The following is a 144,179-nucleotide window of genomic DNA, read 5'->3' as shown; positions in this document are numbered from 1 at the left end:
GCAACATTTGCTAAAACGTTCTTAGAAACATTAACTGAGATATATCAAACCCCTTTTTTGTAAATATGAAACATTGTATCGAGAAACATTATAGTCTCTACATTAAAGTATTGTCATTTTCTTGTTTGCTTGGTTTTATTCTTAATATTTTGTGCAAATGGGTGAAACTTTAATAAACGATCTTATCTAATCTAACAATTTCTTGTTCGTTACGCTAAAGAAAAAGTAATTCACCTTCAAGTATAGTACCATGCAGTGTAAAGACGTTAATGTCCTACGTTGGGTGCATATTGTAGCAGAGTAAGAAAAATATGCAGCAAGAATAAAACTCAAACCAGGGATACTGTTCCGATGCTTCATGGGGCAAGCTACTGCTTCCCTCACACGTTTTCTACCCAATTGTATAATCAAGTTCTATACTATAACATATTTCCAAACCATTTTAATGACTGTAGTACTGCAAATATATAGGTGTGTAGAGCATAGTACTGGTTTATGTCTACCAGCATTAAAGTTTCTTATCCCAAATGTTTGTAAAGATTTGTAGTTCTAGTAACCGCACACGGTTGTAAGAAATCAAAGACGGCGTCCGAGATGGCCACTAAAACGCAAATACTGGCTGGAAACAGTTGCCGGATAATTTTTTAAATTTTCATATTTCGGCTCCATTATTTTCACAAAAATATTTGACATAAATGTAGCCCACACTGCACAAACTTCAGCTCCTTCTGCATCAGCACAACGTTGTGACTTAACAAATGGGTTCCGTGGGGCCTGAAATGGGGCCTCAAAAAGAAGTTATTTTTTTCCCGTGAGGTAAACCAGTAGTCGGACAAATTTTTATGACGATGGTTTGCTGTTATTTTGATATCGAAATAAGTAATTAGATTACTTTTAAACATTTTTTTTATAATTAATCTCTCCAACAATGCACATGAAAGCTAACCTGACTTTCAATAGCAGTTACGAAAACAAAGAGAGGCGAACTCTCAAATATTCGAATTTCGTCTAACACGAACTCTTGATAATTCGAACAGATGCAGAATAAAATAAGTGCAAAAATTGACGTTTTATGTAACTTTTACCGTGAACTTAAAAGTAACACATGTTATCAGAAGACTATCAATAAGCAGTTTAATTACTTCTTCCCCTCTTGATACATCGACAAGTTGAACTTTTTGGGTTCTAGTCAGCAGGTTCATTTCTGTATGTCAACTAAACAAAGAAACTTGTGCTATTTTATGTTGAATTAAAAGAATATAGTATTGTCATTCATGTATATGCCATTTTGAGTTGTCATAATACTGCAAGATATATACAGTGGGAAATTAAAACATTCAGCGCTAATTTCAGCTGTATCAATATCTAATATTTCTTAGTGAGTATTACAGTTAATATTAAAATTTGCATATTTTGTGAAAGATTTAGCAAAACATAATACATTTTAGAATTAACATTTGAGTGAGTATCATGTTGCTTCCTCAACTGTAGGCACATGCTACATTTACATTCATTTGTTGAGCATTAGCGACTAACGATATACTAGATCAAAAACAAGAAAGAATGCAAAATACATCTGACAAGGGTCGTTGCATCGGGAATTCAATGCAAATGGCTGTATACCTCGATATATGTGTATGGTATAGATAGAGAGACACTGATATAACATGTCCGTTATGTAAATGATTACCAAATTCTCTGCAAAAAAGGACGAATGCGGCCCCTGCGGTTTCTAGAATGATTATCAGCAGATTGACATATTATTATAAAATGTCATTTCCTTAAGTTAGGAGCAATTACATGGTCAAATATGCTGATTATGGTGCTAACAGGGACGACAATGACAGTGACTTCGAAAACAACAACAACATTTAAATCAGTTATTCATGATGATCTAAGTAAAATAAACAAGAGACTGACATGTTAAGAATTAATCTTTACAACAGAATAATTATCTGAAATATGCATCTTTTCAAAAGACCAAGAACAAGAGAGTTCATGAAATTGGGAAAGCATGTTTAAAGAGAAGACATATGTAAATAGATCTAATAATCGTTCTTTATGATAAAAAGAACATTCAATATATAGAAACAAAGACAAAAAAGTCAGGAAAAGTATCGCCAGAAAACATAACATTATAAAGCTTCACCAGAGGTTTGTTGTGTCATAACTGCTATTTGATGAAGCAGTGTGACAATCACGGGAAATGGAATTAGTTTGCAGTTAATTTTTCAACATCTATACACAAGTCGTTTTAAAAAAAGGAAATATGTCTTTCCAGAAACAGGAAAGTTATGAATTGTGCATTTTGCATGTTCTTTTTTTTTTTAAAATATTTCTTTTCAGCTATATGCCTTTGGTATATACAACCAGTGGCAATGATACTTTGTGACAATACATAGTCATATTTTGCTGGCGGTAGGAAAGAGTATGGCCTTTTCCTAGGTTTTCTAGGACTGCGGCACATGTTTTCACATATGGAGTGGTTTGTTTACACGGCAGACAATGTAACAGCGTTGCTAAGACGTTGCATAAACTCACAGAGTAGGACGATTCCGGTACCAGTTATGATGTTAACGTGTCAGAGTTTGGATTTTAATGTTACATATTGCATTATTTTGATACCTTACCTCATCTGCTTCATGTTGAAATCTTTCAGTTGGTGTGTTAGGGGGCTACATAGCGTTACGATAACAACATTCTAGCCGACACGGACCATTCCACCTGTGTAGCACTGGCCAGTTATTGAAAGTATGACTTGAACTGGTTTTAAGGTAAGTTTCTGTGGCTTCCCGATGCACTGGTGTTCAAGGCTATCCATTGTATAATTTGCGACACCAACATTGCCAAACATCTTTGCAATAAAGAAATAGTTGCATACTGTAACATAATATTAAGCTAGTTATAGACGGTCTATCTAAAATTTTGAATTTAGATCCGAGTATTGATAGTATGGTGCCCCTAAAGTGACATGTTACGCACTTTTTTTCCACTTAGGTAATGTGAGACTTTTTTTATTTATAACTAATTCGTTTAAACGAAATAACTAATTCGTTTAAACGAAATGATTTCGTTTAAACGAAATAGTTATTTAAACGAAATGATTTCGTTTAAACGAAATGATTTAAACGAAATGATTTCGTTTAAACGAAATAACATTTCGTTTTAACGAAATAACTAATTCGTAAAAACGAAATTATTTCGTTTGAACGAAATAACATTTCGTAAAAACGAAATGATTTCGTTTAAACGAAATATAACATTTCGTAAAAACGAAATGATTTCGTTTAAACGAATTAGTTATTTCGTTTAAACGAATTAATTATTTCGTTTAAACGAATTAGTTATTTCGTTTAAACGAAATAACTAATTCGTTAAAACGAAATGAAAAAAGTCTCACATTATCTAAGTGGAAAAAAAGTGCGTAACAGGTCACTTTAAGGGCACCGTATGATAGTTTTAGAAAACATCGTCGTTATTCAGCCGCGAGGCTTTTTTTTGTTAGACGTCTTCTAGTAGCACACACATCATACATTTCTTTACAATACATTCGAATTGTTAAACACCAGTAAGTTAATTTTGATTAAAACTCTAAGATCAACAAGAAAATAAGTTTGACTACAATTTATGATATATTTTCTTGTTGATTTTTTACCAACAATAAATAACTAAATCAATAAATGAATAGAATTAACTTGCAAATTACTGATAGAAATAACGAAGATTTGTACAAAGATATGCTATGCAAGTACAACAAAATGTATTCGTTCAATTTTTATATAATGTCTGAGGATGTATTACTTTAACTATTGATCGACAGTAAGTCAACTAGATTTAACGGTGTATTTCCTCCCGGGTGTTTTTCAAAAAACGAATCCCGACGGTTATTTTGACAATATGCGTAAGCGTTTGAAGTTACATTAATCCTGGGCTATATCGCAAGCTAGTTAACATGCTTACATTTTTATTATTGGTAATCTTCGTGGTAAATGCATGTATGATAAATTTTTAAATGACCACAGCATTTATTTTCCAGTAGACAGGCCGCCTATTAGTATTTAATGGAGAAAAAGGAAATAAATCTAGACGTTCTTTATTAGCGAAAAAGTATCTTCTAGTCTCTTAGATAATATCATGATACATGTAAAGCTTTTAAATAGTGATAATTGTTAGCAACAGAAAGAAGAAATACCTTTTAAAAAGATGGTCGTCGAATTGTAATAAGACAAGAAGTTTATGGTGTTTTCATCGAGCATTTTGTGTTATTCTGTCACCTATCTAACATTTTGCAAAGAGCAAAACTTAACACGACACTTTAACAATTTAAATGATTCTCTTTCAATTTTTCACAAAGGTTTCGTAGGGGTGCAATTTTATTTCATTTTTTTTTCTACGACGAATAATTACAGTAGTGGTCTGGAAGACACTTCTCTACCCAGAAGACTTTAATCGATCGGCTACTCACACCCTTATTCGATACGCAGACCGTATTCAGCTCTCTCTGTAAACTGACATCCGTTGGTATTTGAACAGCTTTTTATTATACTTATTAAACCCTTTTATCATTTTAAGATATAACAATATTCTTGCTGAATATACTGAAACGTAGCTATTGTCATTAAAGATAAACGCTTTATCTGATATTTCACTCAGCGTTGCACAATCATCAGAGTGAAAAAGTAGACACTCTCGTCCAATTAGGCAGAGTGTTGCACAAATATTTTTATTTTGATAAATTATCTATATTGCGTTATCAAGTAATCTGATTTGCAAACTTAAATCACATGGCATAGGTTAGTCCGTGCCATGAATTCGTTCTTCGACGGCGTTTGCCGTAAAAGTTCACGTGTGCTACATTCCTAAAATGTTATCGTTTTCAGAAAGTAGATGTGTCACAATCCCATGAATTTTTATTTGAATAAATTGTACGTCTTTCATCTTGGATACGAAAAGAATTATGAGAAATTTGCACAATTCATTTTGCTGATAACAGCAAGGTTATCAAGGTCATGTAAAGATAACGTCACATTGAAATCAATATTTTCAACTTAACAGCATTTCCGGATTGAAAATGGGCTTGGATATTGTTGATGTTGATTTGCGGAAGTAAACTGTTTCAGAAATGTTCATAAAATAAAATACTAATTGGATACTAATTACCAACAGAAATGGTATATACGTATATAATTTTTCTCTTTCTCTCCGTTTAAAAGTGTGTTCGTATTTAGGTACCTAGCGTATCTGTTATGTCCCATAAGTGTGAATTATCGTCATTGATATTGTTTAATGCTCATGACAAATGATACGAGATAGGACACACTGTGTGTTTGTATAGCGATAAACCTTTTTCGATTTAAAACAAATGTTTAGTTTGATTGAATTCTCAGTGATTATGAAAATTACATAATTTTTACTTTTCTTTTGTTTATCTTATCTAGGTGTTGACATTGTAGCAACCAGAAGGGATGAATAAAGGTAAGTTAAATTGAGAGTGTAGCAAGACTTAATGTTTACTGACCAAATGTGGTGATACGTTTGAAGATGGATACAGTAGTTACAGAGCTTTGTTAAGATGGATACAGTAGTTACAAAGCTTTTCTGTGGTTGATTCTTGCTTTTCCGGCTACGTTAAGGTAGCCCTGCACATTTGTTTGACCGGAAGTAATGGCATGACGTCATTGTTTTTGAAAAACCTTGATAAATGCATGGTAGCCGTTATACGGTAGTATAATTGTTGCCGGTAATACGTTACATATTGCATGAATCAAGTGTTAAACATTCAGTACTATTGTCTTTCTTTAGGTAAAATGTGACAAAAGACAGGGTTTGATGTAGCTTTAAAAACCAAAATAATAACATAAAATGAGCATCAATATAAGCACTCTAATTGATATTTGGCGAATTGTGAAGAATTAAGCAAACGTAAATACCCATTTTATTTGACCACATGATTGGATATATTTAAATCTAGACATTTGTTCAGTTTCATTTAAACCTACACCGTGAACATTTTCTGTATGCCAAAACATAATCGGAAGTGCGATTTTTCCATAGAAACCCATTTTAACACATGGCCGGTAGACGAATATATTCAAATCGGACTTTGTTGGCTGAATTTCTTTCACTTATAATAATGCTTTAAAATGATGCATAGCACTGACCAGTTCATGGTTAGGTTGCTTGCATCCCCACTACCGTCCACAAACAGGCTCAGTCAAACCGAGCATGCAGCATTTTTGTTTATGTCATGTTGGGCGACTTGTGGCTTTCCACTTTTATTAGCTTAGTACACTGTCTTATTAAATAACACATTAGATCTGTTTATATAGTCACATGATTTACAAATGAGCCGCGCCATGGGAAAACCAATATAGTGCATTCGCGACCAGCATGGATCCAGACCAGACTGCGCATCTGAGCAGTCTGGTAAGGATCCATACTGTTCGCTTTCAAAGCCTATTGCAATTAGAGAAAACGTTAGCGAACAGCATGGATCCTGACCAGATTGCGCGGATGCGCAGGCTGGTCTGGATTCATGCTGGTCGCAAATGCACTATGTTGGTTTTCTCATGGTGCGGCTCAAATTACATATATCCCGTAAGGGAGAGCGAGAAATCTAAGGATCGTAGGGTCCTGAGTTCTTTCTCCTGATAAAGCGTGTATTCAGTTACAACTGATGAAGACGTTATATCTGAACAGATTCGCCCCCTTCCCCCTACCCCTGATTCAGTTTCAAAGTTAGTTTGGCAGTTACTTGCTGGGAACAGGTTAGTTAGAAACACTGGTCAGATCGTCTACATTCCGTTGAATAACTGAACTACTGTTTAAAAAATAACAAACATACTATATCATAATAAATGACTACAGTAACATGGTCCGAGGTCACAGTCTCTTAAACTGCAGCATCTCATTTGCTGGATCATGCCAAAATTTGAAAACTTGGAAAGTATTGGTGTTATATGCCAAGTCGTGGTTTATTCTTTACTCTTTTTTTTTCAGATGATACTTTATGGATTGTTGTTGCGGTCTGCTGTGCTGTATTGTTCATCATGACAGTACTTATTGCCTTTATAGCATTTAAAAGATTGTAAGTATCGTTTATACTTGTTGACTTCAACTAGCTAAATATGATAGTTATAGTTTAGAATTCTGTACGGTATAGTAACATGTTTTTCATAATAAATATAAAATTCAGACCTGGGGTCAATTACATTAAAATGTACTTAATTAAATTACAATTACATCGTGAAATGTTCAGTTAAATTACAACGCTATAGCAAAGTTCTTTACTATGAACTACATATACATGATAATACTTCAGTTATTTCAAACTTGATTTTATGCACAAAGCAACATCCATGTCTTAAATGGTGTGCCTTCGGGAGAATATCACCCAGTCCTTAATATTTTCAAATAAACTGGAGCAAAAGAAGCTAATACTCATCCCTTAATATTAAATACAAATAGTACTCCGTTACTACAGATGCATTTAAAGCCAGGTATTTCTGAGAGTTCTGAATTTTTCATGAAAAATCCAGGAGTTAAAGATCTTCAATTCCCAGTGATAAATTTGATTCTATTCATTAATAAACGTCTATTCAATTTATACCTGAATACCGAATGTGTCTATTTCTATGGCATGAAAAAGGAAAAGAAAGAAAAAAAAACTGGACATATCTGCAGATATAGTTTTTTTTCCAGTTATTGTGATTGTGATATAAATATAGTTTCAGCCCGTACTTTATATGATCATGGTTCTGTGATATGTTAAAAATTAGATAGTATAGTTCAGTATTTAATCATTTACTTTTTTAACATTTATTTATTTATATTTTGTCCTTGACACTACATTGCATGAAAAGCACGCCATTGGAAAAAAAAGTTGTAAAGTATTCACGAGTCATCCTAGTATATCTATGACACTAAAATTGTAGAATATTCATAATCATGTTTACAGTAATAATTATATGTTATCTTGTTTTAACTTAAACATTTTTGTATCATTTAACATCACATATGTTATCACAATTGAATCAGATCAGATAAGAGAATGATTAAACAGAGCTAGGCTTTTCAAGTTTTGCGTCAATAAATATTAAAATGATAATGATGCAATCATGCTTTGATAATTTTCTTCCAAATTATAGTGACAAACATTATCAAAGCTAATAAAACACTTACATCAGAGCAAAAGAGCTTTGTCTTGTTTATTTTGTTTGGTTTTCCGTCGCACCGACACAATTATAGGTCATATGGCGACTTTCCAGTTTTGATGGTGGAAGAAGAACCCAGGTGCCCCTCCGTGCATTATTTCATCACTAGCGGGCACCTGGGTAGAATCACCGACCTTGGGATTGACACTTACCATAATATTCTATATTTTTCACAGCTGTAAAATGCAAAATAGCATGTATAATGGAAGTATGACTCGTATTGAATTTATCTGCTACTGGTTACAAATTTATCTACTATGTGTTCAGCTAACTGAATTAAAGTGTGTGCCATGTAATTGGAAAATAACTGAAATGCAATTGTCAATTTTACCAAAAAACTGCAATGAAATTAATTAAATTACAAATATGTGCAAAGAAATTACCAAATTACCAATTACTATTAATTACTAAGGAAATATAATTTAATTGCAATTTTATTACAATTACATTTTTAATTATCCCACTGTATACTTCATTTGTTTCGTTCCAGTTTTGTCAACTAAGTTATATACTCTGAACAAATTTCCTAAGCAAGCACCTGTTTGAGCTCATTTGAGCGCAAAGTGACTGTGACAAGATGCGTCGTCCGTCCACAGTTTTACTAGTATATATGGCAACACCATCTCATCTATTTTGTATGAGTATGACTGCTCTAGTAACACCAGGGTTATGGCGCTTGAACTTGTTATGAGTGTCATATTTCACATTGTTAATACATAAGAGGCCAGGTTTCTCGAGGAGTCTACATAAAACTTATACGGAACATATTTGGTAACATACTGGGAGAAGATATTGCTAGAGTTACATCAGAGATATGACCCTTCAATAAGTCACATTTGCCATATTTCACATAGTTAAAAACATTAGCAGCCACATTTCTTGGACAGACGTTATGAAACAATAATAGCCAGAAGATCTCCATCGAGTTTGGTAATTGGAAACTTTGGAAAATGAATTGAGTTTTGATCTCGAATTTGTCTAAATTTCAAGTTGTTCACTCTCAAGAGGCCACACTTTCTATCTGATCTGCATAAAAACTATGAAAATGTTGGCATAAATGAAATATTGGTATAGTTTGAAACTTAATAAATCAATCAAATAAACACAATATATCCTCCATTTTTATTCACTTGTTTGTAAACGTGTGTTTTCACAATTGCACTGTAACAAGTCCTGACCCACAGTCGCGATCTGAAGGGCGGGCAATGCAACAGTTTGAGGATCTGCTGCTGAGTCATATTGAAACACATGTTTAGTTAAAGTTACACGTCATGAAAATCAGAAGGCAATGATAGCCAGTCGTATTGCTAGGAAATTCCGTGCATTTCTGGGCTATATATAGAGCTATCAAATAATACAATGCATGGACAGTAATGAATTCAGTATCCGATTTTTTAATACTCACGTAATAAAAATATGGAAAGATAATTCATATTTAAGTAAATGAAGTGTTTGTAAGGGCTGTGTTATTGTCTTACAAAATGTGTTATCTAAATACTCCTTGACGTGGGTTGTTAGCGGTTCTTATTTAACGCCTATGATCATATTCCGGTGGGTCGTAATTTAAAAAGATAATAAGAAAAATGAGGTATTTTAGTACAATCACACAAAAGCTGTAGATTATATTTCCTGCATTAGTCTAATATAAGCAGTTAGTAAAGTAAATAGTGCAATATTGATAGGAGAGAGGATCTTAATCACATAAACAAACAAAACACAAAGATTTGTAATCGGTTTCCAAATATGACACTTTATAAATTCTGATACCTACGACGGATAGGCAGACAAGTGTATACATGTCAAAGTATCATGTTTAAATAAAGGTCAATGTATCATCATGTTTAAATATATGTCACGGTATCATGTTTAAATATATGTCAAGGTATCATGTTTAAATACGTGTCAAAATGTCATGATTAAATATATTCTTTTTTTTATTTGTAGTTGTGGCAGACGTTCTGGACCACCAAGAGTAATACGTCAAAATGCCGAGAATCAAAGTCCCGCAGTTATAATGTCTGATATAGAACAAAATGACAATATTTCTGACCAAAGACAGGTAGAACAATATCAAAATGATGATAATATGATGCAAGAACAAGTTTTCCAAATATACAATGAATCTCCACGTCCAGAACCGTCAGCACCCCCTCTTCCACCGGAATATTATATGGAATATACATGACACTAGAATGGAGATAAAGCTGAACATAGAATATTTAACTGATTTTTTCGATAAATTTCTTAGAATGAAAACCATTCATATTTGTGTCAGTTTACCGTTGATAATCATGGCATTGCTCGCTTTTTGAACATCCATTTTTTTTTATTTTAATGTAAACATACGTTGTACATTTATTTGAAAAATGTTGAATATCCAGTCTAATTGTATGTTCTTCTATTCCGATATGCCAATTTATTAAGGCCTCGTCACATTTGAAATGTCTGTGAGTGACAAAATAAAAGTTTAAAATAAATGATTCTTTTCTTAGCAGAATTATGTTATCAGTTACTAGTATGTTTTAACTTAATATCACAAAACAACTACATGTACTATTATGTTTACTTACGTGACTTGGATGAGCCGAGGCAAATATTTGCAAACGTAACTATTTATATAAAATTTATTCTTGCATGCCAGACTGGGATTTCTGGTGATTTCACCGGTGCTAGAAAACTCAATGACTCTCGTGCTGTAAATGACGTATAACGAACTATATATGTACAGAAGATTTGTGTAGTAATAAAAATGGTTTACGTAAAACGGGATAAAAATAAAATACCTTTATAGTTGTTCTTTGTTCCTTATAACATGTTTCTCGATTCAAAAAACGTCATTTTACGGAAATGACATAACGTTTCAATGCAGATGATAAAACAAAACCGGAACTTTTACGTTGTTTTCGACTTTGTAACGTCATGACGTACTTCCTGTTTACGGACGTAAAGTTTCCGCGCTTTGTTAGTACGCTACTATAAGAAAAAAGTGCTATCATTTGCTTTAAGTTATTTTTATTATTACTTTTTTTAACATGGCAAGCAAGAAAAAGATTCAATCACTGGCTGTAGGTGCAGATGGGAATATCTGGCTCTCGGGTAACTGTTAACGCGGTAACTCGGCAGGAGCCTCGTTACCGCTTCAACAGTTACCTTCGAGCCACATATTCCCATCTGCACCTACAACTAGTGAAAGAATCTTATAATCCAATGTTCTGCACAAAATGTCCTACCTAAATACTCATATGAAGTTACGAGAAACAAAATTTATTTGTGACAGGCCGTGAAAGCTGATGTCAAAATTGATTTGATCTGACCACATTAGAAAGTTTGCTTTTTATCTGCTTGTATTTTCGTAAAACGGTCTTCCAACAATGTGACTTTCAACTCGTAATCATAGTTTAAGTAAATTATTATGAAGAAGCAGTCAATCTTTAAAGATGCATGCATACCAGTTTAAACATTTATGACTATTTACATTGCGAATATTTATACTTATATGAGCCGCACCATGAGAAAACCAACATAGTGCGTTTGCGACCAGCATGAATCCAGACCAGCCTGAGCATCCGCGCAGTCTGGTCAGGATCCATGCTGTTCGCTTTCAAACCCTATTGCAATTAGAGAAACCATTAGCGAACAGCATGGATCCTGACCAGACTGCGCGGATGCGCAGGCTGGTCTGGATCCATGCTGGTCGCAAACGCACTATGTTGGTTTTCTCATGGTGCGGCTCATATTATTCCACACGTTAGTACTATAACAAGAAAATGTGCCTTTAATAGCTTTTCGTAAGATCTTGTACATTATGTAATGCACTGCAATTGAAAAATAAAAATGAAATACATGTATTAACAGCTCTTAAATGTCTTTGTTCATACATCTTTTTCCTCATTAATACATGCGTGGATAGAAAAAGTGGAAAAAGTAGATTTTAAGCAAGATTACTGAGGTTTTTTTTTACGTTTGAATAAAAAGTGATATTGTCGAATCAATCTCATAATTTAAATAGTCGTTGGCATGGTCGGTTGAGGGTTCTTATTCAATGACCTATGAGCAGTAAGATACATGAGTAAAACATACTGGTATTAATAGAAAATGACCTATTTTAGTTCCATCGTAAGGCACTGATGTAAGGAATTAGGGAACTCATTTTGTCATGTTTTTTAATAGGTTAAAACTGAAGTATACGTATTTCATCCTCCGCATGGTGGCAAAATATTTCTATGTCGCAAACAATTATTCTATGATATCCATAATTTCTTTTAATTTGAAGTTCTTTTATTTGAAACCTTTGTACATTATTGTCATCAAATTCCAATTACTTGTAACTGAAATCCTGTTGCATAAATTCTATAATCTTATCAGTTAAAGTATATCTAACGCAATTCAAAATATGTAAAGGTATAAATTCAGCTCTACCTCAGATCGTGTAAGGGCTTCAAGTATATTAAGTCGATTAAGAGTAATCATGATCTCTCATTTAATATAGTGCATACACCTAGCAACAGTCCGATATTGTATCGCGATAGGGCTAGTTGTTGACTATACTTCAAGGTAAAGTATCAAGTGGGTTTAGGCAATGTATTTGTATAATTTCCCTTTGCTATTTTCCGAAAATAAATGCGTTTTTCCAAAAGATATGGTAAGCGTTTTAGGTTATTATATAACAAATTAAAGACAGATTAGCGACATTCTAATGAACTATTATAAATAACAGTAAAAATGTAAAAGCCTCTATTTTCAAGCGGACAACCAGACTATTAATTTAATGGTGAAACATTTTTTTTGTGAATTAAAAGATAGTAGATAATCGTTTACTTATGTAAGTATACTGTAATTATTAGCAACATAAATATATTCTTTCATTACACGCAAAATTCGTTTAAACAGTGTACATATTCAGAAAATATATTTCATCTAACAAATGCACCCAAAAAAAATATTGCTTAAATAAATTACATGCCTTTGATTTAAGATACAAAGTTTGCTTACTGAAATTTGATGATAATGGACAAATTAAGGCCAACCTTAAAATATCTTTGTTTCCATTCCATTAAAGGCTGGGTAGGCAGGTAGAAAACCATTTTTTATACTTTTGATTTTTTTTGCTTTGGTTTAATGCATTAAATTTTCCAATTAACTAATTTTTATTTGAAAGTAACAACACGGAAGTACATATTATTCTTAATCAGAACCACACCTTTTATAGTCAATTAAACGTGTGACTTGTATTTTTGGTGTCAACAGTTCAATTACACATAGGCTTTACAGAAAACAAGCACAACAATCCAATACTAACGGCCTAAATAAAAATGCGCGGTCACCCATACAAAACTTCGCATGGAAATAGGAGTACGTGTAAATGACTACTGAGTACATGTAAACATACACACTTAAGGACTGGATTTCTTGCGTGTTTATACGGGTATAAACCAAATAAGGACTTCTGGCAGATCCATACACCGCGCTAGCGTTTCTTGGCTGATTTGCCAGAAGTTCAAATGTATAAACTAGCACGCGATAACATTCAGTCCTTATATTTACATTTTTACTGTAGCTTACACCAAAAATATAAAGATTTTTTTTCTATAAAAATAAGAAAATCATGTAATAAACCTTCGAATATCTATCTTTACATAATATAGAAAGGACAGCTAGAAAGAACCGACCTTGCTATATTGTTACTGTAATTCGAGTTCTGATAAAACTAGAACTGTCACAGGAGTGACGAATACCACCACAATACAGTCTTGTTACAGAAGAATGGCAACCACAAGAAAGACATGATCACAAGAAGGTGTAATTTAATTCGAAGTTGACCTGTATTTAATGATGTTACCACCAGCAAAATATGTGTTGTCACAAAGTAACAATGTTATCTGTTATTCATGATGATCTAAGTAAAATAAACAAGAGACTGACATGTAAAGAATTACTCTTTACAACAGAAAATCTGAAATATGCATCTTTTCGAAAGACCAAGAAAAATAGAGTTCAACATATTTAAAGAGGAGACATATGTAAATAATGGTCGTTGTTTATGATAAAAGCACAAAGAGTAGGTAGCTTGTGTTACAAAATCAGGAAAAGTATCACCAGAAAACATTATCAAGCTTCGCCAGAGGTTTGATAACTGTTATATGATGAAAGAGTGTGATAATTGGGGAAATGGAAATTAGTTTGCAGTTAATATTTCAACATCTATACACAAGTTGTTTTAAAAAGGAAAAATGTCTTTCCGGAAACAAGAAAGTTATGAATTGTGCATTTTGCAATGATATTTCTTTTTAGCTATATGCCTTTGGTATATACAACCAGAGGCAATGTTACTTTGTGACAATACATAGCCATATTTTGCTGGTGGTAGGAGGTAGGATCAGAGGAAGAGAATGACCGTTTCCTAGGTTTCCTAGGACTGTGGTACTTTTTCACATATGGAGTGGTTTGTTTACACAGCCACAATGGAACAGCTTTGCAAAGACGTTTCATAAACTCACAGAGTACATTATGACCAATAGGACTATTCCGGTACCAGTTATGATGTTAACGTGTCAGAGTTAGGATAACAAGTTCCCAAACGTGGTTTATCGTAGAATAACCCGAGGTTTGAGTTCTTATGGGTAAGAATATATCACGAAGGCCGTAGGTCTGTTACACCGGTAATCAAGTGTTATACATTCAGTACTATTGTCTTTCTTTAAGTAAAATTTGACGATATACAGGTTTTGATTGTAGCTTAACTCAAAATAATAACATAAAATAAGCATCAACAGAGGACTCTAATAGATATTTGACGAAATGTGAAAAATTAAGCACACGTACATACCCATTTTATTTGACCACATGATTGAATATATTTAAGCAGTTACATTTAAATCTACTCAGTACGCCAAAATGTAATCGGAAGTGCGATTTTTCCATAGAAGCCAATTGTGAAACATGACCGGTAGACATATTCAACAAATCGGTCTTTGTTGGCTGAATTTCTTTCGGATACAATGATACTTAAAAAAGATAGTTTAAGAACATTCCTAATTGTAGAACACATTTGTTTCAAACGTTCAGAACTACTTGCACGTAGCTAAACATCTTAAGTGCGCAGGTGCCAGCATATAGACTTTAATACGTTTAAATTAAATATGTCAGAGTCATCGTTTTCATTTTATCCATTGATGACAAATGCATGTTTTAAGGCTTAAAGCAAAGTACAAATCATTGTGTACTTTCTGCGGGTATTTGAAACTAAATTTCGATGAATGAATAGAACTTACACATCTTTTAACAGGAGTTTTGGAACCGAAAGCGATTCTCATATTTTGCTGATAACATGCTATCAGAGCAGTCCCGTCTTCAGGCACAGAGATACTAGAATACATTAAAAACAGCAGTTAACTTTAACTACGTTTGTGCCGACTCTTAAATCCATGCTTCAGACTGATACATAACACTGACCAATTCATGTTTAGGTAGCTTGCATCCCAACTACCGTCCATGAACCGTCCATGAACCGTCCATGAACAGGTTCATTCAAACCGAGCCTGCAGAATTTTCGTTCATGTCGTGTTGGGCAATCTGTGGTTTTCCACTTTTTTATTAGCTTAGTACTCTGTCTTATTAAATTACATATTCGATTTATTTATATAATTATATGACTTACAAATTAAATATATATCCCGTAAGGAGAGCGAAATATCAAAGGATCGTAGGGTCCTGAGTTCTTTCTCCGGGTAAAGCGTATATTCAGCTACGATTGATAGAAGACGTTATGTCTGAACAGATTCGTCCTCCATCTCTGATTCACTTACAAAGTTTGGCAGTTACATACGGGGAACAGGTTAGCCAGGAACACTGGTCAGATCGTCTACATTTCATTGAATAACTGAAATACTGTTTAAAAAAATCAAATATGCTGTATTATAATAAATTACTACATTAACATGGTCCGAGGTCACTGTTTCCAAAACTGTAACACGTCTCATTTGCTGTTTCATGCTAAAATTTGAAAACTAGTTTTATAACCTTGGAACGAGTATTGGTGTTATATGCCAAGTCTTGGTCTATAGTTTACTCTTTTTTTTCAGATGACACTTTATGGATTCTTGTAGCGGTTTGCTGTGTTTTATTGTTCATCATTACAGTAGTTATTGGCTTTATAGCATTCAAAAGGCTGTAAGTATCGTTTATACTTCTGGATTAATAAGATTTCAACTAGCTAAATATGAGGGTTACGGTACAGAGTTCTGTACGGTATAGTAACATGTTTTTTTCATACGCAGTATTATATCTGTAGACAGCATTTATTTCGTTAAACTGAACAGATGTCCTAACCAAGTGTCTGTTTAAGTTCTTTTGAGCGCAAAGTGACTGTGATCACGCGTAGTTCTTTGTCGTCCGTCCACAATTTTACTGTTAGATCATTTGAATAAAGCCTCATTTATTGAGCAGTCTACATGTAGTCTACATGGCAACAAAATCTCAGATATTTCGTATGGATATGACTGCTCCAATAACACCAGAATTATGGCGCTTGAAATTGTCATGAGTGTCATATTTCACATTGTCAGTACATTAGAGGCCAGATTTCCTGAGAAATCTACATAAAACTTATACGGAACATATTTGGCCACAGGATCTTGGACAAGTTTGATGTAGTACAATATTGCTAAAGTTACACCAGAGATATGACCCTTGACCCTATACGTAGGGGATCACAACAACATATGTTACAAGTTATTGCTTAACTGAATATTTGGTATCAAAGAATATATAGTGTATATGGAAAATATTGCACTCGCGACGCTGAAATGCTACTGTACGACGCACAATTTTGAATATGCACGATACAATGCGTGACATATAATGCACCGCGGGAAAAAATGTTTGCACGTGGTATCATATATTCTTAACTATTTCAAACCTTACAAATTCAGTTTTATAATTTATACGGTACTGAATTCATTCAGTTTTCCCGGTCACCCTATCACGATATACATGATGGCTACATTATGAATTTTTAAACCATTTTCTGATTTTTATGAGTTTAAATCTTTGTTCAAGTTCCCTGAAGCCAAGTATCTACACATACCATATATGCCTGTGTTCGAAAAGAGGCTTTTCAATAATGATAAAAGGCTAGTCTCGACTACAAAGCTGGTTGTATCAAATGACCAAACAGAATTGCTCAAGTTGACTAAGTCAAAAATATAATTTCGTTGACACTTTTATGCACGTACTGGCCATAAAATAGTTTTGGAATATATCGGGATTTTGATCCTGGACGCTTCCCAGACCCTTTGATCACGAAAAACAATTTTCGTCCTCAGCTGGGTTTCAGATTTAAATTTCGACTGCTAGTTTTGATGGTACTTTAAGATTAAATTCCAGTTAGACTGACAATCCTTACTGAATAGTCACTTGAAAATAGTCATGAAGTTAAAACTTAAATTTTATCATGCAATTTTGATATCAATGACACAGTTTCATTATCAAACCCAGCTGAGGCTCAAAATGTTTTAAAAACAGAAGTCCAGGAATTCAAATTGAATTTTGGTGCGACCTCAGCCATCAAGATCGTACCTGTCTTGATTATTTTTCAAAATCTGATATCAGATTATGTTAATACGAAGTGGTTATTCTATTTTTTTTATTATTTTCAAACATGATGACAAATAAGTTATTCAAGATGTTGTCGCTGAATTATGGTAATGTCTCGGATCTCGTTTCGACGGGGATGGAAGATATACACTGACGAGATATCAAAACGCAACAAACATATGCTTAATACAAAAAGCATCACATTGAAATATTCAACACATACACATCTCGATACTCTATACCTATTGTGTTTGAATTTAATCAGCAGAACAGGCTGTAAAATTAACACAATGGGTAGAGAGTATCAAGATGTGTATGTTTTGAACATTTTAAGGTGTTTTGTTTGTAGTAAAAACTATATTCAGGTATACGTTTGTTGCGTTTTCATATCTCGTAAGTGTATGTATGAGAAGCTCCTGTATGTTTAGACAGTGTTTGAACTAAATCATTCAAGATATTTTATTAAACTACAATTATCAAAATTAATGAAAAATAATGACTTTTTCCGTACAGAAGTCTACAAGAACACAGTAATTATACTATGCAACAAAAATTAAACGGACGTTCACTTTATTCAGAATGTTTTTGTTTTTTTCACACTTATATTTTGTACTGCTTTTTTCTCATCTTTTGACTAGGTAAAACAAGCCTAGGAATCGTATGGACGGACACAAAATTAAAACCAAATTGTTTAAAGGAATCGCCGTTATCTTCCAATCCATGTTTAAAGTTGTACTTTTAAAGCATGAAATATTGTGATGAGTGCGGTTGAAATATTATGCGTTTGAGTACAACACTGCAGAAAGTCTCGAATTACTTCTTCGATTCTTGTCGTTCGAGTCACGAAGACAGGTAACGCCAGAAATGTCTCAATATAAAAATAAAATGTTAAAGCATGCGAATATTTGAAGAACATGCTAAAGGCAAGTAAAATAAGAGTATTAGCTGAATCTAGAGGCATCTTACATGTCGATTTTTATGGAGCCGAATCGTTATAATATGTTGAGAACTAAACAAATAGTAGAATATGACATCTGAAAATTGCGAATACGTGTGTTAAATATAGCGTGTTCACTGTCCATATATTTTCAAACGTATGTATTGTATTAGAAGATAATTATATCACAATACACTAATCTCTACAATGAAGGCAAACGTTACTAAACATATAGGTAAAAGAAACATATATACCATAGGTATGTTTTCTTACGGTGGTATGTTTAGGACATGCATTTATTATTAAATTATCTCGTGCGCACTACATCTTATCTCGTGCGCACGACATCTTATCTTGAGCGATCAACATCTTATCTCGTGCGCACGACATCTTATCTCGAGCGATCGACATCTTATTTCGAGCGATCAACAACTTATTTCGTGCGCACGACATCTTATCTTGAGCGATCAACATCTTATCTCGTGTGCACGAAATCTTATCTCGAGCGATCAACATCTTATCTCGTGCGCACGACATCTTATCTCGAGCGATCAACATCTTATCTCGTGCGCACGACATCTTATCTCGAGCGATCGACATCTTATTTCGAGCGATCAACAACTTATTTCATGCGCACGAAATCTTATCTCGAGCGATCAACATCTTATATCGTGAGCACGACATCTTATCTCGAGCGATCAACATCTTATCTCGAGCGATCAACACCTTATCTCGTGCGCACGACATCTTATCTTGAGCGATCAACATCTTATCTCGTGCGCACGACATCTTATTTCGAGCGATTAACATCTTATCTCATGCGCACGACATTTTATCTCGAGCGATCGACACCTTATCTCGAGCGCACGACATCTTATCGATATATATTAAGGCCCTTTGTGTGAATTCAGATCATCAGTAAAAACATAAGATTGCCACCGTTTTTGCTTTTGTTTCGATTATACTTACAATGTATAACCGTTTCACGTGTTTGCAGGGTTATAATTTAAATACGCAAACTGATAAAAAAAGGCAGCAAAAATTCAGTGGTGACGTAAAGAAATAAATTTAAATCTATGACAAAAAAAGATTTAGTATGTAGGCTTCGCCAATATACTAAAGAATTTCCGTGTTTTCCCTTAATTAATGCATGCAATTTTATAACTTTTCTGCGCGAATTTATCAGTCGAACTGCGACTTGTTGCTATTCTAACATGCAGAAAGCATCATTGATTATGTTCATTTAATTTTGAAGAATAGGATGACCAATTATGTGCACTGCTCTCCCAAATGATGTGATAAACTTGTACATGTACTCGTGGGTAGTTTAAATAACGTCGGAATAGGCGAGACCCTAATTATCAACTTGTCCGTATGTTTTACTGATGACCTAAATACACAAAAAGAGCCTTAATATATATATAGATAAGATGTCGTGCGCTCGAGATAAGATGTCGTGCGCACGAGATAATTTAATCTAAAAAAATAATTGCATGTCCTAAACATACCACCGTATTTTTTTTCTTGCGAACCTTTAAACATTTTGAGAAAACCCCTACTCTAAGTACGCAGTCCGCTGTCCGCAGTCACATCGAAGTAAGTTGAAAATCTCTAATATGACGGATAAGCAAACATGTGTACATGTGTATAGACAAGTGTATACATGTCAAAGTATCATGTTTAAATAAATGTCAAGGTATCATCATGTTTAAATATATGTCACGGTATCATGTTTAAATATATGTCAAGGTAGCATGTTTAAATACGTGTCAAGATATCATGTTTAAATATATTCATTTTTTTTTATTTGTAGTTGTTGCAGACGTTCTGGACAACCAAGAATAATACGTCAAAGTACCGAGAATCAAAGTCCCGCAGTTCCAATGTCTGATATAGAACAAAATGACAATATTTCTGATCAAAGACAGGTAGCACAATATCAAAATGATGATAATATGATGCAGGAACAAGTTTTCCAAATATACAATGAATTTCCACGTCCAGAACCGTCTGCACCCCCTCTACCACCGGAATATATTATGGAATAAACTTGACATTAGATTGGAAATACAAATTATATTTTGTGTGCGCTTAAAAGTCGTATACAGAACATTTAACTTATTTCTTAGGTAAATTTCTTAGAATGAAAAACATTGATATTTGTATCAGTTTACCATTGATAATCATTCCATAGCTTTGCTCGCTTTCATCCAGTTTATTTTAATGTAATCATACATTGTACAGTTATTTGAAAAAAATTGAAAAATGTTGAATATCCAGTCTAAATGCATGTTCTTCTATTCCGATATGCCAATTTATTAAGGCACTTGAAATGTCTTTGAGTTACAAAGTTTGAAAATAACTGATTTTTTTCTAAGCAGAATTATGCTATCATTTAATTTCGTGGGCATAAATGTTCGTGATTTTGACCAAAACTGTTATTTCTTGGGGATATAAATTCGTCGATTTCAACTTTTGAACATAAAATATATGTGAATTTTATTTTTACGTTGGGACTTAATTCCGTGGATTGACGCAACGCGGAATCCTCGAAAATTAGTCCCCCACGAAAATTAATGATTTCACAGTATGTTTTAAATTAATATCACAAAACAACTACTATAATGTTTACTTGCCTGCCTTTGATGAGCCGAGGCAAATATTTCTAAACATTACTATTTATTTAAAATTTAATTCAATGTTCTGCACAAAATACTCATATGAAGTTACGAGATAAAAAATTTATTTGTGACAGGCCGTGCAAACTGACGTCAAAATTGATTTGATCTTACCACATTAAAAAGTTTGTTTTTTCTGCTTGCCTTTTCGTAAAACGGTTTTCCAACAATGTGGCTTTCAACTCGTAATCATAGTTTAAGTAAATTATTATGAAGAAGCAGTCGATCTTTAAAGATGCATGCATTTGCTGTTAACCTGTTTAAACATTTATGACTATTTACATTGCGAATATTTATACTCATATTATTCAAAACGTTAGTAATATGACAAAAATATGTGTTTTTAATAGTTTTTCGTAAGATATTGTACATTATGTAAGGCACTGCAATTGAAAAATAAAAGTAAAATTCATGTATTAACAGCACTTAAATGTCTTTGTTCATACATCTTTCTCCTCATTAATACATGCGTGGATGGAATGAAAAAAAGTAGATTTTAAGCAAGATTACTGAGGTTTCATTTTACTTTTGATTAAAAGTGATATTGTCGAATCAGTCGCATAATTTAGACAGTCGTTGGCATGGTCGGTTAAAGGTTCTTGTTCAGTTGCCATCATTCCCTGACCTTGGAGCAGTAAGACACATCCGTAAAACATACTGGTATCAATAGAAAATCATATATGTTAGTTCCATCATACCAAATTGAATGTAAGGTACTCATTCACGGTTTTAATGGTTTTAAACTAAAGTTTAAGTATTTCATCGTCTGCATGATGGCAAAATGTATTTATGTCGCAAACAGTTAATTATTCTAGTATGATTTCTATAATTTCTTTTAATTTGATACTTTCTTATAATGTTATTAATCAAGCAATTTTATATTGGCCTTGTTATTTGTCGTATTGGCCCGAGGCCGTACTCTCTTTTGAACTAATCAAAATGCTTGAATTCCGTATTGGCCCTGTTTTTCTCGTATTGGCCCTGTTTTTCTCATATCGGCTCAGTTATGTTTTGTATTAGCTCTGTCTGTTTCATATGATGTTTGCAATTGGTCTAATACAGTGTGTAATATTGTAAAGTTGAATAATGATACATTATTGTAGCTGAAATCTATCGCATAAATTTTATTTTCTTGCCAGTTAAAACATATCTAACGCAATTCAAAACATGCGAAGGTATTAATTCAGCTCTACCTTAGATCTTGTAAGGGCTTCAAATATATTAAGTCGATTAAGAGTAATCATGATCTCTCATTTAATATAGTGCATACACCTAGCAACAGTCCGATATTGCATTCAAGGTCGCGTATCAGGTTGGTTAAGGCAAATTTGAATAATTTCCCTCTGCCATTTTCCGGAAATAAAAACGTTTTTCCAAAAGTGTATGCATGATATGGTAAGCGTTTTAGGTTATCATAAATGTTATTTTATATTCAACAAATTAAAGACAGATTAGCGACATTCTAATGAACTATTATAAATAATAATAAAAATGTAAAAGCCTTAATTTTCTAGCAATCCACAAGAGTACTGATTTAATGGTGAAAGTAAAAGATAATAGTTCTAATCGTTTACTTATGTAAGTATACTGTAATTATTACGAACGTAAATAATATTCTTTCATTGCATGCAATATTCGTTTAAAGAGTTCACATATTCTGAAAACATATATCACCTAACTAATGCACCCATATAAATATTGCTTAAATAAATTACATGCCTTTGATCTTTGGTACAAAGTTTGCTTACTGCAATTTGCTGATAACGGACGGACAAGTTATGGCCAACCTTAAAGTATCTTTGTTTCCATACCATTAAAGGCTGGGTAGGCAGGTAGAAAACTATTTTTTTTTACTTTTGTTTGTTTTTTTTGCTTTGGTTTAATGTTTAATGCATTTCCAATTAATTAATTTTTATTTGAAAATAACAACACTGAAGTACATATTATTCTTAAACAACCAGAACCACACCTTTTATAGTCAACTAAACGTGTGACTTATATATTTGGTGTCAACAGTTAAAATACGTATAACAGAAAACAAGGACACCAATCCAATACTAACGGCCTAAATAAAAATGCGCGGTCACCCATACAAAACTCTGCATGGAAATAGGAGTACATGAAAATGAATACTAAGCACATGTAAACATAAATACTTAAGGACTGTATTTCTTGTGCGTTTATACTGGTATAAACCAAACATCTTTACAGTAGCTTACAACAAAAATATGAAGATTCTTTCCTTAAAAATGAAATCATGTAATAAATCTTCGAATATCTATTTTTACATAAAGAAAAGGACGCCGAAAGCCCCGCTTGCTGTATTTTTATGTAATTCAATTTCTGAAAAAAAATACAGTCCTGATTTAAAAAATTTTGGTTTATATCCCTTTTTCGGTACTAATATATCTTTTTTGTAAAAAAGTAGGTGAAGTGAAGAAAATTTTTTAAACCCCAAGGAAAATGGTACGTCGGCCTTAAATTTTAATCTTTCCCGGGGGAAAATTTTAATTTCATTAAATTTTTCCTTTTAAAATTTTAATCCGATTTTCTAATTCTTTCAAAACCGCTGGAAAAAACGTAAGATCCACGTTCAATCTTACGGAAAGGGGGCGCCTTAAACCGACAAGCTTATTAAAATAAAAGGAAAATCCTTTTCCTTAAAGTTCTTTCATTCAGGAGCATTAAATGGTCAAAATGCAAATATATTATGGTGTAACAGGACGAAAATGACGAAAATTTCGAAAACCAAACAACAGTTAATCATTTATGCATGATGTATAAGTAAAATAAAAAAGAGATGACATGTTAAGATTATTTTTTACAACAAAATATTGAAATTGCTCTTTTCGAAAGACAAGAAAAAATAGGTTCAACTTGTTTCAAGAAGAACAAAAATTAAATAATTCGTTTTTAAAGATAAAAGACACAGAGTAGTCCTGTTTCCCAAAAATCAGGAAAAGTATCCCAAAAAACATTATCAAATTCCCCAGGGTTTTTTTTTTCAAACTGTTATGAGAAAGAGTGTGTAACGGGGAAAGGGAAAATTATTTTTGCATTTTAATTTTTAACTCTATCCCAAGTATTTTATAAAAGGAGAAAATGTCTTTCCCCCCCCCCCCAGGAAAAAGTATAAATTTTGCATTTGCAGGGTTTTTTTGTTTACATATTTTTTTTCCGCTTTGTTTTGGTATATACAACCGTGGCATGGTACTTTTGCAATACTAGCCATTTTTGCGGTGGAGGGTAGGATCACGGAACAACTTACCGTTTCCTGGGGCTGTGGCACTTTTTCACTTGGGAGGGTTTGTTTTACACAGCAGACAAGGAATGCTTTGTTAAGACTTGCATAAAACTCATAGAGTACACTATGACCAATAGGACGATTCCGGTACCAATTTGATTTAACGGTCGAGTTGGTTTGGATTTAATGTTACGTTTTACATTATTTTACCCCTTTCCCTGCTTATGTTAAAATTTTTCATTTGGTTTTTGGGGGGGTTATAGCGTTCGATAACAACATTTAGTTCCATCGTCTAGCATGGTCGTTATTGAAGGTTTACTCGTTGTAAAATTGCCTTAGGCACAACAAAATTGATAATAAATGATTAATGCTACGTACTTATCTCTCTATTATTTTCCCAATATTTAGACACTTTCGTGGCGTCAAGCCAAAAAGTTTGTTTGAAAAAATAAAGAAAAACGGGCCGAAATAAAGGAAAGGGGAAAACGGTTAAATTAAAAGAAAAAAAACGGGGTTAAAGAGAAGGGTTATGGTGAAGTGTGTTTAATGTTGCAAATAGGGGCTTCGTGCTCGGTTGAAGGAAGGGAGTGCGGGTGGAAGATTTTTTCCATGGACTTAGACTGGTGAAAAATGAATATTTCGGATCGTGGTTGCAGAGATTAACCTGTAAAAAGTGGAGGATAATGACGAGATTTCTGTTTTTTAGGGGGCGTACTGAAAACTTTTTTTTAATTTTGTGGGATTCTTTCTTTCATTGGGGCTTAACTGGTTTTTAAAGGAAACCCTTTTGGGCTTCCGGGGCTTTGGGCGTTCAAGGCTACCAAAAGCAAATTTGCGACACTCATTCCAAACATTTTGCATTAAAAAAATAGTTGCTACTTAACACAATATTTATTATAGGCTGTCCTCAGTTCCTGTTTTGAAGTTTTAGAAAACAGGTCGTTATGGAGTCACGAGGCGCGGTTTTTTGTGACCCTTGTAAGTGTTTAAAAGTTTTAGTGCACAAATATTATACATACTTTACAATACATTCGATTCTTTAAACACAGTAAGTAATTTTGTTTAACATCTAAGACATCATGAAAATAATTTCGCAACGTGTAATTTGACTATATTTATGAACGTTTCTTGTTTTTTCCCAAAACTAAAATAAAAAATAAACAAAAATGTAATTAAATAAAACTTTTCACTAATACGTTTCAAACAATGTATTTATTTCAAAAATGAAAGACAAATTTGTGAGGTTTTCTACTTTAAAAGGTTTAAGTCTTTAAGACCTAATTTATTAAATTGACAAAACTAATGTCATTACAGAAAAAAAATAAAATTTTTAAAAAAGATTTTCAAAAAAAGAAATGCATGCATGTGCGACAAAATTTTTCACAATTTACACGTATTCGTTTTTTATTAAATACTGTCTGAGGATAGATTGTGTAACTATTGACGTAGGTAAATGAAATTTTAAAATGACAATAGCACAGATGGGACATTTGCGAAATTCATTTTGCTGATAACGCATGGTTATCAAGATCATGCAAAGAAAAACGTTACATTGAAATCAATGGGGAAGATCGTGTTTGTTTACAAATCCGTTGCTTTTTCTATTTTTACACTGTAAGACAAGTTTTGGTGGGAGGCGAGCGTCCATGTTTCTTAAACGTTTGTTTTTCAAAAGGCTTAAATTTCCCTTTTAATTATTATTTCAAAGTAAAAGGGTTTAATATGACGCTTAAATTTACAGTGTTTTTTAAATAGTTGGAACATCGCACGCCGCTTTTAAAAATCATTTCATTTAAAATTTTAAAATCTTTTTTAAAAAGAAAAATGCTTAGAAAATTTGAAAATCGAAGCATTTCTAACTTTCTGAATTTTTAAAATCTTTAAAAAAAAAAAAAAAAGTTTTTTAAAAATTAAAAATTCCGCCCATACTAAAAAATTTAAAAAACAATTTTTTTCCCAAACCCACCAGATAAACGGGTTTAAATCGGACGTCACGGCGTTTTCCCTTACTTTCAACTAAAAGATTTCCGGATTGAAAAAGAGTGTTAATTTGGGGAAAAGTAAACTTTTTCAGAAATTTTCAAAAAATAAAATATTTAATTGGATACTTTAACCAAAAAAAAGGGTATTACAAAATATATTTTTCTTTTTCTCACCGTTTAAAAAGTATTTAGGACCTAACTATTGTTATATCCATAAAAGAAAAATTATCCCATTGATATTTTTAAATGTATGACGATGCCGAGTTTAAAGGCATATATGTTTCGTATAGCGTAACATTTTTCGATTAAAAAAAGTTTAGTTTAATTCAATTCTCAATGATTATAAATACAGAAATTTTACTTTCCTTTTGTTTATCTTATCTAGGTGTGTTCAGTGAGTGTAGCAACCAGAAGGGATGATTAAAGGTACGTTAAATGGAGAGTGTAGCAAGACTTAATGTTTACTGAAACTGACCAAATGTGGTAATTCGCTTGAAGATGGATAAAGTAGTTACACATCAAAATACAAAAATGTGGACAATTTTTGGAAATCTGTTTTAAGTTTTTTTTGCTTAAATCGTAATTTTTGCGTTTAAAAAAATTTGTCAGTGAATCCTTTTTTCTACCCATTTCGCATTAAAAAAAATTTCAAATACTGGAAACAATATTTACATACCAAATTCGTGAGTGAACTTTGTTATTAGTTTGTGGATACATTCATTTTTACCCTTTTACAACTAGATTAACATTAAACATACGATCTTTTTTTTAACATTTTACTGAAACAATAAAAAAAAGTTTAAAAAAACATATTTACCTTGGGGATATATTTTTGTCGATTTTTGCATTTTAAAAATGTCTGTTTAAAAAAAATTGTTTACACCTTTTCTATATACCCTAAATCCGAAAAAAAGCCGCTTAGGATTTGGGGGGCGTATTTTCGAGCCCCGGTTTTTTGACTCGGGAAATTTTGGTAATTTATCCCGTAACTGTTGAAAACCGCCCTATCTTTTTTTGAAGTTTTAAATGAGGCGGCAAAAATGTTTCAATACTGGACAATGCTTTAAATTTCAGGTATTATGACTTTACTTTTACATATTCCAAGATTGGAATTTAGAAAAGTAAAATTTCAAAACACGTTGGGCAAAAAACATATGGGTTTGGGACGTAGTTACCATTCATAGTTTGCAGACTTAAATGTTCACTTCTACGTATTTCGTTGCCGTTAATTATGTTACCCATTTTTTTTTATAAAAACCCGAACCAAATAAATTTTTTTTAATTTTTCAGATTTCAAAAAAGTGGATTATGAAAAAATGAATTCACTTCATTGGACAAGTGTGAGAAAGAAAGCTATTTTTATTAAAAAAAGACAATTGCCACAAAATTGACAAAGGGATTCAATAAAAACACAGGGGAAAGTAAGGGAGCTAGCAATGCTACTGTAATAAATCATTTTAAACTAGTAAAAAGTGTAACCAAAATTTAGTATAAGGTTTTAGTGTTTTGATCAACTATGTGCTAGATTTTTCATTAATTTAAAAATAAAAATAGTCACAGTTAACGCAAAAAAATGTACTAGAGCAACTCAATTAAAAAGAACAAGGAACAAAAGGGCAATAGCTTATCCGCAGTACTTTTATTTTTTTAAAGTATTCTCAAAAAAGCTTATTTGTAAAATTATATCCTTTGAAGAAATACAAGTTAAACATAAAGTTTTAGTGTAGAAACAAAAATGCCGCCATTTTTTGAAATGTAAAAACAATTTTGATCACAAAAAAAATTTATTGAACTACTTACCATTTTGTAAAAATAGTTTCCAATCCCCCTGCTCTTCATGTAATTTTCCTTTTTTTCAAATTGTGCGAACACACCCCAGATCATCATTTACCCGGAAAATGTAGAAAAATTAAAAATATACAGTTGTTAACTTGCTTGATTTTTTACTAAGCGTTTATGGAAAAAAACTGATTGTTTTATGTTAAATTTTTTTTGATGAAATCACACATGGAACACACCCTCTTTTTTTACACGAACACCCTGAAGAGTAGTCAGTGCCTATTGATTGCTTCCAAGAATTTAAACCCAGGAATAAATATTAGACATTTTTTCGTTTTGATAGTAACGAGTTCACATAAAAAAAAGGTTTTAAATCGTCTGACTTAAAAAACATGATGACAATAAAAAGTTTTTTGCTTTAAAATAATACTGTTCACTAAAATTTTTGTAGTGAGAAATAGGGACCTTTGTTTTTATTGCATTAGCAAATGTTGGTAAAGTAGTTTACAAAATAAAGTAAAAATAACGGGTATCGTTTTTAAGGGGGATTTTTTAAAATTTTTTCAATGACAAAAAAAACGAATTTCTACTGTACCTTTTCTATGTTTTCATGTCTTTGAGCTGATCATAACATAAAAAACAATTTATTTTTTAATGTTCAGCTCAAAAAGGTAAAGAGTTCACAAGGTTTCTGTGACAAGACAATTGTTTAAAATTTTTTTTAGTTTTTTAAAGCCAAAAAGTTTTGCTTTGTTTCTTTTGTACATGCACCGATACAATGAATGCTAAAAATCATACAAAAAGCACCTTTTTTGGCAGGTTTTTGACCAAAGAAAGCTACCCAGAGTTGGACAGGGTATTTTTGCCAATTTGGACCATATACTACCCTAATATTACAAAAAACCTTGTCAGTGGCCCCAACCCTTTTTTTTAAAAGTGATATGCCCCCCAAAACAAAGCAAAAAGTTTATATCTTTACTTTTAAAAGTGGGGGAATATGCTTTTAAAAGGGTTTTTTACAAATTGTCCCCTTTCCGGTTTTTTTAATGTACAGAGCTTTGTTAAAATGGGTTAAATTTTTACAAGTTTTGTTTGTGGTTTATTCTTGCCTTTCGGGTACTTTAAGGTAGCCTTGCACGTTTGATTGACCGGAAGTAATGGCATGACGTCCTTTTTTTTTGAAAAAACAAAACAAAACAAAACAAAACAAAAAAAACCTTGAAAAATGCATGGTAGCCGCTATACGGTAGTATAATTGTTGCCGGTTTTTCAGACATTGCATGTATCAAGTGTTAAACATTTAGACTATTTTCTTTCTTTAGGGAAAAAATTTGACAATAACAGGTTTTTATGTAGCTTTAATTTAAATAAAAACATAAAAAAAATCGTATAAGGACTTTCTAAATCTCTCCATGAACATTTCTGTGCCAAAATGTAAATTGAAAGTGCGATTTTTCCCTAGAACCCCTTGTGAAACAGACCGGGAACGAATATATTCAAATCGGGATTTGTTGTTTTTGGGGAAATTTTTTTTCGGTACAAGTGCTTAAAAAATGTTTAAAAAAAATTCCTATTGTAAAACATTGTTTCAAAAGTTCAAACTACTTAAAAAGTAGCCCAAAAACCTTCGGAAGTTTCAAAGAAAGGCCGGGGGACAGTTATAGACTTTAAATTTTTTACTTTAAAATTTAAAAATTTTCCAGCATCGCCTTATTAAAATTTCGTTTCATTTTTTATAAATGAATGATTTACAAATTACATATACCGTAAGAGAGGAGAGATCTAAAGGATCGTGGGTCCGAGTTTTTTCTCCGGGGGGAAAAGCGTATATTCAGCTACGTTGATAGAAGACGTTAGTCTGAAATGATTGTCCTCCCCCTTTATTTATTACAAAGTTCGGGGGTTTTTTTGGGGGAAAAAGGTTAGCCAGGGAAAATGTCAGCGACATCGTTGAAAAACTGACACTGTTTAAAAATATAAAATGCGTATGAAAAAATGATAAATCAACATGGTCCGCTGAGGGGCACGTCCTTTCATGACATTAACCTTTGCCAATTTCGGCAAGTGATTTATTTGCGAAAGTGCGACCAAGATCAGCCTGCACATCCTGCTGTTTGGTCTGGTCGCACTTTTGCTATTCAATTTGAAATTTTCGTGAAACCCCTTTGAATAATTAATTGTTTCCCCAAATTTAATGATGGACCAGTCCATTTTAGAAATTTAGTAGGGGAAAGGTTAAAACTAGTTTTTAAACCTTGAACGGTATTCACCCTGAATTCCCAAATCCCAAACTACCACTTTAATTTCCCCCAGTAGGCACATGACAAGTCTATATCTGCAGTAGTTCTCGTGTGGGTTCATGTGTAAAAATATCGCATTCGCTTAACCCTTTAAGTAGGCTATGTATTTATTTTTAACCAGGTATTAGAATGTACTTTAAGTGTTAAAGCCAACCGACCTATCCTACTTTTTTTCCCCCTGAACTTTTTGGGGAAATCCTTCGTAATATTGGTATAATAACCCGGGGCAATTTGGTTCCCCCTTTAATTAATGTGTTTTCACAGCTTCATCTGCAAACTTCAGTCATTCTCTTCTCAGTATAGTTTTATAAGCACAGAATAATAATTATCTTACACTATCAAAACAAAGTATACATAACTCTTAAAACATACTAAGTATTTAAAATTGAACCTCAAACAAGAGCTGTCACTATTAGTGACAAAAGCCCCCGAAGTGTGCTCAAGAATGCTACACTTATCTGCGCAAAATATGCCAGAATAGTTTAGGTATGAATCATTTTGTGACCAGATAAAAAAAAGTTCTACAAAGGTAACCTTGACCTTGAAGCTAGGTGTCTGGGTCTTGAGCATGACACACCAACTCATTATATGGAACAATTGTGACAATAAATTTTAACATCTCTTGATGAATGGCAGATTTATTGACCGGACAAGAAACATACAATGTTAACCTTTGACTTCTACATGTAAGTGTGACATTGACCTTGAAACTAGGGGTCTTGGTCTTGCGTCTGACACGTCATCTTAATATAGGGAACGTCTATGTCAAGTAATTTTAAAATTTCTTCATCGATGGAAGAGTTATGGAACGGACAAGAAACAGACCATGTTAACCTTTAACCTCTAAATGTAACCTTGACCTTAGGGGTCTGGATCTTGTGCATGACACGTTTTCTCGTTATCGGGAATATTTATGTCAAGTAATTTCGAAATCCCTTGATGAATGACAGAGTTACAAACCGGACAGAAAACATACCCTATTAACCTTTGACTTGACTTCTAAGTGTGACCTTGATCTTGGAGCTAGGGGTCTGGTTCTTGTGCGTGACACATTGTCTCATTATGGTAAACATTTATGCAAAGTTGTTGACAGAGTTATATACCGGACACGAAACAGACCCTATTAACGTTTGACTTCTAAGTGCGACCTTGATCTTGGAGCTAGGGGTCTGGGTCTTACGCATGAAACGACGTCTCATTAAGGTTAATATTTATGCTAAGGTATTTCAAAATCCCTTCATGGATAGCAGGGTTACAGCCCGGACAAGAAATTACAAAGTCACGGTCGTACGGACGGTGAAATTTTAATATGTCCACTTTCGGGGGCATAAAAATCAAAGAACTTACTGTAGTGTAAATAAAAAGTTATTTGCTGAAACATCGTTTAATGATGTAGGGGAGCTATTAAAAGATAAAGAAAAAACCCTAAAATTATCAACTGTTAAAGTTAAAATTCGCGAAAAAGATATAACAATATATTAAGCCGCATTACCTCTAGTGGATTTAATTTGTGCACTTGTCAGTAGTGTACATGTATTTACAACTATGCTTTGCACGGAATGTCACGGGTCAGAGGGTTAGGTAGACTGGCTGTACTCATCACAATAACCCGGCGCTGAGTTAACAATTTGTAGGGAATCTAAAGTGGTAGTATATTCATGGCATGGGTGTTATATGCCCAGTCGTGGTCTATAGTTTACTCTTTTTTCAGATGATACTTTATGGATTGTTGTAGCGGTCTGTTGTGTTGTATTGTTCATCATTACAGTAGTTATTGCCTTTATAGCATTTAAAATGTTGTAAGTATCGTTTGTACTTCTTTATTTTTAAGATTTCAACTAGCTAAATATGATTGTTATAATTTAGAGTTCGCTGCGGTATTAGTATTATATAGTAAAACGTTTGTTGATAATAAGCATTATAACTGTAGACTTCAATTGTATCATTTCAGTTTTTCGTCTACTTCGTTAAATACTCTGAACAAATTTCCTCAGATAGCTCCTGTTTGAGTTCATTTTAGCGCAAAGTGACTGTGATCACGCATCGTCCGTTGCCGTCCGTCCACAATTTTACTGTTAGATCATTTGAATAAAGCCTCATTTCTTGATCAATCTACATCTAGTATATATGGCAACACAATCTCAGCTATTTCGTATGGGTATGACTGCTGCAATAATACCACAATTATGGCCCATGAGTGTCATATTTCACAGGATTTCTTGAGAAATCTACATAAAACTTATACGGAACATATTTGGCCACAGGATCTTGGACAAGTTTGATGTAAGACAATAGAGAGTGACTTTAGTCCAACTTGGCTGAAACTTATTCATCAGTAGTTAAACGTACTTAAACGTAGTTATCCGTGCAGATACGTACCTCGCCGTAGCCGAACGTAGTTATCCGAGGCTGTTCGTACTTAAGCGTAGTTCAACGTAGTTTACCGCAGGTCCGTCCGTGCGCTGGGCAAGTTGCAAGGCGCAGTAAAACGTAATTCAACGTAGTACCTCGTACCTATCCGTACTTATTCGCGTCCTGTATTGTTTTGTTTGTTTCCTGTTTCTCGTCATTTCCCCCGTACTAAGACGTACTGCTCCGTAGTTATACACCCACGGACTAATCTTATCCGCACCGTACCTCAACGCACGGACATATCCGTATGTGTGACTGTAGCTTAACGTATGAAGTTGAAGTTCGATTAAAAATTCCTTGAGATTTCAAACTTTAGAATAAACCTTACTTCTTTTAATCCGTCCATTCAATTTATCCGTAATTATGATCGTTTTTTTCGTGCATTTTGATATCAATTGTCCAAAAGGGCAGGGCTTTTACAAGAGGTTTTAAAAATGAAAATTAAATAAAAACATTTCAATTAATATTATTAGTGCGATTACGATAAAAAAAGAAAAAAAAAGAAAAAAAAAAAAAAAACAATGTAAAAACTTGTTGGTGTTGCTCCAAACATTTAGGTTTTAAATAAAAATGATGTCAGTATACAATGCCCGATTGTAAATCATACATGAGAGGAAATAAAAATGATAATCATATCAACGTATTTTAATTTTGATGGTGCTCTTGAAAGATAATACAGTTAATATTTTTTTAAACAAAAGCATGAGACACCAACTATTACAAATGCATTTGTCAATATACTTTGAAATTAAGTTAAATATATGTGATAAAGTAAACACAAAAAGCATGATTATAAAATATAAAGGATATATTCATCCGTCATGCTGTTTACTAGTATTTCATAGTTTTTCTTAAAGGTTTTTATACGCCCGAAGGGACTTATTATGTTATACCCCCAGTGTCCGTTTGTCCGTCCGTCCGTTAGCAATTTCGTGTCCGCTCTGTAACTCTTGAACCCCTTGAAGGATTTCAAAGAAACTTGACACAAATGTTCACCACACCGAGACGACGTGCAGAGCACATGTTCCGGATGACTCGCTTCAAGGTCAAGGTCACACTTAGGGGTCAAAGTTCATATCAGTTTTTTTTGTGTCCGCTCTGTAACTTTTGAACTGCTGGAAGGATTTCAAAGAAACTTGGCAGAAATGTTCACCATACCGAGACGATATGCAAAGCGCATGTTCCGGATGACTCGCTTCAAGGTCAAGGTCACACATGACTTTGCTTTGTGTATATTGCTCTACATTGCAGTGCTCTTGTTTTTATTTGGCAAATCCCTTTTTTGTTCACTTACAATAAAAGAATTTGAATTACTTCCCTTTTATGTTACTATCAATAGCTTATTTTGAAACTTTTTTATTATTGGCCGTAAGGAAAAACCGAGACCACGTTTCTGTGGTACAACATGGATGATACTTCCAATTTTAGGTGTATTTTTACATAACTGTACCTGGTAAGGATTTTTTGTGGACTTTAAATATTTTTGTGTACTTAGATTCTTTTTAAGTTCTTCCCTTTGTTGTTCCAGTCCTTTGGGCTTCAACAGTAAAGTTCTTTAAATTTTGCTACCATCCTCTGATGTAACCCTTCGGGCGTATCTTGCCCCGCTTGGCGGAGCTCTTGTTTTACTTTGAATTGGTACTCTGTACATCGAATTCCTTAAAAGAAGCGTTTTACTTGTCACCAAGTGTCTAGCAAAACTGTCAAGAAATGATAGGTGGAGACGAAAATTGTCGCACAAAATAACATGTGGGCATATACACGTATTTGTTTGAATATATTATTTCATAAGTAAAGCATGTGCAGATCAAGGAATTTTTGTGAGAGGGACACCAACTTTAAAGTGTGTGTGGGGTGGGGGATTCACACCGAGTTTCAAGACAGATTTTCGTTGTAAAGTGCAAGAATCAAAGGGGGTATTGACCCACAATGCCCTCTGCCAGGCTCTTGGTCCGTGTGCATGTAAATAATGGAGTTACCCCATACGGCTAACAGGAAACTTCTCGCATCATGTTATCATAGATCTGAAATTGTCTGATACTTCTGAAGAATTTTCCGTCTTACTAGTACCATTTCATGTTTATAATTAAAACGCAATTGTCGTATTAAGTGTCCGACAGAAGTGGATTGTTATTTTTTTTTTGGAAGTGAAAATAAAATGTTCCATCAAATGATAAATCGTGCGTAATTATTTATTTTTCAAGTAAAATGACTGTCATGCCATGTGCCTCCATCCAGATTTCAGTCCTTGATGCCGAGTATGTGGACGAAGTAGATGTAAAAAGACTGAAGTTTTGACTTTCGTGATATCACATCTCCAGACGGTCAAAACTTCACTGCATACGACAAAAAGGCCCATCTAGTATAATCGATACCGCCTGGGGACACAAACATGCCGTAGAAGTTTAATTTGAACAAAATCTCAAAGTTTCTCAAAATCAGTTGATAACTTCATACTTCCAGGTTCGATTCAATGCATTTAGTTAAAATCATTAGCCATTCAAAACTTCACTATTCTTATACTTATTGATAGTGTTTCGCATCAAATTTAGGCTAATTATACATATGGATAATCAAATAACTTAATAAGCAGAAATCCTGAAACTAAACTTTTTATTTCACATTGTAATAAAGAGAAGTCTTAGGCTTACTTGATATTACATGGAAAACTTTAGTAGCAACGTCTGATGTAAATAAAATATACGCATATCGGTGACGTTTTACCCCAAATATATATGAGAGACGTTGAAGGCGAAGGTTGAAATCTCAAACTCTCTAATATTGCTAAAGTTACACCAGAGATATGACCCTTGAATTAGTCACATTTGCCATATTTCACATTGCTAAAGCAGTAGCAGCCACATTTCTTGGGCAGTCTTTATGAAACTATAATAGCCAGAAAATCTCCGTCGAGTTTGGTAAGTAGAAATCTTGGAAAATAAATTGAGTTATGATCTTGAATTGGTCTAAATTTCAAGTTGTTAACTCTCAAGAGGCCACACTTTCTACATGATCTACATGAAATCGATGAAAATGATTGCATAAATGACCTATTGGTAGAGTTTGAAACTGAATAAATAAATCAAATAAACACAACATATCCTAGCTCAGTTTTACTTACTTGTTTGTAACTGTTTGTTTTCACAACTGCACTGTAATAAGTCCGAGGTCTGTCATACTGACCCAAAGTCGCGGCCCGAGCTTGAGGATGTGCTACTGAGCCACATTGAAACACATGTCAAGTAAAAGTTACGCGTTATGGAAATCAGAAAGCAATGTTAGCTAGTGGTATTGCTGGGAAATCCCGTGTATTTCTGGGCTATATATAAAGTTATCAAATAATACAATACATGAGCGGTAATGATCGTAATAGCCAATTTTTTCTTACTCAAGTAATAAAAACATATGGAAAGACAATTCATATTTAAGTAAACGAACTGTTTGTTAGGGCTGTGTCATTGCCTTACAAAATGTATTATCTAAATACTCCTTGACGTGGATGGTTAGCGGTTCTTGTTTAAAACGTCTATGATTCATAGTCCGGTGGGTCGTAAGTTAAAACGATAATAAGAAAAATGTGATATTTTAGAACAATCACACAAGATCTGTTGATTATATTTTCTGTAGAGGTCAAATATAAGCGGTTATTGAAGTATGTAATGCAATATTGACAAACAAACAAAACACAAGGATGTGTTATCTGTTTCCAAATATAACACAAATTCTGATGCCTACGACGCACAGACAGACAAGTGTATACATGTCAAGGTATCATCATGTTTTAATATATGTCACGGTATCATTTTTAAATATATGTCAAGGTATCATGATTAAATACATGTCAAGATATCATGTTTAGATATATTCATCTTTCATATTTGTAGTTGTTGCAGACGTACTGGACCACCAAGAATAATACGTCAAAGTGCCGAGAATCAAAGTGCAGCAGTTCCAATGTCTGATATGAAACAAAATCACAATATTTCTGATGAAAGACAGGTAGAACAACATCGAAATATGATGGAGGAACAAGTCCTCAAAATATTCAAAGAATCTCCACATCCAGAACCGTCTGCACCCCCTCTTCCACCGGAATATTATATGGAATATACTTGACACTCGATTGGAAATAAAATTATATTTTGTGTGCGCTTAAAGTCGGATACTTAACATTTAACTGACTTCTTAGTTGAAGTTCATAGAATGAAAAACATTTATATTTGTGTCAGTTTACCATTAATAATCTTTCCAAGCATTGCTTGCTTTTACCTACGTGACTTGGATGAGCCGCGGCAAATATTTGTAAACACAATTATTTACATAAAATTTGATTCAATGTTTTGCACAAAATGTCCTACCTTAATACTCATATAAAGTTACGAGAAACAAATTTTATTTGTGACAGGCCGTGGAAGCTGATGTCAAAATCGATTTGATCTGAACACATTAGAATGTTTGCTTTTTTCTGCTTGCTTTTTCATAAAACGGTCTTCCAATAATATGGCTTTCAACTCGAAATCATAGTTTAAGTAGATTATTTTGAAGAAGCAGTCGATCTTTAAAGATGCAGCCATTTGCTGTTTATTATTATTCCACACTTTAGTATTTTGTAAAATAAAAATAAGATACATGTATTACAATAACAGAACTTAAATGTCTTTGTTCATACATCTTTTCCTCATTAACACATGCGTGGACGGAATGGAATAAAGTAGATTTTAAGCAAGATTACTGAGGGATTTTTTACGTTTGAATAAACAGTGATATTGTCGAATCAATCTCATGATTTAAATAGTCGTTGGCACGGTCGGTTAAGGGTTCTTATTCAATGACCTTTGAGCAGTAAGATACATCAGTAAAATATACTGGTATTATTAGAAAATGACCTATTTTAGTTCCACCGTAAGGTACTGATGTAAGAAATTAGGAAACTCATTTTGTCATGTTTTTTAATTGGTTAAAACTAAAGTATACGTATTTCATCCTCCGCATGGTGGCAAAATATTTTTATGTCGCAAACAATTAATTATTCTATGATATCTATAATTTCTTTTAATTTGAAGTTCCTTTATTTGATACTTTTGTACATTAGTGTCGTCAAATTTTAAGTACTTTTAACTGAAATCCTAAATAAATTCTATTTTCTTACCAGTTAAAATGTATCTAACACAATTCAAAACATGTGAAGGTATAGATTCAGCTCTACCTGAGATCGTGTAAGGGCTTCATGTATATGAACTCGATTAAGAGTTATCACGATTTCATATTTCATAAAGTGCATACACCTAAAGTACTATCCGCATTGCGTCGCGATATAGGCAGGTATTCCTGGCTAGTCAACAATTATTGTATTCAAGGTCACGTTGATTAATTTCCCTCTGCCATTTTCCGAAAATGAATAAATTTTTACAAAACTGTATGCGTGATATGGCAAGTGTTTTAAGTTGTTATAAACGTTATTTCGTATATAACAAATTAAAAACAGGTTTGTGACATTCTAATGAACTATTATCAATCAAAGTAAAAATTTAAAAGCCTCTATTTTCAAGCAGACAACCAGACTTTGTCTATTAATTTAATGGTGAAACTTTTTTTGTGAATTAAAAGATAATGGATATAATCGTTCACTTATGTAAATATACTGTAATTATTAGCAACATAAATATATTCTTTCATTACATGCAATATTTGTTTAAGGTATTAGACGCGTAATAGAGTACCTCCTTTTTAAAGAGTATTCAATTCCTACTATAAACCTACTTTTACTGCAATTCCCAGGGGGGCGTAGGTTCAAGCCCTACTGGGTCCATTTCCCACTGCCTCTTATTTTCCTTTTCTTCTAGTAAGTTTTTACTTCTTTCAAGACTTATAATTGATTTATTGTACAAAAATGGGGAAAAAAATTTGATAAGCGATTTCTTGCTGTTCAAAGTGAATTTACTACTTAAACAGAAGAGGTAGAGTTACACACCTTTAAAAATATTGAGTTACATGCGGTAAAAGTTCTCTATTTTGCTTTCACTCTTTAGATTATATATCGTGGAAGAAATTTAGGTAGGTTTTACGTCTGCCCCAAGGTCATTTTTGAATGAAGTAAGGAAAATTCAAAACAGAAACACAGGATTCGACCTTATTTTTCAATGTTGAAGTAAGAATTCTGTCTCATTAAATCCGTTTACTTGAGGCACCCCAGAAAAAAAATGATATTGACATTTATATTTTGTGTTTTATAATTGTTTACCAATAGTTTGATGTTTCTTTTATTAAAATTAATGGTAAAATGAGTTCTCTGCAAATGTTTTGGAGAGTGGCCATCACTTTGAAATTTGTCTCTACTTGAGCTTGAGGAGATACCATAAGTTATACAAAATTTATAAAAAAAACGGCACGGTAAAAGTTGTTTAAAATTGTAAAACAGTGTGAAACACGGTCACCTTTAAGAATATATCAAGCAAATGCCATTTTGTAAACATTACTATTAGGGATCTAATACCTTAAAGAGTTCACATACTCTGAAAATATATTTCACCTAACTAATGCACCCAAATAAAATATTGCTTAAATAAATTACATGCCTTTGATCTTAGATGCAAAGTTTTCTTACTGCAATTTGCTGATAACGGACAAGTTAAGGCCAACCTTAAAATATCTTTATTTTGCATATCGAAGTATTTAGTTACAGACAATGACATATATTAGGCCAAGACAGTGTGTTTAATGTCTAAGCATATTATTAAATCAATGTAGTAGTATGCACACTACTTGAAGAATTAAGGTGAGTTTAGACCCCAGTTTGTTTCTTCAGTGTAAGTGAAAAGAGAATGATTGAATAACTTTGCTGATGAAGTTGTGAAAACACATTAATTCAAGAAGGGCCTAAATTGTCCGCCTGTCATCTTGTAGAATAACTGTATTATACCAGTATTATCGGAATGATTTGCAGGAAGTTCATGTGGGAGTAAAATGTAGGTAACTAGGTCTCGGGGGGTCTTTAAGATACGTATAACAGAAAAAAAGCACAACCATTCGATACTAACAGCCTCAATAAAAATGCGCGGTCACCCATACAAAACTCCGCATGGAAATAGGAGCAAGTGTAAATGAATATTGAGCACATGTAAATATTAATACTTTAGGACTGGCTTTCATGTGCGTTTATACGGGTAAAAACCAAATATGGACTTCTGGCAGATCCATACACCACGCTAGCGTTTCTTGGATGATATTCCAGAAGTTCAAATGTAAAAACGCACACGTAATAACGTTCGGTCCTTATATTTACATGTTTACAGTAGCTTACAACAAAAATATGAAGATTCTTTCCATAAAAATAAGAAAATCATGTAATAAATCTTCGAATATCTATCTTTACATGAGATAGAAAGGACAGCCAGAAAGACCCGACCTTGCTATATTGTTACTGTAATTCGACTTCTGATAAAAATACAGATCCTGATTTAAGAAATTTGGTTCTGATATACAGTACTTCTGTACTAATATATATTTTTATGTAAACAAGTTGGTGACAGTGAAACACAATTATAACATAAGGAAAAATGGTATAGTCGTGCCGATACAATTTTAGTCTCTTCCGCGAAAAGGAATTTTAAACTTTGAATATTCTTTTTGTAAATTTGAATGCCTTTCATTTATCTTCAGTCAATAGTTAAGGTAAATAGAAAACGTTAAAAAAAATTTAAGTGCTGTGGACGTAGCTTTCCCCACGCTGTTTTTTCCCCTAAAGTTTCTAAAGTTATAATTATACTTTAATGTATTTTCAGCGATTACCGTGAGGCAACCGTTACTGACGCGCTGACACCAGCCAATTCGTGTGGCTATGTCGTATATAAGAGACATCGGACAACTTCTCCACATGACTCTGGGTTTGGAGGAATGGCTTGAGATATATTGCCCTCTCTCAAATCAGCCTGGAGAAAACTCGCCTAATTTGGATATCTTAATCGTGGAATCTATCCTCAGACATTAAATAATAACTGAACCTACCCGTGTTTTTATGTAAATTTTAATGTTGCTGTTCATATCACAAAACATTTTGTCGCAAATGCATAGCATTCATAATTTCTATCTGTAATGAGCATTAGTTTGTCAATTTAATAATTAGGTCATAAAGGCTTAGATAATTACCATTTTGATGTAGAATATTGTTGTGAAAACTGAATTAGTGATAAAGCTTTTTAAATTATTAAATTCTATTTATTTGTTGAGTTAGATATTTATGGTTGATAAAAACAAGAAAATGTGAAACATATTATACACCAGTTCAAGCCAAACTGAAACGAAAGAATGCAAACACAAAATCTTTTGAATACGCCTAATCATTACAAACAGTGATAGGAAGCAGAAATGTACGTAGCATGCTAATCATTTAAGTATCGCCTAAAGCATATGACAACAAGTATACCTTCGATAACTGACCAGTGCTACACAGGTGGAATGAGCCATGTCGGCTAGAATGTTGTTATCGTAACCCTATGTAGCCCCCTAACACACCAACTGAAAGATTTCAACATGAAGTAGATAAGGGAAGGTATCAAAATAATGTACTATGTAACATTAAAATCCAAACTCTGACACGTTAACATCATAACTGGTACCGGAATCGTCCTACTCTCTATGAGTTTAATATGCAACGTCTTAGCAAAGCTGTTCCTTTGTCTGCTGTGTAAATAAACCACTCCATATGTGAAAAGGTGCCACATTCCTAGGTCATTCTGTTCCTCTGATCCTACCTTCTATCACCAGCAAAATATGGCAATGTATTGTCACAAAGTACCATTGCCACTGGTTGTATATACCAAAGGCATATAGCTGAAAAGAAATATTAAAAAAAAAACACATGCAAAATGCAAAATTCATAACTTTCCTGTTTCTAGAAAAAAAGACAGTTTTCCATTTTTAAACAACTTGTGTATAGATGTTGAAATATTAACTGCAAACTAATTTCCATTTCCCTAATTATCACACTCTTTCATCATATAGCAGTTATGACACAACAAACCTCTGGTGAAGCTTGATAATGGTTTCTGGCGATACTTTTCCTGATTTGGTAACACAAGCTACCTACTCTTTGTGCTTTTATCATAAACAACGACCATTATTCACATTAAGTCTTCCCTTTAAACATGTTGAATTCTATTTTTCTTGGTCTTTCGAAAAGATGCATATTTCAGATTCTTTGTTGTCAAGATTCATTCTTAACATGTCAGTCTCTTGGCAACATCTAAAATTTTACAGAGATTTTAGTATAAAAAATTTAAAGATATTTGTTACAAAAGAGGAATAAACTGTAGAAAACTAACTCTGTTGTTTGAATTTAACAGTTTCTAGTGTAGCGAAAACGAAAGATAATCACGGGTCGCTAGTAGAGTCAACTACATTTAACCGTCCTGGTATTTTTCGAAAACCGAATCCCGTTGGTTATTTTGATATTATGCACGGGGACAGCAGGCAAGCATTTAAAGTTCCATTAAACCTGACTTGATAGAATATCAAAATTATTATTATATTGGTAATCTTCATATAATAATTCTTACAATTAAAACAACATTTACATTGAGGTAGACTGGCCGCCAATTAATATGTAATAGGGAAAAGGAAATAAATTTAGATATTCTTTATTGGGGAAAATGTATTGTTTAGTTTGTTAGATGATATATACATGTAAAGCCTTCAATAGTGTTATTAATTAGCAACAGAAAAAAAAATCCTGTGTACTACATTCATTAAAATGTTATCGTTTTCCGAAAGTTTTCCGACGACTTTGTATGCCTTTCATACAAGAGAAATTTGCACAATTCACAGCAAGGTTATCAAGGTCATACAAAGATAACGTCACATTGAAGTTAATATTTTTCAACTCAAAAGCATTTCCGGATTGCAAATGGGTTTGACAATTGTTAATGTTAACTGTTTCAGAAATGTTCGAAGAATAAAAAACTAATTGGATATTATTACAAACAGAAATGGTATATGAGTATATTATTTTCTTTTTTTCCATTTTAAAGCGCGTGTATAGGCGTTTAAGGTTCGTATTTAGGTATCTGCGTGCCTGTTATGTCCCATAAGTGTAAATTATCCTCATTGATATTGTTTAATGCTCATGACAGATGGTATCAGATATAAGGCACATTATGTGTTTTGTATAGCGATAACCCTTTTCAATTAAAAATAAAAATGTTTAGTTTAATGTAATTTTCTCAATGATTATAAATACATAATTTTTACGTTTTTGTTTATTTTATCTAGGCGTGTACAGTGTAGCAACCAGAAGGGATGAATGAAGGTAAGTTAAATGGAGAATGTAGCAAGAACACTGAAACAATCAGAACCATACTGACCAAATGTGGTGATTCGCTTGAAGCTAGATAGAGTAGTTACAGAGCTTTGTTATGATGGATAGAGTAGTCAAACGCTTTGTATCGTGGTTGATTATTGTCCTTCCGACATACTTTAAGGTAGCCCTGCGCGTATGATTGACCGGAAGTAATCGCATGAACTCTTTTAAACAAATCTTGAAAAATGCATGGTAGCAGCTATACGGTAGTATAATTGTTGCCGGTAATCAGTTACATATTGCATGTATCAAGTGTTAAACATTCAGTACTGTAGTCTTTCTTTAGGTAAAATTTGACAATAGACAGGTTTTGATGTGGTTTAATTCAAAATAATAACATAAAATAAGTATCCAATAGATATTTGGCGAATTGTGAAAAATTAAGCACACGTACATACCCATTTTATTTGACCACATGATTGAATATATTTAAACAGTTTCATTTAAAGCTACTCCGTACGCCAAAATGTAATAGGAAGTGCGATTTTTCCATAGAAGCCAACTGTATGGATTACTCTAAAGTATCTCGTTTATACTGACCGGTAGACATATTCAACAAATCGGTCTTTGTTGGCTGAATTTCTTTCAGATATAATGATGCTTAAAAAATAGTTTAATAAAATTTCACATTGTAGAATACATTTGTTTCAAACGTTAAGAACTACTTGAACGTAAATAACCTATGGGAAGTTTCAAAGAATGAGCAGGTGCCAGCCTATAGACTTTAATTTAATTTTAATTAAATCTGTCACAGTCATCGTTTCTATTTTATTCATTTTATGATGAAAATGCTTGATTTAAGGCTTAAGTAAAAGTACAAATCATTGTGTGCTTTCTGTGGGTATTTCAAACTCAATTTTGATGAATGAATAGAACATACACAGCTTTATCTACATAGTTTTGGAACCGACAGAGATTCTCATATTTCGCCGAAAACATGCTATCACAGCAGTCCCGTCTTCGGGCACAGAGATACTAGAATACATTAAAAATAACAGTTAACTTTAATTACGTTTGTGCCGGTTTACGTTTGTGCCGACTCTTAAATGTATGCTTCAGCCTGATGCATAGCACTGACCAAATCATGGTTTAGCCTAGTACTAAATTATATATTCGATTTGTTATTATAATTATATGATTTACAAATTACATATTTCCCGTAAGGAGAGCGCGAGATCAAAGGACATATATCCGGGTAAAGCGATTGATAGAAGACGTTATGTCTGAAATGATTCGCCCTCCACCTCTTATTACTTACAAATTTTGGCAGTAGGTTAGCCAGGAACACTTGTCAGATCGTCAAAATTCCGTTGAATAACTGAAATAATGTTTTAAAAATATCAAATACGCTGTATCATAATAAATGAATACATTAACATGGTCCGAGTTTTAAAACCTTGGAACGAGTATTAGTATTATATCTATAGTTACTCTTTATATTTTTTCAGATGGTATTTTATGGATTGTTGTAGCGGTCTGCTGTGCTGTCTTGTTCACCATTACAGTAGTTATTGCCAGTATAGCAATTAAATGGTAGTAAGTATCATTAATAATTATTGATTAGTAAGATTTCAACTAGCTAAATATGATAGTTATAGTTTAGAGTTCTGTGTGATATAGTAAAACGTTCTTTGATAATAAACATTATAACTGTAGAATCCATTTGTTTCGTTCCAGTGTTTTTGTCCACTTAGTTAAATACTTTGAACAAATTTCCTTAGCAAGCACCAGTTTTAGTTCATTTGAGCGCAAAGTGACTGTGTTCACGCCACAATTTTACTGTTAGATCATTTGAATAAAGCCTCATTTCTTGAACAATCTACATGTAGTATATATGGCAACACAATCTCAGCTATTTCGTATGGGCATGACTGCTCCAATAACACCAGAATTATGGCCCTTGAACTTGTCATGTGTGTCATATTTCACAGAGGCCAGATTTCTTCTAAAATCTACATAAACCTTTTACGGAACATATTTGGCCACAGGATCGTGGACAAGTTTGATGTAGGACTATATTGCTAAAGTTACACCAGAGATATGGCCCTTGAATTAGTAACATTTGCCATATTTCACATTGTTAAAACGATAGCAACCACATTTCTTGAGCAGTCGTTATGAAACTAGTAGCCAGAAGATCTCCGTCGAGTTTGGTAATTGAAAATTTTGGAGAATAAATTGAGTAATGATCTTAAATTAGTCCAAAAAACAAGGATAAATATCAAATAGGGATTGCCACATAATTTCAAGTTGTTTACTCCCAAGAGGCCACATTTTCTATCTAATCTACATTAAATCTGTGAAAATGTTTGCATAATTAAAATATTGGCAGAGTTTAAAAGTAAATAAATAAATCAAATAAACACAGTATATCCTCAATTTTTATTAACTTGTTTGTAAACATGTGTTTCCACAATTGCACTTTAGTAAGTCCGAGGTCTGTCAGACTGACCCAAATCGCGATCCGAAGGGCAATACAACAGCCTAAGGATCTGCTACTGAGCCATATTGAAACTCATGTTTAGAAAAAGTTACACGTTATGAAAATCAGATGGCAATGTTAGACTGTGATCTTGCTTGGACATCCCGTGTAGTTCTGGGGCGGTATTCATAAAGCATTATTTACTTAAGTATTACTTAAGTAAGAAATTTATTTTACTTAAGTATATTTGTTATTCATAAAACAACTTGATAAGTAATTCTTGGCTTTTATTGTGGACGAAAACATTAAAAAACAACAGATACAACATGCACAATTATGTTTAAAGTGCTTTTATCTGAAAAACAACGCTTTAATCGTACTCACGACGCTATTTTGTTTTCTGACATAAGTCATTTCTTACGTATCTTAAGTTTAAGCTGTTTTATGAATAGGACTTATGTTTTTTACTTAGACTTAAGCAGAAATCACCACAAACTTAAGTAAAATCTTCAACTTAATTCAAAACTTATACTTAAGATGCTTTATGAATACGGCCCCTGGGCTATTTAGACCTGTCAAATAATACAATGCATGGGCGATAATGAACGTAATAGCTGATGTTTCGTAATGGTGTAATAAAACAGATGGAAATAGGTTACATTACAGACAATTTATATTTAAGTTAATGAACTGTTTGTCAGAGTTATGTTATTGTCTTACAAATTTTATTATCTAAATACTCCTTGACCATGGCCATTCGTGTTTAACGCCTGCCTATGATCCATAGTCTGGTGGGTAGTGAGTTAAAATGACACATTTCAGTACAATCACACAAGACCTGTAGATTATATTTCTTTTGTTTTTTCTATATAAGATAAGCAGTTAACGAAATGTATAGTGCAATATTAATAGGACACATAAACAAAACTTAGGAATGTGTATTCGGTTTTCAAATGTATCAGTCTTTAAATTCTGGTGCCTAAGACGTATAGGCAGACAAGTGTATATATGTCATGGTTTCATGTGAGGTATCATGTTTGAATATATTTCAAGGTGTCATGTTGAAATATGTGTCTAGGTATCATGTTTAGATATATTTTAAGGTGTCATGTTGCCATATGTGTCTAGGTATCATGTTAAAATATGTTCAAATGACTTTTCTTTTATTTGTAGTTGTAGACGTTCTGGACCACCAAGAATAATACGTCAAAGTGCCGAGAATCAAAGTCCCGCAGTTCCAATGTCTGATATAGAACTAAATGACACTATTTCTGATCAAAGACAGGTAGAACAATATCAAAATGATGATAATATGATGCAGGAACAAGTTTACCAGATATACAATGAATCTCCACATCCAGACCCATCAGCACCCCCTCTTCCACCGGAATATTATATGGAATATACTTGACACTAGAATGGAGATACAAATTATATGTTGTGTGCGCTTAAACATTTAACTGATTTCTTAGTTAAATGTCATAGAATGCAAAATATTCATATTTGTGTCAGTTTACCATTCATAATCATTTAATGGTATATTGTAAAATTACTTTCTCACTTTCATCTAGTTTATTTTAATGTAAACATACATTTGTACAGTTATTTGAAAAATGTAGAATATTCAGTCTAAGTGTGAGTTCTTCTATTTCAGTTTGTTAAAGCCTCGTCACATTTGAAATTTCGATGGGAGATATTTTTTAAATGTGTTAAACATAATACCAGAAGAAATACTTACGTGTCTTGGATGAGTCGAGGCAAATATCTGTAAACACAACTATTTACATCAAATTGATTTCAATGTTCTACACAAAATTGTTCTTCCTAAATACTCATATGAAGTGATGAGATACAAAATTTACTTGTGACAAGCCATGGAAACTTACGTCAAAATAATTTTAAAGTGACTATATTAACCTTTAGACTGTATTAGCAACATAAATATATTATTTCATTGCATGTAATATTTGATTAAAGAGTTTATTTTTATTCTGAGAATATATTTCACCTAACTAATGCATCCATAAAAACATTGCTTAAATAAATTACATGTCTTTGATCTTAGATACAAAGTTTGCTTACTGCAATTTGCTGATAACGGACAGGTTAAGGCCAACCTTAAAATATCTTTGTTTGCATATCCAAGTATCTAGTTACAGACAGTGATATATATACACCAGGCCAAGACAATGTGTTAAATGTCTAAATATATTATTATATCAATATAGTAGTATGCATACTACTTGGAGTATTAAGGTGAGTTTGGACCACGCTTTGTTTCTTCAGTGTAAGATAGTTATTATTTTATGTTCATAACATTATACTGAAAAGTTGAAGTTGTGAAAACACATTAATTCAGGGAGGGCCTAAATTGTCCACCTGTAATCTTGTAGAATAGCTGTATTATACCAGTATTATCGTGATGATTTGCACAAAGTTCATGTGGGAGTAAAAAGTAGGTCACTAGGTCTCGGTGGGTCTTTAAGATACGTATAACAGAAAACCTGAACAACAATTCGATACTAACGGCCTCAATAAAAATGCGCGGTCACCCATACAAAACTCCGCATGGAAATAGGAGCACGAGTAAATGAATACTGAGCACATGTAAACATTAAAACTTTAGAATTGACTTTCTTGCGCGTTTATACGGGTATAAACCAAATAAGGAAGTTCAAATGTAAAAACGCACAAGTGATAACATTCCGTCCTTAAATATATTTACATTTTTACGGTAGCTTATAAAAAGAATATGAAGATTCCTTCCATAAAAATAAGAAAATTATGTAATAAATCTTCGAATATAGATCTTTATATAAGATAGAAAGGACAGCCAGAAAGACCCGACCTTGCTATATTGTTACTACAATTCGACTTCTGATCAAATACAGATCCTAATTTAAGAAATTTTCTTCTGATATACGTTATTTCGGTACTAATATATCTTTTTTTATGTAAAAATGTAGTAACAGTGAAGCACTATTTTAACCCCCCAAAAAATGGTATAGTCGTGCAGATTCAGTTCTAATCTCTTCCGTACGGAATTCTCGCCTCATCAACTAACACGCGACAATGCGATAATTGTCGCATTGTCGCATTGTCCCAAAACATATATACATGCGAGATCAATCCTCGCGAGCTTTTTAGTGCAATAACTATAGTCTTAATTTTCGCATGTCTTTCTTAATTCTCGCATCGGGAAATTAAAATTCCGCTTAAATAATGATACATAGGTTTTATTAATTCTCGCAACTATGTATCATTATTTAAGCAAAAATTCAATTTCCCGATACGAGAATTAAGAAAGACATGCGAAATTGCCAAAAAAAAAAAAAAAAAAAAATAAGTATGAAAGGGGCATAATTCTATCTTAAATACAATTAGAGTCATGGGGATTGTAACCACACATGCAGGTGATGATTATAAAGAAATATTTTAAATTTCAAGTAATTATCTATTAAAGTACCAAAGATATGTCTATAAACGAAGCTTTAGAAAAAAAAAATAACATGAAAATAATTCCACGTATAACAACTTTGTGACCTAGGTATAGTGGGTCCAGCGCCTGCACATACTTTGTTTGTATGCTGGACAATGTTTATGTGAACTTACAGTAAGATATAAGCAATAGTAACAAAGATATTACAGAAAAACAAAGGTTGCCGAAAAACTTTAACCTTTAAAATAACCAAAGTATAACACCTTGGTGACCTTGACCTTAGGTATAATGGGCCCAGCCCCTGCACATACTTTGTTTGTATGCTGGACAATGTTTATCTGAACTTACAGTAAGATATAAGCAATTGTAATAAAGATATGACAGAAAAACAAAGGTTGCCGAAAAACTTTAACCTTAAAAATAACCTAAGTATAACACATTGGTGACCTTGACCTTGGGTATAATGGGCCCAACCCCTGCATATACTTTGTTTGTATGCTGGGCAATGTTTATGTGATACAACAGTAAGATATAAACAATAGTTACAAAGATATGACAGAAAAAACAAAGGTTGCCGAAATATTTTAACCAAGAAAGGTCACGTCGACGCCGACGCCGACACCGGGGCGAGTATAATAGCCCACCCCATTGAGCTAATAATTTACAGCAAAACCGTGTTTTAACACTATTTATACCCTCGCCTGACATATTACCGCCAATCGCGCATCAATAGTGTTAAAGCACTCTTTCGATAAAAATCATTTCTTAACTGAATATTACTTTTGAAATTTTGAATGCCGATTTTCCAAGTTCTTTTCTAAACTACGCTCGTAAATAATGTAAGATCATACGTTTAATCTAACGGAAATGGATGCTTTTGATATCATTGCACCAATGTTGTTTATGTGAAAGTAAAGGTTTGTTTACCTCTTTGAACAAAATACACAGTGAATGTAAACATAAATGTATACAACAATAAAACACAGAAGAAATAAACAAACAAAAATCTACACAGAGAAGGAATAAAGCAAGCAGGATGCAGCCTTGGCACATGGTAAATGACAAAAGAAAAAATAATGGTGAGATTAAATCTGTTTTGGCGCCAAAATATCATTCTTTAAGTAATTAACCATGTTCTCATAACCAATCTCACTGAGATAATAATGTTCCCATAACCCTATTACACGGTCTAAAATTTGGTTATCATGAAATATATGCATAGTATGTGTGGGTAAACAGGACAACCAACATTTTTCATTAGAGACCATGTAATTCTCTCATATCCTTAGGACACCTGGCACATTTTCATGCAATGTCATCAGGCATAGGTATGTTTTTGACAACACAGAAAATGTCGTCACTCGACCTTCAGCTATTTCCGGAAATAAAGAAAATGAAAGTAGACAGGCTAAACTTGAAAATGAAAGCAGCGTTGGCATTGGTCGATAGTCAGAGGTCTTTTTTCTTCTTCTTCTTTGCCTTCACCACCTACATCGTCATCACTGATTCAGCAATCAAGATGCCGTCTTCTTCAGGTCCTCCATCTTGCCGTGCACTTTGAATTTCATTGGGTTGTTGTTTGGGCATACAATTTGCCTTTGGTTCTCCAGACGTGGACATCTGTGCAGAATGTGCTCAGCAGTTAGCTGTTCCAGGCCACAGGGGCAAACTGGAGAAGGAGACATTTTAAGCTTTATGCACATGTGGGAATTTTACCTGTTATGTCCTGTGCGAAGCCTAAATATGATAACTTGTTCCCATCTGTCTAGTAGGTGGTAGTCATCCTTAGTAGGCCTTGGGTTTGTCAGTGTTTTGATCATTGTCACCTTCTCCTCGTGAGTAATGGCATATTGTGGCTGGTTATCTGTAGCTCTAAGCTTGACGGATCTGTCTGCATTCTCATTTCTAGGTACACCACTGTGCAGGTATCCATTGTTAGGACAAAACTCTTGTATTGCATAGGCTGAAAAGTGCCCTGGAGATGGATGTTTGTTTGGAATTTTCAAGAGCTTGGAGAACTGACAGAGCATCCGTGAAGATAACAACGTTAGGGCAGCTCTCTGGAGACTCCTAAATGAGTTTAGTAGCCTATTTGATGGCCTCAACCTCTGCTGTATAGTTGGTAGAATGACTTCCTGTTGGAATAATATTTGTCTCTGATATTCCCGAGGTATGCAGTATGAAGATGTCAGCTCCTCCGTCTTTTATTTCAGCCGAGGCTGAGCCGTCTGTGTACACCTGTGTCCATCTCTCTGACGGGTATGTGTCTTGGATCATGGCATGTGTAAAGGATAGCTTGACCGTTTCATCTGAAGTACCAGGGGGAAGACTAGGAATATTGGTATGTATAGTCAGATTGGATTGGTCATGTTTCCACGGTTCTGGTAGATCTGGAACAGTGAAAGGAGTAGTGGATTGTCCAAGATGCTCTGCAAAGGTTTGCCGAGTTTCCTGGCTCGTGTACAAAGTTGCCCCTTTTTAAACAATTTTTGTAAGCCCTACAAGTTTGGCTTTCATGGGATGATCTGGCAGGTATTGGTATATGCTTGTTTGTACCAATGTTTTGGACTATCTTCCTTTGGCAACTGGAGGGATGGCAGTAACGTCTTCCATGGCTTTAATTGGTATTGATTTCAGTGCTCCGGTGATGATTCTGAGAGCCTGATTTTGCACTTTGTCTAACCCCTGCTGATTTGTCTTGGCAGCTGTTATCCAAGCTGAGGAGCCATACTCTAGGATAGGTCTGATGGTCCCAAGGTATACTGTCTTGATTATGTTTTCGTGTGCTCCCCAGTTTGTATCAGCAAGTTTCCGTAGAATGGGAAGCTTTTTTCGTGCCTTGCTTTCTGCATTGGTTAGATGTGCCTTCCATGTTAGGCTTCAAACGTTACTCTTAGATGTGTTGCCTCCTCCACTTCTGCAAGTTGGGTGTCACAAATCCGATTATAGCCAGCATCTGTCTGCTTTAGTGACAGTGAAAGGGTTGTGCAGGACTTCTCAGTGTTGACCTGAACACACCATTCTTCTGCCCAGGCTGTAAGCCTGTGTGTGGCTTCTTGCATCCTGTACTTGTTGCATATTCCTCTGAGCACCAAGGCACCAAATCATCCGCGTAGAGAGCAGCGTTGACTCCTCTTGGAAGTTCAGCCACCAGATCGTTGATGAAGAGAAGAAAGAGAGTAGGAGACAGTACTCCTCCTTGGGGAACTGTATGTCTCTGCAGAAACTTCTGACTAGAGGTTCCGTCAAGGTTCACTCTAGTCCTTCGGTTGAAGCGATAGGACTTTATCCATCTATACATGCCTCCAACACCATTCTTCTGTAGTTTCACCAGAAGACCATCCACCCATACATTGTCAAATGCTGTCTGAAAGTCTACCCGTGTTTCCGATTTCTTGTGCAAGGTTTGTTGTTTGATCCTCTGTTGACCGGAATACCTGAAGCCAGATCACTACCGCCTAGCTGCTGGCCTACTTCTCTTGCAATATTCTTGTGGATGTCCTCAGTGCAGAAACCAAGATGAGGAGTGGAAGTGGTGTGCCAACGTCTGGAAAAGAAAGTGGCCTGGTCGTAGGGGTTATTGATCAGCAACAAGTTGTGATCTTCTTGCCAGGACTCTACCTCTCCTCCACGCCTGTCTAAGTGGTCATATCCCCAGCCATGTGAGTGGCTGTTGAAGTCGCCAGTGACTAGGAAGTTTGAGTCCTGCACTGGGATCGTGTCAAGGGATAGAGGTTTTTCATTTGGGGAGTAGAGGTTGACAACATTTAACTCCATATCTCTAAATTTTAGGCGTAACACCCGATACTCGGAGTCATCCATGTGTTCGGTGATCTGCGTTGCTGCTATGTTGTTTCTCACAAGTGTTAGGATTCCTCCCTTGCTCTTGCCCAACCTGTCACAATGGAAGCGCTGGTAGCCTCTAACCTTGAAGGATTTGTCCTCGCTAAGGTGAGTCTCTTGGATGCAGCAGACCTGAATGTCCTTATCAAACAAGATGTTCTCTAAGTCCATTTTCTTATTGATGAGTCCTTCTACATTCCAGTGCATAACCTTGAAAGGATCTCAAAGAACCAGCGCCATCACAACTAAATCTAGATGATTGTGTATGGTGTAAATGCATTGTACCATGGTTTGTTAGAGAGCGCCAATTGGCCTGGTACATCAGTCTTCAGCTCTCTAGGTTTTATGTCGGGGTTACCTCTCCTTTAGATTCAAGCCTACCCTAGAATCACAGGGGATCTGTACATGGGCAGCAGGACATATCCACGCACCGGTGGGTCTTGCATGCCGCATGTCTGGGGGCAGACTTCAGGGGTCACGCGCAGGGGTTACCCCATCAAAATGTATGCGCGTGGACTTCTTTTTTTCTTTATTTTTTGCTAATGGGGAGTCAATTTTCAGCATTTTCTAACGATTTGAAAATACCTGGGCTTTAGCACGACATATCAGCTTTCAATCTACGAAGAAATATTTTGAACTCAGAATAAACACAAATCCCACAGGGGTCTGTAACGGAGCAAGGGTAATATATAGAAATTTTTAGAATTTCGTCAAATCGTTAAAAAGGTCTTTTTGTATGCTGTCTGAAAGTGTCAGTATACATGTATGCCTCGGATGTAAGATATTTCCGTATTTGAGAGCTGCAGACCTAGACATTTCAGGAATAATTTCAAAATGAATTTCGTGTAATAAATGTTGATTCTGCGGAAGCGTGAAAGGGCCATTAGACGCTAATACGTTTTATTACGTTACAGGTGCGGAAAGGATATACAGGTTTCCTAAAATGCATGTTTTATAGCTATTTTGTCTCAAACGTCTGTTTTCGTATATGTTAAAAAGTGTCGAAAGAAACACTCATTTGGTTTTGAAAAAAAGAAGATTTTCCTAATATCATTAGGACACCGTGCACATTTTCATGTAATCTCGCCAGGCATAGGTATGTTTTTGACAACACGACCTTCAGCTATTTCCGGAAAATAGACAGGCTAAACTTGAAAACGAAAGTCGCATTTGCATTGGTCGATATGCGCGTGGACTTCTTTTTTTGATAATGTGGAGTCAACTTTCAGCACTTTCTAACGGTTTGAAAGTACCTGGGCTTTAGCACGACATGTCAGCTTTTCATCTACGAAGACATATTTGAACTCAGAATAAACACGAAACTCTTTTATTACGTTACAGGCGCGGCAAGGATATGAAAAACCTGTATTAACCGAAATAAATGCTTTTCGCAGCTGCCTTGTGCTTATACGGTATAATAAGACTAGTTTGAATTAATTTTTAATAATCATTTGGCGTAACTGTGTTTATTTATCTAGCTGCCATCAAGAAATTGGGAAATCGTATGTTTAATGGACAGACAATGCTAGTAGTTGCTGGTGCATACTATGAATTAAGAATATCTTAAATATTTTCCTCTCATGAACTGATTGTACATCCCAAGGGAAGTTTCACATTCAAAGAAGCCAGGTGGAAATGATTAGAGCACTCAGCAACGGAGGTCGCACCTTCCGTTATTAAGACACGTTTCGTGAACACTATAAGTGATGGTGTTATTAATTCAGTTATAAGTGCGTATCACGAACTAGTATTATACTTTTCCGCATCAAATTTATTTCGCCAGTTTTATGAAATTACGCTTCTTACTTGATGATACATATTATGTACCATTGGAAACCGTCCTGTTTAGTATTAACGAGTGTTCAATTTTGTACCGCTCCGCAGCCGAAAATTAGCGAAACCAAACTCCCCGTAAAAATTACCAGATGTACATTATATTTAAGGTGGGTAAACTTTTATTCGTTTTATAAAATTATAGATGCAATCTTATCATTTGTTAAAGTGTATATGTATATTACGTGCAATCATGTTTTACTAAATAATTTTAACAGTAGTAGTTATTGTATCAATTTGTTAGTCAATTTCTAGCTTAAATAAGTTTTTTCGAGCCTCGGTTCAGAACCAAAATACGGTTCAAGATTAAGAACCTGGCTTTCCAAGCACAAATTCTAAATCGTTCCGGAGCGAGAACTTGGGTTATGAACTAGAGGCATGCTTTGTTTTTATCATAACTGTATTTACTCTCTCTTTTCAGACGATGTTTTATTGGTTGTGGTTACTGTTCTGTCCATTATTACTGTAGTTCATTATATTCAGACATAAAATGTAAGCATATTTCATTGTTTTATTAATTGCTTCTAATAAAACTTTAAATGACTTTTATGTTTTGAATTAGCTTTAATGTTTGTATAAAACGTGTTTTTTTTCGTGACTGTTCTGTTCATGGTTTTATGCTCACGTGGCGGGATACGGAATTAACGGCACTTACATTGTGCTAAATGTAGGATTTGATTTTTAATCATGCTCAGCATTGTTACTCAACAATTTTTGATTTTCATCTCAAATAACGTTATCTTTATAATATGTTCAAGTAAACAAACATGTTAAACACACCAAACAAATTATCGAACAAAGAATTACATGATATTAAGGCCACGCACAACTTTCCCCTAAACCTACACAAATTCATTGATGCCCAAGCGGTAACGGACTCCTTTAGGACATAAAAAACATTTTCGTCTCGAGTTCGATTCCCAGGTTTTCTAATTTGTATTATTTTCAACTGCTATTAAAACCACTCGTATTAAATTATTGAGTTACATGATGTTTTGATGACCGCATACTGAATATAGCAATTATCCTACTAAAGTTGCAGATCCTGTCAAGTTCTAATCCAAGCAATTAGCGCAACTTATGGGTATGGGGATCTTTAATATCATAAAATAAAACACTTAGAAGAGTTTGTGTTCGGTATTTTAATGGACGGTTATGTACGTTTTACTGAAGAAACAAGCTTTCTTACATATATTCTCTCTTATATTTCATGTTTCATAATATCACAGTGTATAGCAGGTAACATCCTGTTGTTCAGCTGCTCCTTTGAAACAACAGATGTTATGTTACACATGCTCATTTATAATATACCTTTATTTACACACAAATCACATTCAGTCGGAGATAAAATGAGAACACTTCACAAAGCAATCACTTCATTACGCTGCACTCCGGGACACATCCTCTCTGACCCAAATCAGTTTAACGTTGACCGAACACATGTAATAGAAGGTTAAGTTCTCAGTATGACCATCAATATTTGAAAAACTAAGTGTGAGGTATTGAGGATTACTCGAAAGAAAAAAAAGCTATCATCTATAACTATACATTCCATAATATAGCACTTAAAACTTCAGAAGCTGCTAAATACATGGGCGTCAAACTGAGTAAAGATCTCAGTTGGTCAAAATACATTGATAACATCGAAAGCAAATAACTCACTTAGATTTGTCAAAAGAAATGTCAAAAGAAACAACAGAAAAATAAAAGAAACTGCTTACAACACCTTTGTCCGCCCGCAGTTCGAATACTGTTCCTTTATATGGCACCCTTGGCAAAAATCCCTCACATACACAATTGAACGAGTACATGTAACGATCTGCAGCTCGATACGTATGTAAGAACTATGGTCAAACAAGCAGTGTCACTCAAATGCTTCAAGATCTCAACTGGCAATCCCTTGAACAACGACGCATACGAAAATTCCCTGATTATATTTAAAAAAAATTAAGTACAATCTTATTGCAGTTGACTTTAACCACCTCACACCTACAAGGAACCTGAACTACCTGATCCCACAGTCTCATACGCAGTACCATTCTAACTCCTTTTTTCCAAGAACAATTCGTTCATGGAATGGTCTTCCCCTACACATACAGTCCAGCCCCAATTTGATTTTATTCTCTTAGAGTCTGGCAACTGTAACCTTCTTATCTATATCTATGTTTTTTATCTTAGTAATTGTAGTTCTTTTTAACTTTGCTCCTAATGAGCTTGCTCATCTTTTAACAGTCTGTCCCAGACAAAGCGCCTCCCAGTTATAATCAGAATTGATTGTAGGGCAGTACACAGTAGATGTAGATGTAGATGAACTTAGTCAAAATGTCAAATAAAGTGGACAACACACTTGTATAACAGTAAAAATACCACATTAGCATACTTTCATTTTTAACTTATTGGCGGAAAAAATGGTCATCGCCTTTAGAAAATCAATTACCCGGATATGGGAGTGGTTTGAAACGAGATCTTAACAACTCCTATTGACTAATCCAAAAAGTCGTGAAGTCGTTAACCGATGGAGCACATATATGTCCTTCATACTCTTTTTTCTTTACTGTTGTTCTTTAATACATAGCTTATCGTCATTGAAAGTAGCATATTGCCATGTTGTACGCGACAATTTTATGTTCTACTACTTAAAATACCCACAATGAGACGTGCTACAGGAACCAACTTGTTTTTAAAAATAGCAGAGTTAAATCTGGCGGTGGCCTTCATCCACGTTGATCTTACTGTATATTTATTTATTCTTTGTTTTAGGTCTTCTCGTCCGTGTGATCCGTATAGCTGATATGACTCTGACGTGTACTCTTTCATATGTTTTATAAATATAGTGTTCTATGGCTGTCCCTGTCCCAAAGTATCAGACATAGGTTTTCTGAAAAATTCTGTTTATTGTCTTCCTCAAAATGATATCGCTGGATAGTAACCCAATACATATAAAATTTCCATTTTTGAACTTTCGCTCGTAAGCTTATCCAATTGGTATAAAGGGAACAAGGGAAACTTTGATTGATATCTGTGTAATGAAAATGTTTATATAAAAGGGTGAATAGTTAAAGTATTCTCCTTTCCTTCCGCCAGGTTAAGGTGATTTTAGCAGGAAGCATTCTCTATACGTCATTTAGTGGGCAGGAAACATTCCTACTTTAAATTAATTTAGGAAGATTGAAATAAAAAAAAGTTCCACTTGAAATTATGTTTTTAAACATAGTTAAACAGAATATTTTTTATGTTATTCATAACCAAGTGAGCAAGACAAAATATTATCCAGGAGTAAGCTTGTAGTTCAATCAAATATCTGCTAGTTTGACCACATGTAAAGAGTGTTACTACTGTTTAGAACTCTTTGACATAATTTCATTTTAATTTCGAGTTGTTTAAAGTTTATTACATGCATACATATGCGATAAAATGCTAATCTACTACATATATAGAGCCTGCCTTGGAATTTTTAGGTAATAAATAAATTATTTCGTATTTGAATAAACACTGACATTCAACGGAATGAAGGGACTAATTAAATTCTGCTTAGATTTATTTAACAGAAAATATAACAACAACAAAATTATACACTTATTCAGTTACAACGAATCAACACAACAGAACACCCGCACAAGATCGATATCATATGTCTTCAATAACAAACAAAAATCAACAAATGCAATCAAAAACTGTAAAAATATACAACTTTCACATACCATACTTATGCACAATTTTACTCATTGACTTCACAAATAAGGTCAACTCACGTTCAACAGTCGATTTATTTGAAAACCTGTCAGAACGGTTACACAAACCATGTAAATAAATTATCGTAATTGTAAGCAATGAAAAATTGGCAACTTTGTCCGAACAAAATGGCAATACATACTTTGAAAACACCAAAGAGTCTGGAATTCACATATAATACTGTTTATAAAATTTAAAGAAATATCGTCAAATATTCCTACGAAATTGATTTGGAGGCGGTGGTGTTTTCATGTCCTGTGCTGGAGGTGCAACGATATCTGTTTCTTTGTTTTTTTTCATCATCTTTTTCAATACGGCCGCTAGAGAAGGAGGGGCGTCTAAGTCCCGCCTCGAATGTGATTTTTCAATCAAGGGCGGTCTCATTTCGCCGTCATTAAACATAGGTTGTACGCCACTTTGTAACATTGGTGGTGCGCCGTCATCTATCATTGGTGGTTCTTCGTCACGTGACATTGGGGGGGCTCCTTCACGCAACATTGGTGGTGCGCCGTCATCTAACATTGGTGCTGCCCCGTCATTTGACGTTCGTGATGCGCTCTCTTGCATCATTAGTGGAGCGTCATCATGTATCACTGGCGGAGCGCCGTCCCTTTTCATTGGCGGTGCGCCGTCATGTATCATTGGCGGAGCGCCGTCCCCTATCATTGGCGGTGCGCCGTCATGAATCATTGGTGGAGCGCCGTCCTCTAACATTGGCGGTGCGAGTAAGTCATCGTCGTAAGGACAGTCCCTTGACTGTTGCTGCGGAAACATACCAGGTAACGGGGGAGGTCCCATATTGCGGGCGGCAAGCCAAAACACGTATAAATCTCTACACATGCTAGCAATTTTTGAGCCTGCTTTCATCTTTAAAGTTGTAAAGTCTGTGTTCTTGTTGACTTTATCGCAAGGCTGAAAACAAAATCAAAAAATATGGAGTGCACCTTTTTATTCTTTAGATGTGAAGTTCGTATTACTACTTATCTGTAAGACATTGCTCAACAAAACTAATCTGCTAATATTCTAGCGTGTTGCGCTCAGTGATTTCAATGTCTGCACAGTCTGCTATTCCACTTATGTTTTCAATTAAAACCAGAGTCAATATTTTTGTTGACCATATTCTTATAATTACATATAGAATTATATCAATGACAAATATGAAATTTGAGCCGCGCCATAAGAAAACCAACATAGTGGCTGTGCGACCAGCATGGGTCCAGACAAGCGGATGCGCAGGCTGGTCTGGATCCATGCTGGTCGCAAACCCACTATGTTGGTTTTCTCATGGCACGGCTCAAATGAACGTTTTTTTGACAATCATATTATCTGTTTCAAACTAAAGATAAAGTATTTAACGAATCGAATGTCGGCCGAATGCTGTTTAAAAGATTATAGAATGAATCTCAGCTCGATTTGTTGCTGATGATTCATTAATAAAACTTAGTATACAACATGCACATGAGAAATTGCGAGTGTGTTTTCCAGCAAAAATACCAGTAAACTATAAGTATCTGTCAGTCAATATTTTAGTTAAACCCTGCAGTTGCTTTGTCAGATCGCTATTCTATATATTTTGCTTGCGGGAATGTGAAAGTGGTGCATTGGGCGACTTATTCATACTGAAACTTTAAAGGGTCTTAACACCATTGTTTATAATGTGGCTGCCACATTACTGTTATATATATCAAACTTATTTTCTTTTTGTTAAATATCATATTCAATTATTGCTTTCTCATAAATTTGTCAAAGGTTAGTAGTTAATGAATATACATGCAGTATTTCTACTGAATGCAAAATTTCTAAATTTGTTTATGCCTCTCTTTAAGACTGTAACTGTGCAAGTTTTTTTAGCAATATTGAAAATAGTATTTTCCTAACTTTGTAATAATGCATACTCTTTTTGGATGGCTGTTCTATTTTTAACATGAAATAAAAAGCATTGAACTTAAAATTCGACAACATTACACAAAGGAAAGTAATCCGTTTTACACTAAAAATAGCATTGTAAGATGACAAGCTTTCCCATTCAGTAGTATAATTTAATGAATTAGATAAGTTAACGAAATTAATGTAAACGTATCCAAACTATTTTCGCTCATTTTGGAGTACCAATCCTTGTAACAGTATTGATAAGACTCGATGGCTTTTACGTTTTTTGACCACTTTACCTGGTGGCCGTGCGTAACGCTTAAAGTCTAGAAAATAAAAATAAATAAATGGCTAAAGCACATGAGCCGCGCCATGAGAAAACCAACATAGCATGGTGTTCGCTTTCAAAACCTATTCGAATTAGAGAAACTGTAAGCGAACAGCGGATGCGCAGGCTGGTTTGGATCCATGCTGGTCGCAAACCCACTATGTTGGTTTTCTCATGGCACGGCTCACATAATTACCTGATTTCTGATAATATATAGTTTATCCGAAGGCCCGGGTAGCCAATACGGATCATAATCGTTCACGAAGCAGGATACCAGTTTCTTGTCTTTAAGAGCTGTTAATCCCTAAAAATATATATCATTTTCATGTTTAATGTGGCTCATTTTTGCAACACAAAATACTGTAAAGTTTGAGACAAAAATATTTTGCAACTCATGAATATTTCCAGGAAAAGATTTGTTTGTTAATGCCAAACACATTTTTGATAAAATCTAAAATTGATTATAATTGCTATACAAGTAAGTGAGCTATGTATGTCCGTTGTTTGAATCTGGTAGAAGTCTGGTTTATTCGAATGTGATTAATTGCAAATTCTAACACGACAAGCGAATAACCTATATACATGTAGAGCAAAATCTATCTCGGGTTATTCTGCAATAAACCACTCACGTGCAATGACGTCATCCGATCCAGGTGCGTAGCACGGTCGTAAAAAGTAGTTACCATTTTTTTCTAACACTGTTGATACTGGTATGTCATGTTAGAATCGAAATAACAAGTTCCCAAGTGTGATTTATCGCAGAATAACCCTAGTTTTTCGTTCTTATGATAAACAATATATCACTCAGGCCTACCCTTGGGAACTTATTATTTCTTAAATAACATTTCAATGCTTCATCAAGATTTAATCGATTTCGTAAATGCCTTTGGCCATCAACCAAGATTCTGGTCCGTCTTATTTTTTTCTAACCTTTGAACATTAATTTCTATCGATTCTATTTCTTAACGATAAGAATTATATCAACGAGAAGACACAGTTTTATTTCAAAAACTATATTGTCAAACATTATATAAACGCCTAAGTCTTGCTTATATAATAAAAGGGATTATGTACTTATTTATATAAGCACTCACCATTTCCTCATCATTCAGTCTAAAGGTGTCCTTCTGGCTATAAATGTCTTCAAAACTCATCAGCCTCGCCTCTGGCTCCGGCTCCACCACCACTGGACGTGATGTCACGATAGACCATCCATGCGTATAAGGTAGTAGCTGAAAGGAAACAAATAATAAAACAAAGTTTTCTAAGATAAATCAACATATAAACAAAGCTCAAAGATTGTTATAACATGCAAATGGACCAGAACGACTCATATCCCCGAATACTACTGAATGTAGTTTGAAGATGCCTGACAGGTCATTTTTTATCGCTGAAAGAGATAAAACAGCCCGAAAGAAATCTAATGGAAACAGTGTAAATTTACGCATTAGAAAGGTTGACATCATTTTTATCAGGCCTAACACAGTCGTAGGTCAATTTGAAAAAAATACAAGACCTCCCCCGCAAAAAAAACAACTATTATTTACAATTAAACGAACTCACGCAATATACTTACATGCAATAAATATGCAAGTAACAATGTTTTCAACACCATTGTTTACTCTTCTAAATTCGTGTGAAACTTCCAAATAATCTATCCCTATAAATCAATTAGCTGAATGAAGACAACGGTAAGACCAACTCGTTTAAATAGAAAACGGACTATAAAAACGTACGTTTTAGTCTTTTCTAGGCGGCCAAATTTAGCTTTTGGGTACTTTTGGATATTATTCATATGGTAGATACAGGAGCTATTGAAATTATCAGCACGATAGCCTTTGTAAGAGTTTCCTAATATCAGAAGGTTTATCTAAGTCTCTTTAATGATTCATTTGTTTTCTTAATCCTGCATTCACGTTGGTTTAAAATCGCAATTTACAGTTTCTAAATCAGGTTCGATGAAAGACCGCTGACAAGCCTGAGAAATAATACTGATGATGTTATCTTGCACGCATTGAATATGTTTACCTCCTAGGTCCAATATTTTTGACTTCACATTAAACGTGAAATGACTTCAATAAAATTATAGCTTCATACAACAAACATCAAAGCACGGGATTAAAATTTAATGCCTATTAATTTCCTCTTAAAATGCATGTTTGTATTTCAATTTATCATGTTTCTTTCCTTCACAGGCAAATTTAGATTATCATTAATTGTAACTTTTATTTAAAGGCACTGCAAATTAAGGTTTGCGCGAAGAGTAACAAATGTTAAAAATAAATGTCTGTCTTAACAGATGTGTCAATAACAAATAACTTTGAACAAAAATCCGATTTCGAGGTGCAATGATTCGCTCAATCTTTTCGTCCAGGGTAATAAAATTATTATTTTATTGTGCTACCAAGGCTGGTTGAAAATCTTTTACCTTTGACAAAATAGATAAGATAAGATAAGATAGTTTATTAGTCTCAATTTCCATGATTCATATACTATACATTATAGAACAAAGGATTTATCATGGGAACCTTTCTTAATATCAAATATGTACACTTTGTATGTTTAAAACACAGTAAAACATATACCAGACATTGCATATCAAAATAGCAAAACATATTACATAATTATTTGCTGTCTGATGGCTGAGGTTATAGAAACTGCTATTAATTACATTCCCTGTTTAAAACTTTGTAAATCCTAACGCACATTTTGCATACTAAAATAGTTAAATGTATTAGTAGTTTAAGTATTTACTTATTCAGGGTTAACACGTTTACTTTAAAATTTAAGAGTATAAAAACCTCCTTCTTCTAACTAAGATTTCATGGCAGATGCTGGCACATAATCTTATCGGCTTAACATTGTTGGACCGTAAGATTAAAGATTTTTTTTTTCAACTTAATTTTAGTATTCAAATTCTTCATTGTGTTTGAGAATATATTATAACATTTCATATCGTAAATCATTATAAATCTATAGAGTGTGTGGACAAAATAGAGACCTTCTAAAGTTGGGCATTGTGCTCACTGTTACAAGTAGACATCGTCGTTTATTTGACTGAAAAATTGTTGAAAAATACGTTAAACCCGAACACACACACACACACACACACACACGCACACACCTAACGTTATGTTGCATAGCATAGTAAGATTAAAAAATACCTGGCAGTTTCTGTTCAAATAGTATTAAAATCAGTGTTTAGACTTTTTGAATACAGCCGATCAGATCATCTAAGATGTCGCCCCATATCCTGCAAACGGATGCATTATTTAGCTCGTCTGATTTTTGAAAGCATTCTACGAGGTATTGTTGTCACTTGCTCGTCGGTGCCGATGTCGGCGCAGGCTTTGGTTAAAATTTTTGTCCACCTTTTCCGAATGTTTATTCATTTCATAAAATTATAGATGCAATCTTATCATTTGTTCATCATGTTATACTAAATAATTCTAACAGTAGTAGTTATTGTATTGCTAGTTTACTAGTCAATTTCTAGCTAAAACAAATTTCTTTCGAGCCTGGGTTCAGAACCAAAATACGGTTCAAGCACAAATTCTAAATCGTTCCGGAGCAAGAACTTGGGTTATGAACTAAAGGCATGCTTTGTTTTTATCATAACTGTCTTTACTCTCTCTTTTCAGATGATGCTTTATTGGTTGTGGTTACTGTTCTGTCCATTCTTACTATAGTTCATTATATTCAGACATAAAATGTAATGTAAGCATTTATCATTATTTTATTAATTGCTTCTAATAAAACTTTAAATGACTTTTATGTTTTGAATTAGCTTTCATGTTTGTATAATACGTGTTTTCTTTTTCGTGACTGTTCTATTCATGGTATTTTGCTCACGTGGCGGGATACGGAATTAGCTAAAGACGGCATTTACATTGTGCTAAATGTAGGTTGCTCAGCATTATTACTCAGCAGTTTTTGTTTTTTATTTCAAATCACGTTATCTTTATAATCTGTTCAAGTAAACAAACATGTTAAACACACCAAAGAAATTATCGAACTAGTTATTGCACAGTATTAGGGTGTTTTCAAGTATAAACAAAGAATGGCATAATATTAAGGCCCTGCACAAGTTTTCCATACTCTTTCACAAATTCATCGATGCCCAAGCGGTAACGGACTCCTTAAGGACATAAAATACTTCTTCGTCTCAAGCTCGATTCCCAGGTTTTTTAACTTGTATTATTTTCAACTGCTATTAAAACCACTCGTGTTAATTAATTTAGTTACATGATGTTTTGATGACCGCATACCGGGTATAGCAATTATCCTACTAAAGTTGAAGATCCTGTCAAGTTCTAATCCAAGCAATTAGCACAACTTATCGGTATGGGAATCTTTAATATTATAAAATAAAACACCCAGAAGAGTTTGTGTTCGGTATTTTAATGGACGGTTATCTACGTTTTACTGAAACAAGCTTTCGTACATATATTCTTTCTTATACTTCATGTTTCATAATATCACAGTGTATACCAGGTACCATCCTGTTGTTTAGCTGCTCCTTTAAAACAACAGATGCTATGTTACACATAATCATTTCTAATATATCTTTATTTACACACAAATCACATTCAGTCGGAGATAAAATGAGAACATTTCACAAAGCAAACACTCCATTACGCCGCACTCCGGGACACATCCTCCCTGACCCAAATCAGTTTAACGTAGACCGAACACATGTAATAGTAGGTTAAGTTCTCTGTATGACCATCAATATTTGAAAAACTAAGTGTGAGGTATTGAGAATTACTCGAAAGAGAAAACCTATCATCTATAACTATACACTCCATAATATAGCACTTAAAACTACAGAAACTGCTAAATACCTGGGCGTCACACTAAGTAAAGTTCTCAGTTGGTCAAAAAACATTGATAACATCACAGCGAAAGCAAATAACTCACTTTGATTCATCAAAAGAAATGTCAAAATAAACAGTAAAAAAGTAAAAGAAACAGCTTACAACACCTTTGTCCGCCCACAGCTTGAATCATGTTCCTCTATATGGCACCCTTGCTAAAAATCCCTCACATAAAAATTGAACGAGTACAACGATCTGCAGCTCGATACGTATGTAACAATTATGGTCAAACAAGCAGTGTCACCCAAATGCTTGAAGATCTCAACTGGCAATCCCTTGAACAACGCCGTAAATATTCCCTGCTTATATTTTTTAAAATTAAGTACAATCTTATTGTAGTTGACCATAACCACCTCTCACCTACAAAGAACCTGAACTACTTGATCCCACAATCTCATACGCAATGCCATTCTAACTCCTTTTTTCTAAGAACAGTTCGTTCCTGGAATGGTCTATCCCTAGACATACAGTCCAGCCCCAGTTTGATTCCATTCACTGAGAGGCTGGCAACTGTAACCTTCTAATCTATATCTATGTTTTTAATCTTTGTTATTGTAGTTCTTTTTAACTTTGCACCTAGTGAGCTTGCTCATCTTTTAATAGTCTGTCCCAGACGAAGCGCCTCCCAGTTATGATCAGAATTGATTGTTGGGCAGTAGATGTAAATGAACTTAGTCAAAAAGTCAAATAAAGTAGACATAACAACTGTACAACAGTAAAAATACCACATTAGCATACTTTCATTTTTAACTTATTGGCTGAAAAAAAATGGTCATCGCCTTTAGACAATCAATTACCCGGATATGGGATAGGTTTGTAGTTGAAACGAGATCTTAACAAAAAAGTCGTGAAGTCGTTAACCGATGGAGCACATATATGTCCTTCATACACATTTTTCTTCACTGTTGGTCTTTAATACATAGCTTATCGTCATTGAAAGTAGAATATTGCCATATTTTACTCGACAATTTCATGTTCTGCTACTTAAGATACCCACAATGCGACGTGCAACAGGAACCGACTTGTTTTTTAAAATAGCATGCAAAGAAAAATCCGGCGGTGGCCTTCATCCACGTTGATCTTACTGTATATTTATTTATGCTTTGGTTTAGGTCTTAACGTCCGTGTGATCCGTATAGCTGATATGACTCTGACGTGTACTCTTTCATATGTTTTATAAATATAGTGTTCTATAGCTGTCCCTGTCCCAAAGTATCAGACATAGGTTTTCTGAAAGATTATGTTTATTGTCTTCCTCAAAAAGATATCACTGGATAGTAACCAAATACACATAAAATTTCCATTTTTGAACTTATTTCGCTCGTACGCTTATCCAATCGGTATAAAGGGAACAAGGGAAACTTTGATTGATATCTGTTTAATGAAAATGTTTATGTGAGAAGGTGAATTGTTAAAGTATTCTCCTTTCCTTCCGCCAGGTTAAAGTGATTTTAGCAGGAAGCATTCTCTATACGTCATTTAGTGGGCAGGAAACATTCCTACTTTGATTTTATATAGGAAGATTGAAAAAAGTAAAAATAAAAAAAAAGCTCCACTTGAAATTATGTTTTTAAACATTGTTAAACAGAATATTTTTATGTTATTCATAACCAAGTGAGCAAGACAAAATATTATCCAGGAGTAAGCTTTTAGTTCATTCAAATATCTAGTAGTTTGATCACGTGTAAAAAGTTTTAGTTTTAGAACACTATCTTTGACATAGTTTCATTTTAAATTTAAGTTGTTTAAAGTTTATTACATGCATACATCGGTGTGCGATAAAATGCTTATCTACCACATATATAGAGCCTGCCTTGGAAATTTTAGGTAATAAATAAATAATTTCGTATTTGAATAAACACTGACATTCAACGGAATGAAGGGACTAATTAAATCCTGATTTGATTTATTTAACAGAAAATACAACAACAAATTATACACTTATTCAGTCACAACGATTCAAACACAACAGAATACCCGCACAAGGTCGATATCATATGTCTTCAAAAGCAAACAAAAATCAACAAAATTAATGCAATCAAAAACTGTAAAAATACACAACTTTCACATACCATACTTATGCACAATTTTACTCATTGACTTCTAAAATAAGGTCAACTCACGTTCAACAGTCGATTTATTTGAAAACCTGTCAGAACGGTTACACAAACCATTTCAATAAATTATCGTAATTGTAAGCAATATAAAATTTGCAACTTTGTCCGAACAAAATGTCAATACATACTTTGAAAACACCAAAGAGTCTGGAATTCACATTTAATACTGTTTATAAAATTTAAAGAAATATCGTCAGATATTCCTACGAAATTGATGTGGAGGCGGTGGTGTTTTCATGTCCGGTGTTGGAGGTGCAACAATATCTGTTTCTTTGTTTTCCTTCATCATCTTTTTCAACACGGCCGCTAGAGAAGGAGGGGCGTCTAAGTCCCGCCTTGAATGTGATTTTTCAGTCAAGGGCGGTCTCATTTCGCCGTCATTAAACATAGGTGGTACACCACTTTGTAACATTGGTGGTGCGCCGTCATCTATCATTGGTGGTGCTTCGTCACGTGACATTGGGGGAGCTCCTTCACGCAACATTGGTGGTGCGCCGTCATCTAACATCGGTGGTGCCCCGTCCTCTATCATTGGCGGTGCGCCGTCCCCTATCATTGGCGGAGCGCCGTCCCCTATCATTGGCGGTGCTTCATCATGAGATTCTTGTGATACGCTGTCTTGTAGCATCGGAGGTGCGCCGCTGTCTTGTAATGATGGAGGTTCGCCGATACGTAACATATGGCGTGCCCCTTCGGGTAACATTGGTGGTGCTTCATCATGAGATTCTCGTGATGCGCTGTCTTGTAGCATCGAAGGTGCGCCGCTGTCTTGTAATGATGGAGGTCCGCCGATACGTAACATATGGCGTGCCCCTTCGGGTAACATTGGTGGTGCTGATTCCGTGGTGGTCGGAGGAACTAAAAGGTCATCGTCGTAAGGACAGTCCCTTGACTGTTGCTCTTGAAACATGCCAGGTAACGGGGGAGGTCCCATATTGCGGGCGGCAAGCCAAAAGACGTATAAATCTCTACACATGCTAGCGATTTTTGAGCCTGCTTTCTTCTTTAAAGTTGTAAAGTCTGTGTTCTTGCTGACTTTATCGCAAGGCTGAAAAGAAAATCAAAATATATGGAGTGCACATTTTATTCTTTAGATGTGAAGTTCGTATTACTACTTGTCTGTAAGACATTGCTCAACAAAACTAAATCTGCTAATATTCTAGCGTGTTGCGCTCAGTGCTTTCAATGTCTGCACAGTCTACTATTCCACTTATGTTTTCAATTAATACCAGAGTCAGTATTTTTGTTGACCAATGGCAAATATAAATGAACGTTTTTTGACAATCATATCATCTGTTTCAAACTAAAGATAAAGTATTTAACGAATCGAATGTTGGCCGAATGCTCTTTAAAAGATTATAGAATGATTCTCAGCTCGATTCATTAACAAAACTTAGTATACAACATGCACATGAGAAATTGCGAGTGTGTTTTCCAGCAAAAATACCAGTAAACTTTAAGTATCTATCAGTCAATATTTTACTTAAACCCGGCAGTTGCTTTGTCAGATCGCTATTCTATATATTTTGCTTGAATGAATCTGAAAGTAGTGCATTGTATACCTATATTTCTGGTCCACATCCAGTGCAATTTTAAGGCAAGTTAGTTTCTACCTTTGGGCGACTTATTAATACTGAAACTTTAAAAGGTCTTAACACCTTTGTTTATGATGTGGCTGCCACATTACTGTTATATATATCAAACTTACTTTTTGTTAAATATCATATTCAATTATATTGTCTTCTCATACATTTGTCAAAAGTTAGTACATTAATGAATATACATGTAGCATAAAGTATTTATATATAATACTGAATCCATTCCTTCTTTATTCCTCTCTTAAGACTGTAACTGTGCAAGTTCTTGAGCAATATTAAAAATAGTATTTTCTTAACTTTGTAACTAAGCATATTCTCTTTGGATAGCTGTTCTATTTTTAACATGAAATAAAAAGCATTGAACTTAAAATTCGACAACAGTACACAAAGGAAAGTAATCCGTTTTACAATATAAAAGCATTGTAAAAGCTTTCCCATTCAGTAGTATATTTTAATGAATAAGATAAGTTAACGCAGTTAATGTAAACTTATCTAAACCAGTTTCGTTCATTTTGGAATACCAGTCACTGTAACAGTATTGATAAGACTCGATGGCTTTTACGTTTTTCGACCAATTTACATGGCTGTGCAACACGCTTAAAGTCTAGAAAATAAAAATAAATAAATGGCTAAAAAACATAGTTACCTGATTTCTGATAATATAACTTTTATCCGAAGGCCCGGGTAGCCAATACGGATCATAATCGTTCACAAAGCAGGATACCAGTTTCTTGTCTTTAAGAGCTGTTAATCCCTAAAAATATATATCATTTTCATGTTCAATGTGGCTCACTTTTGCAACACAAAATATATACTGTTAAGTTTGAGACAAAAGTATTTTGCAGCTCATGAATATTTCCAGGAAAAAATTTGTTTATTAATGCCAAACATTTTTTTTTTTGATAAAATCTAAATTTGATTTTAAGTGCTATACAAGTAACTGAGCTATGCATGTCCGTTGTTCGAATCTGGTAGAAAACTGGTTTATACGAGTGTGATTAATTGCAAAATAACGTTTCAATGCTTCATTAAGATTTCATCGTGAATGCCTTTGTTTGGCCATCAGCCAAGATTCTGGTCCGTCTTAATTTTTTTAACCTTTGAACATTAATTTCTATCGATTCTACTTCTTAACGATAAGAATTATATCAACAAGAAGACACAGTCTTATTTCAAAAACTATTTTGTCAAACATTATATTAACGCATAAGTCTAACTTATGTAATAAAAGTGAATATGAGCCATACCATGAAAAAACCAACATAGTGCGACTGCGACCAGCATGGATCCAGACAAGCCTGCGCATCCGCGCAGTCTAATCAGGATCCATGCTATTCGCTAGCGGTATCTCTAATTGCAATAGGGTTTGAAAGCGAAAAGCATGGATCCTGACCAGACTGGACGGATGCGCAGGCTGGTCTAGATTCATGCTGGTCGCAAACGCACTATGTTGGTTTTCTCATGGCGCGGCTCATATGTACTTATTTATATAAGCACTCACCATGTCAGCATCATTCAGTCTAAAGGTGTCCTGCTGGTCATAAACGTCTTCTAAACTCATCAGCCTCGCCTCTGGCTCCGGCTCCATCATTACAGGACGTGATGTCACGATAGACCATCCATGTGTATAAGGTAGTAGCTGAAAGGAAATGAATAATGTAACAAGGTTTCCTAAGATAAATCAACATATTAATAAAGCTCAAAGATAGTTATAACATGAAAATGGTCTAGAACGACTCCGAAACAAGTGAAACTGAATGTAGTTTGAAGATGCCTGCAATTTTTATAGACAGGTCATTTTTTATCGCTGAAAGAAATAAACAGCCCGAAAGTAATCCGATGGAAACAGTGTGAATTTACGCTTTAGAAAGTTTGACATCATTTTTATCAGGCTAACACAGCCGTAGGTCAATTTAAAAAAAAAATACAAAAAAAAAAAAAAAGAAAACAAAAAAAAAAAACGCAAAAAAAAACCAAACAAACTATTTTTTACAATCAAACGAGCTCACGCAATATACTTACATGCAATAAATATGTAAGTAACAATGTTTTCAACACCATTTTTTTACTCTTCTAAATTCGTGTGAAACTTCCAAATACTATATCCTTATGAATCAATTAGCTGAATGAAGACAACGGTAATACCAACTCGTTTAAATAGAAAACGGACTATAAAAGCGCACGTATTAGTCTTTTCTAGTCAGCCAAATTTAGCTTTTGGGTTCTTTTGGATATTATTCATATGGTAGATACAAGAGCTATTGAAATTATCAGCACGATTGCCTTTGTAAGAGTTTCCAAATATCAGAAGGTTTATCTAAGTCTCTTTAATGATTCATTTGTTTTCTTAATCCTGCATTCACGTTGGTTTAAAATCGCAATTTACAGTTTCTAAATCAGGTTCGATGAAAGACCGGTGACAAGCCTGAGAAATAATACTGATAATGTTATCTTGCACGCATTGAATATGTTTACCTCCTAGGTCTAACATTTTTGACTTCACATTAAACGTGAAATGAGTTCAATAAAATTATAGCTTCATATAACAAACATCAAAGCACGGGATTAAAATTTAATGCCTAATAATTTCCTCTTAAAATGCATGTTTGTATTTCAATTTATCATGTTTCTTTCCTTCACAGGCAAATTTAGACTACCATTAATTGTAACTTTTATTTAAAGGCACTGTAAATTAAGGTTTGCGCGAAGAGTAACAAATGTTAAAAATAAATGTCTGTCTTAACAGATGTGTCAATAACAAATATCTTTAAACAAAAATCCGATTTTGAGGTGCAATTAATTCGCTCAATCTTTTCATCCAGGGTAATAAAATTATTATTTTCATGTGCTACCAATGCCGGTTGAAAATCTTTTACCTTTGACAAAATAGATAAGATAAGATAGTTTATTAGAGTCCCAATTTCCATGATTCATATACTATACATTATAGAACAAAGGATTTATCATGGAAACCTTTCTTAAAATAGACATACGAGAGACTATATCAAATTTGTACACTTTCTATGTTTAAAACACAGTAAAACATATACCAGGCATTGCATATCAAAATAGCAAAACATATTACATATTTGCTTTCTGATGACTGAGGTTATAGAAACTACTATTAATTACATTCCATGTTTAAAACTTTGTAAGTCCTAACGCACATTTTGTATACTTAAATAGTTAAATGTATTAGTAGTTTAAGTATTTACTTATTCAGGGTTAACACGTTTACTTTAAAATTTAAGAGTATAAAAACCTCCTTCTTCTAACTAAAATTTCATGGCAGATTCTGGCACATAATCTTATCGGCTTAACATTGTTGGACCGTAAGATTAAAGTTTTTTTTCAACTTCATTTTAGATTGCAAATTCTTCATTGTGTTTGAGAATATATTATAACATTTCATATCGTAAATCATTATAAATCTATAGACTGTGTGCAGTTAAGCAGACAAAATAGAGACCTTCTAAAGTTGGGCATTGTGCTCACTGCTACAAGTAGACACCGTCGTTTATATGACTGAAAAATTGTTGAAAAAGACGTTAAACCCGAACACACACACACACACACACACACACACACACACACATGAACAACATGGCATCGTTAAAACATTATTTCAAAATTGGACACCAACAAAACTTTGAAAAGAACATTGAATTAAGCTAAAACTAAATTTTCTGAGGGTAAATATTTAAGATCAAAATTGAATCAACATTACTATATGATTTGGATTTAAAAATATTTAAGTAAAAACCAGGAAAGTATATGTACAACAGGAGCAGGGTGCATAACCCAGACATGACCTATTGTTTATGTAAGGTATGTAAAAGTACAACAGGAACTGCATTTTAATTTGAAAGCAAATTACAATTAAATGTTGGTGGGTCCTTTGGCTGTTCCACTTAGATGCTAAACAAATTGATATCCTGACATTTAACTTGAATTTCTGCTCCTCAAAGGAAAGCAAAACTTATTTTTGTAGCCATATTTGTAGCAAACTGTTGTAAAAATGTAACTATAAGGATTAAATGCCATTAGTTTGCATTTAACTCTTACTATGCTCGACACGATTGATTCTGCCTTTGAGACCAGTGTAGATCAAGATCAGCCTGCACATCCGCGCAGTCTGATTATGGACTGCACTGTTCGCTATTAAGTTAGTAAATTTTCAATAAACACCCCTTCAAATGATAAATGGTGATGCCCAAATTGGACGATGGACCAGTCCATTATAGAAATTTAGCATCGTAAGGGCTAATTCTTAATAATCGAAACCACTGATAATGAGAACCTGTACAGAAAGAACAGTGGATAAGCATTTATTGATGTTGAATTTCAATCTTGAGGTAGTGGTATTCTCATGTGGTACCAGTACGAGTTTTTCAAGGAAGCGAACTCGAGTGTGGTTTAAAAAATGCTTGAAGCTTTCATCACAATCCAGCTAATAAAAATTAACATTGGAGTTTGTAAAACTGTTACACCTTCTAATATGGAATATACTGTATTCAATACAGAAATATACTTAACGATCGTATGGTATAAATGCAAATTGATGATCGGAAGATAAAAATAAGTATAAATTAAATATATATATGTTGTGCTGTTGCAACTTGCAAACTACCAATGCAATTCAATTAATTCTTGTAAAAAACCCTCAACAGTACTGATCAAAGGCACAAGAACAATGTTGGGTTAACAGAATAAAAGTATCGTTTATTTTTGTTTTTGTTAAATACAGATTGAATAAATTATAACCCTAATTTTAACAAAAATGTCACTCCATCATAGCAGTAGTGCAAAAGCCTTGATAATTCCTTCCGTCAAGTGGCATTTTGCCAATTCGTTTTAGTGGAAGTTTATACATTCACTAAATCCAATCATTTTTGCTAGCAAGAAAACCTTTGGGCAGCTCATCACAATGTTAATGTAGTTGTAATTTGAGACCAATACAATAAGAGTCAAAAGTTCATGCCAGGAAAAATATTCTGAGCACCATTAGCTATTTGCCAATGCAACAAAATATTTTACACATCACTACATTATCCATTACATCCATTTATTGAAAATGTAAGTTAAAAAGTAAATCATACTCACTACTCAGTTATATACCAAATAACTAAAATTTGCCATAGCACCAACCAAATGACTGGTAATGTTTTAATTTGGAATAACAAAAGCATTACAACTTAAAACAGTGTCAGCTTGAATTTTAGTTTTGGTAGGGTAAACATCTAACTAATGGCTCTTTTTCTCACATCATACTTGTTCATCAGGACCACTTTCCTGTCTCGGGGAATCTATAAACTGGCAATGGCCTTGCTTCTGCCATCAGACCCAGATTCTGTACAATTTTATAAGACAGATAAAAAGAAATTTTAGTTTTACTAGGCAGACAATTTGCCTGGTATTTTGGCTGTAGCGTATGCAGTGCTTAACTTGCAAACAATCACGACATTTTTTGTTCAAAGTAATGTTAACATTCAAATTTTTCAAGTTCAGCTAATGCATATTGGTAAAATCACACAATTTTATCAGCCCAATATAAGTCCAATTCAAGTTAGACTTTTATTGCAGTGATCAATATCAACATTCTGAGATAGACCTATATGTTTCTTGAGGGTAAAATGGGTGAAAAGGGGTAAATTTCACCACTTTTTGCACATAGTGTGTATTTGACCTTAATTCATGAAATCATGTAAAAAAGTAATTTTTAGAAAACATGTCATTTAGACCAGTATTGCGCTAAGCAATCGATATCATCTAAGTTGTAATATATAATATAATTAAGAGAAAACGTTGATACAGATATTCTTGCTTCTTGATGCAGTGCAATTTTGCAAAATAAATTTAGTTTTTAATATTGAGGTTTTATGTACAGACAGTAAGAGTAGTTCCATTCAAAAGGTAACAGAAAAAGAAAAATTTTCATGAATGTGTAATTTGTACATAATACACGAAGTTGTGCCCCCTTTCCGATAACGCGTATTATAGGAAGTATTGATTATTAGTAATGATATACGCTCAATTAAGGATGTTGGATACGTTTCAGACCAATTTGTTCTACAATTAAGAATTTTTTCATACTTTGCATGTTTGAAGATCTTTAGTATCTATTGCATATAAAAGCAAAAAAGGGTAGGTCACCGAACTCCTTTACATTATATCGCCCATTTTCTACACACACTGTCAAGACAAAAGTGAAATTTGAAAAACCTGGAAAAATTGGGGGTACATTTCAAAACACAAACTATCTTTATGAGTTGTAAAATAATTGTATTTCTAACAATTCAGTTTGAATATGCTATGAAGTCAGTATGACATTTTAATGATTTTTCACATAATACTGTAATTCATTTTCACAAGGCAATATAATTACCCCATCCACTTTTTTCCCACGAGACCAGTACTTATATCAGTCTAAAGATAGCATAACTTTATTTCTACAATTAAGATTTTTGAAATATTTTTTGTATTTATTGTGTCTCAAAATCGCTTCAAAATAAGGGAGGAAAAATGGGGGTCACCGAACATATAAGAGAGATATTCTGTATTTTATCATGAAAGTACCAACATTTTAGAATATTGGGGTTGACTGGCAAATAAGCTATTATAACAACAAATATTTTCATGAAATGAAAATCCCGCTTAAACAATACGAACATGTGTGCAAAACATAATTTTAAATAACAAAATAGTTCCAAACCATTTACATCGACATTTCGTCATAAAAAACAGATAAACACATAAAATACTAGTATTACCCCACCCCCTTTTTTAAAGTTAAATATGAATTATATAGCATTTTAACACTCCAGCATGAATATTACTATAACAATCTTCACCAAAGTAAAAAAAATATGCATGGCTACATAATCTGGAATGCGTTGCATTATGGGGATGATCCGACCAGTATGTCAAGAGTAATGTGCCCCTAATATAGCAAAAAAATAGCAATATTTACCAATTTTTTAAAACTGTATCTTATTTATTTAAAGAAATCTTGAATAAACTTATAGACAATGTGTACGGCCATAGGGTCTTGCAAGAGCTAGATTTCGGGCATTTTCAGACTAGTAAGTCCAGAGTTATCCGTCCCTGTTATATAAAAAATCTCAATATTTGACAATTTTAACGCTCTAGCTTGAACATTTTCATAGCAATTTTGATCAAATTTAATGGTAATGTATATGAGCACAAGCTCTTGGAATAACTCGATTTTGGGTATGATCAGACCAGTTTGTCTGGAATTATGTCACAAAAGCTGTCTGTTAACAGCACACTTGAAGGGGTTTAGGAGAGACAGAGCGGACACAAAATGGAAGGTTCAAACGTTTGACTTTGCGTTGTGACCTTGACCTTGAATCGACATGTCTGAATCATGGAATCTGCACATCGTCTTGATGAGGTGGTCATTTGACCCAAGTTTCATGAAAATCCTTCAAGGGGTTTAGGAGATACAGAGTGGACATAAAATGTTACAGAGGGACGGAAGATGGAAGGACGGAAGGACGGACGGAGACCATTCCTATAACCCCCCACCAATTGTGGCGGGGGATTAATAAACACACCGACAATAACCCGGAAATGACCTTCAATTCAACATCTATAAAATTTAATGTTGTGATAATTGCGTTTAGAGTACTAAAACAAGTCCCAGTACCGTACCGTATTATCATTTTCTCGTTGGTAAGCGCTGCCGAAGATAGTTCTGTCATTTTTCTTTTTTTTTCCATATTTTGGTCTGATCTGTTTTGTTTTTTTTTCTGATTTTCTGTTCGCAGAACATCAATTCAAGAACAATTTATCAAAATTTACTGTTTTTTTTTTGTTTTGTTTTTTAAAAATTCAAGTACTTTTCAATGAGGTTTTTTGCAGTTTCAAAGAACAACTAGGCATCAACTTCAAGTACTTTTCAAGACCTGTGCGAACCACGGGTGTATATTTCTGCCAAATTATTTTGAAATTGTGCCATGAACAACAAAGTTATAGTCCAGATACTTGGAAGTGTTGACTGACAATTGGAAAGATTTTCAACGACTGACATCATCCCTATGTGTGCGCCACCTCTCGCAGGAGACAAAAGTAATAGCAATGTTTGATGTTTTCTACATTCTTGATTGAACACTTTTTAAAAATTTAATTTTCTAATATATGGCAACCACTACCTTAAATTTCTAATAGATGTTGAACACCTTAAGTATTTCTAACAGATGGTTAATCACCTTAAATATTTCTAACAGATAGTGAACCACCTCAAGTAATCTTAAATATTTCTAATTGTCACTCAAAAATGTTCTGGTATGTAGGACTCTCAATGAAAATTATCTTATATGATAATAAATAACCTTAATGTCCAGAAGTTGTGTTCAGCTACCTTAAATAATTCTTCCTATACTAAGATACTGAATTAATCAACAGGCTACTTCTAATCAGGACACAAAAATATATAAAGTGTGTAGTAGACCAAATACCCTATCAATTTATCTTTCAAGTTCATAACTGACTAGTACTGAAGTAAATATATTTCTTTTTAATTCACTACACAAGATATTATATTTGAAAATTTCTATTAATTGACTATTTGAGAAAAGTACCTTGGACCTTTCACGAATGAAATTTACCAAAATTCTCTAATACAAAGAAAACCTGTAATTTGTTCAGGCTAAAATTAAACAGTAATGTTCAAATGAAATAAAAGTACATGAATTTTGTATACTGGGTATCCCACTTTAATGTACACACATTGTATAATACACAAACAGATTTTCTGAAAATCTATTAATAGAACAATTTTACTTTATGCTAAAATTAGTTAACCACTGGACCAATGAAAAATCAATACTACCTTGTAATGAGGAAGTGGAAAATTGCTGGAATCCCAAAAGGTGTATTGTAACTAATAAATACAAACAATAATGTGCGGTATGTTTTAAGATATTTGACATAATATGTTTCGGGTTACAATCTTCGAAGCAAGGACAATCGTGTTTAAGATTTTCGCAATCAATAACATAGCTGAGGAAATACCGTAGACGTGAAGGTATAACTTTGAATACGAGAAAAATATGCCAACGGATATTTACAACGTGAAATTCCAGAACTGGGTTAAGGTGTACTTTCACTTAAAACTACAAGAAAAGCACTGAAAACTACAGTTGAAAGAAAATGGACCAACTTTATTTCAGAATTGTCAGAGACAGAAAGGACTCAGATGGAAACTTTTGTTCGTTGTTTAAACGAAAACAAGATCTGTTACTTCAGATCTTGGCGAAAGGAGAAAACGGTTACGTGGCAGTGTGACCATAAATTCTGCAGGGCACTGCTTGAGAAGTTTATTGAATTAGAAACGAATACACGCAAGCTAAAAATTGAATATGATCGGAAAGATGTAAAAGCGAAATATGAAAGTGATCAATGTCCTTGTGAGAATACTCATCATGATGCAGACATGTTCGGCACGGGACAACGTTGCGATCAATCAGAGAATTTGGTAAATGCAAACCCACAATATGGGGATTCGCAGGTTAAGGTTTGGTCGATAGCAAAGTTATACATGTATGGAGAGAATGGTGATGGTACATATAACAGTTTTGACGAACTTGACATATCTAAAATAGTAAAAATGATGAGCAATTGTAAGCTGTTCTCTTTTGATGACTCAGTGCGTTATTATGAAAAGGTGAGTGCTTTCTCTTTTTCTAAATCAAAAATGCACAATAATAAATATAATATTCTTTTGTAATGTGCAAATTTTCAACAGTACAAAATATATAACACATAATTCTTCCTTTACTAGGTAGGTAGAGACAATTTATACTAACCACCAGACCAATAACAACAAAGCAGATAGCAGTACGAACCAGCGTACAAACTCCACAACAAATGAACTAACCAAATAAGATTAGTTATAATGCTGCTTTTTAAACAAGCTCTGAATTGTATTGCACATTGGTGCTGATCAAATATTTGCATATACAGTATACTCAAATCTCTGTTATTATGTCTCGTTAATCAGCAGTGTAGTCTTTTAACTGATTCGAACCAGAGAAGCTACTAACATATCGATGTTTAGACTAATGATAGCTCAATGTTTTAGATAATGGAATTCAGGAACGAGCTGATGCATTCAACAAACAATCACATTTCTGGTGAAAAGATAGCGGACGACCTAAAAGAGACAAGAGGCCTATTGAATGAACTTTCAAAGGCAGAAATCGTTGCTGATGCTTCTTTCTGCAAAGAGGCTATTCAAGATTTACAAAAGGTAGCGGCTGGTAAATGATCAATGTAATTTTTATTGTAAATAAATTTCAGACGTTTGTAATTACTAGCATTGCTCACTGAAGTAAAAGTTACAGCAAGATAACAGTATTTGTCACAGATATTTTATTTTTTCTTCTTGTTTCACATTTTCTTCTGATACAATTTGAAATTTATAACAAGGCAAAATAGCAGTTAGCAGTTCATGTGAAATTGTGTCGATCTGTATGTACATTTTCAGCTTGAAGGTGGTACGTTTGCAGTTAAACATCAATCAAGCGAGTATAGGGACATGGTCAAGAAGATGTTCAATGTTAAAACGGCCGTCTATGAATTAGATAAATCGATAGAAAAAAGCAGTGTTGAAAACAAAAGGCAAAGCGAACTGCTATTAGATTTACTGAATAAAGTAATAAGCGATCTGGGCGGCACTGATGTACGTATCATACTTTTGCATCTTAAGAGACCTGAAGATGAATTCAGGTAAAGTTGATATTAATAGTAACTCTGCTTATTGCTGAACGGATACGGGATATACGCTGCCCACTATCGCCTGTATATCCCGAATCCTGTCACCAGCAAGCTTTGTAACGGTTTTATTTTGCCGACTATCCTTTACTTCAATATTTCTAGTTTGACAATGCTTATAAACAAAATCCTTAACTTGCCGACTACTCTATTCTTATATATTTGCTGAATAAATCGTAATTAGACAACCGATTGGAAAGTGGTCATAACATGACACAGACTTGATACTATCAAACTGACAAACACATCATGTAAATTAACAAAGCTACTTACACAGTGCAGACTGGAATCCTACAACCATAATGTGTTTGGTTTAAAATTTGTTTATGATTAATACCAGTCATGAAATGCACATCAAAAGTTTAATTTGACTGAATCACAAAACACAAAAGCTCTTTTATACAGATTATCAACTGGTTTTACTCAGAAACACAAAAAAACTTTATGTTCCATCCTGTTGAGAATCATCAGATTTCACGATGTTAGAAATGTCTTGAAACGTCGGCTTTTCTGTTACTGTAAAAGCTAATATTTTCGATGGGTCAAACTTTGCGAATTTGAAATATTGAGTATGTTCGTTAGGTTTTGTATTCTTGAAAATGTAAAAAAAGTTATTTTGCTTGTTTCAACTTTTGATAATTCGGCTGTACATGAAAGTTACATATCGTAAAGCGTTACCTTAAGATTGTCAACCGTAAAGACATATCGCTTTAACTCTTACAAATGCGGTTATACATGCAATCTATATCTATAGGCAGAGATGTCAATGTTTGTTTATTCAAACACACTGCAAACGTAAAAGTTATCATATCATTCTAAACTAAACAGATATGTGGTTTGTTCTGTTCCTTTTACAATAATTCCATGCTACAGCTATAGGTATTACAGAAGCACTAAACACGGCCAATTTTGTGTGTAAATATGGCTGTTTCCATTTTTTGTGTTGGGGAAGGTTTACGTAATGACGAGATTTACATAACACTAATTGTTAATATGTACATGAGAATTAATGTTCGCGAAGTGAGGGACCTTGTGAATATAGCGAAAATTTAACCCTCGCGAGCGAAAATTTCTGCTTTTACATTAAATCATTTACCATGCACGTAGATTAAATCTACATAGTATAAAATATGTTTATTCCTTTGCACTAAAAACACGAGTTCAGCAACATTATCGTGGCCATGTCTTCCATACAGTTATTTTCCCCTTATTTCCTCTTCTTATGGCTATCATCTCGAACCTAAACACATACGAGAATAAAAACGGAAAGAAAACACTAACTCGCTTTGAAACAATATCTATATCTGGAACTAATAACCTGAACTTATTCTATTACCGCAGCGATGCAGCAGCCATTTTATTTTAATCAAATTCAAATCGGAAAATTACTAGCAGGATATGGAATATATCCTGTCGGCATGTGACGTCTTTTGACCAATAGGAATGCAAGAAACTTGTAGAAGGCAAGATAAATGATTACAATTCTTAATTAACATTATGTTTATTTACAAAATATTGATTCATGATACACCTTTTGAACGGCTAGTGATTGGGGTTTCAGGAATATTTCATTTTTGAAGTAATTTCTACGTAATCTATAAATGCTAGTTTTATCAGCAAGATAAATAAATGCTTCTTAAATTGAAATGGAAACTGATAATGCTCTTCTATTTAACCCCGTCCTGGGCAGACTAGATTCTGTAAAATCTTCTTATAGTTCGAAAGTATTTAATGTATAACTTAAAGACAGACAATTTACATTCTAGGTAGGACAGGAAGAAAAGATTATTGAGTCTGAACCGTCCAAGTTCAAAAGAATCGTAAAATCAGCAGTAGAAATGAAAAAGAATGCTATAAAGTCAGATATAAGTGAATGTGAAAACATAGGCGAGAGTTATAAGAAACCTGAACTTGAAAGTTTACAGAAAAAAACCGATAGCCAGTTGGAAGACATAGACGTAAGTGTGTGAAATTTGTATTTTGTAATACAGGTAAAACATGTTATAAGAAACTATTTAGGGCAACAAAGAATTTCAAAGTAAATAATCTGCATTAGCCTCTTCATCGTTAACACATTTATATACACTTGACGCAAATTGCTCTAAACATTTTGGAATGTCAGATAACCCGACATATATAGATTAATGCGCAGCATGCATTAAAAAATATTAATCGCATCACAGAAAGTGTGTGGTAATGATTTGAAACCACACAGTCGTAAATACTCGTAATATTATCGTTGCATACGTTATGTATAGGCAACGTCCAACAGAACGTATACACATGAAAATAATGTAATCTGACTTTGGTTATATAATAAATTCAATATTTATTTTGTCTATATATCATATAGCAAATATTAGCAGAGCCAGAGCCAAGCGAAGTGTTAGAGTTAGCTAGTAGTCTCAACAAGGAGGTCACGGCAATCAGTAGCGAATGTAAACTGCATAGATTGGAGGTAATTCTTCACATTTCTATCTCTTCGAAAACAAAAAGAATTTGTATAAAAAAGGCAACTGTTTATATTTAAATGACAGACATGTTTGCAAGGAAGGAAAACATTTGCTATTGGAAATGGTTGCTGACTCTCTTGTAAAGCCACAGAAAGGTTTAGCGCTTTATAAAATTTCATTAGCTGAAATCTTAAAGCTTTACATATAAACATATACATGACTGGTAAGGTATTTTAAATCTCTCCATGCAAACTTGATCATATTGTTTATGACTAAAAATGACACAGGTCACTAAATTGCACTAGATATAACCTTGGTAAATAATGAGAGTTGTAAATTTTATACCCGTCTTTTTGCGACACATAATATGGCATAAAGACAGACAAAACTGATAAAAAAATTCTTTCAAGCTTAAATAAAATACACACAAAAAAAAAACTTTTTTTCGGTACAGGAGGTGTGTATGTGTGTTGGGTGGGGGGAGGGGGGAGGGATGGGGTGAATGAGGTCACCCCTAACTGTAAACGTAGTTGAAATATAATTGAATGGTAAAACTTTTTATTCTTTTTAGTGGTTAATCCTTTTAGAGCTTTAAAAGACACTTCAAAATGTATAAGTTTATACACCCTCTGAATATAACAAAAAGTAAGAGACGTTTGAAGAATTTATCTAATAAATATAATTAACCATTAGCCTGCTAAATTTTGTAATAATTGACTGGTCCATCATTCAATTTGGGCAAAACCATTTATTTTTCAAAGGAGTGTTTACTGAAAATTTACTGACTGAATTTCGAACAGTGCAGACCATGATCAGAATGCACGGATGTGCAGGCTGGTCTTGATCTGCACTTGTCGCAAAGGCAACATCACATGCCGCCAGCAGGCTAAAGATTAAGCAATATTCTCTTCATTATCAGATTTATCTCAATATCTGACATTACAATTCTATCAGTTTCATAAAGAAACTATGTAGTTACTTTTTATGTTACCACAGAAAACTCTTTGTTCAATTTAATTAAAATGCATTTCTGGTATTACAATTAAGCAAAATCTTCATTTTTCAGAATCAGAATTAAATTGATACGACAACGCTACGTAAAGCTCGCCAAACACAGTTTAAGGAACTGCTGCTTTTTGTTTTTGCTTATTTTTTTTCACTTTATTCAATTCACTTAGTAATTAGAATTAGCTTTCTTTTAAGTAATCAAATATACAGAGTGGCAAGAGTTTCCATGTACACCGCTGTATGAACATATCTGAGGATGTCTCTAAATCGTTTTATGGTGCTTGTTACATGTCCAAATGTTCCGCACAACCCGAGGCTAAAGGGAGTGGACGGTACCATGTATTTCTACTTCCTTTCATGAACAGTTTTTGTTTGTTTTGGGTTTAACGCCGTTTTTTCAACAGTATTTCAGTCATGTAACGGCGGACAGTTAACCTAACCAGTGTTCCTGGATTCTATACCAGTACGTACTAACCTGTTCTCCGCAAGTAACTGCCAACTTCCCCACATGAATTATCAGAGGTGCAGGACGAATGGTTTTAGTCGCAATGTCTTTTATCAATCGTCACGGAGAACATACGCCCCGTCCGGGGATCGAACTCGCGACCCCGCGATCTGTAGACCAACGCGCTCCCTACTGAGCTAAGCGGGCGGGCTTCCTTTCATAAACAGGCTCAGCAAAACAGAGCATTCAGAATTTGAAATCTTGTTTGTTGGTCGACCCGCGGAGTTTCCATTTTTTCTATTTTGAGGACGATTACTTTGAACCCATCAAAACTTTGGATTTGGAAGAAAGCCCGCTCGAGATGTAGAACTATTCTAATTATATGAGAAATGTGTCTAGAGGCTTTATGAAGGTTATGATTCAACCAATAAGTCGGTCGTCTTTACCTGAATGGTTATTTCCGCCTTTAAAACTGAGTTAAAACATATCACCTTAATTGTGTCGGTGTGACTTAAACGGGACAAAAAGAAAACACGTTTTAGTTGTTTTAGGGGAATCCGTTCTTTCATTTTAGGTAGCTATCCAGCTGGATTGCAAAGAAAGGTGGCTCGCTCATACCTTATTGTTTATTTATTTATTTTTTGTTCGGTCGCAACGATACAATTGTATGTCATATGGCGACTTTCCAGCTTTGATAGTGAGATAGACGTGCATTATTTCATCACGGGCGGACACCTGGGTAGAACCACCGACCCCGTTAGCCAGCTGGATGGCATCCTCACGCTTATATCTTAAAAAGTCCGGAGAGACTTCCGATGTGGACTCAAACAAACGCAACTGCTGCTTGTTTCATACAAATGTTTCAAAATGTTTTAAAATGTTTCATATCTTTTCAGACTATACGTGACATTTACCGATTAATAGCCGCTGCATCGGCCAGAAAAAACATACAGATCGGAGGAAATTTATATTCATGCTAGTACATAATAAAAACAATTTTAGTAAGAGAAATTCATCATTCACTGTCAATTTCAATTTAGGAATTGATATTCACTAATTGAATTATTACTAGAACAATGAAGAAAGAATGTAACCATACCGTAAAACTAAAAAACAACAATTTAACTCTTATTACGTAAAAATATTGTACAAGAATACTTATTTCTAAAGAATTAGTTGTGTATTACCTCATTAATTTGGTCAAGGGCAGTCGTATTCGTCAATATACGTGTAAAAATGTTATTTACTAAATAGTTTTGCTGTGTTGTGCTTGTTTACAAAACAGCTTTTCTACAACCGATCTGTTGAAAGATAACTTTGAAGGTAATTGAGGCCAAAAGAAGTTTATACATTTTTGGAAACAATATTTCATATCCTCCATGAAAACCCATTTCTTAAGTGTCAAAGCCGTGCCTATCTATATTTTGTTCACTTATGTTTGTGATAGGGGAGGTAAAACTCACTTGTAAAAATTTAGGGGGTAGGGTAAAGTTTACGTCTACCAGTTTTTTCACTGTTTAATTACAGTAGCTATATTATTTTTAGTAAATGTATATATGTCAACCAATGTCAGCAAAAAGAAATTCATCAAAAAGGAATGAAGGGCAAACTTGATATTTAAGGTTAAAGGTCAAATTTATGTACAAATGACAAAAATTGGCATATTTGAAATTTATTTTTATTCTTAAAAATTAGTTTGTTATCATAAGTCACTCAGCTTTATATATGTAATGTGTATATATCAGTCAAAGTCAGAAATGCAAATCTTATTGCAAAATGTCAAGGTCAACCCTGATAATTGAAGGTCAAAGTTCATTTCCATGCAAAAATATGAAAAATGTTACATTTACTTTTTCTAACGTTTTTAATATGTTTTCACATTGTTAGTCACTGAAGTTAATTCGTTTTAATGTCTGTATGTCAGGCAAAGTCAGCAGTGCAAAGTTTACCCCAGAACTGCCAAGGGTAAAGCTTATATCAAAGGTCAAAGGTCAAAATGTTGTGAAAAACTGCATGAATAGTTTCCTGTTTGAAATATAACAGCTATTTCTGATCATTATTTGTAAATACTCGTAATTTGTTTTAATGTATATATGTCCGACAATGTCAGTAATAAAGATATCGTCTAAAATCAGACAAGTTCAAATGTGATATTAAGGGTCAAAGGTCATTTTCAAGTAAAAGAATGAAAAAATAGCTCTTTAACTTTTCTTCTTGTTAATGATATTTTGTCGATATTAATAAAAAATATCAGTTCATTTTAATGTATAAAAAGTAGGCAATGTCTGGTATGCACATATTATTTCAAAACATTCAAGGTCAACCATAATTTCAAAGGACAAAGGTCAAAAAAGTGAATAAAATGTTGCAATAATATCACCTGTTTGTAATGATTTTTATTGTTTAAAAGTATTTGTTTTGTCATTTTAGTAACTGATCGTTTTTCATTTTACTGTATATATTTCAGACGATGTCATGGAAGAGAAAATAAGTCAAGGTCGAACCTGGTATTAAAGGTCAGGGGTCATTTTTGTGTAAAAGATCAAATTGTAGCATACTTACTCATTACTTTGTTAAAAAATAATAGCTCTTGTTAGAATTTTCTGTTAGCAATTTATTTTAATGTATACATGTCAAGCAAGGTCAGGAATGTAGGTCTTATCCAAATAAGGCAAAGCCAAACCTATTATCAAAGGTCAAAGGTCAAATTTGCGTGACAATTAACCAAAAAACCCAGTATTTTTGCAATGATTTTTCATTATGTTTTGAGGGTATTTAAAAACTATTAACTAATTATTATTCATTTTAAAGTATATATAACCGGTGATATCATTCTTGAAATAATAATGAAAAATTAGTCAAGGTCAAATCTAACATTAAATGTCAAAGGAAAGGGCCTTCAAAAAACTCGCCATTATGAAAAAAAATATGGCTGGAACAAGTTGGTGAGTAAATGCAAAGATCCTCTGCAAGTCTACACATGCAATGTACGGACGGTACAAAGCAGAGTACGCATCAACCTCATTGGTACCTGCTTCCAAAACTTGTAAAGATAAACTGGACAAGGTTAAATTTCAGGTCTAAGGATAATCCCGGGGCAATGAAAACAACTCAAATAAAATAAATCGAAAAGACAGCCAACCCTGAACCATTAGAGACAAGACGAGAGTACAAAGCTTTTGTCCATGCAGAGAAGGCAAAGAGACTACCATCCCACCCACTCCACTCAAAATTCGAGAGCAGAACCAAGAACAGACTGAAAAGACAGAGTCTTAACCACATCGTCAAAAAACTGCAAAAAGGGAAAGCAGCAGCACTGGACACAGAGGCAGAGCCGCTCGAGCCCAATGAATGGGTTCCCAGACAATGTGCTCCAAAGATCAGATTGGAGGTGCCAGGAGCAGAAGAAAAGGGAAAGCAACACCAGGTTTACCAACAATCTCTTACGCTAGAAATGATCAATAACCGCTATCCAGCACACTCTTGGACCCAAGAATATACCAATGGATCAGTGGAAAAGGCAGTTCAGAAAGCTTGGGGTGGTGCCTACATCAAATTTTCAGACAGCTCCTCCTTCAAACTCTCTCATACAGTCGGCAAGAGATGCCCCAACTACAGATCCAGATGCAAGCCCTCACATCGGCGACACTCGAACAGTATGAGCGAGGAGAAAAGGGATAATATACCGTATAAGTACTTATTTCTGCGGGCTTAATATTCTGCGATTTTTTAAAAAATGAGGTGGTATTAAATTTCTGCGCATCTTATTTCTGCGGTGTCTTCCTCCTCACGTTGGTGGTATTTATTTCTGCGGTTCTGTATTCACCGGTTGTTTCATTAATTTCAAATAGACAGGTACGTATTTTGTTGTTATTTTGATAGTTATGTTGGTTTCCGGTTTGAAAATAAGAGTGGACGGATATTGATGTAACATCGTCATCATCACATAATGTAAGTGTTAAATGACAGGAGCAACAGTCACTTTATGAATACCATCGTGCCAAACAGACACGAAATATGTCTAAATCTATATATTGCGAACATTCTCATCTGTGCATTGAAACGGTATGATAATTTTTGTTAATCACGCCTTTTTAAGTCCCATACAAATAACGTTAAACATGACCATCGCCAGACGGATCGGTTGACAATAGACACAAAGGATACAATGGATTGTGTTTGTCACATAATTAAAGAAAACTGCTAAATGGTGAACGAAAATCAAAACAAATTCTGTTTTATTATGGTTTATTCAACAGGAAAACAATAATAAAAACGGTTCTATTACATTACCGTTATTTCTAAATTTTCAACTTTGCTTTGTCGGCTTTTGACAAAAGCCGATAACGCTATCAGACATTGTCTTATACTAAACCGGATTATAAAGGCGGCTTTTATCGTCGTATCACGGCATCTCTGGACAAAATTTTCTGCGGATTTTAAATCTGCGGTCTTACTGTCTTCCGCAGAAAACGCAGAAATAAAGTTGCCGCAGAAAAAAGTACTTATACGGTATTCCTAACAGACCCCAAGTCAGCTCTTCAGGCTCTCTCAGCAGGTCCATCAGTCAACTTAATCAGACAGCTGTTGAAAAACATCAATCCTGCCTGATAACAACAGTGCAGCATTTCGATAGATTCCTGCACATGTGGGCATAGCTGGAAATGAAGCTGCGCACAAACTTGCAAAGACCAGGCAAATACAGCCCTAACCTCCAACTTCATACAGAGAAGCCCAGACTCTGTGGAAGAACAGCTTTGCGTCAGACTGGAAGAACATAAATGGAGGTTACTTGCCAAATCAGGACTGTCTACACAAGCTAAACAGGCAATTAACTGTCTTCTGTCTGCGCACTGAAGACTGTAGCCTGAGAAAACATATGAATAAGCTGGGAGTTGCAGAGAAAGCTAAATGTCAGTGCGGATCAGAGGAACAAACACCGTTTCACATTCTGCAGAGCTGTTCCTATCTGGAAGAAGCAAGCCAGAAAGTTTGGCCAACAGACATTCCATTTGAGACCAAGCCGTGGAGAGATATCAGCGACCTGCAGAATACGATGCAGTTCATTGCCGCATCTAATCATAAAATATAAAACGGCCATAAGAAGATGGAAGGCAGTAAGGAAGTAAGTAAGTAAAGGCTAACATTAAAATGAATTAACATCAAGTTATAACAAGATATGTTTGAACAAAGAAATAAAATAACAGTGCTATCTTTTGAATTTATTACCCGAAAATGAATTTTAAACTTTAACATCAGGGCTGACTTATGATATCTCCATTGTTGACATTGACCTATATATATACATGTATGAAACTTCAAGGAATAACCATAAGATATTAATAATGACAAAATACCTTTAAACAATGAAAAGTATTGCAAAAATGCTATTTTTTTGCGATCTTTCACGCAAATTTCACCTTTTACCTTTGATATAAGCTTTACCAATCACTGTTTTTGAAATTAGATCTGCATTGCTGACATTGATTTACAAATAAACATAAGACAGAATTATTTTCAATGAACAAAATGACAAGATAATTTGTAACGAAGAAGAAATTAAAAATGCTGTATTTTGAATTTTTACATGAAAATGACCTTTGACCTTTAATGTCAGGTTTGACCTTGACTTTTTTTTTCATTATTATTTCAACAGTGATATTGTCAGTTGTATATACTTTAAAATGATCAGTTTTACTAGTAGTGACACAAATAACCTACACAATAAAGAATCAAAGCCTTGAAATGTCTGATGGTTGCAGGTTTTTGGTAGATTTATTTTCTGTTTAAATGCCAGTCTATGAATATACATGAATGAGAAACAAATACAAATTTAATGTGCCTCATATCTAAGATGAACTCTGCCTGACCCAGCTTGTGATGTAACCATGGGCTGGAATACCTTATCATTGATAGATCTTATATAATCTAAATGGTCAGTGTGAGTGGATACAGGTTGAATAAGAACTGCTTGTTCATTTATAATTCATCCGCACTGTTCATGAATGGGACTATTTTGTGTAGCACATGATCATCTTTTGGATGTGATTCGGAATAAAATAAAGATGCTATGATTGTCAGAAATACACTTTAACTTTGGTAGCGGGATAAACCCGCAACCAAGAATCGTTGCATAATTCGTGTTATTTTGCGAATTCTTACACAAATTTGACCTTTGACCTTTGATAATAGGTTTGTCTTTTACTTATAAGGATAAGACCTACATTGCTGACCTTGCTTGATATGTATATATTAAAGTAAATTGCTAACAGTGAATTATAACAACAAGCAATTTTTTATCAAAGTAATGAGTAAGTATGGGGTTGTGATTTTTTATACAAAAGTGACCCCTGACCTCCAATACCAGGTTTGACCTTGACTTATTTTCTCTTCCATGACATCGTCTGATTTATATACAGTAAAATGAACAACGATTAGTTACTAAAATGACAAAACAAATACTTTTAAACAATAAAAATTATTACAAATAGGTGATATTTTTGAAACATTTTATTCACTTTTTTGACCTTTGACCTTTGATACTATGGTTGACCTTGGATGTTTTGAAATTATATGTGCATACTAGACATTGCCTAACATTTATACATTAAAATGAACTGATATCGTTGACTAATATCGACAAAATATTATCAACAAGAAGAAAAGTGAAAGAGCAATTTTTTATTCTTTTACATGAAAATGACCTTTGACCCTTAATATCACATTTGAACTTTTCTAATTACAGACGATATCTTTATTACTGACATTGTGGGACATATATACATTAAAATAAATCACGAGCAATTACTAATAACGATTAGAAATAGCATTTATATTTCAAACAGGAAGCTATTCATGCAATTTTTCACACAAATTTGACCTTTGACCTTTGATATAAGCTTTACCCTTGGCAGTTTTGGGGTTACATCTGCACTGCTGACTTTGCCTGGCATACAGACATTAAAACAAATTAACTTCGGTGACTAATAATGTGAATATTAAACAGATTAAAAAAGTAAAGGTAACATTTTTCACATTTTTGCATGAAAATGAACTTTGACCTTCATCAGGGCTGACTTTGACGTTTTGCAATAAGACTTGCATTTCTGACTTTGGCTGATATATAAACGTTACATAAGTAAAGCTGAGTGACTTATGATAACAAACTAATTTTTAAGAATAAAAATAAATTTCAAATATGCCATTTTTTGTCATTTGTACATAAATTTGACCTTTGACCTTAAATATCAAGTTTGCCCTTCATTCCTTTTTGATGAATTTCTTTTTGCTGACATTGGTTGACATATATACAGTTACTGACAATAAGATAGTTACTGTAATTAAACAGTGAAAAAACTGGTAGTCGTAAACTTTACCCTACCCCTTAAATTTTAGCAAGTGAGTTTTACCTCCCCTATCGCAAACGTAAGTAAACAAAATATAGATAGGCACGGCTTTGACACTTAAGAAATGGGTTTTCATGGAGGACATGAAATATTGTTTCCAAAAAAGTAAAAACTTCTTTTGGCCTCAATTGTTGCAATAAAAGTCCGTGAGCTCTCGGACCATAAGTCTTAAGTACGTGGATACTTTTTCTATGTACTTAAAATTTGAACTGTAGTCTGATTTCAACAAAAAAATATTGAATATTAATGACACGTTGCTGAAAAGATGTCAAAATAACAATTTGAGAAAACTGTCATTACATATTAAGAAATGTTGTGCCAAACAATTAAACAAAATGAGTTACATTTCAAAAACAAAATCTTGAATTTCCTTTGGCATTCCGGCTTGTCGCATCGATTTTTCTCCTTGGAGAGACAGAGAGATGGCGTACCAGGATGCACTGAAGGGGCAGAAGTGTGACCTGGATCAGAATCTGCGTTACTTTCTCCTGCCTCCTCAACAGATATGATTTCTTGATTGACTTGGACAGCCCTGAAATTGGAAGAATTTCTGGTTATTTTTACCTGCATGTTCGGTTTCCTTTTTTGTCTGTTATTACATATGGGGTTGGGCAATATGGGCGAACCGTCTTGGTTTCCTTTTTTCTGCGTCACCAGCACAGTGTCAACATATAGATTTGTCAAGAAGCACCATTACCTTCAGGCCACAATGGTTTTATTTGTCAGTGTTTGAAACCTCATGTAACAGCAGAATCAACACATTTTTGTTCCTGAAAAGGTGGGTCATTATCTGTTTTGACAGTAGCCGGAAACAACGATACTGCTCAGTCTTGGAATGACTGTTTTTCCAGAGATAAATGACATAATTTCTTCTTCCGGATACTTACTGTACTCGTCTAGAACAACAAGCTAATAACATCCTGACGGAACAGGCCCAACAAAGGCCATTGCAATTTCGGACCAGGGCCCCAAGGGCAGGGCTGTTTGATGTATGGCCCAGGGTACGATGCGGTATGCATGCCTTTAAGCTTCTTCAATACTTTTTTTATGGATCAACGGCTTTGGTTTTACACCTTTACGATACCTTGGTGAGTATGGTGTGATATTTCAGTAACTCTAGCCTGCAAGGAAGTGGGTATGATCCGTGAGATTGATACTTTTTAAAGGTAATACACAACTAAAATACGATACAAAAAAACTCACTAAATAAAACGGGATACTATGCTTGCCCATCGTAGAAACTACAAATACCAATTCTTAAATTTTGACATTGAATCATTAGGTTCCGTGTTACAAAATTATTTCGTTAACTTTAAGCATTAAAAACGTGCCAAAATGAAATATTCATTAAATATATAAGAACTGTGTGACCTTACTCTCACATGTCCCTTTTTAGGTCACCTGTCACGAAGTGACAAGGTGAGCTTTTGTGATCGCGCAGCGTCCGTCGTCCGTCGTCCGTGCGTCCGTGCATAAACTTTTCCTTGTGACATCTCTAGAGGTCACATTTTTCATGGGATCTTTATGAAAATGGGTCAGAATGTTCATCTTGGTAAATTCTAGGTCAAGTTCGAAACTGGGTCACGTACCGTCAAAAACTAGGTCAGTAGGTCTAAAAATAGAAAAACCTTGTGACCTCTCTAGAGGCCATATATTTCATAAAATCTTCATGAAAATAGGTCAGAACGTTCACCTTGATGATATCTAGGTCAAGTTCGAAACTGGGTCAGGTGCCGTCAAAAACTAGGTCAGTAGTTCAAATAATAGAAAAACCTTGTGACCTCTCTAAAGGCCATATTTTTCATGGGATCTGTATGAAGGTTGGTCTGAATGTTCATCTTGATAATATCTAGATCAAGTTCGAAACTGGGTCACGTGCGGTCAAAAACTAGGTCAGTAGGTCTAAAAATAGAAAAACCTTGTGACCTCTCTAGAGGCCATATATTTCATAAGATCTTCATGAACATTGGTCAGAATGTTCATCTTGATGATATAAAGGTAAAGTTCGAAAGTGGGTTACTTGCTTCAAAAACTAGGTCAGTAGGTCAAATAATAGAAAAACCTTGGGACCTCTCTAGAGGCTATATTTTTCATGGGATCTGTATGAAAGTTGGTCTGAATGTTCATCTTGATGATATCTAGGTCAGTTTTTAAAGTGGGTCACGTGCCATCAAAAACTAGGTCAGTAGGTCAAATAATAGAAAAACCTTGTGACCTCTCTAAAGGCCATATTTTTTATGGGATCTGTATGAAAGTTGGTCTGAATGTTCATCTTGATGATATCTAGGACAAGTTCAAAACAGGGTCATGTGCGGTCAAAAACTAGGTCAGTATGTCTAAAAATAGAAAAACATTGTGACATCTCTAGAGGCCATATTTGTGAATGGATCTTCATGACAATTGGTCAGAATGTTCATCTTGATGATATCTAGGTCAAGTTCGAAAGTGGGTCATGTGCCTTCAAAAAGTAGGTCAGTAGGTCAAATAATGAAAAAACGTTGTGACCTCTCTAGAGGCCATATTTTTCATGGGATCTATATGAAAGTTGGTCTGAATGTTTATCAACTGGGTCATGTGGGAAGAGGTGAGCGATTCAGGACCATCATGGTCCTCTTGTTAGAAGAATTCTTCGCATAAAGTAATATTTCGTCGCCTTATTTCTACAATGCACCAAGTGCCATTTTTGCAATTTTGGGAAATGCAAATCAAAAGTGTAAGTATCAATACCTTTGCAATTGTCGGTCAAAAAATTGAAAATTTCAGAACTTGTTTAGTTTGTATTCTTCAGACTTATGTAAATATTTCAAAAGAATTGATAAAATAGAATTTTCGAAAATTAAAATAATAATTTTAAAAATTCACATGAAAATGAATATAAAAGTATTGAAAGTTAATTCCAAAATGCAACTTCTAGTTAGGCCGTTGTGGAATAAAAAGAACTTTCAAAAATAGGTAATGCTGCCTTGTAAACTGTCTTTTCCGATGTTTAATACTGACTAAAAAGGATAAAAAAAAGTTATTGCGATGAATATTAACAAAAGAGTCATATTAAAGTCTTAATGAAAACCGAAAAAATCCTATTCAGTAGCGTTCAAGCATTACCTCTTATAAAGAACTATTGAACAACTTTCATTAATGCAATACTCCGAAATGATCTACTTACAAAAATTCTTTGTCAACATTCCTAACAACCGATACTGAAGCAAAACTATTGAATGACGCAATATTCAATGTAACCAGTGTTACCTGCTAAACTAACATCAAGAAATAACTTCAATCTCAGCATCTTTACAATGAAAATTGTACAACCAAAGATAGACTTTAGGCCTATAGATTTCACCATTACCAGAATCAGCATGCTTTTTAAACATAATTATGTTTCTTTTGATTAATTTTAGAATAAAACATTGATATTATGAAATTTTATACATAGTGCAGATATTTAAAATGACTCCTTAACACAAATTCGCAATAGCAGTATGAATACTGCATAATTTCAATGTACAATACTTTAAATCTAATAGAAATTTAAAGGTATACTCGACCCATATTTCATACAAATACTGCATACTATTTATGTAAACATAAAATCAACAAACAGTACTATGCATAAGGATAAAAACAGAACACCCTGTATACATGTAAAGCTAAATGTAGTATTAATGTGCACGTCCACTAATAAACACTGAATGTTTTTTTTCAACAATCACCTGTTAATACATGACATTTTGATTACAACTGTATCGATTTAGTCCTGTAAGTGTTGTTCATATTTATGGCTAATGCTTTCATCTATTTGCTCGAAGTCATCAATCATCTCTTCACAAGTGTCTCACTTGTCTTTCGTAGGGATAGTGAAATCTATTTTATATGTTTCGGGACGTTCTTTTTCAGCAGATTTAGTCCATTCTATTGGCATTAAACAACATATGTCATGTATCTTAGCCACTGACAAACATTCTAGGTACTCATTGGTCATTAACCCCATAAAAGTTTTTGATCAAAAGTGAGAACTGACCGTATATTTGAAACTATTGTTTCTCTATTTATACACTATAAGTACACTGAAAGTACAATCAGGTATCCGAATCAAATACCATCCGGAAATGTAATACATACACATTAACATTAGGTTTGCAGCAAAGGTTGCACTCTTTTGTATACCACTAGTTTATGAAATTGTAAAAAGCAAAACATAGCAAGTAAAGTATTCACTATTTGCAATATTTAATCTGCAAAATCTGTTTCAAAATATGTACCTTTTTAGTTGAAACATCGCCATGTTCCTCATATTGTTGTCACGTGATGTGATATGACAATGTCTTTGGCGTTTCAAAATGTGGCATTGTGGTAATTACCTATAGTGTTTTCAAAGACTTAAGCTTTGTGGAAATCTGATTTTCTCTAGTTATATACGTTCCACAAGGAAACAATTAGAATAGTATGATAGAGCTCGGCGAGACAAAAAAAAATGATACCAAACACTCCAAATTGACCAAAATTGACATAATAGCGTTGTGGAAATCGGGCGACTATTTGGTTTTATGCATAAAATAGAAAACTGAATATTAACCCATCCGGTTTTGAGCCCTCCGAATGAGATAGTATTTCTTTCTTGTTTTGCATATTGTTAAAGATAAAAAGGATGCAGTTCTTTCGTCAAACTCAAGTATTTAAGTAGCTATAATTGTTCGACATTCATCTCATCCGCTATTGCAGATGCTGAAGTGCAACGAAGAACTCGACAAATTGAAAACAGAAAACGATGAATTGAACGAAAAATTAAACAAGAGGGCCATGATGGCCCTATATCGCTCACCTGTTATCATTGCACTTGAGGACAAGAAGGTCCTCAGAAAAAATATCTAAGTCTAAAGGACAGTAACAACAAAGGGAAGAAATTTAACCAAAAAGAAAAAAAAAATTCTTACAAGGTACAGATATGACAAAATACACCTACAAATTGGAGGTACCATCCATGTTGTACCACAGAAAAGTGGTCTCGGTTTTTCCCTACGGCCAATAATAAAAGAGTTACTAAAAATAAGCTATTTATAGTAACGTAAAAGGGAAGTAATTAAAAAAAACTATTGTAAGTGAAGAAAAGAAGGATCTGCCAAATAAATCTGTTGACATAAATGAAATTTTAGATCAGTATCTTCATTAGTTACGAAGATATACCCATTTTAATTTGAAATAAAGGGAGGTAATTTGACATAAAATCAGTCCATAGTTATCTACCCTGATTGGCTCAGTCCAACTAATGACAATAATGAAATTTCAAATAAGTACTATAAGTACTTACTGATATAAATCTATTTTGACTACAATCAGGGGAGGTAATCAGATATAAAATAACTCTGAACCTACGCTTGGATCTGATTTGTCATGGAATCCAAGAATTATTGTTGTTGAAGTTATTTTGGAAGTTTGTATCAAATAAAACCATAAATGAAGTCTCTATATGGCTGCAAAAGCCAAAATAGCCAATTTTGAACCTTTAAGGGGCCATAACTCTGGAACCAATGAAGAAATCTGGCCAGTTCAAGAAAGGAACCAAGATCTTGTGGTGATACAAGTTGTGTGCAAGTTTGGTTAAAATCCAATCATAAATGAAGCTGCTATTGTGCAGACAAGGTCAAAATAGCTAATTTTGGCCCTTTCAGGGGCCATAACTCTGGAACCCATAATGGAATCTGGCCAGTTCAAGAAAGGAACCAAGATCTTATGGTGATACAAGTTGTATGCCAGTTTGGTAAAAATCAAATCATAAATAAAGCTGCAGACAAGGTCAAAATAGCTAATTTTGGCCCTTTCAGGGGCCATAACTCTGGAACCCATATTGGAATCTGGCCAGTTCAAGAAAGGAACCGAGATCTTATGGTGATACAAGTTGTGTGCAAGTTTGGTTAAAATGAAACCTCTATCGTGCAGACAAGAAATTGTGGACGGACGACGGACGGACGACGGACGAAGGGCGATCACAAAAGCTCACCCTGTCACTACGTGACAGGTGAGCTAAAAATCCAAACGTGTACGGTAAGTCTAAATGTTTAATTCTTGCGATGGCTGAGTCGAAACAAGCACATTTTAAGATATTAAACATCAAACTTAGAGGGTATTTTGCGTATTTATACCACTTATCACAATAGACATGAACATACTATATTGCAATATTTACTGCAGGAAATCTAAAGGCTTCTCATCAACTTTTGATTAACGGACAACCGATGATTTCACCGGATAGACGATCAAGAAACAAAACAGAAGACAATCTGACATCCGATGGAGACGAAGCAACTGCAAGGTAGGACTTTTTTGCACACTTTACGTTAATAGAGTTTGCTAAAACAAGAGGGCAATGATGACCCTATACCGCTCACCTGCTTAAGTTGCTTGCTTGAACAGATTTCTTTGCTTAAGCTTCACTCACAAAAACTAGGTGAGTAGGTCATGTTAAAGATTATTCAAGATAACTATTGAAATCTGTTTAAAAATTAAACTGGTGGTCCAAATTTCTTTGCTGTAGTTTCAAAAATAAAAAGTTGAGTAGTTCAGGGTTAAGAATATTAAAGATGAGTGTTGAAATCAGTATCAAAAGTTATAATCGTAGTCCAAATTTTTATGCTGTACCTTCAAAAATAAGAAAGTAGGTCAGTAGGTCAAGATTAAGACAATTCAAGATGAGTATTGAAATCTGTATCAAACATGATGCTTTTGGTCCAAATTTCTTTGCTACTGGTTCAAAAACAAACTAAGTCTTTGTAAAATGAGGACCACCCGGGCGTGCCCAATATTGACCCCAGGGTCATGATTTGAACAATCTTAGTAGAGAACCACTAAAGCATAACAAATACTAAATATCTCAGCTCTGGGCCTTATGGTTTAAGACAAGAATTTTTAAAGGTTTTTCCCCAGTACGGGGCTGGGGTCTTGCGGGGTCATATTTGACCCTAGGGAAATAATTTGAACAATGTTAGCAGAGGATCACTAGATGATGCTACATATCAAACATCAAAGCCCTAGAACCGGTGGTTTTGGACAAGAAGGTTTTCAAAATTTTCCCTATATAAGTCTATGTAAACCATGTGACTCCCAGGTCGGGACCATATTTGACCACAGGGGGATAATTGGAACAATCCTTGAGGACGACTAAATGATGCTTCATACCAAATATAAAAGCCTTATGACCTGTGGTTTTGGAAAGAAGATTTTAATTATTTTCCTTTCTGTTGCTATGGCAACCAGAGTTCACCCTGAGCACATAAAAAGCATAGGAGAAAACGAAAAAGAAAGAAAGTAAATGAAACGAGAAAAAATATTTTACTTTCAAAATTCCATTAATTATTGATGTTCTAAAGTGCTACAGTTGGTATGAAAAGCGTTAGCTTGCTGCTTTAATATTATCTTTAACGTCCTTTTAGCATTATATACAAAGTACAGTGATTCGAATTTAAGTTATCCTGTGCTCTGTAAGGGAATGTTTTACAGACATTAACTGCATAGAAATATGTGCCGTAACATGTTATATTATTATATTCTATAATATTTATACGCATTATGTACCTTTTAATATAAGACTGGTTATAAAAGTTAAGGACGCTCGCTACAATTTCGTAATTTTTTTCTCAATAATAGAATTTGATGAAATGTTTTGTATTAAAAGATCATGTTATGATGTATTGAAAAATGAAATAAAAATACTAGGTCACCAGCTTTGTTTCAATTTAATTTGCCCCTAGATATGGTGCTATTTTAAACATTTTTCAAAATTTCTGTAATCCTAAAATATATTTCAGTAAAGTACAATAATCAGCATAAATTTGATTATCTAAGCATTTTTATAACGGAAAACAATATATCTATTTGAAGCATGCCCAGAGAAATCAAAAGAACATGATTTTGTAAAGAAAGGAATACTTGTTCAGCAGACCCAATGGCTATTTTTGCATATTTTTGTCAATTTTAAGTTGGTACTTCTGCTATTTTATCGAGTTTCACATAATAGATTTTAATCAAACTCTGCACATACCTTTGGTTATGTCTACCTAATCTAAAACAAAAAGAAAATTGATAGGTCACCATATTAGATTTTCAAATTACAACGAGGTGGGGTGTGGCGGGCATTTATACAACGCAGGTTGGTACGAAATACTCATTCAGTGTTTGAGCAAATGACTTAGAAATATATATATATATAATTATCAAACGGCAGATTTTTTATTAAGCGGATTTTAATGTGTTTCTGAAGCATTTTGATGGCATAGAACGATGAAAGTTTCCGCCCTTTTGTTTAACAAAACCTATAGTTTACGAATGTACGGTACGGGTACGGTACGGAATTAGAAACAGCTGTGACTCAATGCAGAGTTTGAGTGCTGGTATAAATAACAGACTCCAGTATATGTCGCATTGAAGCAATTTGAACTAAAAGTACTTTAAATGTATATATTTTGTAACCATGGTGATACTTACCCTTACCTTTAGTCAGTATATTATACATTTTGTACATTAAATGCATGCGAACATAAAATAATTTGCGAATTTGTGCCGTACGCGACATTAGATAATCACTTCCGGGCATGCGCAGAAGACCGCACCAAGTCTGCAGTGAGCTACATCGAAACCAAATTGGCACGGTGTTGGGATAAATATCGACCCGTCCGGAAAAACCGTAGCGAGTGCCTTTAAGGCTTCATCTATTTCATAACGTATTTCAATTACCTGACAAAAATGCGGAACAATTGATCCGATCCTCAGTCACATTGTACTAATTGTAAACTTCATAGAAGAGCTTTCTTAACTACACTTTAACAATGCCCTATCTACGCATTTGGAAAATTTGGTCCAAGAAGATTTTTTTAATGCATAGACTTATGACAATGGCTTTGATTAAAATATTTAGAGAAACTTCAACAGAGTATAGGTGAATACTGACAGTAATAAACAGACCTTTACTTCAATAAATTAAATTTAAAAAATCGTTTTTCAGAGTTTGTAATCCACCTCATTATGTAATAACATTTAACTTTTTTTGTGTAAAATGAATTACTGCACGCGTTAGACGTACACAGGTGACAATGGTCACGCTTCAAGTATCACAAAAAGAAACCTCCATACCGGATCAGATTTAATTGTGAATAATAACAGGTGAATATTAAATATTTTGATACAAGATACAAGTAAAATAACTGACATGTATGAATGAGACGATTTTAAAACCCCTGAAAGTGGGTCAAATATACTGGCAATGCCGCCATATATATGATACTGATATGATGGTTATATGTTTCTCATATGAGACCTTTCATTTGCTAATTTAATAGAAAAAGCCAGATCAGATAATATTGCATCAGAGCAGTTTACGATTTTCATGTGACAATTATATCAGTTTCATATGAAATGATCAGCATATGAATTTCTTATGACAATTGAATGTCCTAGCACATGATATGGATATGATTCTAGTTTTATTTGCTTTTCATATAGGCTGTTTTCATATGCTGCTCATGTAGTACTCTTTTTGTATGCCGGTCATATGTAAGCCTCATTCGTATGCTATCCATACTTTTGACATGCTATTCATATGCAAGCTATTTTCACAACTTATTTTTGAAATATTTTTACGGTTAATTTCTGTTGATGATTGGTGATTGGCAATTTAAGTTGACATTTGTTAAAGTTTCAGCCAAAATAAATGACTACTGACCCCAACCATGAAGCTATTGACTAAGACAGTCAGGTCAATAGTTTGCTGATGAGGGTTAATGGTCATTTTCTGAGGCTACATTGGTCATCTGAAAGGTTGGTAGCTATTTTCTGTAGTGAACTTAGTTCAACCTCTCTACTGCAGACACGGCTGAAAGTAAAAGTTTTACAGTCTAAAAGTTTTAGTACATAAGTTATTGCTCTAGTAAACAAAAGTAATCAAAGTAATATTGCATTACTTAGGATAATTATTGAGTATCACAATTTATGAAAGAAACTCACGCTATTACTCTTACGTGATGTGTCTGTCACCATACTATTTTTCATCTAGTATATATTTCTTTTGTCTGCCATTAGTGTCACATGATATGTGTAATAATGCGGAATAACTATTTTATTTGAATCAAATCCATTTAGTAACAACAGAAATAGAGTGAAAGTGCACCAAACCTTAATTTAAAATTCTCAGTAAAATATTGGTATTGTTCATGAAAGATTACTGCAAGATTAATGGACTATGAGTATATAAAGGTTTAACTACTTCAAGATACAAATGACTCTTAATATGACATTCATTTTTACATTACGATATCTCATAGATGTCCTTAGTTTAACCGTGGTATCATCTTAAAATTGAAAAATGGAAAGTTCAGTTATTTTTTCAAAATAATCTTTTCAACATAGAGTTTTAATTTCATTCTATATTAACTGGTAAAATACTGAACAATTATCACTACGACATTAACATCTTTCTCTGTCTCACTCTCTCTGCTGTGACTTCTTTTTCTCTAAAATCAATATGACCTTTTCTGCAAAATTGCAAAATATTCTATACCGCCACCCCCCACCACCACACACACCTTGGTTACCTTTTGAAATACTGGTATTGTATGGCTATCCTTAAATGCAAGTCGTAAGTATAGGCTATGTTTTCATAAGAAATTATAGTTAAAACAAATGCTGCCCTGGTTGCTTGCATTGAAATGCAACCTAAATATCTTTTCATAAACAGTGTGTCTTTAATGCTTATAGTACCAGGAAAATATTTTTTCACAAAAATATTGTATGCCATTTGAGGGCATTAGGGGCAACAGATTTAACATGCTTATAAATCATAACTAATATACCACATACATGTAATTCATGAATAAGTACGTAGTTTGAAAATGTCTGGAAATCTGTAAGTGGCAGATGCTTTCAAATGTTAGTATCTTTATTTCAAAGATTACGTGTTACTCTATTTGAAATTGGTATGGTAAAAAGAAAGGAACATGTAATGGAATAATTAAACACATGGCATTTATATGGTACTTATGAAACTTAATTTTAAATTACACACCGGTGAAAAATAATAACAGTGTTAGTCAGTGCAGAGCCGTACTGTGTATCAACCTAATGTATTTCAATTATGCTGTATTTACTTATGTATGCAATAAAGTTACAACTTGTGCCTGAGTCTGCATTCCGGAAATCTACCATTGTTAAAAGCTTTTTATCTATATCAATAGAAATAATCTTATTCAAACATAATTTCATTTTATCAATTAATGAAAAAACACAAGTATTGTACTTTATCATATAATATATAAGTTAATTTATGTACCAATAAAAAGTGCCTGTGCCTGTGGGTGTCTGTAACTTGACCTTTGCATATGTCACATAATCTTTAAAATTTAATGACGAATATTTATTCCAAGTTATTTAGATATACATTCATGCATAAGAAAGTCAGACCAAATATAACAAAAACTGTTTATCTCTTGAAGTGTGACTTTGACATTAAGCTCGAAATCAGGGTCATACATGTGACAAATCATTTGTTATGGTAACTGTTTAATAAAATCTGTAAAACTATACTTTGGAAGCAAAGAATGCAATCGAGAAGAATAATAGCAGACTCGGTTTGACTGAGTCTGTTCATGGGAGGTAACGGAATCGTGCCACACTTCTCACGCCCCCTAACACCGGCTTAAGCGGAACACTATTACAAATATGTTGAATGGACTCCATGATCCCAAAGGACCAGAAAATGTAACAACACTGGATCCAAGTAAGAGGAGACATTTTACAGCCGCCACACGTCTCTTAAAGATTGCTGTTGTGATAGTATATAAAACTTGTAAAATGATCCTTTGGAAGCAAAGAATGCAACCAAGAAGAAAAATAATGGAAGATTTATGGTTCATAATTGAAACTGATGCTCTAAACCTGTGAACTTAAAATGTGGCATTGACCTCAAGGCTAAGGGCATGGGTCTTGTGCATGACACGTCGTCTTATTATGGGTAACATTTTGTCAATTTATTTCAAAATCCCTTGATGAATAGAACTATTGAACCGGACACGAAACAGACTCTATATATCTTTGACCTCTCAGTGTTACCTTAACTTTGGAGAAAGGGGTCTTTGTTATGCACATGAAATGTCGTCTTATTTTAGGGAACATTGTGCCAAGTAGTTCTAAAATTCCTTAATGAATGACAGAGATATTGACCAGAAACGAAACAAACCTTGTTAACCTTTGGCCTCAAAGTGTGACCTTGACCTTAGAGAAAGCGGTCTTGGTCATGCGCCCAACCTTATTATTGGGAACAATTGTGTCAAGTTATTGCCCTCTTATCTCTTCACGGATGACAGAGTTAAAAACTAGACTCGAAGTTTGAGGGTCGGGCGGACGGAAAGACGCAGCCATAATCTGTGCCCCATTTTTCTTCGAAAAGGCGGGGGACAAACTTGATTAGTGTTTTTATATATAATATGTAACGAAGTCTAACAAGTAAAGCTTTGTGGCTTTGTCAGTAACATAAATTATATTGTAAATTATGAACAGTAATATATAAAACAAAACATCTAATATAAAAAAAGAAAGCACTTGACTATCATAAAATTACAAGATCTAAATTGTCTTTTCAAACAAAAGTTTTCGGATGAAATTTAGAAGACTGGGTAGTTGCTTGATATCTATACTTACTCCACGATAAAACTTAGACATACTTTCATATTTACTCTACCATAAATTTGTAGACATATTTCATTCATACTCACAATACAGCTTTAGATATACTTCATACTTGCTCCACAATACAGTATAATTGTAAACATACTAGATACTTACTTCACAATGCAAATGTATACCTACTTCACGTCTACTCCATGACACAACATTAGACATACTCCATAATTTCTCAGGACACAACTTTATTTAGTCATATATCATAGTTACTCGAATATATATCTCTAAACAAACTTCATACTTTATCCACGATACAACATACTTACGCCACGTCACAACTGCACTAATTCCATGGTACAATGGTAAGCGTACTTCCACAATTTCTTCACGATACAACTGTAGTCATACATCATGCTTACCCCACGAAAAAAAAAACAGTTACTGTAGACATAATTCATACATACTCGAGGAGAAAACCGTATACCTTTCACGACGTTCCGGTTTCGGTCTAATTTTGGAATAAAGTATTCCGTATCACAAGACCGAGGTAAAAATCTATATTTATAGTGATGCTATGTTTGGTTATCCATTTTCAACAAATGGGAAACCATAATTGAATTGTAATAAAAACTGAAAGTTGTTTATAGATTTGATAGGTCTAACACTCATTTTGTGCTTTTTTTTCTTTTTGGTTGTTCCAACTTTTGTTGATTGCTACTTTAAATGCTTGTATCGGTCATAATTTTGGAATCCGATCTTCATCAATCTACTGAGTGGATTGAGTAGGCTGGAAACAGTTTTACTCACTATATTTTCAGCACATCTGTAATACAGAGCCTGACATCAGCTTAATCAGTCTATTTCTGCGCTACACAGGCTTGGCTTATTTCGATTATATTCTGTACCATCCAGTTGCTATATGTCTACTTTTTGTGTGCGTAATAAGATAGAAATAAACTTCAGTTTAAACTAGCAACGGTTGCACTGTTATTTACATGTAAATCTGCACTGGTTTAGACTTTATAACAATCAAGACGGTTTTTCTGGCAGAAGCTTGGCAATGATTATTAGTGTTTATGCCTTTAAACATAAACGTTTGTTCTAGGCTGATCATTAATAAGCGAGGAAAACTACATTTTGTCGTTTTGTTCACATAACGCTGTTGCTGTTTCGGTGTGATTACGTAAGATTTTAGGCTGGTTTTTTGTTGAGTTTAACGTCACGCCAACATAGTTATAGGTCATATGGTGACTTTTGATCTTTCCAGCTTATCTTGGTGGAGGAAAACCCCAGGTGTCCTTCCGTGAATGTTTCCATCCCTTGGGTAGAACCACCGACCTTCCGTAGGTCAGCTGGATTACTTCCTAACATGAAAAAATCTACCCAAGCGAGGTTCGAGCCGACATCTACATTTAAAATACACCAACAAATGTAATTGTTCATCCAATATGTGTTACATGAATATTGTTACAGCCTAAATGAAATTATTACAAACTTTTGTTATTTAGATCATGCGCTTAATTATAGTACATTTGAACAAATAAATCAAACTACTGATGTACATAAAGTTTACTTTCGGTTTATGTTTAGTGCAGCTATTACATTGAGATTTACAGCATTCAAGATTTGTAGTGTTTCTTTGGTACACTTCAAGCATTGAAAAGCTTTTTTGTCTGCATCGCATTTTCCAGTAACGTTATGTTGGGAACAGAGACAAATATGCTCAAAAAGATAATAGGTAAGGGTAGATTTCCCGGAAGCACAGAGCACCAAAAAGGCGGAATGTCCTAGAGGAGTTGCAGTACATATCTGGTATAAGGGCTAAAACTGCAACAGCCATCATTGATCGTTGAAAACAGTTTGGGAGTATAAATGATGAACGGATGGCTTCCATACCATATATCAAATTCTTTGAAGCACTGTGGGAAATGTTGTCGAGCTTGTTTCGGGGGCGAAAGAAGAAGGTTCTCCACATAGTGACAGAGGCAGGTATATATATATAAGACGTTAACAGATGTAATTGATGAGCAGGTCACGATAAGCCCATGGCCCTGTTCTGTCTAATTCAGTTGCAGATCCAGGACCTGAATGTGTACTACCAACACCGCATAGTACACTATGTCCTTTGAAGTTGAAAGCAACACTATCAGAGTCCTAATAGCAACTGTAATGCCAGGTCCGAACTCGGGTTATACCATGTCATCTTATCCATTGCTAGGGATGTTTTCAAGGGCAGGAACGCCATATCCAATGATCCAATCCATCACCATCGGGTGCTTTTCGTGGAACCAGTCACTATGCCTTGTGAGGAGCGTTGGGGTTTTCACCATGACATGCTCCACAAATGATAGTACGAACACCTCAACCTACATCCACTATGACGGTCCCTCCTACACTCACGGAAATAGTCATATATTGACAGGAGACCGAACCACAATCCACACGGCCAGGAACAGTTAAGCACGGGGTACATTTAGGTGTTAATAACAAATCTGATGTTATGGGGAACCAACGCCCGCCATAAGCTAAACAATATTCCGAAATCTTTATTATTAGACAAAAAAAAACTGACAGGCCTTCTAAATGAAATTAATAAAATATGCTTGCTCTAGAAGATAAAGCGAGTGAATACAATTCATTGATCACAGATGCGAGCATAACCTAACATTTGATTCTATTATAACGAAGTTCTAGAGAAGATTGGTAAACAATGCTGATTTAATCTAATAACGCATGACAGTCCCTTAAATAGAACTCTCATTAATCATGTTAGAAGTTATGTTTGTAATCATCAGCGGAACATTCATTACTGCAGATCCCGAGCAAAATGAGGGTACTGTTAACGGTAGTACAGGATTCACAACTAACCTTTGGATGGGCGGGAGAAAAGTTAACACTTCGGCTGAAAATTATGTATTGGAGTAAAAGACAGGTGACACCTACACAACCTGCATTCTACGCAAGGTATGCTCATGAAGTAAGGGGCAGCAAAGGAACAACTTTTACAACTGCGGTAAAAGGTTGAAACTGTAGTTTACACGAGGAACACAGCAACGAAAAAGAGGAGCAACCAAGAAACTACTGTATCTACTGAGTCATAAAAAAATACGCCCTGTCTGTCCGTGTTGTTGAAGGTACATGTCTTGGATGAAGCAATTACAATTAACCATGGCCGGATGAAATTGTGTAAAGACATTACCCTTACCGACCAATTGCTGAAAGCTCGAACGGGCACTAAAGAAAGTATGGCTGCTGAATTATCTTCTTCCAGTGAAAACTTTACTTTTTTTGTCGGACAAAGAAGGTCGAAAGATTAATGATTCATTGTGATGTTTGCGAAAAATGGTCGGCGAGACCATATATAAATTTACAAAAGATGAAGCGACAGAAATAAACCAGTATAATTTTTATACACCCGTTTCAGAAGAAAACAAAAACAAAAAAGGAAGTATTATGTGTAGGTGCGTGCGTCTATCCGTCCGTTATTATTCGTGTAGGTAGCATAACTTGATAACCCTTAAGGTTATTGACTTTAAACCCAGAATATAGGTAGTTGGCGATAACACAATGTGTACAGCGCTTAAACCGGCTCAGTAGGTTAAGATCACAAATTGAACCCAAAGGTCAAATACTAGTATGTCCGCTAAATTTAGTGTCAGGAGCATAACTTATTAGCCATCTAAGGTATTGACTTCAAACTTAGGGATATGCAGAAGGAGGCGTCCATCTTCTTCAGCGAAGAAGAGTTAATTCAACGTCTTGGGAAGGTGCCCAGTTAGAAATGGCCAAGGGAAGGGTTGGGGTCAACTTGTCTTCCATTAAAACATTGGATGAGCATACGGTAGATTTCAGAATTAGCAGAAAAGAAAAAAAGAAGAGAAAATTACGATTATTTATCAATCTGACATGATCATGATCTCGTTCACATATGGTCCCTCGGCTTCACGTATATTTAGAGCCAGCGATGCATGAAACGAGGGATAACAAGTGCGAAGCGCGAGGCAACTATGACGAGGCGCGAAATCACGATGGCAAAACTAACAAATACATTTACGATTCGCCACCGTGGTCCCGCGTTTCACCATTAATAGCACGTCCGCTTAGCTCAGTAGGGAGAGCGTCGGTCTACAGATCGCGGGTTCGCGAGTTCGATACCCGTATGTTCTCCGTGACGATTTGATAAAACACATCTTGTCTGAAATCATTCGTCTTCCACCTCTGGTTATTCATGTGGGGAAGTTGGCAGTTACTTGCGGAGAACAGGTTAGTACTGGTATAGAATCCAGGAACACTGGTTAGGTTAACTGCCTGCAGTTATATGACTGAAATACTGTTGAAAAACGGCGTTAAACCCAAAACAAACAAATTCACCATATTATCACGAGCTTCGCTCATAGCCATTATAAGAGGAGGCAATGGTCGTAATAGAGAACCATAGAAATACATATTCATAAAGATATAATGTATCATCTCATTTTACACTGCACGAACTCTTTGTCTGACAGTTTCACTTTGCACTGCATGGCATCAAGATTTAATACATTTCTGATTTTTTATATTTAAAACGCGGTATCAGTATGTATTAGACGGTGTCAAGATATAATGTATCATCTCATTTTACACTGCACGAACTCAAGTTGCGTCGAACGTCTTCACATTGGGCTGCATGTCACCATAATTTGTCAGACGGTTTCACATTGCACTGCATGGCATCCGCTTTGTATTGGACAACGCCGTTACAAAATGTATTAGACGGCGTCGTCGATTCTTTTTACACTGCAGGAACTCATGTTGCGTCGAACGTGGCACTATATCTTGTCAGACTGTTTCAAATTTCGGTGCACCGAAACAAGTTTTTTGACGTATAGATTCATGGATGAAATGAAGTTTTGTATTAAATCGTATCTAAATACAATGCATTGAATGATAAGTTACTTAACGGGATACAATTTTACACTAGATGGCGTAGAATGCACTGCACTGACTGGCGTGTTAACGAATGGGTTGCATTATATACTAATGTTAACGGTAACCGCCACCCATAGGTAAACGTCGACTTTCTTGACAAATATACTGCAGGATTTGGCAAATTGAAATGATGGGGTGATGTGTTCGGTTGTTTGCTAGATTGGTATTAAAACAAAAGGATCATTGATCCTAAAGCGCTCACCCGCGTACAAGGCTTCAAGTGTGTTTGTGTAACTTAATGGTACAAGTACAAAGTTAGGTTTCTTCTATGTTAGTCTATATTATATACATGTCACACACATTTTTAACAAACTTATGGCAATAATTTAAACAATTATGGTAGACAGTACAACTCTGATATCACATGCCAAAGGTCAAGGATCTAGCTATTATTGATTTAGAGAAGAATTTCAAAGTTTCGTATATATAAGCCTATAGTAAGTACATGTCACACACAGGGGCATTGTAAATTTTTGACCTTGGGGCAATAATTTGGACAAGTACTATAGAGAGTCACACCCATATATCACATGCCAAATGTCGAAGAGCTAGAGAAAAAGATTTTTAAGTCTGATAGCTGAAAAACATTTTCTAACCAAAAAGACCCATATGTTCAATGAACCGGAACCATTTGAACAACTGTGAAAGAGGGCTACCCAGATAGGGCCTACCATTTGTGTAAAGTTCCATCAAAACCCGTTCAGTGATTTCGGGGGAGATGTTGTTTAAAGAATTTGTTGATGAAAAGTGACACGCTCCCTGGTGGCCATGATTTTTAACGAATAAAAATATTTGAACAATATTTGTAGGCTTTCACATATGGATTATTGTGTAAAATTATATTAAACCAGCAGTTTCACACAAGAAGAATTTTGTTGTTTCCACTATATACATATAGGGAAAAGTAACCACGCCCTATGACAGCCATATTTCGACAAATCAAAATAATTTGAACAATCTTGGAAGAGAGTCACATAAGGACCATTTGTGTAAAATTATTTTAAAATCGGGCCAACAGTTTTACAAAAGAAGATTTTTTAATTTTCCGCTATATAAATTTAGAGAAAAGTGACCACGCCCTTTGGCGGTCATGTTTTCTGACGAAACAAAATAATCTTGGAAGAGGGTCACACAAGAACCACTTTTGTAATTTTAGAAAAAAAAAAACAAAGAAAAACGGGCCAGCAGTTTCACACAAGAGAATTTTTTTTAATTTTCCACTATGTACATATAGGGAAAGTGACCACGTCCCCTGGCGGCCATGTGTTTTTTGACGAATCGGTTATAATTTGAACAATCTTGGTAGAGGGTTGCATAAGGACCATTTGTGTAAAATCGGACTATCGGTTTAGGAGGAGATGTCGTATGAAGATTTTTTCTCTCTATTTTTAGGTGTGGCAGCCCGTATGTGCAACTAAGCGGAACCGTTTGAACAAGGAGGACCACCAAAGGAACATCATGGCAATGAAAATCCACCCAGTGGGTTTGGAGAAGATGCCGTTTTAACACAACTGTTGACGAGGAACAACTTGACTGACGGGCGGACGGACACACAACGGGCGACGGACACGGCATGATCACAATACCTCACCATGAGCGCTTTGTGCTCAAATGAGCTAAAAATAGACCTCGAGCAAGATTTTATTTTGAGAGTAATGGGAAAACTAATTGTGACGACATTTTTGCGATAAGAAGTGTGTTCTATAAAGCAGATTTTAATGAAAGTTCGAACAGTTGTAAGTTAATATACTGTTTATTATATGGTACAGTAAAGGGTACAGATCTCTATGCTTATTTTTGAGATATCCGTTTGCCCATGGTAAAGGCGCCCGAACATTTCAAGCTGATTACATGTATCATTTCAAATTATTTCACATGTCAATATTTTTTTAATTATTTTATATTTTTAGAATGACTCTGACGTTGCGATTTTTATAAATTCACACATGCATCACCTACAATTCTTAGAAATATTTTCAGTTCCGTGTGATTGGTCCTGGCTTTTTCCTACCCGGATAAATGACGTTTTGTCATTACACCCAATTTATCAAACGTGCAGAACTAGCTTTTAATTAGTGACACATACAGTGAAACACCGCTCGCTCGAGGTCGCAAGGGGATGAGCAAAATGCTCGAGTTATCCATGGTTTCGAGCGACCCAAACATTGACCAACATACGAAGGAAAATTGAAGTTTTATTGTATCAATTGTCATCGGTACCATTTGCAGAGGAAACGGTGATACATGATAATAACAAACCCGTGACATTTAAAAAAAAACGTATCACAAACGTTATCTATGATGTAATAAGTAACTACATGCTTGCTTTAATCTAAAGCAAACAGTAATTGATCAATATTTGATCAATAAAACTTTTCTTTAACCTTTCATTAATAATTAATCTCATTATCAAATCAAATATACCGACAAACAAACATTTAAGATAGTCGGGGAATAGACAACGCAATTTTCACGACGTGCGAAAATTTTTAATTAACCGATACATTCTGATCGCCGAAGCTGCAAAAAATTTTGACACCTCTGCTCGAGTTAGCCAGAAGCAACAAAGAGTAAATTAATACACAGGGACCAGGTGTCATGCTCGAGCGATCGAGTTATCGATGCTCGACCCAGCCATGGTAATTTCAGATAGAAAATAGAAGGAAATCGGCCGGGACCACATGAATTGCTCGAGCGAGCCCGGGTGCTCGAGTCATCGATGCTCGAGCGAGCGGTGTTTCACTGTAATTGAAATTGGTGAGCGTTGCATTAAAATGTCTTATCTTAACACTCATTTACAAAATGATATTCGTCCTTGGACGTGTGATAACTAGTGGGTTGCCTTTATATCTTTTTATTCTATATCTATTTTATCTATCCAATCGCAAAAGTTCATTTGCAACACGTGACTGCACAATATATTACGGTATTTGGACGCACGTGCATACAAAATATCCTGTATTTTCTGTATTTGGATGCACGTGCATACAAAAAAATCCTGTATTTTCTGTATTTGGACGGTTCAACAGTCCCATGATAAACATACGATGAAGCCCGAAACGCGTGAGAATGTAAATCGGATGAAGTAGGCGCTCTATGTACAGAGTTTGATAATGCGTCTTGAAATCAGGATTTAATTGTCATTTGTGTCTGTTTACAACACACAAAAACGATTCAAGTGATGGCAATGCTATCTGATTTAGAACAAGTTTCAGAAGAAGAACAGGTATTCCCAAATAGAAATCATATATATCTAGATCTATACAGATATAATTGGAAGAAAATCTTATTGATTTGAAAAATCTATTATTTTGTCACAGGTTGAGAAAATTTTGAGAAAATTTTAAATGACAGAGGCTAGGGATCTGGTAACCGGACCTCTAGACAACCCGTACAGTAAAACTGCAAATTTAGCCTTGTCCGCTCTCTAAATCAAACACTTTTCATCCGATTTTCACCAAACTTGCTGACAATGTTTGTGGGCATAATATCTGGGCGTATTATGTGAACACCCGTGGCAGCGGGCGGGCGGTCGGCACCCAAAGCATGTCCGCTGTCTAATTCAGTTTTCATTGGATCTTCACCAAACTTGCTGGCAATGTTTGTGGGCATAATATCTCGGCCAAGTATTATATATTCACCCAAATCGCCAAATGGCTGTTGTAGGGAGGTTGCACCATATAATCTATTTAATACCGATACGCAGAAAAGCAACATTCAATGAATTACGTATATTACGTATAAAGTGAAATAAATATAGAATAAAAAAGGTTATTTAGGACCTAACATTGTTCTGCATAATATATATTTGCACTCATACCAAGCTGGGAAAATTCAGAAAAGGCAGGAATACAATATTCAGTGAAGCATTTCTAATTTAAACTAAGATAAAATAGATATAGAATAAAAAGGTTACTTAACATTGTACCTTACAATACGAGATATATTTGGACTCATACCCAGCTCGTCCAATATGTTTTTTTTTCAGTTAGCGACTCGTCCAATATGGTTTTCTCAGCTGGGTACTCGTCCAAATATATCTCCGTATTGTACAGAACAGTATTAAATAACCTTATAATATCGTATATTATTATAAGCTTCTTTTTATTTGTTACTGTTACTTTATTATCGAAACTGAACTCAAGTATTTTATTGTAAAACAGTGACCGAGGAGATTCTTTTATAGATGTAGCAGGCGTTAATGGAGTAAAACTCAACCATGTTATAGTTATTCCATATCTTTGACGAAGTGCCAATGTAGTATGTTAAAAAACTAAAAGCACAAAATAATAAAGTCAGGAAAATGAAACAATCCGCATTATAAATTTATAATTGTAAGTTTAACGTGGAAATACGCAGATTTTACAAAACAACACATCTCTCGCGGTTATTAGTAAATGAACAGTTACAAATAAAATAACTTACCACATTAGTTTAACGATTGTACAGTTGAATTAAATTTATAATAAAGCAAATTGTCCAAAGGTAAGGACATTACAAAAATAATACAAATGCTATAAAATATCTCAAAGGAGGAACTGGTGTTTATCATAAACAAATGCTCAGGAATGATGTACTGGTTTCCCAGTAGTTTCCGGACCGAAATCGCTATTTTTTGCCAATAACTTTCGAACAAAACATAGTAGAAACATAAAATTTTCACTGAAAAAAAGCTGGGTTCTTCGTTAACACCATGCAGTTTTTCGTATTACGTCCTTGTTCGCGGCACGAATGTAGATGAGGCCTCAAAAGGGGCAATTAATTCTATTAATATCACAGTTAGTCCTAGTACTTTTCCGGACCTTCCATTGTAGCAGTTGTAACCTTTCTGTAAGCGAAAATATTTCAAATTTTGTTATATATATTCAAAATTAAAACATAATCCTGAAGCGTGATGATGATTTGAAAAGTCTGTTTCAAGAATTTATCAAATACTAGATTCATAAATCGCTCAGTACAAATACGCAAAACCACGTTTGAATGACGTTTGCAACGTCACGCTAAAATGATATCGGTGGTTGGGTTTTGAAGATCTGTAGATTTGTAAACAGATTATGTATTTGGCTCGAATTTTCAGGAACTGATTATAAAAATCTAATCTTTCTAATTTTACATTTATTATTACATTAAGACTGGTTTTCCTGGAGACTACCTGTATACACACTTTGTCCCCATAAAAATCCTGCAAACTGCTATAATTAAGAAAGAAAATGAGTTGGTTTCTGATTAAAATGAGGACCTGTTGGAAATACAAAACAAGAAACACAGGTTAAAATTTATATTCATATGATATCATTAAAACTGGCTCAAACTGAATATCACAGATATGGAATTCAACAATCAAGTCTACTCCTCGTAAAGCCACGGCTTACACCTGTGGCAAAACCACTCCTCCCCATTTTCTAAACTTTCCCAAAGATATTCCTTGGCCTGTTGTGTCAGACAATGCTCATGAAACCATAATCCACATGTCTCTTCATCGCAGCCGAACCAAAGAATGCCGTTAATCTCATCATCTGGCCTCCCCTTCTCTCTACAGTCGCCACATACATACATGCTCGCTGACATGATCTGCTCCTCAGTAAATAGACGTTTTCTCTTAAGGTCCACCTTAGACAGACAAATATAAAGAATTTGATTATTCATAAAAAAAGTATTGAAAAAGTATTGATTAAAGACCACTTGCACTAGATAAAACTTAAGAAAATGAATGGATTTGATAAACATGTAATATACCGTCCTAGTAGTAAAATTAGTATTTAAAAACGTAAATTTGTTATGTAAGTTACGCATATATCACACAACATGTAATTTAGAAGTCCCTTTAGAAAAAAGTCAATACCAAGCAAATCATACCTTCTCCTTCTGTTTTCGTTCTTGCTCTTCCTTTTTTTTCTGTTTCCTAATACTTTTCATTTCTTTGTCCTTTAGCTTTCTAGCTTCTCTTTCTTCTTTTTCTTTCATTCTCTTTATCTTTTTCATCCTATCATCTTCTTCTTTCAGTTTTCTTTTCATTTCCATTTCTGTTTTCCTTTTTTCTGATTCACTCTTCTTTTTTTCAGCAAGTTCTTCCTTCTCCTTGAATATCATAAAGTATAGTTTTTATCCGTATTGATGCTTCTAATATGTTATTTAAATCCTTAGTTAATAGGGAGAAAGGTACGCATGTTTTAAAAATTGCAACTACACTAATTACAGTGGGACTGATGATATGAGTAAAAAATTACTAAATACTTTCAAACATGTTTACCTTTAGCTGACTCAGCATATCATTGCCGCTGATAAGTCTGCCCTCGGCTACAACCCGTGTTCTTTTCTGCTGTTTATTCTGTGGTTTTGTGGGAGGGGGTACCAGAATGTTTGCCAGTGAATTTGAAATGAGTCCTCTTCTCACCAATGGGTTAGTAATGTAAGACCCACAGGTACCACAGGTCCTCACCTCAGGCTCATCTGGTCCTACAAATCATATAAATATAACTGCATAGCTAAACTTAAGAAGATTGACATAAATTCTCAATGTATTTCAAATGACGATATCGTTTATTTTTTTACCGTGAATATGTGTTTTGATTGTGGAGCTAAAAAGGCATTTAGAACTAGCTCTCATTTTAGATATATAAAACTTAGCATTACAATTAGTACCTCCGTTTGCGTCGTCTCTGAAAGTCGGTTCTACTATCTGTGACGTGTCTATCACAGAAGGACTGAACGGACAGATGCCAGTTTTAGCGAAACCGTTGACTATCGTAGCTGGCGCAATCTTGTCCATTGCATGCTTTAAGACGACCGGAAACTTGGCTTTCCCAAAACTGGCAGCGGTATTTAAGTAGCCAAGACCGGCTGCCACTTTCGTGTACGCGTCTTTCAGCGGTGATATAATCTGAAATAGAATATCATTAATTACAAAACAAATCATAATACAGCTATGTCTTAGATTAAATGAGCAGCTTTATAGCATTTATCTGGAATAAATGTTTCGGCATTTTCAATACATTTTTGTATTAATTACTTTACCAGGAACTAGAGGAATTGACGTAGATTAATCGTGCGAGTTTATGTCATTGAATCAAAGAAGTATTTTTTTTTACAGCAGACAATAAGTTAGCCCACAGATAAAACATTAACTTACATTGACGTCTAAAGGTTGCAGGATATGAGTGGAATGCCCAGGCAGACCAAGAAGCACAATACCCTCTGATATTGCCTTCTCAATGACAGCAATACTTATATGAGAGTCATGGTTGTCCATTACAAGTATTACGGGTCTCTCTCTGCCGCAGTTAGGGACAAACACGTTGACAAACCACTTGTGAAAAAGATCACGGTCCATATAGCCATTTTCACTGTGACCGAAGTGCCATGAGGATGGGACGCTGTCTTTGTAGTGCTGATGTGGTAATGATCCCTGCGAGAGAAAGTATGCCATATTTTTCAAAACATTTTGACCACTTGCATAAATTACACATATTTTTTTCTTTTGAATCAATACAAATTTAAGTGAAAAAAATACTTGTACGATATTAACTGACTGAACACTCTTATATGAAAATATTACAACATTATTAGCACCTTGTAAATTATTGCAGGTGGTAAAAAATGTCCATCTGCTGAAACGCATAGGTGAGCTGTCACATGGTCAGCAGAAACTGTTTTACGTCTGAACAGGTGTCCTCCGCGGGGTCCGATTACTTTTGCCCGTGGAGCTTCTTTTCCTGTGAATCCTGTTTCATCGCAGTTGAAAATCTACAAATGTTTAGCATAGCAGAATAGAACAGACAGATATTTATTCCAGTAACTGGTTAAATTTAGCAGTTAAAACTGTTATTCTAGAAGAACGCACGGACAAATATTAAGGGTATGCCCCTTTTATCAATCAAAGTCATACTATCGTTCCTGTGTAAACTCCAGTCTTCCGTACGAAACTGCTTACTTTCTCTCATAAAGAGACATGGCCTGTAACGGGGCTCGAACCCACAACCCTGTATCAGTGAGACGTTACAGTGATTTGAATTTAACAACCTTGACAACTGGACGGTGTTGGAGTGTCAAAATGGTGAAAATCTTATATTGTGTAAGTCTATATTTTTCAAACAGTCCTAGCTGAAAAAAAATCCGAACAATAAAATAGGGTGAGTGGATTTTGCCAGATTGGATCTCACGAGGCGCGCAAGCGCCGAGTGTGATCCGACCTTGCAAAATCCACGAGAGCGGAATACAAAGTCCCAGAACTGGCTACTGTTATAATGACCCTTTTATTATATACCTTTACCATTTTGATTCTTGTTTTGTTCTTGAACGAAATCTTCAATGTTTATCGATATTAGATGGGACTTAGTGAAGTTTTTTATGTGCGCTATTTATAGTAATGTATCGGATCATGCATATTAATGAAAATAGTCCGGCAGCATGCAATACGGAAGGTACAATACGGAATTTAAAAGGTACACTACGGAATTTTTGTCTGTCTCTTCATATTTAATTGTGAAATACAAGCCGATTTTTTACAGAATTTATATAGGTATATAATAAAAGTCTATACCCTGTGAGGTTTGTCTCGTATTCCATATTTATCCAGTACACCTTCTAGAAAGGGAAAGAACTCGTCAAGCATCTTTTTTGAAGACATGGACACTAGCTTTATCCATATTCTCCGGTTTCCTTTGTGCTAGGTTTGGATGGCGACTAAAAAACTTCACAAACCAGTCATCAGATGGGCCCTTCTGTATATTGAATAACGTTTCTCGACCTGAAATTTCATTTAGTCATACAACAATTTGGTATTTTTTACTTTTGTATGACAAATTCAACTCTTTAAAATCAGTTTTCTTTTAAGACTCTGAACTATTATAAAACATTAGATTAGCCTACTTTTAGGTAGTGTATAGTTCGAACATTAAACTGACTTTGCTTCTATTATAAACAGTAACCTGAGTGAAGAACTATTTCTTGAATATAACATCTCATCATGGCCCTTGTCAACGGGAACCCCTGATTAGCCATATACAGTAAGTACTGAACCAGAGACTCTTCTTCATCAGGGAGAAGCTGCCTCGCCGGTCCCCGCTGTTTGCCGATGTATGTTCCCTTCACCTTATCAAATAAAGTAGATTTCGGCACATTGTAAAGCCGAGCAGCCGTCTTTATTTTCATTTTCTTTTGCCGGACTGCTGACAATGCCAGCTTAAGTTGGTCCTCTGTGTATTGCTTTGGCATGTTCTTGACCTAAGATTAAGATAAGAATTCAACAGATAGAAGTTTTCAGCTCATTCGTAGGAACGTTTGCAAAACCTTAAAACAAGAAAATAATGTGTCCGACGGGACGTTCTGAGCCGACTGAAAAATGTTTTTAAAAAGGAAATTTAACAATTTTCAGTTTAATTAACAAGTTAAAAAAATAACAACTTTCAGTTTAATTAAAAAAAAAAAGACGTGAGTAGGTATCGATCCCACACTTTAGAATTGCAAGTCCAACGCCTTAACCACTCGAACACCATTTTCACTGTCTTCCTCATTGTGCTAAATGTATATTAACAATAGATACGTACTGTATACGGTATAGGAGGTAAATCTCCGTTCATTTTAGTTCCTATTTTTAATCGATAATTTAAGGACGTGTAATTGTTGGTCGTTAATTGGACAGGGTGATTTTTTCCTGACTTTCACTGTTTTATTTTATTACTCTGTGGATATTTTTAAAATATCGTCTGCAAATACGAGTATCATTTAACTGATAGTTACCTTCAAGGGGCCTCAATTGCTGCGCATGCGCGCTGTAAATGGAATTCCCCAGCTGATGCGAATCTCTATGTAAACAATTGCACCGAAGTGAGTTGAAACAACCGGGATATTCAAATAATGAATAAAGTCGGTAACGCCAGGTTTTCGCTGCTGTGTAAAGACAACAAACGCCTAGATGATGTGATATTGTTACCCAAATGCTTTACGACGGTGTAAAGTTTATACGGCACGAAATGTAAAAGGTCCGGAAAACGACTTGGGTCCGGAAACTACTGGGAAACCAGTATAGAGGGAAATGCAAATTAGTTCGCAAAATTTATATGAAAGACTAGACACATGAATATAAAAGTAGAGTACAACACAACACAACGGATCACAGAGTATAGACACGATACAAAGGACTATGTAATACTGATACTATGATTGTAAGGACATGATCATACAAAAATAATACCAAACTATTTTATAAATCAAAACTAAAGAAAAGAAACCGGACTTTGCTACAAACTCCTTAAAAACAATGAAATCTCTCTGACATCCTGGAAGCTAAGATAAATGTAAGCATCAATAGATGGAGTGTAGACTGTCTAGTCTTTTCTGTAATGTTGACGGAAGAACGAAATATGCGGACTGTCTCTGTCTCTGTAAAATATTGAGACAATGTGACTGTGCTAAATGGAAGAAACGCTATCACTTCTTCAGTATGCATAGTACCCATTTAGCGAACTGTGCGTCTTAGATGAGGAATGCGCGATTGAACTGGATTAGTATATTTTCCCGTTCATGACCATAATTTTTATAGTTTACCTAGGTATAGGGTAAAACATGTGCATGACATTTTCTTTCTGGTCTTGTGTCTGTGGGAAGGATAGCAAGGATGAATATTCTGCTCTTTAAAAAAGGCAGCCCCCTACACCGCAAACCACAGCAAGGCAAACACACATGCTGCCGGTGGCCAGGTATGTGGTGGGCATATAACCTCCTTCATAGTAAAAAGGAAAGGAGGCATAAATGCAAGGAGCAATTAGGGGGAAGAGGAAAGAAACACCAACAAGGAGACAACATATGTAACATTAAACACAAAACGGGTAAAAAGCGAGTTAAATAAATTTTACAATATAAAATCACAAAATATTATCTAGCTTACTGATTTAAAGCTACGGTCACACACACGGATATGTCCGTACGTTGAGGTACGGTGCGGATGGGATTGGTCTGTGGGGTTGGGGGTGGGGGGGTGGGGGGGGGAGGGTGTTGGGGACACGAATAAGTACGGGGGAAAATGGTGAGAAACGGGGAACAAAAAATACAGGACGCGAATAAGTACGGATAGGTACGGCCTACTACGTTGATCTGGTTTTACTGCGCCTGGCAACCTGGTCTGCGGTGAACTACGTTGAACTACGCTTAAGTACGGCAGCCTCGGATCACTACGTTCGGCTCCGGCAAGATACGTTTCAGTACGGATAACTACGTTTTAATAAACTTAACTACGGATGTTTAAGTGTCAGCCAAGTTGGACTCAAGTCACGCTCCAATGGCAACAGATCGCTCAAACTTTAGTGCATGTTCAAAAGTTGGAGAAACTTGCAAGTTTGGGATAAGTCTTGAGTACGTTTTGACCAAGTGTTGGTACGGATTGATACGGATTACTACTTCGAGGTACGGATCAGGTACGGATCTATACGGATTACAACGTTTCTATCCGTTGCTAGATGTAGCTATCCGCGCCGTATGTGTGACTGGGTTTATAAATGACTTAAACGACATATCTGGCTGTTTCTAGGTTACTAAATACGTAATCATAGGTTACGAACCCTGTACAACGTAAATAAATGTAGACAAAGTACTCTGTTGTGTCAATTACCCATTTTCCATAGCATTTTGTGAGCACCTGTTGCATCACGGTTTTGCTAGAGTATGGTTGAGTGGATACAACTCGTATAACGACTGGAAATGGTATTCGTTGTCAAAATAATTTGTATATTTAATATATGGATAACGTAACATATAAGCACCGATAGTACTTTACTCTCTTTTCATGTTGTAATTGCTATAATTATTGTTGAATTGCTGTAATTAATAGAATTTGGGTCATTTGTGACTGATTTGGGTTCATTATGTGGATAGCTGGATCCCAGCATCACACATTATGTCATATATAAAAGTTATTGGGAACCAGATATTTGATAGAGCAAGTACTCGTTTTAAAACGCTATGTTTAAATTTGGACCAATCAGAAACAAGTTTTAAAAATAGCACGTCTGCCGAGGTATAAATAGGTAGGTGGATGACAGAGGGCTTTCGGTATCCAGCGGTTGAAGGGGAGAGGGATAACGACAACAGGCTGCGCATGGTATTGTTATGCGCATGTGCAAATATCGTGTAAAAATAACCATCTAATAATAGCTATCCCAAATAAAGTCTATTTTTAGATAACTAGCCAGTTTTCTGTTTTCAATTAACATCATGGAATGGGATGAGGAATTCACTATGAAGAATGACGCTTATTACGGTTCATTTGTGTCTATTGAGGCAGCAAAAAACGTCATTGACGACTTGAATATTTTACTTCTTCCTCATTTTCGGAAACAAGATCGACAAGACATTTCGGACAGTTTTGTATAGAAGGGAAAGAAATTATTGTTAGAGTACAACACTGATTTCAGACCCGAAGCCGCACAAGTCATTAAGTATGTTAATAAGTCGTTTTACGGCAATAGTGCATTGAAATAAAAACAGATATAGCATGCTCTGTATTAGTAGTCTCACTCTATGTAAACATTCACGGCTGTTATCAAAACTAGAAAGAAACAGTAGCTTAAGTGCAAGTATGGTTTGAGGCTGCGTTTTTTGGAACATGGCTTTCCCTGTTGGATATTCTTCCTTGTTTGTATCAGTACTATAGATAACCGTGCCCTAACTGTTGTCTTGGTTCGATACCTACGGCTGGAGCATGGTATATGTGAGTACTATGGATAACATGCTCCGCATATTTTCGTACTTCAAAAGCAACATGTAGCTGGAACATGGTATATATGAGTTTTATTTTAGATAGCTATGCTCCGACTGTTGTCCTGGTTAAATAACAACAGCTTGGGCATGGTATATATCATTACTATAGTTCACCATGCTCCAACCATTGTTGTGTTTCTGTTACCTCAGCCGGAGCATGGTAAATACCATTACTATAGTTATCCATGCTCCAACTGTACTGATGGTTCAGTAACAACAGCTTGAGGACGGTATATATAAAGTACTATAAATAACCATGCCCAAACTGTTATCAAGGGTCGGTAACAACAGGCAGAGCATATTATTTATCACTATTATAGTTAACCATAAAAAAAAACTGTAGTGATGGTTCGGTAGCAACAGATTGAGTACGGTATATATGAGTACTATAGATAAACATGTCCTAACTGTTGTCATTGTTTGGTAACAACAGCTAGAGCATTGTATATATCAGCACTAAAGTTAACCATGACTCAACTGTAGTGATAGCTAGCAACAGCTTGAGCTAGGGGATATATGAGTACTATAGATAACCATGCTCCAACTGTTGTCATGGTTTAATAACAACAGCTGGAGCATGGTATATATCAGTACTATTGTTAACCATGTTTTAGCCGTTGTCGTGGTTCGGTAGCAACAGCGGGAGCGCGGTATATTTGAGTACTATAGTTAACCATGACCTAACAGTTGTAATGCTCCAGTAGCAACAACTGGAACATGGTATACATGAGTATACATGCACCAACTCTTGTCCTGGTTTGATAACAACAGCATGTATCTGTACATGCATTGAAGTTAATAATGTCCCAAATGTTGCTATTGTTCGATAGGAAAACCAGCTTAGTTAACACCAGCTGTAGCATGGTATATGTCATTAGTATTAGTGAAACATGGTATATATTAATATTATAGTTCACAATGCCCCAGGTGGTGCATAATATATATGAGTATTTTGGATAACTATGCCATGACAGTTGAGTTGATTTGAACCCGTCTGAAATATTTTTCCATTACAGCTTCTTTTTGTTGTGGGCGTACTATGCAAATGCGTAGCTCTGGGGCTGTGTTTTTGTTGCTCTGTGCTTCTGAGAAATCTACCCTTACCTATTATCTTTTGGTTCCGACATCTGGATCATGGTATATATTAGTGCTATAATCATCCATGCTCCAACTGCAGTTATGGTTCAGTAGCAACAACTGTAACATGATGTATGGGTACTATAGATAACCATGTTCGACTTGTTATCGCGGTTCGGTTAAGTACAGCTGGAGCATGGTATATATCAGTACTAGAGATAACCATGATACAACAGTTGTACATAATGCACCAGAAGCAACAGACGAAACATGGTATACATGAGTAATATAATTATCCATGCACCGACTCTTGCCGTGGTTTGATAACAACAGCCAGAGTTTGCATATATCCGTTCATGCACTGTAGTTAACAATGTCCCAACTTTTGCTATTATTCGATAACAAAAGCTGAAGCCTAGTTAACACTAGCCGTAGCATGGTATATATCAGTACTATAGTTATTCATGCCCCAACTGTAGTGATGGTTTGAGAGCGACAGTGGAAGCACGATAAGTGTTAGTACTATCGATAACCATGCCCCAACTGTTGTCATGGTTAAGTATCACAGAAAGAGCTCGGTACATATCAGTATTACAGATAACCATGTTCTGGCTGTTTTTGTGGTTCAGTAATTACAGCTTGAGCACGGTAAATATGAGTACTTTAGACAACAAGATAACCATGCCCCAATTGTTGTGAAGGTTTGGTATCAACAAGAAGAGCATGGTATATACCAGTATTACAGATAACCATGTTCTGGATGTTGTTGTGGTTGAGTAAAAACAGCAGGAGCAGGGTAAATATGAGTACTATAGATAACCATGCCCAAACTGTTGTCATGGTTTGGTATCAACAAGAAGAGCATTGTGTATATCAGTATTATAGATAACTATATTCTGGCTGTTGTTGTGGTTCGGTAGCAACAGCGGAAGCACGGTATATATGAGTACTATAGATAGCCATGCTCCAATTGTTGCCATGGTTTGGTATCAACAGAAGAGCATGGTATATATCAGTATCACAGATAACCATGTTCTGGCTGTTTTTGTTGTTTCGTAACAACAGCGGGAACACTGTAAATATGAGTACTATAGATAACCATGCCCCAACTGTTGTCATGGTTTGGTATCAACAGGAAGAGCATGGTTGATATCAGTATTCATGCACCAACTATAGTGATGGTTTGATAGCGATAGTTAAAGCTCGGTAAGTATGAGACTATTAATAACAATGTCCCAACAGAAAGAACACAGTATATATCAGTATTACAGATAATCATGTTCTGCCTGTTTTTATTGTTTAGAAACAACAGCGGGAGCATGGTATATACAAGTACTATAGATAACCAAACCCCAACTGTTGTCATGGTTTGGTAACAACAGGAAGAGCATGGTATATATCAGTGTTACAGATGACCATGTTCTGGCTGTTGTTGTAGTTCGATAACAACTGCTGGATGACGGTAAATATGAGTACTATAGATAACCATGCCCTAACTGTTATCAGGGTTTGGTAACAACAGGAAGAGCATGGTTTATATCGGTATTACAGATGAATATGTTCTGGCTGTTGTTGTCTTTCGATATATATGAGTAATACAGATAACCATGCCCTAACTGTTGTCATGGTTTGGTATCAACAGGAAGAGCATGGTATATATCAGTATTACAGATGACGATGTTCTGACTGTTTTTGTGGTTCAGTAACAACAGTGGGAGCATGGTAAATATGGGTACTTTAGATAACCATGCCCCAACTGTTGTCATGGTTTGGTAACAACAGGAAGAGCATGGTATATATCAGTATTACAGATGACGATGTTCTGACTGTTGTTGTGGCTCGATACCACAACTGGATCACCGTAAATAGGATTACTATAGATAACCATGCCCTAACTGTTGTCATTGTTTGGTAACAACAGGAACAGCATGGTTTATATATGTATTACAGATGAATATGTTCTGGCTGTTGTTGAGGTTCGATATACTGTATATGAATTCTATTGATAATAATGCTCTGACTATTGTCATAGTTTGGTGACAACAGCTAGATCATGGTATATATCAGTACTATAGTTTACCATGACCACCAGTAGCAACAGCTGGAACATGGTATACATGAATGATATAAATAACCATGCACCGACGCTTTTCGTGGTTTGATAACAAAAGTCATGCTGTAGTTATTGTTCGGTAGCAACAACTGTAACATGATATATGAGTACTATAGGTAGAGAGTAGTATTTATCAGTACTATAGTTAAACATGACCCAACTGTAGTGGTGGTTTCGGTAGCAAAAGACTGAGTACGGTTTATATGAGTACAATAGATAACCAAACCCTATCTGTTGTCATGGTTTGGTATCAACAGGAAGAGCATGGTAAATATCAGTATTACAGATAACCATGTTCTGGCTGTTTTTGTGGTTCAGTAACAACATTGGGAGCATAGTAAATATGTGTACTATAAATAACCATGCCCTAACTGTTATAATGGTTTTGTAACAACTGGAAGAGCATGGTATATATCAGTATTACAGATAACCATGTTCTGGCTGTTGTTGTGGTTCAGTAACAACAGTGGGAGCATGGTATATATCAGTATTACAGATAATCATGTTCTGGCTGTTTTTGTGGTTCAGGCACAATAATGGGAGCATGGTAAATAGGAGAACTATAGATAACCATGCCCCAACTATTGTCATGGTTTGGTAACAACAGGAAGAGGATGGTAAATATCAGTATTACAGATGACGATGTTCTGGCTGTTGTGTGTTCGATAAAAACTGCTGGATGACGGTAAATATGAGTACAAAGATAACCATCCCTAATTGTTATCAGGTTTGGTAACACGGGAAGGCAGGTATAAAACGGTATTACAGATGACGATGTTCTGGTGTTTGTGGTTCGATAACAACGCTGGAGACGGTAAATAAAGTACTATAGATAACCATGCCCAACTGTTGTCAGGGTTTTGAAATGAACAGGAAGAGCACGGTATATATCGGTATTACAAATAACCTTGTTCGGGCTTTTGTTTGTAGCACTTTTTACCAGTGAGATTTTTTCTTTCAATAAAGAGCATTGCCGACGTATGAATTCCAAAAATGCTAAAAAAAAAAGGACAGAAAAGTGGAAAAAACAAAAAGTTAAATTAAACAGAAGGTAAACCTGGAAATGATATGTTTCTATGACCTACATTTCCACTGTAAAAACTGAAATCATCAAGGAAAGGAGCTTCTATAAAATCTGATTTACTGCCGTCTACAATGCAAAACGTTCCATTTATAAAAAAAAGACCTTCTCTAGCTTTGTTCTGATGGAACAATATCTTTAGAATTCCCATCAGTACTTCAAGAATATTCTTCTGAAAAAGCGTCAGAGACTGCCTATCAGAACCAGACATGTTGGAAGTAATTGTTTAACTCTGATATTGAATAGTTGTTAAAAACTGCAAAAGAGTTGTTTTTGTTTTAAGAGGAAACTATATACATAAACAGAGGGGAAAACTTATTTTACTAATATCTAGAAGGGTTTGTTGAAGCTTTGTGGGTGAATTGTTTATAAAAGTTTAAACATAATCTGTAATTTTATACACCTTTTTACTCAACATTTCTATTTGTACAAGTGCACAATTTCCTAGTCTTTGTAATTCAGTCATGGGGAGCTGTGTGAAGTTGGCTAAACCCAAACGACATACGACATTCGAAATTTTTTGAATGTCGTCCATTGCGCGAATACGACAAAAATCGAAAATTTTGAATGTCGTCCATTGCGCGACATAGGGACATTTGAACTTTGACCAAAGTACTTGAATGTCGTTCAGTACACGACTTTACGCCCTTTCCCGAAAAAGTTGAATGTCGTGCAAAAAAACGACATTGTACATACGACATTCGAACTTTGACAAAAAAATTGAATGTCGTTTAGTGCGCGACATACGACATACGACATTCGAACTTTGACCAAAAAAATTAAATGTCGTTCAGTGCGCGACATATGACATACGACATTCGAAAAAAGTTGAATGTCGTGCAAAAAACGACATTGGACACAAGACATTCGAACTTTGACAAAAAATTTGAATGTCGTTCAGTGTGCGACATACGACATACGACATACGACATTCGAACTTTGACCAAAAAAATGGAATGTCGTTCAGTGTGCGACATACGACATTTGAAAAAAGTTGAATGTCGTGCAAAAAGCGACATTGGACATACGCGTTCGAACTTTGCGAAAAAAAATTGGATGTCGTTCAGTGTGCGACATACGACTTTCGGAAAGATTTAAATGTCGTGCAAAAAAAAACGACACTAGACATACGACATTCGAACGAGTCGTATGTCGTATGTCGCACACTGAACGACATTCAAAGTTTTCGAATGTCGTATGTCACGCACTGAACGACATTCAATTTTTTTGTCAAAGTTCGAAGTCGTAATGTCCAATGCGTTTTTTGCACGACATTAAAACTTTTTTCGAATGTCGTATGTCGTATGTCGTGCACTGAACGACATTCAAATATTTTGGTCAAAGTTCGAATGTCGTATGTCGCGCAGTGGACGACATTCAAAATTTTCGAATGTCGTTTGTCGCGCAAAGGACGACATTCAAAATTTTCGAATGTCGTATGTCGTATGTCTCGCAAGGGACGACTTTTCAAAATTTTCGAATGCGTATGTCGTTTGTTTAGCCAATTTCACACAGCTGTCATAGGGTTTGATTAGTTTTGTTATAAGTGCACTTGTGACAGTATGGCATCCAATAAAATCAACATTATTGTAATTTTTTAAGAGTACTAAGTGCACTTAACACATTTGAACCTTCAAATTTTATTTTGCATTTTGTTGTATGCCAGATTGATTCAGTACAATTTTTTCTATAAACCCTATTTTATTTGTGAGAAGTCCTTTTATAGTCTTCCCATATTATAACAACATTGTTGACTAAATTAACTAAATCATACCTAAATATTCCCATTCAATAAAAATTTTTATGTGTCTAAAAACTTCTTTTTCGTTTCACTCCACTATTTAGAAATGGACTTATACCGTTCGGCTTTAACCCCTCGATATCATATTACAGATAACATGTTCTGGCTGTTGTTGTGGTTCGGTAACAACAGCAGAGCATGGTATATATGAGTACTAAGATAACCATGCTCCGACTTTTACAATGGTTCGGTAATAACATCTACAGCATGGTATATATGAGTTCTTTAGATAACCATGCTCCGCCTTTTGTAATGGTTCGGTAATAGCATCTGCAGCATGGTATGATTCTGATACAGACAATTTCTCCAGCGTTGTTATACAACCCGACAACAGTTTGGTGCCTAATTATCTTTAGTACTGAAACAATGCTCCTGCTGTTGGTATCGGACCATGACAACAGCAAGCATGTTTTATCATTTGTACTGATACAAAAAATGATCAATTGTTTTTGACACAACCATGAGAATAGTTGGGTCCTGAGTATCTATAGTACTGATACAGACCGTACTCTAGCTGTTGTTACAAAAAACATGACAACATTGCGGCCTGTTTATCTAAGTACTAAATAGACGATTCTCTAGCTGTTGTAACACAACCATGATAACATTTCGGGGCCCAGTTGTCCCATAGTCCCTGATACAAACCATGCTCTAGCTGTTGTTACACAATCACGACAACAATTTGGGCCTGGTTACTTTTTGTAAATGAAGGAAACCATGCTCTATCTGTTGTTACCGGTCAATGACAAAATGCGGAGCATGTTTATCTATTCTACTGATACAGAACATGCTCTGCGTTGCTACCCCAAACCCGACAACAGTCGGAGCAGGTTTATTGTACTGATACAAAACCATACCTAAAATGTTTTACACAACCACGACTATAGTTGGGACCTAGTTTATCTACATACGATACAGATCATGCTGTAGCTGTTGTTACCGCCCAAGACAACAAAAACCGAGAATGTTTATAATAAACTGATACTACCATGCTCCAGCTGTTGTAACGCAGCCTGACAATTGTTGGGGCCAGGGTTTTTTTAAGCAAAGATACAGACCATGCTCCGTTATGGTTCCGGACCAATCAACGTCAGAGCATGTTAACCTATAGTACCGGATACAGACATGCGCCTACTTATTTTTCTTATTTGTTAGGTTTAACGTCGCACCGACACAATTATAGGTCAATGGCGATTTCCAGCATTGATGGTGGGGAAGACCCAAGGTGACCCTCCGTGCATTATTCATCACGAGCGGGACCTGGGTGAACCACCCACCTTTCCGAGTACAGTGCTTGATGGTTTCCTCACTTGAAGAATTCAACCGCCCCGCGTTAGGCTCAAAGAACCACACATCGATCATGCTCTTACTGTTGTTACACAACCATGACAAAAACCGTTGGGGCCTTGTTATCTAAAGTAGTGATGCAGAACATGCTCCACCTGTTGAAACCCCACCATGACAACCCGTTGGGGCCTTGTTATATATAGTGCTGGTATAGAAGATGCTCCAGCTGTTGTAACAGAACCATGAAAACAGTTGGCCCTGGTTACATTTAGTGCTGATACAAACCATGCGCTGCTAGGGTTTTTACACAGCCATGAAAACAGTTAAAGGGCCTGGTTATCTATAGTACTGAACAAACAATGCTCTGTCTGTATTTACCAGTCCATGACAACAGCCGGAGCATCTTAAACTTTTGTACTGATATAGACCTGCTCAAGCTGTTTTCTTCCGGACCATGACAACAGCCGTAGCAGGTTATTGTACTGATTTCGGACCATCCTCTGGCTGTTGTAACACAACCATGAGGGAAGTTGGGTCCTAGGTATCTACAGTTCTAATACACACAATGCTGTAGCTGTTGTAACCGGACCATGACAACAGCCGGAGCATGTTCGTCTATAGTACTGATACATATCATGCTCCCCGCTGTTGTAACGCAACTTTGACAACAGCCGTAGCAGGTTATTGTACTGATACGGACCATCCTCTGGGTGTTGTAAACACAACCATGAGAGAAGTTGGGTCCTAGGTATCTTCAGTACTAATACAGACCATGCTGTAGCTGTTGTAACCGGACCATGACAACAGCCGGAGCATGTTCATCTATAGTACTGATACAGACCATGCTCCAGCTGTTGTTTCCGGATCATGACAACAAACCGGAGCATGTTATCTGTAGTACTGATACATATCATCCACAGCTGTTTGTAACGCAACCTTGCAATTGGTGGGCCTGTTTATCTATAGTAAATAATACAGACCATGCCTACCTGTTCTTACACAACCATGACAAACAGTAAGGGCCAGGTTATCATTAATACTGATACAGATTATGCTCCGGCCTTGGTACCAACCATGACCACAGTCAGAGGGATGTTTACCTATAGTACTTATACGAACATGCTCTAACTGTTGTTACCCAACCATGACAACATTTGGGGGTCTGGTTATCTAAAGTAAAAGATGCAGACCAAAAATGTAGCTGTTGCAACACAACCATGACAACAGTTGGCGCCGGGGATCTAGAGTACTGATACAGACCATACTATAAACGGTTGTCACACAACCATGGGAATTTGTTTGGGGCCTTGTTATCTAAAGTATTGATACAGAACATGCTCCAGCTGTTGTAAAAAAAAGCCATGACAACAGCTGGGGCCAGGGTATCAAAGTACTGATACAGACCATGATGTAGCTGTTGTAAAACAACCAAAACAAAAGTTTGGGCATGTTTATCTAAAGTACTGATAAAGACAAAGCAGTTGGGGCCTGGTTTTATTTAGTACAGTTACAAATCATGCTTTAGCTGTTGTTACACAACCATGGCAACAGTTGGGTCCTTGTTTTCTACAGTAAACCTCGCTTGTAAGGAACAGCTTGGGACATCTAAAAATTGTTCCTTATAACCGAAGTTCCTTATATCCGTATAGCGAACTAGTTCGTTGTAACCGAGGTTTGTATAACGTACACAATTTGTATATAGCGAACACTATTTGACTGACGTTTGAAAAGGGCTATGTGTTGTTTAATTGATTCGGGAACGGCTACGAAAAGCAACACAATTCAGTCCTGTGACTGTCATTTCAATCATCATTTAATCCAATTAGCGTGATTAGCGGTGAATTTAAAAATTATCTGTGACATAATCAGAACAATAAATCAAAATAGTTTGTCGCGTGTTGATTAGATTACGTAAACACACAATACTACCTTAATCGACAATGCACCTACTGGTAAACGTGGATCTCTGATCGGCCAAGATCTCGAAGCGTCATCGTAAACTCCGCCTTTTGACTGACAGGCGCAACTGTTTTCCGTTTATGTAATTCATTTGAGCAAGCACGCGTATGGCCAAAAAATAAACGTCCCGAGGAATCATCAGCGATTCTCCTGTTTATTTCCAGTTTTCAAATGTTTTTTTTTATACTTTGTCTGTTCGCTATAAGAGAGGGGTTTTCTATTGAATTTCGTACTTTGGGACTAGAAAACGTGTTCCTTATAACCGAGTGTTCCTTATACCCGGGTTCCCTTTAACCGAAGATTTTTTCATTGAATAAAGAAGGGATTAGATCGGGGGATTGAAAACTGCTCCTTATAACCGAGTGTTCCTTATATCCGAGTTCCTTATAAGTGAGGTTTACTGTATAATACTGATATAAACCATGCTCTTTCTGTTGTAACCGAATCATGACAACAGCTGGAGCATTTGTAACCATGGTACTGATTTATACCATACTCCAGCTGCTGTTGTAACACGTGAAAACAGTTGGGGCCTGGTTATATTTAGTACTGATTCAGACCATGCTCTAGCTGTTGTTACCGGTCAATGACAATAGCCGCAGCATATTTATCTATTGTACTGATACAGACCATGCTCTTGCTGTTGTACACAACCATGAAACAGTTGGGGCCTTGTTATCTATAGTACTGATACAGACCATGCTCTAGCTGTTGTAACACAACCATGACAACAGTTGGGGCCAGTTTATCGTTAGTACTAATACAGATTATTCTCCGGCTATTGTTACCGGACAATGGCCACAGTCAGAGCCTGTTTATATATAGTACTGCTACAGACCATGCCCTAACTGTTGTTACACAACCATGACAACATTTGGGATCTGATTATCTATAGTACTGATACAGACCATGCTTTAGCTGTTGTAACCGGACCATGACAACAGCCGGAGCATGTTCATCTATAGTACTAATACAGACCATGCTCCAGTTGTTGTTACACAACCATGACAACAGCTGGGCCTGAGTATTTATAGTACTAACACAGACCATCTCCATCTGTTGTTACCGGTCCCCTGACAACAGCCGGAGCATTGTATCTTTTGCACTGATATAGACCATGTTCTAGCTGTTGCATACCGGACCATGACAACAGCCGGACCATGTTTATATATTGTACTGATACAGGCCATGCTCTAGCTGTTGTAACACAACCATGGCAATAGTTGGGTCCTGGGTATCTGTAGTACTAATACAGACCATGCTCTAGTTGTTGTTACACAACTGAGAATAGTTGGGACCTGGTTATCTACAGAAATGATGCAGACCATGCTGTAGCTGTTGTTGGCTGACCATGACAACAGCCGTAGCCTGTTTATCTATAGTACTAATACAGACCATGCTCTAGCTGTTGTAACACAACCATGACAACAGTTGGGGCCAGGTTATCGTTTGTACTAATACAGATTATTCTCCGGCTATTGTTACCGGAACATGGCCACATTCAGAGCCTGTTTACCAATAGTACTGCTACAGACCATGCCCTAACTGTTGTTACACAATCATGACAACAGTTGGGGTCTGATTATCTATAGTACTGATACAGACCATGCTGTAGCTTTTGTAACACAACCATGACAACAGTTGGGGTATGGTTATCTAAAGTAATGATGCAGACCCTGCTGTACCTGTTGTAACAGAACCATGACAATAATTGGGGTCTGGGTATCTAAAGTACTGATACAGGCCATGATGTAGCTGTTGTAACACAACCATGACAAACGTTTGGGCATGGTTATCTAAAGTACTGATACAGACAATGCTCCAGCTGTTGTAACACAACTATGAAAGCATTTGGGCCTTGTTATATTTAGTACAGATACAGATCATGCTCTAGCTGTTGTTACACAACCATGAGAATAGTTTGGGACTTGTTATCTACATTACTGATACAGACCATGCTGTAGCTGTTGTAACCGGACCATGACAACAGCTGGGGGCATGTTCATCTACAGTACATGATACAGACCATGCTCTATCTGTGTTACACAACCATGACAACAGTTGGGGCCTGTTTATTCCATAGTACTAATACAGACCATGGCTCCATCTGTTTGTTACCGATCCATAACAACAGCCGGAGCATTTTATCTTTTGCACAGATATAACCATGCTCAAGCTGTTGTTTCCGGATCATGACAACAGCCGGAGCATGTTCATTTATAGTACTGATACAGACCATGCTCCAGCTGTTGTTTCCGGATCATAACAACAGACGGAGCATGTTTATATATAGTACTGATACATATGCTCCAGCTGTTGTAACGCAACCTTGACAATTGTTGGGGCCTGTTTATCTATAGTACTAATACAGACCATGCTCTACCTGTTGTTACACAACCATGACATCAGTTAGGGTCAGGTTATCATTAGTACTGATACAGATTATGCTCCGGCTCTTGGTACCAGACCATGACCACAGTCAGAGCATGTTTACCTATAGTACTTCTACAGAACATGCTCTAACTGTTGTTACCCAACCATGGCAACAGTTGGGGTCTGGTTATCTATAGTATTGATGCAGACAATGCTGCAGCTGTTGTAACACAACCATGACAACATTTGGAATCTGGTTATCTAAAATAATGATGCAGACCATAATGTAGCCTGATTATATCTAGTACTGATACAGACCATGCTCTAGCTGTTGTTACCGGTCAATGACAACAGCCGCAGCATATTTATCTATTGGAATGATATAGACTATGTTCTAGCTATTGCTACCGGACAATGACAACAGACTGAGCAGGTTTATCTATTGCACTGATACAGACCATGCTCTAGCTTTTGTAACACAACCATGAGAAAAGTTGGGGCGTTAGTATCTATAGTACCAATGCAGACTATGTTCTAGCTGTTGTTACACAACCATGAGAATAGTTTGGGCGTTGTTACATTACTGATACAGACCATGCTGTAGTTGTTGTAACCGGACCATGACAACAGCCGCAGCATGTTCATCTATAGTACTAATACAGACAATGCTCCAGTTGTTGTTACAAAACCATGACAACAGTTGGGGCCTGTTTATTTATAGTACTAATACAGACCATGCTCCATCTGTTGTTACCGGCCCATGACAACAGCCGGAGCATTTTAGCTTTTGCACTGATTCAGACCATGCTCTAGCTGTTGCTACCGGACCATAACAACAGCTGGAGCATGTGTATCTATTGTACTGATTTATACCATACTCCACCTGTTGTTTACATGTTTACGTTTAAAAATCAGCATTGTGGCCCCCTGAGTGTCACGTTAAGTAACATGTATATTTAACGACGCGCCATTCTTGGCGTCACGTCTACGTAACGCGCTCTTTTGTTATATGTTATGACGTCCTGGACATCACTTGTTGTTCTTCCGGTCTATGAAGTAAACAGTCAACGTAAAACGGTCAACAGTTTTGTCTTCTTTCTGCACGTGCATAGTCATAACGTTCAACATAGACACGGGAAATGGGGATGGCTGTATTTGATTTTCGGTACTCAAAGGCCCGGACAAAAGATAGCCGATTCTCGATTGTATAGCTGTAGGCCCGTCTCCTCTAATGATAGTATCTTTGCACTATGTCCCAGTTATGGTCAGCGCCCACTAATATCTCGATCTCGAAGTTATCTTCTTCTGACATGGGATGAGCAAGTTTGAGTCCTTTCAGGTACGGAAGATGACCAACGTGTTTCTGGTAAGTTTTCAGCGGCACGGAAATTTCAGGTACTATCAGCACTTTGATTGGGATGTTAAATTCTTGGATCGAAAAGATGGATTCATTTTTCATTTAGTGGAAGCAATTCTAAAACAGTCGCAGTCGTAAAATCAAAGACACGGATTAATCCATCTTTTATTTCAACACGTTTTTCTAAATACAATGGTAATATTGAGTATTCTATCCATATTTCATGTAGTGAGAAAAAAACACCAACATTTGCTGACAATCTCAAATGGAAAATAATCATAATAGTCCAAAAATATTTTCTCATTTTTCGCAGTTAGAACGAAGGAAGTTCGCATTCTTTGTGTCATAAACTCAATGAACGTTAGAAATTAATCTAGGTTAAAGGTTGATTGGTAAATAAATATTTCATCAGTGAATGAGGTTATACACCCTTCTAATTGCTGTCACCATGGCTGGCTATTTGGGTGTTAGATCTTTACACTGGCGTGTGTCTTATCCAATATCCTAGCGTCCGATTTTCAAAATTCTTTTAAGACAGACAGACAGATATTTTATTGAAGACTTGTGTTGGGATTAACGCTCTTATATGTATGACGTTATTTACCGCCATTGTATGTAAGACGTCGTTGACGTCACTTACTATGTATATGTTTTTGGTTTGACAGTTTCAGAGAATAGATTGGTAAAGTACACAACGCGTCTATTGTTATACGACCTTATTTTCCACATTTTGGTGCCGTGACCAGGTTAATTATCCTAGACGTCCACCACCACCAACTGCATTCTGGGGTAAATACTACTATAACATACTTGCGCCAGAAGTATTGGATACCTTCGATTCGCAGATGTGTCAAGACAGAACTACGCAGATGCATTACCTGCAACAAAGTGAATGGAAAATCGTACAAAGCCCCAGATCCCCCACCCCTACCGAAATATCGTCTTGAAGACAGTCCTCCATTTACAGTAACTGGAGTAGATTTTACAGGTGCATTACACGTTAAAGATCGTCATGGAAACCAGGAGAAAGCTTATATATGTCTTTTCACTTGCGCCTCTACACGAGCTTTACACCTAGAAGTTGTTCAGAATTTAACAGAAAAATCATTTTTACAGGCGTTTAGAAGATATTGCAGTAGAAAGTCATTACCACGTATAATGGTTTCTGATAACGCAGCAACGTTCCAGTCTACATCAAGATATATACGTCAACTGTTTGAATCCCAGAGCATACGAGAAACTCTAAGTCAGGAAGGTACACAGTGGTATTTCATCCCGACGAGAGCTCCCTGGTACGGCGGATGGTGGGAGCGCTTAATAGGAATTACCAAAAATACTCTAAAGAAAGTTCTAGGTCGCAGATTTATTACGTTAGAGGAACTCCAGACGACAACCACCGAGGTAGAAGCGATACTCAATGATCGGCCAATTACCTATGTATCATCCGATGTCTCGGACCCAGTACCTTTGACTCCATCGCACCTGTTATATGGTCGGCAAGTGACGTACCTCCCATCACAAAATGTTCCAGTTGAAACGTTATCAGATCCAAAGGCTGGCAGTCGTTCCAGTCTTACCAAAAGAGCCAGGGTACAGAAACAACTAATTGATCATTTCCGGGAACGTTGGCGACATGAATACCTGACGGCCTTACGTGAATACCACCGAGTGACGGGAAACAACCAACAGAAGATCTCACCTGGTGACGTTGTACAAATCCATGAAGATACACCACGTGCGCGGTGGAGATTAGGTGTTATTCAGGAACTCGTTTGCGGGAAAGATGGACTTGTACGTGCCGCGAAAGTTAAATCAAACAATGGAACTTTAGTGAGACCGATTGTTAAACTTTATCCTTTAGAAACAAAGTGACTGTTAATAAATGTTTCATGAAGATCGCGCTATGTGATAATGTTCCGTGAAAAAGACTGACCGACAAACTTTGCTGTCAGAAACTGAAGATTGTAATTCAGCTGTGAAAATTGAATATGTTTGTTTCTAATTAATTGTAATACATAACATTTCACACATTAAATCTGCGCCGTTTACGCATCAAATCAATTTAGCATCACTTCTTTCGTATTTTCGTTATTCACAGGTCTATAAACTTCTATATTTGCTGTCTGCTATGAAGAGTAGAGTTATGAACGATAAACCCCATGAAAATATTCAGTTTCATGATCTCCATAAGTGTAAGCTTTAATCTTTTGAGGTACGAATATCATTGAGAACGAATAGTTCATCCATGCAGTCTGCCATCCTCGCATACCAGAGGTTTACCATGGTTCCCCAGTAGTTCATCTCAGACTTTTGACGAACTTCTGAAGGCTAAAGAAAAGGCTGTCTGTCAGTATCTGCTGAATACCGCGGAACGTGTAAATATACAAGCCAAACCAGTTGAAACTTCTCCCATAAGCATATTTTCCATCGTGTGTCGACCTGAAATATTTACACGCATTAAAATCTATAATAACGGACTCCGTGGTCTTACAGTTCACAGATACTTAGATTGTCGAAGGCTATAAAATGATCCAGTGTGAAAATTATTATGAAAAAAAAATCTGGTATGGGGAGGGATGACATAGTTTTAGTATCATTATGCACCATACCCATTCTATCGCGAAAAGAAAACAGATATCATTAAATTTTCCTATTGTAGTTTAATACAAGTTATCTAAAATGTTTCTATTTAGATTGTGTTAGTTAAGTTCATTTGCGTTTTATGATCATAATTCATTAAAATGCATTTCGTAAATAACATTCCATATTAAATGCAATGTGTTCATACTTCTGTCAAACATAGCCGGGTCAGTCCTTTCCTCATTTTAAGAAATGTCTTCAAACTGAGATAAAAGGGTAGAGATTTTTCAAGAAAGATTTTACCCATCATAATTGTTTACTTCAAAGTACATAAAAATGCAGTGATGTGATCTGCTGTTACTACTCCTACTAAAATGTAGTTTTACTTCACCAAAATAAATAAACAAACAAATAAATTAATTAATTACGTTTCTCATTCTGCTTCTATCAAAATGTCAAAAATACATCCACAATGTAATCTAAACCAAACCTAGCCCAGCTCTGTAGCGATACATTGTCAAAATTAGTGTCCCATAACCTGTCTGCCGTTATTGCCCTTAATTAGTGTTCCATAACCTGTCTGCAATGTTAGGCCTTATTTAAGGATATAAAATAGTAAAAAATGCTGTATCTCCTATATAAAATTAGCAATCTTCTGCGAGCTGTAAAACATACCCAGACCCATTTTAGAAAAGGATCTCTAGCCTTGTGTTCCTAAATGACTTATATAACACCAAGAAAAGTAGATATTGTGTATTTTTTTAATGTCAGAGATTTAATGTATGACATGTCTACACCATGGAATATCTTCCAAACTGACAAAGGTCTAAATTGTGGGTAAGAATACATGTGTAAATATGTTTGATTACATTTCTTTAAAGGCAGAAAAAAAAAACTCCTTGAAATCCTACCAAAATGTCGGGTAAAGGTCAATAATGAAATAAAAAAGGACTCGTCTTAAATAAAACACGAACATGCCACTTTTATTGGGAGAAATGGGGGATTATTTCTTTCCGCCATTATCTGGCAGCTTGATTACATATTTAGGACTAATGTACCTTAAAATGCAAAATAATTCTCTCATGTAAAATTTGATGAAATATGTGAAAGTGACATGACAGGTTTATTTTTTATTTTAAAAAATAATTATGTACATCTCCTTATACTTTGTGATTGTACAAGTTCCGATCGATATTTTTCTAACTTAATGTTTTAATTTTGTCCAAATGTGTGAAAATGATGTGTTCGCTAAAATAAAGACTTCTATTTTCAGTCTCGCGGTCAGTATAATATTTTCGCAAGGACTTTTTTTTAATCTAAAACGATTCTTATTTGATGTTACTTTCTTCGTGTTTTATAGACACGTAAAATAATCATCATAACCGTCTAATCTTTGTGTATTAAATTTTTTTACAGACATCCAGTATGCAAGTCCTTTAACTTTTCGCATCAATTAAAAAGCTTTAGTTAATTTTCAAGAAACAACATGTGAAATATTTAACTATAGCTGCTAATATTTCATAGCTTAAAACTTATGCTATAGCAATGCTTTTATGACATGATCAAGTGTACGATAAGTCTCCCTTGGATTTACAACCCGAGAGCACGAGCACCGAGGTAGTATCTCCATCTCCTTGCCTGGAGGTATATGCTTACTGTGGCAACACTTATGATATCGCTTGATAACGAGCAAACTGTACATACATTCGAATTATTCTATGTTCTATTGTTTCGATTTTTAAAACATTTTAAAATCATCGCAATGAATGACATGTCCGTGTGGCCTTCTGGCCTTCGCTAAAACGACAATCTTTGGATCTATTACAGGGTACTATGGAACCACATGTTTATTTCTGATTTATTTCAGGCCATTATAAAAACATATATTTATGTTCGATTTATTTCAGGACATTATGAAAACACGTATTTATGTTTCATGTGTTTAAAAACAGGTTAAAGTATAGATTATCAGCTGAGTACGAGGTCTTTCTGCATGTGAAGCTTGTCGGCAGGTCTGCCGTCGATATCCGGTTAATTCTGCGCCCTCGTGAAATTATTACTTTTTGTTAGTTTTGGGTTTTACGTCATTTTTCAACAGTATTTCAGTTATTTAACGGAGGGCAGTTAACCTTACCAGTGTACCAGTAAAAACCTGATCTCCGCATGTAACTGCCAACTTCCACGGATTAATCTGAGATGGAGGACGAATGATTTCAGACACAATGACATCTGTCGAATCGTCACGGAGAACATACGCACCGTCCAGGGATCCTACTCACGACCCATGATCCGTAGATCTGAGCTCTCCCTATTGAGCTAAGCGGTCGGGCTGAAAAACTATCACGCCAGACGTACAACCGTCTGTCTTGTATAAATAAAGTTTAAACACGGTTTTGCTATAAATTATTCCTTAGTTAAAATTTCTTTTATCCGTATTGAAAAATTATTATCAGTAGTGTAAAAAGGGGGTTTCAGCGCCATTTTGAACCACCTAAACCACCAAAATCCAAGATGGTGACTCGCGGCCAATTTGAACCACCTGAACCACCAAGATGGCGACTCGCGGCCATTTTGAACCACCTGAACCACCAAGATGGCGACTCGCGATCATTTTGAAAATTGGAGAAGTCCCTATGCGGATAGAGTGTCAGATCAAGTTTCACCAGGTTAAAAAGTTATCAGCGTAGTCATCTATCAATCATTGAATTTGTCAATGTATTTTAAAGGACTTTACTCTTTTGTGTTTTAAAATTTGAAAAGCCACAACGGCCAATTTTGAATTAAGCGGCACAGGTGTATTGATTACACTAGTGCGCTGTTTGTTTTTTTTAATTAAAATATGACCTATATTAGGTTAACAATAACTTATGCTAGTATCCTTTTTGTTTGCATTTTTACAAGGATTATTTAAGGGTAAACATTAGAAATAAGAATTTTATACATACACTGAACACTGCAGGTAATGAATTTGAATATTATGAAAATAGACTGGAAACCTTTCATACATATCCAAAACAGTTACTACCCGACCAATACCAGTTAGCCAGAGCTGGATTTTACTATACCAAAGAGGCAGATACTGTAATTTGTTTCCGTTGCAGTGTTAAAATTACTTCATGGGATAGGTATGACGATGCATGGAGGGAACATTTAAAGTGGTCACCTAACTGTGAATATCTTAAAGTGGTAGGGGTGGAAAAACCGCCACCACGCCCACCAGCTGGCTTCGGGGCTGGATTTGGAGGCTTTGTTTCAAGTGTTACAAGTGCACAGTGAAACATTCATCTTTTTGCCTGGTGTTTAGATAGTTTAACTTATTTTTACAAAATGGATTTGAGATCATATGATCCATATGACAGGATGTTTGATTCTTTTTTTGACGAAGAAGGGAATAGACTGCCTTGGGTGCGAGATGATGATGAAGTATTAAGCATATATTGATGGGCTTATGAAAGCCATAGATTTATGTTGGGTATGTTACAAAGTTACCCAAATAGGTATACAACAGTAGTAAGAAGGTATTCAAGAGACACACACTGGCATGATGAACACTGTTTGTTTGTACCTTTCCTTATGAGCAAACAATATAATGACTCAGAAGACTAAATTCCAAGACAGTAATCAGAATACTCAGTTGGACTTATGACTTTTGAAACAAAATTTTATGATAAAATCTGGTTTTCTTTAAAATATTGTTACACTTGTTCCTCATAAAAAAAATCATCGTATAATCACTAGATCATATTTTGGAACAGGACCACATTTTGATACAGGTTGGCAGTGTATACATTGTGAACACATTTTATGGAATGAATATCATCAGTACAATCTTTAGGACTCTTTTTCTTCACTTTTAATATTTTGTGAAGGAGTAACCTGTTATGAACCGATCGAAAGTGTTTCAAGCGTTAAACTATTTGATAACCTTGGGATATTCAAATGGACGAATTCAACGTCAATTAATTCAAAATATAAATTCGAGACAAATAGATGTCATCACTGAAATCGTTAAAAGACTAAATAGACAATCTATTATTGTCTTACAAAGAGACTTTCCTATATTTGAAGACCATAGACAGGTCATTAGGGCTTTAGCTTCCAGACAAGTCAACAGACGAAGGAAAAAGAATCTTTTAATAAGATATCATTCATTGCTTGTAAGAATATTATATTTATCAAACTATAGCGGCGGAAATAAGGGACTACATTACGCGGACAGGAGAGGAATGAAGTAAAATATAAACTCATAACAAACTTTTTAAAATCAAGCAAAATAGATGAAAAGCATGGCTCAAGCACAGCTGCTATTTACAGAAGACTCGCTAGCTTATTTCAGACAGTGTGGCTTTGAAACTGTGAATTGGTGTTCATTGTCGAAACAGGTTTTTTTTTGTCAACTAGATGACAAACATTTTCTTACTATTAAAAGAACCCGGAATAAAATTGTAATTCTTCTGGGGAAAGGAAAATCTCAGATAACATTAACTTTAAATCAGTTCAAATCCCTGTGTGATTTAAAGGAAAGTGTTTTACTATTGGCCTCATTTTTATAAGGACAGTCAACATAATGGATTATACTGGACTAGGTCTGGAGTTTCAATCTCCAGAGCTGAAATTTTATGAAAACAGACTAAATACATTCGAATCCTGGTCTCAGCAAATTCAGCCAAACAAGTACCAATTGACATCTGCAGGTTTTTATTATACAGGAAAAGCGGATATAGTCTCTTAGACTAAATAAATGGAAACCAGAAGACGATCCAATGAAAGAACACAGATTGCGTTCAAAAGCATGTTTATTTTTAAAAAATGGTTAAACAATCAAATCAATATGAAAGTTCTTCTGCTTTTGACGAGGATCTGAGATGGAGTCCATGGAATTTGTCTACAACCCGGAGGTAGTTGTTCTGAAAATTTAAAATAACCATTAAACTGTTTATACAATGAGTGTCTTACATTGATGATATATTCGTCGGACACGTCTTACGTTAAAAATGAGTACCTTTAGCAACATTGTACTTCATATAAAAGAGTATTTATCAAAGGAGGAAAACAAAGTTCAAGTATGTCTTCAGAAACATCAGTCAGAAGGTTGTTAAGTCCTTTTGAAAAGATGTCCAGAGTAATATCGGGATTAGTGTCACTAGAAGCATGTCATAGAACATCAGATGAAACTGGACAGGAGACCATTATTTGGAAACTTTCATGTTTGATGACTGCAGACATTGAATCTCTCCAGTGGTTGTGTCATAATCGCAACTGTGAGATTGAGGATATTGATTTGAACCGTTACATTAAAGATAAAATAGAAGACCTATATTTGTTAATGGCCGTTGTTGATAAACATAAACATGGCGGGAAGTGTTTCTGATTTTAAAAGATGGAGATATTGTTCTACAATTTATGCAAAAATAAATAAATAAAATAACTAGATATAGTATTTTATTTTCTTTTGCATTTTTCTTACAAAGTTGTGACTACACTTTTTCATCATTTTGAAAGAGTGATTGCACGTTTTTTCACCATTTCAAAAGAATAATGACTTCATTTAACTCATTTGAAAAGTATGTTTCCTCATTTTGTTTTCCAACAAAAGAGGTGCTACCTCAGTTATATTTCAGTAAAATGAGGAAGATCCAATTAGCCTCAATTAGATTGTTAGTAAATCTTTTACTGTTAAAGGAGTGTGTACTGTTCCATTTTTATCTTTTCAAATCATGTCATTTTACATAATTAAGCATCATTTTCTTAAATTCTTCTACCTATGTGTGGTTATTTTTGCAGGTTCACTTTTTAAAGATATATTAGTTTTCATCATTTCAAAAGAGTAATAACTCCATTTAACTCATTTGAAAAATATGTTTCCTCATTTTGTGTTCCAACAAAAGAGGTGCTACCTCAGTTATATTTCAGTAAAATGAGGAAGACCTCAATTAGATTGCTGTCCTCATTTTCGGTGTTATTTATTCTTTACATCATTTCTAAAGTATGCGCACACTTTTACCAATTTGTTTAGGGTCATGTTAAATTGTCCTTAACTTATGAGAAGACTGATAATATCAGATGACCTGTCAAACCACGGATAGCAATTGTTAGCCAGCAATAACAGCTTAACGCGCGTGACCTTTCTTCACTCATTTATAGTGGTTTTGCATTTCTACAACAAAAGCATTCATTAGGTGTTTATACGTAGTTTAAGAAAATTGATTATAATAATTGTATGTCTGATCAGGTAGCTCAGTGAAATTTTAGCGCTGTCTTGGAACCTAGATGGCGGGAAGTAGATATATTTTGGTGGAATAATTTATTACCTTTACAGTCTAAAGCCAATTCTTAAATGTTTCCCTATATATGTCATAAATCTCTCTTTTTGTAAATTTTGATCAAATATCTAATTTATTTCTAATACAATGCTAGATTTTACACATTGTAATTCAAAATATGTTAAAAGGTTAGAAAAGCTGGTATTTTGCGCTATGCGAGGAGATTTCCAAATTATTTCAACAGTAG

General features: G+C 34.9%; 7 protein-coding genes and 1 long non-coding RNA gene across 8 annotated transcripts; 5 read left to right on the top strand and 3 right to left on the bottom strand.

The window, feature by feature from the left end:
* Positions 1-5,017: 5,017 nt before the first annotated feature.
* Positions 5,018-11,006, top strand: LOC123554366 (uncharacterized). Its single transcript, XM_045344454.2, has 4 exons — positions 5,018-5,171; positions 5,439-5,475; positions 7,000-7,087; positions 10,158-11,006. The coding sequence occupies exons 2-4, from the start codon at positions 5,466-5,468 to the stop codon at positions 10,396-10,398; spliced, it is 339 nt and encodes a 112-aa protein (XP_045200389.2). The 5' UTR covers positions 5,018-5,171; positions 5,439-5,465; the 3' UTR covers positions 10,399-11,006.
* Positions 11,007-12,899: 1,893 nt separating this feature from the next.
* LOC123554368 (uncharacterized) lies at positions 12,900-21,841 on the top strand. The gene is made up of 3 exons (XR_008371930.1): positions 12,900-13,035; positions 16,295-16,382; positions 20,558-21,841. It is a non-coding gene; the product is annotated as an uncharacterized LOC123554368 (long non-coding RNA).
* Positions 21,842-27,032: 5,191 nt separating this feature from the next.
* LOC123554367 (uncharacterized) lies at positions 27,033-38,128 on the top strand. The gene is made up of 3 exons (XM_053549018.1): positions 27,033-27,074; positions 32,439-32,526; positions 37,024-38,128. The coding sequence occupies exons 1-3, from the start codon at positions 27,065-27,067 to the stop codon at positions 37,253-37,255; spliced, it is 330 nt and encodes a 109-aa protein (XP_053404993.1). The 5' UTR covers positions 27,033-27,064; the 3' UTR covers positions 37,256-38,128.
* Positions 38,129-43,014: 4,886 nt separating this feature from the next.
* On the top strand, positions 43,015-47,553 carry LOC123555470 (uncharacterized). Its single transcript, XM_045346082.2, has 4 exons — positions 43,015-43,125; positions 43,406-43,442; positions 44,942-45,029; positions 47,089-47,553. Exons 2-4 carry the CDS (start codon positions 43,433-43,435, stop codon positions 47,324-47,326), a joined length of 336 nt encoding a protein of 111 aa, XP_045202017.2. The 5' UTR covers positions 43,015-43,125; positions 43,406-43,432; the 3' UTR covers positions 47,327-47,553.
* Positions 47,554-58,562: 11,009 nt separating this feature from the next.
* LOC123555469 (circumsporozoite protein-like) lies at positions 58,563-62,684 on the bottom strand. Its single transcript, XM_053549017.1, has 4 exons — positions 62,536-62,684; positions 62,054-62,191; positions 61,156-61,263; positions 58,563-59,674 (listed from the first exon to the last, which is right to left on the bottom strand). Exons 1-4 carry the CDS (start codon positions 62,572-62,574, stop codon positions 58,970-58,972), a joined length of 990 nt encoding a protein of 329 aa, XP_053404992.1. The 5' UTR covers positions 62,575-62,684; the 3' UTR covers positions 58,563-58,969.
* Positions 62,685-67,955: 5,271 nt separating this feature from the next.
* Positions 67,956-71,730, bottom strand: LOC123555467 (uncharacterized). Its single transcript, XM_053549016.1, has 4 exons — positions 71,574-71,730; positions 71,053-71,190; positions 70,198-70,305; positions 67,956-69,001 (listed from the first exon to the last, which is right to left on the bottom strand). The coding sequence occupies exons 1-4, from the start codon at positions 71,610-71,612 to the stop codon at positions 68,147-68,149; spliced, it is 1,140 nt and encodes a 379-aa protein (XP_053404991.1). The 5' UTR covers positions 71,613-71,730; the 3' UTR covers positions 67,956-68,146.
* Positions 71,731-78,451: 6,721 nt separating this feature from the next.
* Positions 78,452-82,878, top strand: LOC123555916 (uncharacterized). Its single transcript, XM_053547134.1, has 5 exons — positions 78,452-79,239; positions 79,657-79,824; positions 80,062-80,256; positions 82,115-82,306; positions 82,702-82,878. Exons 1-5 carry the CDS (start codon positions 78,772-78,774, stop codon positions 82,876-82,878), a joined length of 1,200 nt encoding a protein of 399 aa, XP_053403109.1. The 5' UTR covers positions 78,452-78,771.
* Positions 82,879-114,551: 31,673 nt separating this feature from the next.
* Positions 114,552-118,518, bottom strand: LOC128558804 (uncharacterized). The gene is made up of 8 exons (XM_053549015.1): positions 118,216-118,518; positions 117,828-118,034; positions 116,858-117,031; positions 116,418-116,693; positions 115,931-116,168; positions 115,539-115,744; positions 115,145-115,366; positions 114,552-114,898 (listed from the first exon to the last, which is right to left on the bottom strand). Exons 2-8 carry the CDS (start codon positions 117,912-117,914, stop codon positions 114,635-114,637), a joined length of 1,467 nt encoding a protein of 488 aa, XP_053404990.1. The 5' UTR covers positions 117,915-118,034; positions 118,216-118,518; the 3' UTR covers positions 114,552-114,634.
* Between the last annotated feature and the right edge of the window lie 25,661 nt (positions 118,519-144,179).

Source organism: Mercenaria mercenaria, chromosome 7 (genome assembly GCF_021730395.1).
Source record: "Mercenaria mercenaria strain notata chromosome 7, MADL_Memer_1, whole genome shotgun sequence".
Lineage (NCBI taxonomy): Eukaryota > Metazoa > Mollusca > Bivalvia > Venerida > Veneridae > Mercenaria > Mercenaria mercenaria.
This window is presented reverse-complemented; position numbering and strand designations above follow the sequence as displayed.

Bases quoted from the DNA above. Each gene is read 5' to 3' on its own strand.
- LOC123554366 (XM_045344454.2), top strand. The intron at 7,088-10,157 runs GTAAGTATCGTT...TTTTATTTGTAG, and splicing joins TTTATAGCATTTAAAAGATT to TTGTGGCAGACGTTCTGGAC.
- LOC123554367 (XM_053549018.1), top strand. The intron at 32,527-37,023 runs GTAAGTATCGTT...TCATATTTGTAG, and splicing joins TTTATAGCATTTAAAATGTT to TTGTTGCAGACGTACTGGAC.
- LOC123555470 (XM_045346082.2), top strand. The intron at 45,030-47,088 runs GTAAGTATCATT...TTTTATTTGTAG, and splicing joins AGTATAGCAATTAAATGGTA to TTGTAGACGTTCTGGACCAC.
- LOC123555469 (XM_053549017.1), bottom strand. From the start codon at position 62,574: ATGGTGTTGAAAACATTGTTACTTGCATATTTATTGCAT. The intron at 62,192-62,535 runs GTAAGTATATTG...GTTTCCTTTCAG, and splicing joins TACTTGCATATTTATTGCAT to CTACTACCTTATACGCATGG. The intron at 61,264-62,053 runs GTGAGTGCTTAT...ATATATTTTTAG, and splicing joins GACTGAATGATGAGGAAATG to GGATTAACAGCTCTTAAAGA.
- LOC123555467 (XM_053549016.1), bottom strand. From the start codon at position 71,612: ATGGTGTTGAAAACATTGTTACTTACATATTTATTGCAT. The intron at 70,306-71,052 runs GTGAGTGCTTAT...ATATATTTTTAG, and splicing joins GACTGAATGATGCTGACATG to GGATTAACAGCTCTTAAAGA. The intron at 69,002-70,197 runs GTAACTATGTTT...TTTTCTTTTCAG, and splicing joins GTTATATTATCAGAAATCAG to CCTTGCGATAAAGTCAGCAA.
- LOC123555916 (XM_053547134.1), top strand. From the start codon at position 78,772: ATGGAAACTTTTGTTCGTTGTTTAAACGAAAACAAGATCTGTTACTTC. The intron at 79,240-79,656 runs GTGAGTGCTTTC...TCAATGTTTTAG, and splicing joins CAGTGCGTTATTATGAAAAG to ATAATGGAATTCAGGAACGA. The intron at 79,825-80,061 runs GTAGCGGCTGGT...GTACATTTTCAG, and splicing joins CTATTCAAGATTTACAAAAG to CTTGAAGGTGGTACGTTTGC.
- LOC128558804 (XM_053549015.1), bottom strand. From the start codon at position 117,914: ATGTCTTCAAAAAAGATGCTTGACGAGTTCTTTCCCTTTCTAGAAGGT. The intron at 116,694-116,857 runs GTGCTAATAATG...TTTCTCTCGCAG, and splicing joins CACCTGCAATAATTTACAAG to GGATCATTACCACATCAGCA. The intron at 116,169-116,417 runs GTAAGTTAATGT...ATTCTATTTCAG, and splicing joins TGCAACCTTTAGACGTCAAT to ATTATATCACCGCTGAAAGA.